The sequence below is a fragment of the Berghia stephanieae genome, chromosome 6 (assembly GCF_034508935.2).
Source record: "Berghia stephanieae isolate SIO BIC M18660-M18661 chromosome 6, UCSD_Bste_1.3, whole genome shotgun sequence".
Classification (NCBI taxonomy): Eukaryota; Metazoa; Mollusca; class Gastropoda; order Nudibranchia; family Aeolidiidae; genus Berghia; species Berghia stephanieae.
Window position 1 is genome coordinate 48534800 of NC_088365.1, and position 144179 is coordinate 48678978.

The 144179-nt window shown below is 35.5% G+C and overlaps 6 protein-coding genes across 9 annotated transcripts in view; 2 read left to right on the forward strand and 4 right to left on the reverse strand.

Moving 5' to 3' along the window:
- The window catches only part of LOC144975168 (uncharacterized), a 28898-nt gene extending 27646 nt beyond the window's left edge, over nt 1-1252 (forward strand). For both annotated transcript variants that reach the window (XM_078918964.1, XM_078918965.1), the window contains exon 21: nt 912-1252. In XM_078918964.1, coding sequence (XP_078775090.1) covers nt 912-1129 — 218 coding nt within the window. In that variant the 3' untranslated portion in view covers nt 1130-1252. The remainder of the gene's footprint in view (nt 1-911) is intronic.
- An 11633-nt stretch (nt 1253-12885) lies between these two features.
- Nucleotides 12886-37622, reverse strand: LOC144975170 (ADP-ribosyl-[dinitrogen reductase] glycohydrolase-like). The gene is made up of 9 exons (XM_078918967.1): nt 37393-37622; nt 23589-23672; nt 22974-23117; nt 21931-22074; nt 20979-21133; nt 20475-20637; nt 18441-18599; nt 16500-16630; nt 12886-15715 (listed from the first exon to the last, which is right to left on the reverse strand). Exons 1-9 carry the CDS (start codon nt 37450-37452, stop codon nt 15559-15561), a joined length of 1197 nt encoding a protein of 398 aa, XP_078775093.1. The 5' UTR covers nt 37453-37622; the 3' UTR covers nt 12886-15558.
- LOC144975551 (uncharacterized) lies at nt 23702-36353 on the reverse strand. Its single transcript, XM_078919712.1, has 6 exons — nt 35826-36353; nt 35317-35403; nt 34097-34158; nt 33063-33279; nt 31037-31158; nt 23702-23710 (listed from the first exon to the last, which is right to left on the reverse strand). The coding sequence occupies exons 1-6, from the start codon at nt 35887-35889 to the stop codon at nt 23702-23704; spliced, it is 561 nt and encodes a 186-aa protein (XP_078775838.1). The 5' UTR covers nt 35890-36353.
- A 67-nt stretch (nt 37623-37689) lies between the features above and the next one.
- Nucleotides 37690-62929, forward strand: LOC144975171 (uncharacterized). Of its 2 annotated transcripts, none has more exons than XM_078918968.1 (21): nt 37690-37841; nt 38580-38649; nt 39511-39670; nt 40429-40495; nt 41525-41600; nt 43244-43339; nt 44248-44323; nt 45400-45583; nt 47060-47126; nt 47895-47961; nt 48642-48743; nt 49921-50019; nt 51357-51459; nt 53247-53300; nt 54231-54298; nt 55086-55270; nt 56218-56274; nt 59007-59067; nt 59945-60169; nt 61352-61426; nt 62080-62929. In XM_078918968.1, the coding sequence occupies exons 2-21, from the start codon at nt 38590-38592 to the stop codon at nt 62169-62171; spliced, it is 1974 nt and encodes a 657-aa protein (XP_078775094.1). In that variant the 5' UTR covers nt 37690-37841; nt 38580-38589; the 3' UTR covers nt 62172-62929. The 2 variants fall into 2 exon arrangements, with proteins under 2 accessions (XP_078775094.1, XP_078775095.1); XM_078918969.1 differs by having other exon boundaries at nt 37704-37863.
- An 8321-nt stretch (nt 62930-71250) lies between these two features.
- On the reverse strand, nt 71251-96776 carry LOC144975172 (uncharacterized). Of its 2 annotated transcripts, none has more exons than XM_078918970.1 (6): nt 96394-96776; nt 83647-83744; nt 79655-79809; nt 78073-78237; nt 75178-77268; nt 71251-72536 (listed from the first exon to the last, which is right to left on the reverse strand). In XM_078918970.1, exons 1-4 carry the CDS (start codon nt 96405-96407, stop codon nt 78076-78078), a joined length of 429 nt encoding a protein of 142 aa, XP_078775096.1. In that variant the 5' UTR covers nt 96408-96776; the 3' UTR covers nt 71251-72536; nt 75178-77268; nt 78073-78075. The 2 variants fall into 2 exon arrangements, with proteins under 2 accessions (XP_078775096.1, XP_078775097.1); XM_078918971.1 differs by having other exon boundaries at nt 83647-83830.
- Nucleotides 96777-108774: 11998 nt separating this feature from the next.
- Nucleotides 108775-127454, reverse strand: LOC144975173 (N-fatty-acyl-amino acid synthase/hydrolase PM20D1.2-like). Its single transcript, XM_078918972.1, has 13 exons — nt 127053-127454; nt 125759-125997; nt 124233-124319; nt 122242-122378; nt 121617-121736; nt 119331-119406; nt 117980-118041; nt 117378-117456; nt 115509-115580; nt 112892-113005; nt 112070-112121; nt 110926-111071; nt 108775-109321 (listed from the first exon to the last, which is right to left on the reverse strand). Exons 1-13 carry the CDS (start codon nt 127318-127320, stop codon nt 109238-109240), a joined length of 1536 nt encoding a protein of 511 aa, XP_078775098.1. The 5' UTR covers nt 127321-127454; the 3' UTR covers nt 108775-109237.
- Between the last annotated feature and the right edge of the window lie 16725 nt (nt 127455-144179).

Below are 144179 nucleotides of genomic sequence, written 5' to 3' on the forward strand. Positions count from 1 at the left end.
ATTAGAAGAAATATTTTTGTTATCGTTATGAGAACTTAAAGTTGTGTTGTAGAGGTCTTTTTGATGAACAGAATTATGAATATTGTATAGCATGTACTTTTTACTTTTGAGCTAGAATCTTGTTTTTTTTTTAATAATTGTTTTTTTAAATGTTGGATGGGTGTGACGTTTCGGGAAAATCCGGAAAAGGGTCGGCAAGGGGGGAGTTAATTGTTCACATGCTTGTAATTATATCCATATTTGAATTGGAATAATGTTGGATTGATCTTGGATCCGACACGTATATCTTGATGCTTAAACTTGAGCTGGTGGTTAAAATATAATATATATATACATGTGTATGTGTGTGTGTGTGTGTGTGTGTGTGTTTTATTGAAGAAGAAGAAGAAAATAGTTTCTTAAACCAAAATTTTGAGAGAAAAAAACCCAAATTATTTCATATTTATTCTATTTAATCCAACTGCATAGTAAATCTATGCCATCTAATTTATCCCAACAAAGGCAGCCACCCAATAACTGCTTGGTGGACAAGTGTGAATCGGTGCTCTACCAACTGAGCTATCAGGATCAAATGTATCTGTATCTTAATGTATTTGAGTTCGGTGTAAAATACTCACAAAATATCGTGAGCTGAAAGAACTTGAGATGAAAAGAGGGGCGGCGTGGCTCAGCGGTACGGTCTTTGCTTCGTACCCAAAATGTACGGAGTTCGATATCACACCCACCGCTGCGCTTTGTGGCCTTGAGCAAGTCACCTCGCCTATTTGCGGCGCTGCACTGCGGCTGACGCCTGGGTTATTCCAGTCTTCCCTTGGAATAGACCCTAGAGACAAATTCCCCCTATGGAATAAATAAAGGGAATTTTTATTTTTTAAAAGGTCTATAAACCTCTGTAATTTTAACTATTACAGGCTGTTACGCAAGAGTAGACGTCATGGCCGAAGAACATTTGATCTTCCGCCTGAATGTCGGGGTTATCTACGACGAAAACCAGAACTCTGCCAGCTCTGTGGTCCTGTTGAAGAAGGGTGAAACTGTCAAGGCCGTTGTGAACTCGTCCTCAGTGGAGACTGCGTTCAGCCCAAATCGTCTATGCTTGTTTTCTGGATACCTCATTCGTGCATTGTAGGAAAGAAAGATAATAAACTTCATTCCAAGTTGAATCCTCGTAATATTATATAAAGCATATTATACTAGATGATGATCATCAAAAGAAAGTAAATCAGTGAGATGTATGTATTCAGTACTAAAACAATAGGATAAACAAAAATGATATATAATATCGCCTTCGTATACTTAAAGCCTAATACTGACTGAATAATAAAGTCACAAAATAAGACGACCATCGCCAAATGAAAATTTGTTTTTGTTTTTAATAGTTTTACGGCGCTACAACACATTTCGGTTAGGTTATATCAGCGACAGCAAAAAGGAAGAATATGGGAATAGAAAATTTTAGAATTACAATTAAAGCACCCAAGAAAAAGTAAGACAAAGGCGGCGCTGAATAGCGACGCACAGTTACACCTATGTGATGAATTCTTTTGATATTTATTTGTTTCATGACAACATTTCACTCATTTACGTATTAAACGTTGTATGATTGTTCGTATTAATGAATGGTATGTACTTCAAACTTTAACGTTTAGTGTTCTGCTTCAAATCCTCGGAAAAATCGTTCGTATCAATGTTTTTGTCTCAAGGAAATCGAAATGGCGGCGGCCTTGTTTACTTCCGACACAAAAGTGCACCACTAATTTCATCTTATTTCGCGATTTGTTGATTGAAGACCTATCCTTCGCTTAATATTATATAAAGCGTTGTATGATGATTTAGAATTACAAAGAGGCATCAAAAATAATAAACCATCCTGTTGATGAAGTAGAAAGAATTCATGGAAAAGCAATAGAAAGGAAAGCATTCTCAATTACCAACAATAATAAAACATATTTTATACTATGAATTTGATCTTTTGCCATCTGGGAGAAGTTTTTGTCAGATTAAATGTGGAACTAACAAGTATAAATCAACGTTCGTTCCATCAGCAATAAAAATGTTGAATATTTCATATGGTACAGCAAAACCAAGGATTGATGCGTTGACTGATTGACTGATTAATTTGTTTAATGTTAGGCTAGATGAAGTGAGCAATTGATAATGATGATAATATTTGGTGTTGAATTGCCAAGAATGTAACGAATTGAAAATGAAATGAAAATGTTAATGTTGTGTATGTCACATGCGTGAAAGAAAGAGAGGAAGAGAGAGAGAGGGAGAGAGAGAGAGAGAGAGAGAGAGAGAGAGAGAGAGAGAGAGAGAGAGAAATGGGTAGGAGTGAGGTGTCTGTTCAATGTTATAGTTATCATATAACGTTATGACAAGTGTAACTAAATGACAAATTGCCATATTTATGGACAATAAAGATCTATTATTATTATTATTATTATTATTATTATTATTATTATTAACTGGGAACAAATAGGGAACAGATGTAGATTCCAAGAGCATACTATCAACAATGTACTTAGTTTGAGATCACCTAAAAGTCCCATTCAGACACCAGAACAGGATACAACTAAGAGGAATACACTAAAATGTTTACATTACACATTCAAAATAACAAACATAACAATGTATCACAGAGAGATGATTTACAAAGAAAAAAAATATCATCTCCCAAAACAATAACTATACATTTTACTGTTTCCCTCCCAGTCAAGAACTCCGGTCATGATCAGGACAAAACCAAGTAATCTCATTCCAAGAAAAAGATAAAAATCAAATTGGTAAACATATATAAGGGGATAGAAGATACAGTAAGTGCCACCCTGCTCAATATGGGAGGCCAGGAACTCCACCCAGCCAAATGAAAATTAAAAGTGAGTCGTTGTTAGAATTGCTCAAGGAAACAAATGATTCTTTTGGTTGAGATATTGATTACAACTCACTGCTAATTTTCTTTTTAAAAAAATGAGATTTTCATCATATTTTATGACTATTTTTTTGTCAATACCAGGCTTTGGGTTTACGAATACTACAGTGAGAGGCCTTTTTGTATATCAGGATGGTTATGTCAACCCCATCAATTCTCTTAGAAAGAAAACACGAACTATCATTGATATGACCAATAATAATATATGAAACTATCTAAAGTTTTGTTCAGCTAACCGATGGAATTGCTATCATTCCCTTCAAATGTTCGTCTCAGAAATAAATATTTAAGGCACAGGGTAATATTATTGTTACTTTCTTTAATTTTGAATAAATGTGTTGTAGCAGTGCAATTCTGTACATTAATTTGTCACCACACAGTGATTTGTGCTCTTAAACTGGAAGGCTAAAAACCTGGGTTGTACGCTTGTACTAAAAGTCGCTGTGGTAAGAACCCATGAAATCGAATAAAATTATAAATATTAAATATTTTGCCATTAATATGTAGTACCCTAATGCTTCGTTTGCTGTGTGTGTGTGAGTGTGTGTGTGTGTGTGTGTGTGTGTGTGTTTGATTACCTTTTCAGTTTGAAAATGTAGACGTAGACGTATTGATTTAATGTTAATAAACAGAGTAAAAGATGATTTTTTTAAAATTGTAAAGTTGAAAAGATAACCAATCACACATTCGTTTTCCAATAAAATACACAAATAATACAAAAAGATGTTGATAATTAAACATGTAGTTACCAGACAGAGCTAAATGTATTTTATCTAATCATGCGAGTCGCATTCATTGTATTTTATCACATAACATCGTTCTGGAATACGATTTTGTAAGTTCACAACTTGTAAATGTTTATCCCTCGTCAATTGCTTATCACAAGTTAATAATTAATCAAATACATTTCGATTTTGGTTTGATCTTATTGAAAATATCTAGGTCGTAGTACTAATAGTTGTAGATAAAAATAACAATGGAACACGCTTAGATAAAGAACAGAAAATTTGGATAAACAAGAAGTGTTGACTTCAAGCCAAAGTTAGTGGCTTTATGTATTCCATTGTGGTTGGTTTTACTATTAGCAGTTTATTTTTCAAATACTGCTGACGATTAATTTTGGAATTCTGATCATCATTTTAAATAGGACTTTCATTTAATCACTTCGGCAAGATACCAGGTGTGAAGAGTCCGTTATAAATTATATAATAGAGGAACATAAGGCACGGCACTTAGCCCCCCCCCCCCCCCCCCCCCCCCCCCCCTCCCCCAAAGAAGGATTGTTTTGTTTTGTCGTTTGTTTTCCTGTTGTGTGTTTTTTTTTTTTTTTATAAAGGGTCTTACCTAAACGCCCCATCCAGACACAAGCACACGGTCCCACCGAGAGGAACACACTCAAATCCTAGCAAAACATGATATTCAAAACAAAAATATATTACAGTACATAACTGAGAGATGAAACATAATACAATAAACTGTTGGGCTTTGGTTTGTTTTTAAGGGTTTTACACATGTAACACATTTAGGCCATATCAGTGGCAGTAAAAAGGAAGAAAGTAGGATAGTCAAAAAGTTATAAAATTAAAATTGGGAATTGGTTCAAATGGGGAACATATGTAGATTCCAAGAGCATACCATCAATGTAGGCTACTTAATTTAAGATCACCTAAAAGTCTCATTCAGACACCAGCACAGGATCCCACTAAAAGAAATACAATAAATGCTTACAAAATCAACAACAAAAATATAACGATCAGTACACATCGGGGAGATGGTTTACTTAAAAAAAATATCACCTCCTTAACCAACACTATACATTTGACTGTTTCCCTCTCAGCCAAAGACTCCGACAAGGGCTATGACAAAACCAGGTAATCCCATCCGAAGACAAAGAGAGAAAGCGACCCATAAAATACATATAAAGGGATAGAAGACACAGAAAGTGACCTCCTAACCACAATGGGAGGTCAAAATACCCCATCCAAATAAACTCACAAAATGCCATGTACTCTATCCTTCATTTTACCTAAACACCCATCAACGGAACCCTCTCTCATGATAAAAATCAGCAAGGCAACTTTATTTATCAATCTTTTTAGGCATCATGATAACCCTTAAAGAATTAAAATAACTCAAAATCTAGTTAAGAATATTCTTGAATTCAAATGCTTCCATCAGTGTATCACAGATATATTTTATTGCACATGCTTTATTATTGCTTACAATAAATTTAATGTCTAAAAACACAGCTCTTAGTGTATGATGAATGCACGCATCTTTATTGAATATAGACAATAAATTCAAAATAGCATAAAAATAAAATATAACACGAATAAATAAATAAGCTAATAGATAGATATATAAATAAATAAATGAGTAAATACATAGATAAATAATTGATTATCAAAATTTTATTATTGTTAAAGTTAATATAAATAGGTAGATCAAAAATTAGATCAATAGTTTTTCACATGTGATGGCATCGCAGCTATCTATGATTTTGATGACGGAAGGCCAAATAATATATAATTTTGCAATAAATTAATTTTTTAAAGCATAATTTGAAATGGAAATGAGAATAGAATAAAAATTCAACATTTCAAAAGTTATCTTAAGACAAGATGAGGGGGAAATTTTCAAATGTTAGTCCTGAACACATACGGCTATGAGATGTAGAGAGATTAAGTGATAGGAAACACATATCTATCGTATCATACTGTTTAAGAGCTAATAGGTTCTAAAAACCTTTAAATGCTCTGTGTAAGTTTTATGTATAGATACAATTTATCAATTATATAATTAGTATACAATGTCAATTAATTGATAATATTGAGAATTAAATTTCTAATACATAAATAAGTGTCATATTCAATATAGGTATTATAATTAACTCTCTTTACATTCAGTTGGCATGTCCAACTTGTACATTGTTTTGTTTGTTTTTAAGGGTTTGACGGCGCTTGCAACATATTTAGGTTATATCAGCGCCAGTAAAAAGGAAGAAAGGGATAGTAAAAAGTTCTAGAATTACAATTAAAGCAGCCAAGAGAAAGTTAGACAAAGGGGAACTGAGAGCAAATAGGGAACAGATGTAGGTTCCAAGAGCATACCACCAATGTACTTAGTTTGAGATCACATATAAGTCTCATCCGGACACAAGCACAAAATCCAACAAAAAGGAACACACTCAAATGCTTACATTATACATTTAAAATAAAAAATATAATAATAAATAACAGAGAGATGATTTACAAGGAAAAAAATATCTTCTCCCAAAACAATTAACTATGCATTTGACTGTTTCCCTCCCAGCCAGGACTCAGGACAAAATCAAGTAATCTCATTCCAAGACAAAGACAGAAAGCATGTTGGAAAACAGTTATAAGGGGATAGAAGACACAGTATGTACCTGCCTGCCCGCTATGGAAGGTCAGGATCCCCACCCAGCAGGACACACTTATTACAACACATTCTGCTTGAGCCACGAGAGGGATGCTCTACAATTTACGCCATCCATTACTCGATATTATTATCATGAGTCCCTCTTGCGTGTTTTTGAGGTCACGAGTATGACACAAGCACTCCACAAGTTTGTTGAGCGAGCCAGTTCTGTTGTTTTGAGCTTTATTCTCAACACAAAATTATACACACAAAGACAATGGGGACGATCTATATTATCATTCCATGTGCGGGAGTCATTGGCCACATTGCAAAATGTGCTCAAAATGACCTATATAATAAAAAGCAATCACAGTTTTCAAAATACCCAACATCACAACAGTTTGTTTTTTTTTGTTTGCTTAATCTATAAGTATGTTTACAAATTTCATAAACAAAGCAGAATGTTTATGTATATTAAAAATATCCAATCGTTGGTCAGAAACAAATCATGTGATCGATGCCTCGGTTGGATCAAACGCTGAGCACAGATCAGTGCCATTGAGACAATGAGTATGCTGGAATATTAAGCAGATTTTAGTTGAGACTTATGCGACTAACGTAATGAGGGGTCATATTTTGATAATTATTCAACTTTTGATAATATCTATGTTCTATGCAGAACAGTGACTTCAATAGAAATTAACAGACATCAAGTAAATTATTTGGCTTTACTCCTATATGCCCAAATGAATCAATATCATGAACTTAAGTATGTATTGTAAAAGATTAAATATGTTTGTTTTTTGTTTTTAAGGGTTTTACGGCGCTTGCAACACATTTAGGTTATATCAGCGCCAGTAAAAAGGAAGAAAATGGGATAGTAAAAAGTTCTAGAATTACAATTAAAGCACCCAAGAAAAAGTAAGACAAAGGGGAACTGAGAACAAATAGGGATCAGATGTAGATTCCAAGAGCATGCCACCAATGTACTTAGTTTGAAATCACCTACAAGTCTCATCCAGGCACAAGCACAAAATCCAACAAAGAGGAATACACTCAAATGCTTACATTATACATTCAAAATAAAAATAATAATACATAACAGAGAGATGATTTACAAGGAAAAAATATCATCTCCCAAAACAATAACTATGCATTTGACTGTTTCCCTCCCAGCTAGGACTCCGGCCAGAGCCAGGACAAAACCAAGTAATCCCATTCCAAGACAAAGACAGAAAGCATGTTGGAAAACAGATATAAGGGGATAGAAGACGCAGTATGTACCTCCCTGCCCGCTATGAGAGGTCAGGATCCCCACCCAGAAAAGATTAAATAGAAAACAAAACGTGAATGATTTATCTGAATTCAAATTGTTTCTATTCATCATTAGGTAATGAAGATAGAAATAGCAATATGATTATGATGATAATAATGATGATGACAATGATGATGATGATGATGATGATGATGACAATGATGATGACGACAATGATTGATGATAATGATGATGCTGATGACAACGATGATGTTGATGATAATGATATATAATACCAAATCCCTTAAAAACAACCACATATCACAAATGTTAACAATGATACATCAAAAATGTTGTTAGGAAGTTAAAATACAAACATGAGCAATTGAATAAACTGGTCAATAAGTAAAGGAAAATTAAAAAATTTTAAAAATAAGATATGAAAATTAAAATAGAAGCACCAATACACTTTAAATAAAACTAAATGTATAAAGTATTCTAATAGCACAACCCAAGACACATATATTAACAGGTCTAATAACCAAACGCAAATATGGACTTGTTTTAACACTTGCCATAAGCAATATTTTGCGTTCAGAATTTGAGAGTATTTTCATTATAACAATTAGGGCATGAATAATCTGAGTCTTCAGCCTAGTAAAAGATTTAATAATTCAACAGGTTCAAAATAATATGGCACAAAGAAACAACGGATTTGAATGATTTTATCTTTCTTCTTATTATTATTGGTGCAGTTGCCTTTAGGGGCCACTGTGGCAAAGCAGTATGGCTTTTACTTCATAGCCAGAAGGTAACGAGTTCCAATTCCCTGCCGTGTTACATGACCTTAAAAAGTAATAAACAAAAATTAATACCATAACAACTTTAAAAAATAACAAAATAGCACACATGGAACATTGCGGGCTAAAAACCCTTCTTCAGCCATCAACAAAACAAAACAAAAACATAAATGCATAATTTTACTTTACATTAATTTAATAACCAAATACATGGCAGAGAAATATCTAGTACATCCTTTCTGTAAGAAATAAGATCTTGGAATGTAAACAAAAAGAAGCATTCACTTGGTTACCAAGCTGGTGCAGGTGGATAAAAATGGGACAGTCAAAACTGGCTTTACTGACGAAAGGAAAAAAGGAATTTTTCAATATTTCTAGAAAACTTTTAATCATTATATTAAGATGACCCCCAAAACTTGTTCAGTTCAGTTTGGTATTTATTCAGTAATTTTTTATTTTTTTTACAGCGCTTGAAACCCTTTTATTCCAGCACCAGTAAATAGGAAGAAAATGGGGTGGTAAAAGATTATAGAATCATTAGAAAAAGTTAAAGTGGACTGCTCAAATAGGAAAGAGAATTAAATTCAAAGAGGCATTGTCAATGTTCTTAGTTTGAGGTCACTCACTTAAAGGTCCCATCTATGTAAAAACACAAAATCCCATTTAGAAAAATTCACTAAAAAGTTTAAATAACATTATATATATGTTTTGTTTTTAAGGGTTTTACGGCGCTTGCAACACATTTAGGTTATATCAGCGCCAGTAAAAAGGAAGAAAATGGGATCGTAAAAAGTTCTAGAATTACAATTAAAGCACCCAAGAAAAAGTAAGACAAAGGGAAACTGGGAACAAATAGGGATCAGATGTAGATTCCAAGAGCATACCACCAATGTACTTAGTTTGATCCCCACCCAGAACATTATATAAATAAAAAAGAGTGCATGGCAGAGAGATGATTTACAAGTTAAAAAAATATCATCTCCCAAATCTCACAAAATACATTTGACTGTTTTCCTCTGAGCTAATTATGGGACTGAAACTTGAACCAGAGACCTACTGGTCAGAGGCTTAGTGTCATAATATCCTTTTAAAATTGACTTTTTATAAAGTGCAACAATATAGTTAATGTGTGATCTAAGTGCTTAACAAAGCCCCCCCCCCCCCCAATTCAACAGTAAAACGTAACATTGTAAAGCACTTTGGCTCGTTTAGTGGATATTGCGCTATATAAAAAGCAATATATTAAAATTACTGTTTTCGCTTGACTCTAGCACATTCTTGGGGAGAACCCAAAAAGCAGGCTAGAATCTGAGCATGCTAAAATCGAATGCTCAAACAATACAATACAAAACAATAGCTAATAAGGACTAAACTAGGCCAATAGTGTGCCCTATCACAGTAAATACTAACTGATATGGTCAGATTCAGCGTGGGTTACGCAACTGGATGCGTGGGTTGACGGAGGCAGGAAGCAATAACAAACCCACATGGTTGCCATTACCTCCACCATCATTCTCGCTCACGGTTTGTGGAAAGCACTTCATTACAGGCACGTAATAGTGAATCTAGTTTTTGTTTTGAACATTTCTATTATTATTCTTTGTAAATTGACCCATATTAAAAGAAACATACAAACAAAAAAGGCATGACCAGTCACTAACAATGCCGTGTAGTGTGTAGACAGTAACACAGTAGGGTGAACATGACTGACACTGACATTGGGGTCGGAATGTCGGAACCCATGAGTCGTTCGCAACTCTGCCTCACGTATTCATTTAATCAGTCAATTTAATTTTTATTAAGCTTGCGTAAAACATACAAACAAAAAAGACATGACCAGTCACTAACAATGCAGTGTAGTGTGTAGACAGTAACACGGTACGGTGAACATGAATGACACTGGGATCGGAATGTCGGAACCCAGTAGTCGTTCGCAACTCAGCCTCGCGTACTCATTTAATCAGTCAATTTAATTTTCATTTAGCTTGCCTATTCTTCAAGTTTATGTTATATTCACCTTTTCTATTTAAAAAGGGTAATCCAAACAGACCATAAACGATTTTATAATAAGCCGACTTCAACTTCCATCACACACGAACTTATTTTGGGTGTTTTTTTTTTAACCAAACCGTTTGACTCAAATTAAAGCTTCGGCATTGGATAAGGAGCGAGGTCCCTGTTGCCATCTTGCTTAGTTTATACAGAGACTGGGTTGCCACCTTGGATGTTCTTGATAAATAGTAAAATAGTACAACCTTGTGCAATAGAGAGAGAGAGAGAGAAATTTTGAACAAAAAACGAATCTCTCTCTCATCCTCTCTCTCTCTCTCTCTCTCTCTCTCTCTCTCTCTCTCTCTCTCTCTCTCTCTCTCTCTCTCTCTCTCTCTCTATCTTCCTATTTCATCTGTCACACTGTTTGACAATCTTCATCACCTGGCTCACTTGTACTTGTAATATCGGGTGTGAGGTAAAATTTTGAACAATTATTATTATTTATAAAATGCAGAATCTTTTCAAATAAACGGATAAAATAGAGATTAATTCTAATCGAACAGTGGAACACAAAGGCAGAATTTGCGAACAATCTAACACATAAGTGTCGTGGTCTTATTTATAAAATGCAGAAACTTTGCAAATAAACGGATAGACTAGATGTTATTTCGATTCGAAAAGTGGAACACAATAGGTAAATTTGCGAATACCCAGTCCAGACATAAACGTTATGGTCTTATTTATAAAGTGCAGAATCTTTGCAAATAAACGGATAAAATAGAGATTAATTCGATTCGAAAAGTGGAACACATAAGCAGAATTTGCGAATGCCCGGTCCAGACATAAGCGTTATGGTCTTATTTATAAAGTGCAGAAACTTTGCAAATAAACGGATAGACTAGATGTTATTTCGATTCGAAAAGTGGAACACAATAGGAAAATTGGCGAATACCCAGTCCAGACATAAGCGTTATGGTCTTATTTATAAAGTGCAGAATCTTTTCAAATAAACGGATAAAATAGAGATTAATTCTAATCGAACAGTGGAACACAAAGGCAGAATTTGCGAACAATCTAACACATAAGTGTTGTGGTCTTATTTATAAAATGCAGAAACTTTGCAAATAAACGGATAGACTAGATGTTATTTCGATTCGAAAAGTGGAACACAATAGGAAAATTTGCGAATACCCAGTCCAGACATAAGCGTTATGGTCTTATTTATAAAGTGTAGAATCTTTGCAAATAAACGGATAAAATAGAGATTAATTCTAATCGAACAGTGGAACACAAAGGCAGAATTTGCGAACAATCTAACACATAAGTGTCGTGGTCTTATTTATAAAATGCAGAAACTTTGCAAATAAACGGATAAAATAGAGATTAATTCGATTCGAAAAGTGGAACACATAAGCAGAATTTACGAATGCCCGGTCCAGACATAAGCGTTATGGTCTTATTTATAAAGTGCAGAAACTTTGCAAATAAACGGATAGACTAGATGTTATTTCGATTCGAAAAGTGGAACACAATAGGAAAATTTGCGAATACCCAGTCCAGACATAAGCGTTATGGTCTTATTTATAAAGTGCAGAAACTTTGCAAATAAACGGACAAGATAGAGATTAATTCGATTCAAAAGTGGAATGCAAATGCAGAAGTTGTGAATACCCGGTCCAGGCATAAGCGTCATGGTCTTGTTTAAATGAAACAATGCAGTTTAAAAAAATTTATGGTCATTGAGTAATTAAGCTAAATATGCGGAGTTCAAATAGATAACTTGATCTGTGAAATTTTTTATAATTAGCTGTTTTTATTCTCCATCATTTAGATTATGTGATTAAGTTTATAATTGAAATACAAACTTTTTCTCACTTATCAATGTTTTGCAATAAAGGAGAGTGTGAGTGAACCTGTGCAAAGAAAATTATTTGATAGAGTGATATTTATCATGCTTTTCAGTTTGTAGTTGAATTCTAGAATGGATTCTTTATAGTTCTCATTGATTGTATGTCAGTCTTTAGGACACCGATTACCCTAATGCGGTCACAATTTACAATGTGACGGCCACAAGCCCGTTAAACGCAGAGTGGGGTATTGTTGTTTGCAAGTAATGCTATAGTTTTAATAGGATATCTGTCTCCTATTAAAATACATTCCTGTGTTGGATTTTGGATTAAATTCATGTCTTCTTCGGATTATGGGATATTTAATTTTCATGGATTGTGATTGTGATTTTCAAGACTATTAATGTAAGTAAATGCCCAAATAGATATTTTTATTCATTTATTCTTTATTTTTATTTTTTTAGTTTTGTTTTGTTTTGTTTTGAAGCATTTATTATAAGAAATAATGTACATATGCACTTATACACCAAAGACTGCTTTCAACTGCTTATTATTATTATTATTATTATTATTATTATTATTATTATTAATATTATTATTATTATATAATAATAATAATAATAATAATAATAATAATAATAATAATAATAATAATAATAATAATAATAATAATAATAATAATAATAATAATAATAATAATAAGTGCATTGAGTGAAATCCCAATCACGGTTGCCCAAATAAAACTGGCGCTAGAATCCCGACTACCTGTCTAAACGAATGTTGTTTGTACGATACATACTAACTACACGTTCAATATCGGGGGCAGAAAATATGCGTTTGGTTTTGTGAAATTAAAACAGTAGTCCCACATTGTTCTTTGATGTTATTTGTGGTTGCATTTGCTTTGAAACTTACACATTATATTGTGTTACATTGTTTACAAAATATTTCTGGTACTCGAATGCATGTGTAGTCAACGGTCAATCGTGTTCTTTATTATTTTATTATTAATTTTGGCTTGGCATCTTACATATGTGAATTTGACAGGTTGTTATGGATGGTAATTACTCGTATAACATTAAGTGATTTTTAAACATTTTTACGGCGTTTTAAATGTCTTTTTTGCATTCATTGCCGAGCACCTCCACTTTTCTGTTACTATTTTAACGATCAGCTGATTTTCTCTTGCCTCCCCTTTAATTTCGCGGACTTTTTTCAGAACGAGGCGTGGGAGTGGCTAATACATTAGTATGATATAAAGTACATGATATCAATCAAAGAATAAACATACATTACTCATCAAATTCAAACTTAAGGTGATCTAATTCCTTGGAAATAACTACTTATCATAATATAGATCAAATTCAGTCACCCAACTCCAGCATGCTGTATTGCAGAGTGCGCTATAATTTGGAATCAGAGAGAATTGTACCACAATAAGCTTTCTCCAGTGCTTGCATAAATTCAAAATCTAACAAATTGCATGCATCATATGGATCAAATGAAGATAGAGATAAAGGGAGTAAATGTCACCCATAAATAAGTGTTGTTCCCTTATTTATCAGTCACATTTACTCCCTTTATCTCTATCTCCATTTTCTTGACTCATTTAGGCACCTCTAGTATATTATAATAATAATAATAATAATAATAATAATAATAATAATAATAATAATAATAATAATAATAATAATAATAATAATAATAATAATAATAATAATAATAATAATAACAATAATAATAATGATAATAATAATAATAATAATAATAATAATAATAATAATAATAATCAATCTTTATTGTCCTCAAAAAAGTGGCAATTTGTCATTAGGTTACTTTTTAAATTATTTTTTTTCTTAATAATAATAATAATATGGATCAAAGAGATGAGTATTTTTCTTTTTAAATGACATCTGCCTCACTACCACCCTCTTAGCATAATATCTAATTCCAGGACCTGGTGAAACCAGCTGTCTCATTCCAGAACAAGGACACAAAATTGCTGTAACCTGAGAAAAATACATTTATAAAAATTTTGGTCAGAAAGCTCGTCCTCCGAATATTGATCAATTAAAATGACCGTCATCTTGTCGAAAAAAATCTCAATCTGGTACTTTCTTTTGACAAGATGACAGTCGTTTAATTATTATTTGAAGGACAAGTTTCCTGGCCCAAAAAAATTTAATACGTTATTTTTTTCTGAGTATGGCAGAATTCATTATAGAAAGAATATTGTGGGCAAGGAGAGAGAGAGAGAGAGAGAGAGAGAGAGAGAGAGAGAGAGGGGAGAGAGAGAGAGAGAGAGAGAGAGAGAGAGAGAGAGAGAGAGAGAGAGAGAAGGGGGGGAGGGGGTGAAGAATAAGTCTCTTTCATTTATTTGGCCCAACGAACATCAACTCAGCTAGTTCGTTAGGCCCAGTGGCTCAGTTGCTAGAGGTTGCACACAAAAAGAAGTATTTTAGAAAGTCTTTTCCTTCACACCTGCACCAATCGAATGCTGAAAGAAGAGTCATATCCACTTTAAGTTAAAAGGACTAACATCCTGTTCAGAGGGTAGAAGGCAATTTCTAATTTTCTTGTCAGATTGCAGAAACAGGAATTAACTTAATTGCTCTTAAATATGAAGGCCTATTTTTTTTTCAACCATCCATTGGTTTACGTAGACATGGATCGTTTTCTTGTGATAAGGGCTGATTCTTAATTCTTTCAGCGCCATTGGCCACACTGTGTGGCCAGAGCAGAATCTTTTCTACTGGCCAATGGCTGCACAGTGCAGCCAGTCTTGAAAAGCAAAAACAATAATGTAATCCAATCCTACTTTCTTCAAAAGTGCTATAAATTGAACCAATGTTATCATTTCTTTCATCAGAACATTCAATACTCTTCAACAGTCGCAACATCACTTACTTCCTTTATGACGCATGGTAACTTAGTAACACTGGCTCTGAACTATCAGAACAATGGCGGACGCCCGTATGAAATATTTCTCCGGCGAGCATAAAAGCGCATCCAGAGGGAAAAAAACCATAAATTTGATCATGTTTTGACTTTTACACATTCTGATCACAAGGCATATGAAAAGTTCTTGCCAGCATGAAGAATAAAAAGTAATGATTGTCTTTGTTTAGAACCATGATGGCCGCCATTGCCGGGCGGCGTGACATCAGACTACTGAATCCAATTCGCCCTAGGGGGTTATTTTAAATGAGATTGTGCACCAAATTTGAATCTTGCTTTGTCTTAGCTTGTTATTCTCATGCTGCCTCAATCAGGTGTCAACCATTGTGTTACGGAAATGCGAATATAGCCTCAGCACTGAAAGAGTTAAACTATTTTTTAAGCTTCCAGAATTTAATTGAGTGTTTCATGATTTTCTTGCTTTCTTTCTTCATTATCTTGATTTCCCTCAAGTTCTTGTTTAGGTTTGTCCATATTGTCAATACACAGATCAGGATAAGTGGTTCTGGTTGATGAATCCTGTGCCAACTCTTGTTGAAGTTTGATGAATCTGAAAGAAAAACAAAAAAAGTTTACTTTGATTTAGGCTATTTTGGAAAGTAAACAAGGGTCGTGATTGTATTTAATTATACTAATTGTACTAATTCATGACTTTTTAAATAACTTTTGAGAAGGATTAAAATTCCATTGAGAAAATATTGATACTCCTGGTGCACAAACCACCACAAGGTCCATTGGGTATAACATTGTCATATTATTATGAGCTATTTAAACTCATCAACATGATCATCATTGTCATTATCATCACTATATTTCTTTCTAAACACTATTAGTTCAGTTTTGTCATCATAAAGTTGCTCCTTAATTTCTTAATTTCATCATGAAGTTGGAATTTATTTATTGTTATCCACACTTTTATAGCTTTTATTAAGAGCTCGATTGTCTCCAAATCAAATACGAGATCCTCAAGGGGTGCATGGATCAAATATAAAGTTTTTAGAATATAAAAAAAGAAATGGGAAAAGAGAAGAGGTGGCTGTAGTAGTAGTAGCAACGTATGGCTACACCTCCAAATTCATTTCGTCAACCCAGCTTCGAAAGTCTTCCTCCGCCCTAAGAACTGTTTCATAGCCACCTGCAAGTTTAGTAACTAACTGATCCAAACCGGCGCCCAGACAAGGTTCTTCCTTCTCCTGGACCCACACCTCCAACTCAATGAAGAGAAGAAGTTATTTCCAGTCACTTTCTTTTCTTCTTCTTTTTTTTTGTTTGTTTGTTTGTTTGTTTGTTTGTTTGTTTGTTTGTTTGTTTGTTTGTTTATAGAATACACATACTTGTGGTAGTAGTCATCTATGAAGTCCTTGTGCTTGAGGCCTTGAATCCACTCAGTTGGAATGCTATCCAATCCTAGTTTACACGCCAAAAGAGCTCCAGCAACGCATCCATTCGTATCAGCATCACCAGCCTTGTGGAAACATTTATATAAGTTATAAATTCATTTTTATATAACATGGTGGTAATGACAAAGATCAGTTTGATCTTAAAGTTTCAATTGAACAAAATGATGAATGTAAAAATCAATCAAATGATAAAGAAAAAAAAACATATTGAGGTTTTATATAGCGCAATATACACTAAACGTGCTCAAAGTGCTTTACAAGGGATCCCTGGCCAACAGCAACACTTAACATGTGGGACGTGACATGATACATGTTAGACAATATTACATTTTTTTTTCGGACAAAGACAACGCTGTTAACAGCCAGGTACTCCTTTTAAACAGAGTACAGTGAGAGAATGTGAGTCAAGAGCATTTACCAATAACTCAACTATGCGCCAAGTGAGGCTGAACCCAGGACCTTCCAATCCGAAAGCGAAAGTCATACCACATAGTCGCACTTTATTGATGACTAATGCAAAGACTTATATATATATGATACTTTCGATGACAACAGAAAGTGATGATATGGTCATCGTTATGATAACAATGGTAATGTAGACAAATAAATATAAATATATGATAACATCTAAGACGATGATGTTAGTGATAATAAGAATGATAATTACATAAGAAGACAACTAAAATTACTCTATGTAATAACAAGAGATGAAGTGAGTAGAAAAGTACCAGAAAACAAAAAAGAATAAAAACTTTGCAGCAATGGAGATTCGAACCCATGACCCGACTGTTACTGGCGTGGTGGATGGCATCAATTGTAGAGTATCCGTAACAATTGGGTGTGGGTTCGAATCACCATTGTCGCAAAGATTTTAATCTGTATTGGTTTCTGGCACTTTTCTACTCACTTCATTTCTTGTTATTATCAACATGTGTGTCTGCTCACTCACTCGCATTTCTAAAAAAATGATCTCTCACACAGTAGGTTTATCTCTTCTTTTCTTTTCTTTCTTTTTTTGTTTGTCTGTAAGACATTATTACAATTATTTTTTTTAGAAAGACAACGCTGTTACTAGCCAGGTACTCAATTATCAAAGAATAGCGAGAAAATGGGATAAAGACAGACCTGCATACTATTACCAAAAAATTCGTAGAATTACAAAAATTTTTGCTCCTATCTCAGGATATCATGAGCATCTCGAAGTCATTAAAACTCATTGAAAATTAAAGTTGATGCCAGACTACATAATTTTAAGGATATTGAAGTGTTATTTAATCTTTGGGCGAGTAAATTGTTGATTTTTAAAAGTTAACACTTCAGTGATCACAAATATTTTATCTCCTAAAAATTACGAATTTCTAAATGTTCAAGAGAGCAGGTCTGGTTGTCCTGGATACATTAATGAAACACTTAAATTCTACGTCCCATCCAGAAATCTGAGATCAAAGTCTGATAATAACATACTTGTGTAGCCAAAATTGACTTGCAAAATTGGCGAGCATGCGTTTGAATATTCGGCAACCCTTATCTGGAACTGCCTTCCAAGATATATCAGAGACACTTATGATGTAGAATTCTTTAAAAAACATCTGAAAACGTTTCTTTTTAATATATAATACTGTAGAATTATATTGCTTTGATTCATATTGCATGTTTGAGCGGTTGTATATTTGAGTGAAAGTTGCCACGTTACTGTTAAGCGCTTTGAGCTTATTGATATACCGGGTAAGGCGCTATTAAAACATTATTATTATTATTAAAGAGTATTTCCAAGGACTTAACTTCGAGTCGCCCAAGGCATGACTTGAACCATAAAACTGCAAGTCAGGAGTCCTGCGCCATACCAAAAGACCACAAAGCTGTTATAAAACTCACCTCCATGACCAACTCAATAATAGCCTTCTTGAAGTTGTCCTGCTTAAGGGCCCAAAACCCAGACCCCATACATTTGAGTGTGTATCCAATCTTCCCATACTCATCAAGTTTGAGCTCCTTCAGCTTTTTGGCATTCATGTGCATCCAAAGTTCTGATTTCTGTTTAGAAAAAATAATCGAGTATCAAATAAAATAGGTGTTAACATTTTTTGTAAAATGTAGTCCTTAAGAGCCATTAGGCCCATGGAGTTGAAGTGTATCCTATAGTGTTTCTATAGTGGGAAACGGACAATAGCAATTGCTTTCTACACTTTGGATAGGACGATAGTCTATTGCAAAATATGTTCTACCAGTTGTAACAGACCAGCTACCCAATCATTTCCAGTAGACGAAAAAACAAACAAACAAAAAAACTCGACTTCACTCGGGATTAATCTCTGTCCCTTTGTGAAATGAATGCTCTATCAACTGAGCTATCGGGAACCCCAACATAAAAAATTTGGTCTAAATGAACGGCGTGTTTTGTTATTATTTATTTTACTATTGTCCAGGAACTGATATGTTCCACGTCCAGAACGTCTTTGAACAATATGAGCAGAAATGGCCATCAACATTGCAAGATTTCATGGAGAGATATGAAGAAACTGGCATTGCAACTGTTTTCATCAAGGCGATTTAGTCATTTTTACCAAAATTTCAGTTCCATTAATTAGGAAAAATTCACTTTATGGGGATACTCACTACCTCTTTAGTTTTTGCTACCACGAGGTCTTGTGGTATGGCACTCGCTTTAGGATTGGAAGGTCCTGGTTTCGAGCCTCGCTCTGAGCATAGTGGAGTCCTTGGAAAAGGCTCATTACTCACATTTTCTCACCGTACTTATGTGTAAAATGAGTACCTGACCGTTAACAGCGTTGTCTGTGTCAGAAAAAAAAATTGTATTATCGCCTAACAGATGTCATATTTCGTTCTACATGTTACGGCTTGCTGTTGATAGGGACCCTTTGCATTGAGCACATTTAGTGGATATTGTGCTATATAAAATCTCATTTTAAATGGGGTTTTTTGTTTTGGAACAGTAAGAATAGAATAAGTTTTATGGCAATTATTTCCTTTGGTAAAAAGTCCAATCTTTTAACCAAGAAAAGAACTGCAACAAAGTTGAGCTCAAAAATGCTCAAAATTCAGGCAGAAAAAAGTTTCCCCTTGAGACAAAATTACCTCATTTGATGATAGAGTACAGATGTAAACAACCCCAGGCAGAAAAAAAATATGTATAGTTCTTTAGATAATTAGATAATGGTAGATATGAAAATAATGAAAAAAAAAAATATGAGGCATAGGCACACATTCATCATTTCCATCAATTTGTTTAAAAAAGTAGTCCTTCAGAACCAATAGCCAACATGGAGCCGGAGTTTATAGTTTATCCCAGCCATTTTGGTGTTTATTCTGGTGAGAATTACTACTGTCGTTGTCAAGACACACACACACACACACACACACACACACACACACATATATATATATATATATATATAATATAATATATATATATATATATAATTGACTTTCCTGCTTGATCCAGATTACTTTATAAACTCTATCACTCTTGTTTAATTCTACTTGGTCACAATGTACTTTGCACTTTCCTTTACATATGTGACTTATCGCCTTAAAACAGTATTCAGTGGGATGACTTGGCTAAATGCTAAAAATTTAGTTCATATGCATTAGAATGAAATTTAGATTTAGTTTAAATAATTTGTTAAGAACTATCAATATATATTCTTAAAGTGATAAAAACTTTTAAAATTTGCCATTTTCCCTCATTTTTACTACTAAAATCCCATTTTAACATCTGGTCTTTTCTACATAACTGGTTGGCTGCAATAGGTCACATATTTGTTTTTATCTCTTCAATCATTCAATCCACGTGTAATTTTTTCTATTTAAGCGATTATATTCTGCCCTTGTCCTCAAGAGAATAAAACGAAATAAGGAAAAAAAAACAAATCTCCTCTGAACACTGACCTGTTCCTCTGTCTCCAATTCTTTTGATGCTTCATCATAACATTCTTTGATCAAAGCCTTGACATCCAACTTTTTTATCTTTTTCTCACTTCCAAAAGAGTTCCTAGTGTGTTGTATCATCTGTGAGATAGCAACAACTACAGCCACCACTGACGCTTGACACCTAGATGTTAGAAACAAAAGACAATAATTCTATACCAAATCGATGTTATAAAAAAATATAATTAAAAAAAAATAAAATAAAATAAAGTTATGATTAAACCTTTTTTCAAAACATTTCAGTTTATTTATAAGATGGTATCTTTGTTTTAAAGTAAATTTGACTAAACCTGACAGACCTATTAAAACATAAAATAAGCTAACCTCAATAAGAGGATATGATGATTTGATCTGGAGATTGACTTGATACTGCTGGTCTGGTTCCGATTTTAGCCAGATAATGTGTTGATATAAATAGTACAAAGAATAGCACTGTGATTGGTGTATGTTCTGTATAAACCTTACCTTGGATCGTAATGAGTCACTTTACACATGCTAAGAGCTCCTTCTATGACTTCCCTCTTATTTGCATTGTTATGCAAACCCATTATGGAGGTGCGCATCACTCCACCATTGGGAGCAATCTGACGCATATTGGCTTCCCAGACGTATTGAGCACACTGGAGAGAGGAAATCATATATTGATCACTTCATAACGATGTGTATTAGTATAGATTTTGTAAACATTTGCGAGAACAACTGCTAGAGGGGGGGGGGGGGGAATGCAGGTTTTAAAATAAACTAAATCTATGTATATATGCATATTTATTATTAGCATAAATAAAAATAAATATTAGCACGCTCTCAGGAGAAGCCAAAAAGTGTGTTAGAATCCAGGTGTGCCGAAGTCTGATACTCATTGGAGGTAACGACTTATTATGTAGATAAAATACAGTCCCCCATTCCAGCATGCCACACTGAAGAGAGTGCTGGAATTTGGCATGCTAGAATCCATCGAAAACTGTATTCATGTATCCTCTTTATTCCCTTATCCATCACTGAGTACCTCACAAGACCGAAAGGCTAGAACTCAGTTGGTCTGTGGTTTCGAGAAGAGAGTAAGTTTTCCCAATTTTCCCCAAACCTATCATCTCAAGTTTTTACTCAAATCCGGTATGATCCTACATATAACGATTACACTTCTCAGATACACACAGTTCCATTCATAACATTATTAAGACAAAGAAGAATTCATCAGGTGTGTTTTAAGGCACTTTTTGAATGTCATTTCAGACGAAAATACTCTACTTCTAACATCTAATGGCAGTAAATAAGTAACTGTTTTTTCCAATTATCCCCGAGCTACCCACTCAGTCTTTGACTCAAACCTGAGGTGATTGAGGACATCACAAAACTGAATTGGATAAAGCTCTGCTGGTTATAAGTTTAAAATAAGAAAATAAGTCCCAAAACCTACCCACTCTGGCTTTGATTCATATTCCGGGTGACTGAGGACAGCTTTGGTTGTACGTCCCAATCCATGACTTGAATCATCACCCAGTTCTGGGAATCCTTTCTTCATCCATCTCTTGAGTCTCTGTGCCAAGTCTGTCTGAACAATCTACGGCAAAAAAAAAGGAAATATGAGGATGACAAAATATGATACACAATTCTTGTAACATACAACAGCAATTTACTTCCCTTCATATTCGAGTGAGTGACTGGCTAGTTGAATGTATCCACTTTCATCTTGCATGCTAGCTAAAAACTGAAGATGATGATAATGATGATGATGATGATGAGGAGGAGGAGGAGGAGGAGGGGGAGGTAGGAGGTGGAATAGGAGGAGAAAGGGAGGAGGAAAGTAGGAAGGGGAGGAAGAGGAACTGGAGTGAGGAGGAAGAAGAAAAGGATGAGAAGGGGAAAATAAAGATCGTAGTTAGAGACACAAACTTTTATCATTGTGGACTACCTGTCCCTTGTTGTATAATATAGACTGTAGAATACAATGATGATGATGATGATGATGATGATGATGACGATGATGATGATGATGATGAGAAGGAGGAGGAGAAGGAAGAGGAGATAGGAGATAAGAGGGGGAATAGGAGGATAAAAAAAGGAGAAAAGTAGGAAGGGGGGGGGGGGGGGGGGAGAGAGGAGCCGGAGTCAGGAGGAAGAAGAAAAGGATGAGAAAGGGGAGAATAAAGATCGTAGTTAGAGATATAAACTTTTATCAAAGCGGACTACCTGTCCCTTGTTGTATAATATAGACTGTAGAATACGATGATGATGATGATAATGATGATGATGATGATGATGAGGAGGAGGAGGAGGAGGAGGAGGAGAAGGAAAAGGAGATAGGAGATAAGAGGGGAAATAGGAGGATAAAAAAAGGAGGAAAGTAGGAAGGGGGGGGGGGGGAAAGAGGAGCCGGAGTGAGGAGGAAGAAGAAAAGGATGAGAAAGGGGAGAATAAAGATCGTAGTTAGAGATATAAACGTTTATCAAAGCGTACTACCTGTCCCTTGTTGTATAACAAAGACTGTAGAATAAGAATCATCTGGTCCGTGTCGTCAGTCCAATCTCCAGTTTCCCAGTTGTCTCGGAATCCGTCGGATACTTTCTGGTCATAATTCAAAGTCTTTGGATTTTTGCCATATTCCTGAAATACAAACCATAATTACATTATGGAATGAAACTCATAACCCGAAAAAAAGCAGCTGAAATCTAATATTCTGAGTATAAAAGAATGCATCTTATTGACATGGAAAAGGAAGTGCACTACAACAAGTTACAACTTTCTACATGTAGTCAAACTCACCAACTATGTACATATCTGTAAAGCGAACCATTTCTACTAAGCATACACCCCCCCCCCCTTCCCCCCCACCCCCCTCCCACTGCCTTTACCAGAACGCGGCCCTAAAAGTATCATTTCACACTACAACACACTGGGTTACACTTGTCAATAAAATCAGAAGCGGATGCTCCCTTCCTTTTGTTTTTAACTCATAGGCTAGTTAGAGTTCATAGTTCATTTTTTTTTTCACTGTGTATTTTACAAATAAGCTTACCCATTTGACTCATTTTTCCTAGCAGACGGTGCATTTATCATGAATATTAAGGTACTTACTTTTTGAGCCTCTTCCTTCATCATAAACTCTGTGAGGAGACCAAGAGCATCACCAATACACTGACCGTAGATCGTGGCCAAAATCTGGAAATTTAAGAGACACAGGTCAAATTTTAATGTATCTGTTTGTTATATGAAAATATCATATTTAATTATAAACTAATTACAGTTATAATTATATCATATCATAATATTACAACATCACCGTCATCGTCATAAAACTACAAACGCCACTACAGCCACTATTGCACCATCATCATCACTAACTACCATCACTGCAACTTGCCCTATATCACTACCACACTCATCATCACAACTACCATCACACCAACCTTCACCACTACTGATTCTACAATTACCATCATCACATCATACTTACTTATGGATACCTATGAATTGTTTCCAGCACAGGTCTTTGTATGTCCTCTTTGCCAGACTCTATTATTCTTCATCGTCTTTGTGATTTAAGTTTCTTCCGGTTTTACAATCTAAAGCGCATTTATAATTGTACAAAACATTGTGGTCATATCAAAATTTGTCAGTAAGCTCTTTATTTCGGGTTTTTGCATTCACAACAGAATCTGGTAAACTGTTCCATAATTTCATTGTTCTCACAGTAAAACTGTGTTTTCATACATTCAATCTTGGTCTTTGTGATAGCAGTTTCTTTTTGTTACCTATGGTATCTTTTCTGATTGTGAAATCTCTCCTCCATTTAATAAATTCTGTCATGTCTTGGTCATGTTTACCACTTGTCATCTTGTAAAGTTCTATTATGTCCCCCTTATATCTTCTGTATTTTTCAAGGTTGGTAAATTAAGTTTCCTCAGTCTTTCATCATAACCAACATTACTATTCATACAATTTTGACATTAGGAAATATTATGTACTACTTTTTCACTTTATATTATGAATATTTTTTTTTCATTTTAGAGTAGGTATAATTTGATAGGGGGGGGGGGGGGGAGAAGGAGCTGGAGTGGTTGGAAGTCTTTGCTTAAATATGATTTTTTTTTTTAATGATCTAATGTCGTCCTCATTGGCGTTGGCTGCCCGCACTCTGCGACGACAAATGTTTGCCTATTCCTCCCGTCTGTTGACGGTATCATACAGCTCTGTCATTAATATCTGTCAATTCCAGGATATGTTTTATATAACTGTACTTTTGTCTTCCTCTTACATGTAATACTGCCCCGTAAATAGATTACATTTCTTGCGAGACAAACGTTAAGTTGGCATCTCTGCTTCGTCATCTGTCTTTGTAAATTAAATCGAAGCTATATTCCATGACTATTTTTTTGTTATGTTTTTTTTCAGTTTGTTTTGTTGTTTCTTCTCTTTTTTTTTTTTTTTTTTACTGCAAATATCACAACAGGTACCTACTCTATATCTAAAAAATCAGTACTGCTGTTTATAACTATAGTATACAAATATAAATATATATATCTATATATATATATATAAGTATCAATCCACTATTAAGGTGACCACTGTGAAATGCACCAATTGGAGGACCAAGCATATGTCTTGTTCAAATTGATTAAACTGTTCAATCTTTGTTCAAATGAGTATAGTTTGATTCCCTACAATGATTTATGAACACAATTCTGATGCTTGATGATCACAATGGTATATAGAAAATTACTCGGTCCCCCTAATGTTTTACTAAGTGTTTCTGTAGCTTTAAGGAGACATTTGGTAAAAACATGTTTTTAGGGAGACCACATTAAAAAACCCTTTTAGGGAGCCCAGTATATGTTTATATATGTGTATACCTAAGAGTGCATTTTCAAGTGAGCTACCACCAAATTGTCTAAAATAAAGTAAGTCCTTAAGATTAAGAGCTTCATGGCCATAGTGTCGAAGCTTATCCCAGTGTGCGTAGAGTGAAGTGGCCGAGCAACGCATTTACTAACTCCTGGGAAGGTCCATCCCTCAGAAGGGGCGCTCAGGGAAATAACCTGGGACTCAAACACGGCAAAAATATTCCCAGTTGCTCCGTGCGCCATTGTTTTTGCAGTCCCCGACCCCTTTAGAAACCTGACGACCCAGGTTAAGATCAGAGATAGAAGGGACCAGGCAGAGGAGTTTATTTGTTGTTGTTGTATACCACTGAATGGACTTGGTTTGTTTTGTTTTGTTTGTAAGGGTTTTACGGCGCTTGCAACACATTAAGGTCATATCAGCGCCAGTAAAAAGGAAGAAAATGGGATAGTAAAAAGTTCTGGAACTACAATTAGAGCACCCAAGAAAAAGTAAGGCAAAGGGGATTTGTTTCAAATAGGAAACAGTAGATTCCAAGAGCCCACTATCAAAGTACTTAGTTTGAGATCACCTAAACGTCTCATTCAGACACAAGCACAGGTCCCAACAAAGAGGGATACACTCAAATGTTTACAAAGCATAAATAATATGTAAACAAAACAATAAAGAGCATAACAGACAGATGATTTACAAGGGAAAAATATAATCTCCCAAAACTCGAACTATACATTTGACTGTTTCCCTCCCAGACAGGTCCTGGACAAAACCAAGTAATCCCATCCCATCCCGAGACAAAGACAGAAAACAAGTTGGAAAACAGACATAGGGGGATAGAAGACGCAACGAGTACGTCCCTGCCCATTATGGGAAGTCGGGAACCCCACCCAGTGAGTGAATGGAGTTGGATGGATAGGACAGCAGATCTGATGGACACAATGAACGGCTTCAATCAACATCTCATTCACTTTAACTTGCACAATGCTTGCTTTGGTTTCGTGGTAGACAGTTCGTCTGACGCCCGAGTTGCCAGGGTTCGAATCCATATTTGTGGCGATGCAGAGTCATTGTAAAAGTCTCATTTACAGTCTCACTTGTGTTAATTGGAGTACGTTACTGAATTGTAACAACGTTGTTCGTGTCCATATAAATCTACTACCAGCTGCACGTTGAGCTCATTGTGGGTTTTATGATACATCAAGCTCGTGTAAAATTACATTTACATTTGACCGAAAAATGATACATAACGATAGAAGTCTACAAATCATATTGCAGGTTTATTTCAGTTCCAAAAGCCATCACAAACATTCATCCACTGTATCACATAAGTCTTTGGTCACCAAATAAAAGCATGAAGTTTGCTATGTGTACAGTGCAACATAAAAGGATAGAAACAGTTTTACTGATAAAACCCTCAAATGATAACAAACCAATATGTTGTTGCTGGTAAGTTGCTTAATTGCATTTGTTAAAAAGCATAAACTGTGAAGCAAAAGTGTTGAAAATCGTTTGAATAAAGTTTAATGCAAAAAAAATAATTCTTAAGCACTTTATGCCGTTCTAAGCTGTCGTTGCTGCATTTTTTTTCATTATTAATTATTATTATTCTGATTAAGGATGAGGGGATAAAGAAAGAATGAAATTAAATGCACAGAGGTGTCATTTCTTGACAGTCACCTCTAAAGATTGCAACTCTTAAAACTATCATAAAAAGAATAGTGAAATTTTACATTAGGTATCTAGAAAATGCTGAACATAAAGCTACATTGGCCAATTAAGTTAGGGTTAGTAGAAAGACTTTTTATTCTGCCATATCTGATTCTTTCAGATAGTTCTACATAGCTGCCAACTTTTCAAAAATAAAATAAGGAACGCTCATTTTGCCCGGGATGAGGGGCGATGTGTGCCGAAGCCCCCCCCCCCCTTCATCGAATCGCAACATATAAAAGTCAGCCTTTTTAATTACTATTACTAACACTAACAAGTTTGAGATGACAGAGGCTAGTCCAAATGTTGCTCAATTATCGGGTTTAGTACCAGCACATTTGAATCGTTAAAATGACACTTTCCACAATGATTGTTGTTTTGTTTTTAAGGGTTTTACGGCGCTTGCAACACATTTAGGTTATATCAGCGCCAGTAAAAAGGAAGAAAATTGGATAGTAAAAAGTTCTAGAATTACAGTTGAAGCATCCAAGAGAAAGTAAGACATAGGGGAACTGGGAACAAATAGGGATCAGATGTAGATTCCAAGAGCGTATCACCAATGTACTAAGTTTGAGATCACCTATAAGTCTTATCCGGACACAAGAACAAAATCCAACAAAGAGGAACACACTCAAATGCTTACATTATACATTAAAAAATAACAAATATAGTAATAATACATAACAGAGAGATGATTTACAAGGAAAAAAATATCATCTCCCAAAACAATAAATATGCATTTGACTGCTTCCCTCCCAGCTAGGACTCCGGCGAGGGCCAGGAAAAAAACAAGTAATCTCATTCCAAGACAAAGACTGAAAGCATGTTGGAAAACAGATATAAGGGGATAGAAGACACAGTGTGTACCTCCCTGCCCGCTATGGGAGCTTTCCACAATGAGATCAAAATTCAGAACGGACAATATAAAGAAAGAATTCAACTGCCTCAACTTTGATAAGGACCAATACACAAGAAGCACGATTGTAAAATAAATGAAATAACTTAAGATGGTTAGAAATGCATAACTACCAACCTGGTACATCACTTGAGAGGGCGTTTTGGGGTAAAAATTAGGTGAGTTCAGATAAAAAGTAGACGATTGCATATATGTTTTCTTTCATGCAACATAATGGTCTTTAAGTAGTATACTATAATAGTAGTTATAGTAAAATGCACCTCTAAATATTAGAGAATTCCTACTTCTTTACTTTGACAAGATAAACACACCTAAAAATGGAGTATACTTATTTTTCTTGAACCTAAACCGTTACAAAAGCTTGCTTGAAAAAAAAAAATTAAAATCAGATGAAGATGTTTTTAAAGGGATTAAATTTATATATTTCATAAATTAATAAAGGGAAATAATCATTGTCATCTTTAATCAATATAAGCAATTGATTTTCTTATTGAATACCTTCCAATCAAAAAGGTGGATTTAATTTTATTCTTAATTAAAATAATATTTGTAACAAATAGTGAAAGTATCAATACTGTCTTAGAATATTCAAAGTATATCGAGGCTAACATCCATATCCTATGCAAATCTCCAATACATTATGAAAGGTTTGAGTAAAATACAGGCGTCATATAAACGAATGGAACTTTTTTAATTGTTGAAAATCATTTATGTTAGAGGCATAATTCAAATTAAAGAGCTACACAAATGGAGATTATGCTCTCACTGGACACCAATAATAATGATAATAATAATAACAACAATAGTAGTAGTAGTAATAGTAATAATAATGGATCAATAATAATAATTCATTAGGCTCACATGGCTTTTTTACCACAAATTAGTCAAAAATTACAAAATACGGATTTTGAACTAAAAATAAGCACTTACGGACTCAGGAAGTCAAATACGGAACAAATCCGTTTTTAACAGAACGGTTGGCAGCTATGGTTCTACAAAGCATTTGTCTCTCAAGCTGAGCAAATGAATGTTCATATAATATAAAAAAGGATATTGCAATGATGAACAGATTGTACTATATAAAGATAAAACGTTTTTGTAAACCCCCAAAATATGTCAATAACACTATACAATACAATGAATGTAATACAAATCAAATTCATGATTGTCATTACACCGATTGAAACGCTCTTTCCCTTCTATATTTATTTCTTTCATTAAAAATCTTTGTCTTCACCAAACTAATTAGTGTACCTTCAGGGATTCCTTTTTGTGAAAATACCCTGTGGTGTTTTAAGAACAGAATAATTTCAGACTTTCTAGGTAATGATCCCCTTGAACCATGTGCTGAAACATCTTCGACAAAGTTTTTAAAATATGACTTGACTCTATCTGTATCCTCATCTGACCATGACATGTATCTCCGATTTTTGCTTGAATTCCTCTTGGGTTCAGTTTGTTTTGAAGAACACGTAAGCTGATTTGGCACTCCTGCTTCACCATCAATATTTTTTTCTTGATTTGCAGCTGTTACTATGGATGTTCCAAAATTTGCATTTGAGTCTCTATTCACTACAGAGTCATTTGTTTCAATGTTACAATTTCCTTCCCCAGTGACCGATGCTGAGTTATCAATTTGACCCAAAAAATGACCAACTTCTGTTATTTCTCGTATTGCAAGTGGACACTGATAAATGTTTTGATTGATTGATTCACTGTGTCCCATATGTCGATAGAAGACATCTCTCTCGTGTTGTGGGACATCAAGTAAGGCAAATAATGTCGAAGCTCGGTGCCTGAATTTATCAGCTATTAACAACTGGGGTTTCTCTAAATCCTTTACTAAGGAAGTGACATATTTGATGGCAATGTAACCACTTACATGATCTTTGGATATTCCTGTATTTGGAAAAAGAAATGGGTTGTCTGAAATATCAACAGCTTTACGCTCCTGTGCAAGTTTCCTTAAAGGCTGAATTGTGTCATTGGGTATCAACACAGGGACCAACATCTTGCTTCCCTTTCCAGACTGATAGGCCAGCTTATACTTCTCAAGTAACGCTTTTTCCAGAGGATCAGTGACATGTTGTACAAGCTGGGGATCAACCCATACACCTGAATCTGCATCATTCCAGTCTTTTAACAACATCCTTGCGGGTTCTCCGCCTCTCCTCGCATTAAACATTGTAAGCCTAGCTACGATGACATTGCGAAGCCTAACAAACATATGTGAATCAAATAATTGATAATCATCCTCACAAATACGGACCATCTCTTCAGTAATAAATTGCCGTAGCTTCTTTATATCATTCTCTAATGGCATCTCTTTGGGTTTTCTCAAATTTGTTCTCTTTGCTTCACATTGAACTCTGGCTGTAAAAAAAATACTATCCCAATTATAATCCAGGACAGCTTTGAACAAATCTATCTCTGCGGATTCTTCCATTTTGTTTTGCATTATATATTCCCCTTTTAAGAAATTAATTAACTTTTTCAATATAAATCCAATTGAAAGCTTCAAGCCTGCTTTCAATGTCCCATCCTCTTTCAAAGTCATTTCAGAAATGGTTTGCGATATTTCATTAAAGTTACAACGCTTCACCACGTCCTCTCCAGAGAAAGAAGGTTGATTCGTTCTCTTCCTAGTTTTTAAAATCAAATTTCCTAAGATGCGTAAATCACTCATTATAACTTTTCTCTCCTTCTTTGAACTTTTACTCCACAATTTTGTTCCTAACAATACTATAGCTTTGTCTGATCGACACAAATTTCCCACTTCATCATTCCGAAATTTGTCAAGAATATTCTCCTTTATTTCTTTACTTGCATTGGGAGCCACGGGATAAAATTTTACAACCCCAGTACACAGAGCATGCTCAGTACTACATTTCTTTTTGTGTTCATAAACCCTTCGTCCAGAGTAAAACCCCTTACAGCCAGCACACATAACAACTTCATGTGACCCTTGTGCTCTCTCACGCATAACTATTGAATTGTTTCTAGTGTTTGAATAAAAAATGCCCTTTTTCTTGAGATAATCCATTGTTCTATCCCTTTCCTTTACAGGCTGTTTCATGGCCTCTGTAACTTCTGTCTCATCTTTGTGTTTCCTCATCAAATGCCTTGAGAGTTTTGTTTGCAACTGTCCACAGTATGGACAGGGTCTCCTTGGCTTTTTGTATTTCTCTGGAAAAAAAAGAAGAAAATAAAGCACATCATGCTATGAACTATGAAAATAAATCAATAGACAGATCATATGCACATCAGCTACATGACAGCGATAGAGAGGAATAGCATTCCAAATATTTAAGGCCTGGACAAGTAACTGTCATAATTCCTTCTTGTTATATACTTTTCTACCATCTATTCCTTTGGAAGAGGTATGTTAGATTTGTGGAGACCTCTGCCACATAACAAATCCAGTGAAAAGACGCCGTATTTTTGTTTTGAAATAGAAATAAATAGATCAATCCACCCACTTCACTGGGTTCAGGGTTCCCTCTTCATTATAATCAAAATATGAACATAAATCGGAATAGTAACACATTGAAGTCTCATCTGAATACATAGATTGTCCTTTGTTGTTTCAGCGAAAAATCAGACAGAATGTCAAAAGAATTTTAGGTTTTTCCCCAACCACCCCTTGGAGGTATCAGTATCAGCGGAATGGTAAGCGTCATGTTTTTTACGTTGAGCAACAAAATTTACTCCAAATGCTTCACTCGACCCAGGCGGAAAAGCAATCAAGAATAGACCCAAGTCCTATCCAAAGACTAACATTTCATTTAAGTTTATTGTAGGCCCTTGGCCAATCGACAAAATTCAATTCACATAAATTATTTACAACAATCAGAAATTAATTATATCAATAATAGTAATAGAATGCAATGAAGGCAATATCATAATAATAATAATAATAATAATAATAATAATAATAATAATAATAATAATAATAATAATAATAATAATAACAGTAGCGGCTATAAGTAACAATTAATATAGTAACAAAAGTAATAATAGACTATAGTTCATAGTCATAACAATGACTTTCTTTGTCATTGAGGGAGTGAGAAAACATCACCGGCTGGCAGAACAAACAGCCGACATCAATCAAACGTCCTCCAGACCGGTTGAGCATCGGCTTCATTAATTCCTTAAAGACTTCCCCCCAACTGCCTGAACGATGCTGATGCCCAGACAACTTAATCCTGATTTATATTTTGTGGGAATGAAATATGACATGTATATGCCGGAAATATTTCAATAACAAACACACTGTTCAGATAGAAAATATTTGAGTCTTGCCTTTGTTAATTGATACAGGTAAGTTAGGAAAATAAATGCTAGTAAAAACGATCAGCAAGTTCGTGAACACTGCTTCTCAACTCGAACATATGTTTTCATCAAATCTACACACATCATGTTGTGAGCTGAATTTTAATGATCTCAGTTGTCATTGAAAGGAAACCCAAGAATTTTAGAATAAAGAAAAATATTGAACCTGGAAGTCAAAAGGGTTTGTAGCACAGCAGGCATTATCAAAGTATAATTTTAGTACCGACAAATTAAAAAGAAATGTGCTTTTCTTTAAATGCTCCCAATCATCATATACTGTTTAGGTTGCAAGATTAATAAAAATGTTATCTACTCTGATTCTCGTTAAGTTTCCAGCTGGTCTGTGAAAAAAAAGCCTTAAGCATCATAGAAATACAAAGAAACAGTTTTAATATATAGATGGGTTGTAACAAAAAAACCATTTTAACACTTACAATACAAGCAATTTAAGTCTATTACAGACAAAAAAAAAACCCAATAAAATAAACATGAACATTTTTATGGCTGGTTTCACTGATATCACTCACACATTGGGGTTTCAGATTCTAAGATGTCCACCCTATCAAATTTGGATTTGTGCTTGTTATGTAAATGGTAGCGTATTTTGCGACGCAGCACTGCCAAAACAGAAAAAAAATGCAATAACACAAATGCAGCACCATGGAGGGGGTGGAAGTTTTCTTTTAAAAGGAATGGGTAAATTAAAATTGATCCCACAAATATCAAAGGAGAAGAATGACAAAAAAATGACTCACCATTGCACGTAACACGTTGGTTTGCAAGTGTATAGCATTCGGGTTGAACCTGGGTCCCAGACTGGCAACGAGGTTCAGTCTGTGATAGTTGTGGATGAGGCTCTGACTGAGTTGGGGAATGAGCACTAGGTTCCAAAGACAATGATGTACTCAGCATTGGGTACCTCACAGAGTACGTAGAGGAATCAGACTCGGAGTCAGCAACAAAATCGGGACCCTGTATATTTTGTGGAAAAGATGACAGATCAATCAATTTATTCATGTTGACAATAAACATGAAGAGCCATTGTTTAATAATCCAACTAAACAATTAGCTGGTTAATAATGCAAGTATAATAAAAAACAGTTGAGAAAGGCAGACATATTGTCTAAGTATTTAATATGTTCAACTGTGCTTGGATAAATATAGATACACCAACCAGGGTTTCAGTAAACCGTTTTTAACCAACTCTTTAAATCCTACACCAGGACCAACAACTACAAAACAATTTTTTATATCACTACGATTCTGGACATATAAACGGTTGTCATTGCAACAATATGAACTTCCTAACCTTGCAACTGCAATATAGTTAACAAAAAAAGTTGATAAACATTACGATGCAAGAGAATTTGGACAAAATGCGAGATCAAAAGTATAATCCCAACAGAAGCTATTTTAATTTTTCCTGGAAACGCATCATTTTCACATTTTGTCAAATAAAAAAACAAACGACTTCAAATGTGAATGGCTCATCAATGAATATCACTTCAAAATATAACGAGGAAGGTTTAAAATAGTGTTATTGTTGGCGAAGTCCACTGCAAAGAAAAATTTTTAACAACAAAAAACTAGGAGATCTCACTGGTGTAAAACAGTGTTGTCCTTGTCCTGAAATATTGTATTGCGCCTAACAGACTGCAGGTCTCATCTTTTGTGGCAAATGTGTTTTGTCCACCACAAAATATGTTGATGTGAAGCATTTTGAGCATGGTGCCAACTGTGGATAAACGCTATACAAATGTTATGATTTTATTTTAATGTACATACTTACCACAAATGAATCATGTGATATGGAACTTTGTTCTGCATCACTTTCAGGCTCTGAGTTGGAGTCTATATAGAAAATAAAAACAACAAAAAAAAAGCTGAAGACTATCATGTGCAAGTTTTTCTCTAAACTCTTAAACAAAAAATCATGCCATCTTGTGCTGTAAAAGGATTTTTTAAAAATTATTTACCTTATGACTATTGTCCTTTGGAAAAAAAAAGAAAATTAAGTCCGAAACCTTCTGGCTATTTTCTTTTAAATTTCAAGAACGTCAGAGTTGGCAAGGGAGGACGGAAATATAATTCCAGAAACCAATCTGTCTATAATCATATCCATATGATAGTTTTTCGTTCAAGATTCAGGTACAGTCCACTTAGGATAATCGCAATACCTTGGGATCATCGAAAATGTTGGGATTAACCGAAATTCAGTTTCCTGTCCACTATTTCAACATTTTACACATTTATTGTCAACTCAAACCAGTAAATAATATTCTTAGTCCACCACATACAGAGCAATTTGATTGAAACAAAAACCATATGGCAGCCCCGTGTAGATTTGTCAACCAAAAGCAGCTATGAAGCAAGCCGATATCTTATTCAGATTGGAAGAAGTTTCAATCTTTTTTCTCAACAATTCAACATTTGTCAGAGTTAAAGAGATTAGCCTTAATGAGAGACAATAAGCTCTCACCAAACTCGTTGGTCACAATGCACAGTTGTTAATCCTAAAACAAAGGATATCGCTCAGTCTCTCTTTATAACTGTCATTTATAACCTGTTGTCAAGATTATGACCAGCCCCACCCCTCTTCTATTTAATGGCCACCGATGACGTCACAAACCCATACTGCAGAGCCCCGCCCTCTTTCGACTCTAACAGAGTGGTGACACACTACTGTAGCATTAAATCCTGCTCACTCTCGATTCTTCAACCTGTCACGATTTCATCCATGATGAAATTTAATCATGATATACTGTTTGATTTCTTGAATTTACCACTTTTTAAAAAACCGAAGTTTGTTGCAATTAACCAGTGACTTTTATATAGAATTATTTCCATTGCTTAGGAAATATTGTGATTAACCGAAAGTTGCGATTAAACGAGTTGCAATTATCCGGAGTGGACTGTAATAGTATTACACATCATGACTCAAAAAAAAAAAAAAAAGCAAACTATGTGTACCTAAATGTTATTCATTTCCTCATCAAATTACATTCTTACCATTAACATCATAGATCACATCAAAAGGGTTGTCTGGATTGACAGCAAGACATTTTTCAGGATTTTTAAAGCTCAAATCTCTCTGATCTGAAGTTACAAAAGAAATAGCATATTCTCAACATTAAACTATGATTTTGTGATGGCTGTGATATGGCATACTGTATGCATAAAGCAAGATGCAAAGACAGGTTTAAGTTTAAATTATTTTATATTCTTTTCAAAAATCCATTCTAGTTTTGCCAAAATAAAATAAACACGAGAAGTGTTGAGTTGGATAAAGCTAAAACTAAAAGTAGTAGTGGTAGTAGTAGTAGTAGTAGTAGTAAACGACAGATCTTACTCACTAGTGTGAATCTACAGTCTACAGAAGTTCCCGAATTATCTGACTCCACTTCCAAATGACTGACTGACAAGTGACAATCATCAATCGGTGTGTGTGTGATTGTGATGTCTACCCTATTGAAAATCTTAAATCAACAGTGATGTAATAAGAATGGCCAATAACTTACCATTTAAATTATCTCGGTGTCTCTTCAATGATGCCTCCAGCATCAATTTACCCCACGATGCCATAGACGTCTAGTTTGGAACTCAGCAAGTGACGAAAAAATACTTGCGGCTATAGAGAGGACGTCCGTCGGCCACTCTCTCCGCAAGTCAATTGTCAGTGGTTATCAGATAATCATTGGTTCTTGAAAAATATAGAAACACAGCGGTTCATTTAAAAAGACTCTTTTGTAGATCAAGATATAATGTTAGGTATTGCACTTTAAAATCTCTTCAGACATAGAACGGGTCAACTTGACGTCTAGACCAAATCATTTCGAAGATCGATATGGCAACAGCAACGCCTGGAATGGAGGATTTAAATGCGGCATCTGACGATTCTACTGCTATGACAGAAGATGCTCCATTTCACGACGTCGAGATGGCTTCAACTGGCATCAGGCATCAACATGCTACTCAATAATGGGTTTGATGAAGCGTTTGACTAAGAATTAAAGCTGATAACTGATAACCACCTACCTACTACTGACTTGCGGAGTGAGTGAGTGCCGAGTGCCTCTTTATGCGCGAAATTGACTAAACATACGTTTCACGAAAAAAAGAGTTACTATGTTTGCTTGTCTCTTGTCACCAAGATAAGAATCCGGACCAAGATTCGATAAATCTGTTTCTAAAAATAGATTATAATTCGTATATCTTGTTCATTCCTCAGTTCATCAACTTTCACACAATTTTATATTAGGTTTTCATTACTATAAAAATCCATATAATGCTCTAGAATTTTAGAGAAAATTTCGGAAAGATATATTGCCTCACTATTGAAATATATCGATGAAAACACTGGTACCCCTATTGTACTTTTTTCAGGCGGTCACCTTATTGACCAACGTGAAAATTTAGGCATAACTCTTCTTACTGTGGTGTTTAACAAATAACTTCAATACTATGATTTACAATTATATATCCTTGACGGTTGGGTTGACAACTTTAAACTAAAAATAGAAAAGTGAATGTGCTAGAGGTCAAATCAATAGGGGGACCGGATTTTGGTCTCCCTATTGGTAAAGTACTGTAAAATGAACTAATAGGGGTACCAAAAGTCTCCCTATCCGGTATTAATACATATATATATATATATTATATATATATATATATCTATATATATATATATATATATATATATCTATATATCTATATATATATATATATATATATATATATATATATATATATATATATATATATCGTTTCATGTTATTGTACTTAGTACTGTTGCAAACAATAAGGAATAAAAACTACTATCTATATCTATATTACTATTTGCAGTACAACTGCAAATAACAATAACAGATAGCACTTTCACTTAGCACTATTATTATTACTATTATTATTATTATTTATTATTATTATTATTATTATTATTATTATTATTATATATTATTATTATTATTATTATTATTATTATCATTATTATTATCATTATTATTATTATTATTATTATTATTATTATTATTATTATTAGTTTGTAGTGATGCTACACTTACACATTCACTTACTCACACTTCTTACCTGTTTGTTCACGGCATTCCGAACCGACTCATCGGTATCAGCTTCCATAGCAGCAGCCATCGCGGTTGCTGTTCAGAATTATCACTTTCTCTAAACTGAATCTTTGTACTATAATTACGTATCAGACAATGCTAAGATGAGGAAGTGCACTGTGTAATATTCCACGTCCTACACCATTGCATCACAAGAGTTATAATATGACATGTTCTATCTATTTAAAGATGTGAATCATTCTGAACCATGAAGTAAACAAATGAGAAGAAAAATAACTCTCTTTGTCGTGTTCGAGTGCCCTCCCTTGGATTGTTTACGGAGAGTTGAGTAGTAGAGACGACAAAAATTCCGAAAAGATGCAGTGTCTCTCTTCCTTGTTCACGATTTGTCGTTGTTGAAATACCATTCTAATATTCTCATTTATGCAGTCGGTGACTCATTGTCTGGACTTAATTGTATGTTGTTGATGATTACATGGTAAATAATGTATTTTCCTTGCCCTACGTTGTTTTAAAAATTTAAAGAAGTGGCAATTCGGACTCGTGTCTGAATAGTCCCCCCTGACTATTCGGACTCATATTCCAATGTGCGTGCGCAGTGCAACACAGTGGGCAGTGGGAGGAACTGATAAAGAAACAGAAGAAGGGTTCATAAGAAATTCTGTTTTGCTCAAATCAGACTGACTCAGCTCATCCTGCTTTGGACTGTACATGTCTAACGCTATCAGACAGAATACTGTTACGTTAAAAATAAAATTGTACTGAGTTTGTTTGGGCATCGCTATATACCTATAGAATATATATATACAATATATATATATATATATATATATATATATATATATATATATATATATATATATTGAATCGTGTTTGATACAAATATGGTACGAGAAGTGCTCGACATGTAGCAATGGAGCGAATTATTATTTTAATAAACAACATACAACAACAGTCAACTCATGTAACACACAGTCCTGACGATGGCTAATTGGGCTTGAAACATTAATGTAGACTGTCTCAAACATTGTGGTAAATATTAAAATAATTATATATATATATATTATATATATATATATATATATATATAATGTATATATATATATATATATATATATATATATATATATATATATATATATGGATGATCACTATATTTATTTCCGTTTTTTCTATTTGTTTCATTATCAACAGCTAAAGCATCATGGGAAAAGAAACAGATCTACTGAAAGCTGTCAAAGACGGAGATGTGGGTAAAGTGCAGGTAAGAATACGTGCATGCCAACACTAATGAAGATTCTAAGATCAGATATCAACGCCCTTTAATGAGAACCATATCAATCACGCCACAATGTGCTAATAATAGCAAACATATTGATATGATATATGATATAATATAAGTCCAGATTTATGTAGGCTTTTACAGCCTTTTATCTGCTCTTGTGCATTCGTGAACGTATTTAATTCAAGTCTCTCAAAACTGGGCATGCCACATAGTGGAAGGAGGTGTCTGAATTTAACTTTACAAACAGTATTTTTCTGTTTCACAATGAGCATCAAGACGGCACTTGAATGCCTGCAATGAATGGGCATCGACAACTGTTGCAGGCAGGCGGTTCCATTTGTCGACTACCCGAACTGAGAAAAAGTTCTGCCTAAGGTTTAGAAAACACCTTTCCTTGGAGAGTTTGAATCTGTGTCCTCTGGTGGTGCTGGTGGAATCAAGATTTAGAGGGCTCATTCTAACAGAGTATAAATTATGTGTGTATTTGAACACTTCAATTCAAAATTTTTGAAACAAACTCTCAACCATGACAGAACTTAATGTTCTTCTTTACATGTTTTTTTTTAATGCATTTTTTTTCCGAAACTGTTGTCAACTACCATGACGTTTGGTACTAATGAAAATCTGTGTTCTTTACTTTTTTAAAATTCAAATGCATATTTTTTTCAGAAACTGTTGTCAACTACCATGAAGAGTGGTACCAATGAAAGTGTGCTCTTTACCTTTTTATTCAAATGTATATTTTTACAGAAACTGTTGTCAACTACTGTGAAGTGTAGTACCAATGAAAGTCTGTATTCTTTACCTTTTTAAAATTTATTTAAATGTATATTTTTACAGAAACTGTTGTCTACTACTGTGAAGCGTGGTACCAATGAGAGTCTGTGTTGGCAAACTGGTCAATCCGAGGATAAGATTCGTGTAGAGCTACGTCATATCAATGTCAATGTTGTCGAACCAAAGACGGGAAATACGCCTCTGTTGCTTGCTGTCCTGAGTGGTATGATTTTGATACTGTATTTTGTTAAACTCTTTCCAGGTTGCACAGAAATTTACTTAGTCTGACATCTTATGAGCATCATCAGGAGAATGTTTACTTTGCTGTAGTCAGTGACGGATAGTTTAAGAGTGCCAAGAACCTCATGGTTTCAGGATACCATGCACTCTATAAGAGTTTATTATTAGTAGTAGTATTATTATTGCACAACAAGGTGCTTAACAGGTGACTTGTATTGAATAAGAAAAACATAAAATATTTATTCATTTGACCTTCAGGAGGAATAAGTGAAACATATTGAAATGAGTGCTTTGAGCACTGTGAAATCGTGGAAATGCTATAATCCACTTGATCATTTAACTCTTTATGAACTTTATGTATCACTTTGTCAAAATAAAGATGTTAAATAATGTGTATGGAACAGTGACAGAGAAAGCAAGAAAGAAAAATACAAGAGAAAATAACATCCCACAAAATCAGTCTTCCTCGATTCGGGATCGAACCTCAGATCTCCTGATCATTGGTAATCTTTTTTGGGATGTTTTTTTGTTTGTTTGTTTGGGGTTTTTTTTCATTTTTCTTACTTGCTCTATATGGCAGTGTTTCATACAGACTTTTTCATATCTTTATCTCCCAGTGCCTGCTCCCTAATTGTTCTTATATATCATTCTGTCAGTATCATTTTAGCTCTTTGCCAGATATCAAGGTTACAAGCAATTTTATATTTTTAACATAAGGATTTTCTTTTATCCTCTTTTTAGGACACAAGAGCATTGCAGAAAGATTGATTTTTAACTGTGCTGATATTACTGCCAGGGATTTGAAAGGGTAAGTAAAACTGCAGGGTTTTATAAACTACTAGTAGGAGTTTATAACTTTCTTTCACATTTTTTTGTTTTCATCATCATCATCATCATCCTCAGCAGCAGCAGCAGCAGTATTCTCATTGTCATCATCATTCCCATTGTCATCATCATTATAATAACCAATATTTTTCTGCTGTCTTTTGGGATTTTAAGTAATGTATTAATGTTTTTATTGTTTTTGCTATTGTCTAACTAAGGGTTTTGAGCCTGAAACGTTCCATGTTTGGTATTTTGTTCTTTTTTGAAGCATTTTCATTACTTTTTACAGTCCACAGCTTCTGACAGCTTAGTATCACTCTAATCACCATTGTGATTCCTCCAGTCAATTAGATTTTGTTCTAAACGTCAAACATTTATAAATAGCAGAGCTGCCAACTCTCCCAATTTTATTTGGAAATTCTCTGTATTCGTTTTCATTCCCGGTTTCCCGATTAGCAAGCTATTTTCCAGATTTGGATCATATTTTGTTATCCATCATTTTCATACTCATCATCGTCATCACCACCATTAATTTCTCCTCCACTACCACCTCATTCACAACAACCACCTTCATCATCATCATCGTCTTTGTCGTTACCATCACATCTTCATTCAAGTCACAAATTTCCCCGAGAATTTGTCTGTGAAAAGTTGTCAGGTCTTACATCAGTTGGAAAACTGTCTATCTCGAATTACTTGTTCAGTCCTCATCCCACAGTGGGTATGGACCACAAATGAAAATTTTCCATCCTCTTCTGTCATTGGCGAGTCTTTCCATCTCCTGCCAGTGCATCCCAGATTTCTCCAGCTCTACCAGAAGGTCTCTCCTCCAGGTTGACCTTGGTCTTCCTTTTGTCTCGAATTTATTTTTAAGTAAAAGACTCACAAATTACTACATTTTTATGAAGTAAAATTTTCATGATTGAAACGGTTTTGAGATTTAAACATGAGATACGTTACATCGATTAATTTATAAAGACAAACCTGTTTCTTTCTTTCCTTATTATTGCAGGAATACATGCTTACACTTTTCAGTATTTATTGATCGCTGTGACATCATGGAAATGCTCATACAGAATGGCGCACAGGTGAATTTATGATCATTCAATAGCGTTTTCCCCAAAAAATATTTTAAAAATTGAGTTTTTTACTGTTTGTATGTATTTCTATTGTTTGTATATGTGTGTGAGAGAGAGAGAGAGAGAGAGAGAGAGAGAGAGAGAGAGAGAGAGAGAGAGAGAGAGAGAGAGAGGGGGGGGGGAAGAGAAAAAAGAGATAGCGTGTGTGAGAGAGAGAGAGAAAGAAAAAGAGAGGGGCGGGAGAAAAGTGAGAGTGTGCATGTGTTTGTGAGAAGAAAAAAAAGAGAGAGAGAGAGAGGGAGAAATTAGAGTCTTGAAGGATCTAGTTAAACTGTGATTAGTAATATAAATATAAAAGAATGGATAACTGTGACCCATTGCCTCAGATTGGTATCACATTGAGATGATTTAGATTTGAAAATTTTATTCCTAACATAAAAAGAGCATTCGCTTTACATGCAAAGGGGCGATCTTTGGTGAAATGGAGATTTTTTCTGACCCTCCACATCCACCCAGCAGTGATTGAGTAGCTGGATCTGTTAGATCTGGGATAATGTACTTGGCGATAAAGTAACATTTTATCCAAGGGTTGACATGCAATTGCTATTGTCCATTTCACGCTATAGTAACATGGATAAACTCCAGCTCCATGGGCCAAATGGTTATGATGGACTCTGTTTGGTCAGTCAAAAATGTGAGACTTGGGTTAGGCTTATTCCATTTATTGAGGAGACAGGGTATAGTTTCTTAAAGCGCTAAAAATTCAGATTTCCTAAATCTGGTTCTAATGCAAATGTTGCTGTTTAAACTTTGAAGAAATAAATAACAATTAAAAGATGCGTCTCTTTTTGTAAATTGAATGGAAGCTTCTATTCAATTTTATTATCATTATTAATTTCTGGATATTTCGATTGAAGGGTGTTTTTTTTTCCAAAACTCCTTATCCCGGTTTTCCCCCTTTTTGAGTTATTGAAGATTATTTCCCCTGAAATTTTTAATCCAGTCTGTCATTCTATTCTGATTAAACTTCAAATTCATATTAATCTAAGGAAATATTTTGTGTCAATTGATGATCAATATAAAGTTTTAAGTATCAATTTAGCTCATGTATGAAAAATCTATGTGGTCTTGTGTCTTTTGGATCGGAAGGTGCTGGGTTCAAGCCTCGCTCGGCACATAGTTGAGTCTTTGGAAATGGCTCTTTACTCATATTCTCTCACCTTACTTAGGTGTAAAATGAGTACCTGGCCATTTACAGCGATGTCTGTGTCGAAAAACAATTGTAATATCGCCTAACAGACGATTTCTACATTCTACATGTTACGTGTTGCTGTTTGTCAGGAACCCCTTGTAAAGCATTTTGAGCATGTTTAGTGGATATTGCGCTATATAAAAGCTCAATTAAAAATCTCAAAAAGTAGAAAAAGCGACTCAACTAGTCTTGGAAAACCTGCCTTCCATTTTCAAGTCACTTTTTCGTTTTCTGGTTCATCCCTACATAATCGCATTATTTAGACTACCTGGTAACATCACAATTGTTTTTGGGTTTGTTTTTTATTTTTTTAAATTTTACATTCCGATTAAAAATTTTCTCATATTCTCGATTTCCAGCTGCTCTCATATAACTGTGTCCTGATTGATATTCGTTACAGGTGAATACAGAGAACATGGACGGAAATCTTGCTCTCCATATTGCCTGTCAGTCCAGAATTGAAAATAGTGAAAACATCATCAAGAAACTCATAGAGGTAACACCAAATTTGTTTTATACCTAAATTCAACGCTTTTCAGGACGAGACGGCTATCACAAATTTTTTTCATAACTCGTATGACAGACCTGCTTTCGACTCCAAAAAGTTTGTAGAAATAAGAAATTTTGTCTTCATTTTTAGAACTAAGTAAGCATTTTTAACTCATTATCATTAGAACAAATAAAAAATGACAATTTGGTGCGAGACTACAATTTTAATGTTTTTCGAAATGTTGTCTAATCCTTGTGAGATTATATTGTTGATTTTTACAGTTAACTATAGTGGTCACCATCTTTTATATTCTAAGAACTACAAATTTTTAGATTTTCAAAAAGGCAGGTCTGGATGTGATCACTTTCCTCACACTTTAGATAGAATTCAAGCCATTTTTAGTTATGTCAGTGTTAGATGATAAACCTTCATACATATTATCTCATTCATCCTTAGTGTTTCATTCATCATGTTTTGTTGATAAATTGGAAACCCGAAACATCCTCAGTATCTGTCTTCATCTAATAAATTGAAGCTTACAATTCAATACTTATCTTTATTTTTTCCATGATAAACCTTATAATCTTGCTTTGATATTATTTTTTTTAAGTAAAAGAGGTCTAATATATTAAAAAAAACAGTTTCCAATGGATGATTGTGATCTTGGCTACACAGTCTCAAGGACGCTTGCCCTGGATTGTGCGATTGTCAGCATGCCCTCTGCTTCTTGGATCTCTAATAATTTTTTTGCGTGTCTTATGACCATGTTCCATAGCTTTGTCACAAATACTAGGTATTTTTTGTTACTGAGAAAGACCAAATTTTTATTCACAAATTTCTGTTGTTCTAGGCTAATCATAGCATTCCTTTCAATAGACTTTTTTTTTTCTTTTTTTTGTTTTGTATTTTGTCAGGCAGGTACCAATGTCTGGATTAAAAACAAATTTAACCACACAGCTCTTGATTTAGCTGCGATGTATGGCCATAATGGTAAGTGGTTGTATCATTTTTATAGGACATTGCCTCTTATTGTTGCTAATATAAAGATAAAATGTTAATATTATTATATTCAAGAAATGAAGTGAGTTGGAAAGCGCCAGAAGACAATAGAGAATAAAAATTTTGCATGGGTGATGGGGGCTCGAAACTGCTACCTTACTGGTACGACAACTCCGCCTGGCCGGGGAGAGCATGACCTTACCATAGGAGCTATCCACCACTCCATATATTATAATACTCCACTTTTTCACTACTTTGTCTTTTAAAAGAGAATTTCGCATGTTAGGGATAATGTTTGACTCAGTCATTGTCTTGTTTTGTTTTGTTTTGGTTTTTTTTTCGTAGGGATGCCAGTTCTGTATATTGTTGTAGAAAAAAGGTTTATTTCAGTAGTTTTTTAAGTCTTATAGTTAATTTTCTCAGACTTTTTTTTATAATGAAACCCTTTTTAGAATTCTATAAATGTGTTCTTCTTTTTAATGCATTGATCTTGTATGTACATTTATGGCTATATATTGAATGCAAATTTTATGAATTCAGATAACAAGTATTGCTCACTGGAATAATTTCACAATTTGATGATTTCTTGAGGTTTGAAAAGAAAAACTGAATATGATCTATAAATGAAAATTTATAAAATCTTATTGATTCTCCAATTTCAATGAATTGACAGTAGAATATAAAATCTGTGGTTGATACACATGGAAACACTGGTTTGGTTTGTAACAACGTAACAAATTAAGGGGCAAACACTGGTGTAAGATAAAGATCTGAAAAATTATGTATGAAACAGTGTCAGACAAAGCAAGAAAGAAGAATACAAAAAAAAAAAAAAAACCAAAAAATCAGTCTTCTTCGACTAAGGATCGAACTCAGACCTTCCAATTACTGAACAGACTGGTAATCAGGAGGTCTGAGGTTCCATCCCCAGTCAAGGAAGTCTGATTTTTGGGGATGATTTTTTCTTTTTCTTGTATTTTCCTTTCTTGCTTTGTATGGCACTGTTTCATACTGGTTTGGTTTCATTCATTGATTCATTTATGTTTTTTTATATTTTCCATTTCCAGATGGTCTGAAAGCTTTGCTAGACTACGCACCTACTTTGAGGAACAACAACACAGCTATTGTGGAGGCGTCGATCAGAGGGTTTGTCAAAACAGTTGAGATTGTACTGGAATTAGGCATCAGTCCTAACAATATGGATGACAACCATGGAACGTTTGCACTACACGAGGCTGTCAGATATTGTCGGTGAGTTGGAAGAGATGAGGGCGTTTTGGTTCATTTAACCCAGTTTGCTTTCTGAATCGTTTAGGCTAGAACGGTTTCAAAAATTGTTTGGATGTGAAAGAATTAATTGCATCTTCCCTCATTATTTGATATCTCGCTGACCTTAACACCTTAGTTTGTGGAAGAAGTCAAGTATAAAATGAAAATTGGGAATGGCGCCCATAAAAAAAAAAAGAAATGAGGAGCAATTGGTCATCTGACCCCCCCCCCCCCCCCCTTCCTTTCCCCCTTCCTCCAATAATTTTTTTTTAATGATGGTGGTCATCATCAGCGGCTGACTGACAATTTTAGGTAATTAAGATCAGAAACTTTACTTAGTACAAAAGTAAGGTGGATATATAAACAGAAATTTGAAACAATATGAAAAAGAGATTTTGAAAAAGGATAATGAAGGACTAGTTAGGAGGAAACAGTAATAAAAATGACATTTGGTTTGATAGAGTAAGAATTTATTATAAATATGTTTTGCCTGCTTATTATACAACACTGAATTAAATATTTTTTTGTAATGTCTCAATTGTTTCTTTAGATAACTATTTATTTATTTCTATTTTATTGCAATGTTTAAGATAACAATGAATTAATTCTTTGGGGGGCAATATCTCATATGTTTATTTATATGATAATTATTTATTTATTTTTATTTTGTTGCAATGTGGCTGCTAGGATGCAGGTATGTTGAGTATTTTGTGTTGTATTTTGATCGTCAAAATTGTTGTGATTTATCATCACCTAACACCTTTTTCTTCCTCTGTCAATTTCTACTTTTTTTTTTTAATTAAAAAAAAAATGTTTTATAAGGTTTAAACAGTTATTATATTTTTATTTTTTCAATTTTAAACTTTAAGATACTTTAAGAAATACGACCTTTTTAGATGAACTAGGTTTGCAATGACGAAAATGATTTTTTTCCTCTTGTATATCACCTAACACCTTTTTCTTCCTCTGTCAATTTCTACTTTTTTTTTTTTTGTTAATTTAAAAAAAAATGTTTTTATGACTCAACTCTGTTATATCGTTATATGTTTGTTTTGAACATATCATAAAACATTTGAGTGTGTTCCTCTTAGTAGAATCCTGTCCAGGTATCTAGATGAGACTTATAGGTAATTTCAAACTAATTACATTGATGATATGCTCTTTGAATCTACATCTGTTTCCTATTTGAATCAATTCCTATTTGTCATACTTTTTTCTTGGGTAGTTTAAAATTGCAATTCTAGAATTTTTTGGACTATCCCATATTCTTACGTTTACCAATGCTCATATGTGTTGCAAGCACCGTAAAAACAAACACACAAACAAAGATATTTGACTTCTTTTAGCATTATTTATAAATATGTCGTAGAATGAAAACTCAATTATTTTTTTTAATTTCTGCAAGAAATAAATATGAACAGATTTGTAACGTTACTGTGTCATCTCTCGTCCATCCAGATATGAGGTGGTGAAAGTTTTGATTTCCTTCGGGGCCAAGATTGACTTGATCAATCTAAAAAAAGAGGTAAATTTTGGAAACAAATTTAAGAGTTTTTAGACGTTTTATTGTTATTTGTAACCCTTTTTCTCAAAACGGTATTATGTCGGGATGAACAAGGTGCTGGAAATTCTATTTTTAGCTTCAAACATGTAACTTGGGATAAGTTTTTCTTTGTTGTGGCAGCAAATAAATACTATTTCTTGTATTGCTAAACACTCTAAGTTTGTATTTCTCATTGAAACTTTTCATTTATTTATTCTTCTCAATAAAACGTGAAACAACCCAAATTTAATATTTTTTACTATAAACCCTTAGACCGAAGTGCTAGAGCTCAGTTGGTCACTGGTTCGGATAAGTAAGTTAGTAAGTAAGTAAGACTATAAATTCTATTTTTTGCATCAACATGACTCTGACATAGGACCATTTTAAGACGATTGGACACACTTATTTCTGTTGTGTATTTTTTTTTGTTTCTAGTTGGGTAACAATAACAATAATAAATGCAATCATGTAACTTCATCCATCTTTCAATCAGAACATACTTCTTAATGTTGTCATGCTGGAAGTGTTTTTAATTATTTTTTTTTGATATATATAAATTATATATATGAGAAGGGGGGGAGGGGGGGGGGGGCAGTCCGGCTATGAACATATAGAATTCCAATGCTAAACATTGAATGTATTTGTTAGTCATTGGTAAACTTTTAAAGCAAAAAGAAATTCAGCTAATCTATGTTGTTGTTTTTTTTTAGTTGTTTTACTTATGTACCATGCTTATTTTATTTATTTTAGACGCCTGAGTCCATTGTCGAGTCACTCCCGGATGAAGCTTCTGAAAAGATGAGGCATTTGTTAGCAGGTAATTTATATGTTTTTTGGGGGGTGTGACTATATGGATAATGTAAATGTTGCTGCTCGAACCTCGAAGAAATAAATAACAATGTAAAATTGAATTCAATTTAATATACAAAAACAGGTAAAATGGATGTTTCAGGTTTCCCCTTTATCAACAAAACAGGATGAATGAAACACTACAAACAAATGAGATAATGTGGTAGTGGTTTTGTTAAGATAAATAAAACAAAAACATTGTGAGATGAGGAAAAATAGGAAAAGCTATTTTTCTCCACGTCTTGATTTTGTTTTTCTTCTCTCAAAATTTAAATACATTGTTATTTTGAAATGCTTCATTTACGAAGGAGTAAGAATATTGGGTTGTTTTTACTTAGGTCGAAACAGCTTATTTGTGTTTGTTTTTGTTTTTGGGGGTTTTTTTGGTCTTATTTTTCTTGAAATTCAATTTTTTTTAGAAAGATGATATAGATTTGATTTTGTCTGCTGTGGTAAACGTATAAATAACAACATTGTATTACTGTATGCAATCAGATTAATGACCTGAACGATGTTAAAGGCTTGGATTTTATTGCAATTGGACTCTTTCTCAAGGGTAGAATATCTACCTTATACATGACATGGCTGCTATGTGGAGGTGAAAATAAACAAAACTATGACACTTTTCATTTTTCTTTTTTTTTCCAGGATCTGAGAACATCACTCCAAGGTTTCCAAAAACAGCTATTCAATCAACACAAAAACAAGCGGCCAATGCAGACTCGAAAAGACCTTTGTCTCACATTAAAAGTAGGAATCAATGCTCGTTTTGTTTTTTCACTTCTTTGAAAAGTTGATTGGATTTGCAGTGAGCATGGCAGACCAACTTTTAATCTTTTGATTAGGTTCACAGTGAAAAATATATTTGTCACTTCAGTGAGAAAATCTTTTACCAACAATTTTTGTCTATGGAATGATTTCATTCTCTTTTCATTTTATTTATTTAACCTCAGGTCATATTTGGTAAATAAAAAAAAAGTGAGCTTTAATATAGCGCAATATTCACTAAATTTGCTCAAAGCGCTTTACAAGGGGTCCCTGGTCAACAGCAACATTTAACATGTAGGACGGGACATGACGCCTGTTATGCGATATTACAATTTTTCGGACACAGACAGCGCTGTTAACGGCCAGGTACTCATTTTACACCTGAGTACGGTGAGAGAATGTGAGTAAAGAGCCTTCTTCAAGGACTCAACTATGTGCCGAGCACAAGGCTCGAACCCTGGACCTTCCGATGCGAAAGTGAGTGTCATACCACAAGACCACATAGCCGCACAATTGATTTTGATTAGGTTCACAGTGAAAAATATATTTGTCACTTCAGTGAGAAAATCTTTTACAAACAATTTTTGTCTATGGAATGATTCCATTCTATTTTCATTTTATTTATTTAACCTCAGGTCATATTTGGTATAAAAAAAAAATATGAGCTTTTATATAGCACAATATCCACTAAATTTGCTCAAAGCGCTTCACAGGGTGTCCCTTACCAACAGCAACGTGTAACAAGTAATTTTTCAACAGAGACAACGTTGTTAACAGCCAAGTACTCATTTTACACCGGAGTGCGGTGAGAGAATGTGAGTAAAGAGCCTGTTCCTAGGACTGAACTAATCGCTGAGAGAGGTTTGAACACAGGACATTCCGATCCGAAAGCGAGTGTCATATCACAAGCCGTAAAAGTTGTTTTACTCATATTTTTTTTACGATTTTAAATCATATGAGTTAAATGTCAAATCATATTTCCTCAGTTCATCTCTGCATATATTTAGGGCAAAAATTGAATGAGCAGATTTAAAAAAAACCCAAAAAACACAATTTTTAAGCCATTCTCTTTCATTCCTTAGGCCGTGTCAAGGCCAAGTTTCAAAAACACTGGTTTTGTAACATTTGAAAGAATACATTATAATTCTCCTTTCCACAGATTACCCACCCATCCCTACTGACATAACATGGACACAAAACAGACCGAAATATTGTAGTTCCTGCACAGAGAAGAATCCCAACACGCAACTGTTAGATGGTAAAAATCTCGTTGTATTTAACCCTTACCTATGTAACCATACAAATCTGTATAAGGTGTCAGGATCTGAACATAGTAAATTACATGAATATAAAAATTGAATAAGTGTTCACATTTAGTTTTAGGGTCTAAAGAACATGGATGCAAAATTTTAAGATGATACTTATGTATATAATGTCTGCACAGTATTGGGCAATATTATGAATAAATGAGCCCATATTATGCATGAAAACTGGCAAGTGTGAAGTAATATGAACGAGTGCAGAGTATTTTAGTATAAAAATTGTTTTATTTTACTTTTCAACAATAATAATATTATTATTATTATATTATTATTATTATTATTATTATTATTATTATTATTATTATTATTATTATTATTATTATTATTATGATATAATAATAAATAATGATAATAATAATAATGATAATAATAATAAAATAATAATAATAAAGAATAATAATAATAATAATAATAATAATAATAATAATATAATCTTTATTGTCCAAAATAATGGCAATTTGTCATTTGGTTTACAATATTTGAAATTAAGAATACAATACATAGATAGACAGACAAAAATACATTAATAAAAAAATACTTTATAAATATCAAAATGATAAATGAGATAAATATCTAAACGAAGGTGACGTTTCATAACAGTTCATATACTTAGGAATATGGTTGGTCCCTAAATTTGTTGGTTACATAAAATAAAAAGAGAATTTAAAAAGAAACTGATTGGAATGATGTCACGTAATCATAGAGAAATTAGTAAAATCAATGCACCAAAGAAATGATTATTATAACATTTTCATGACGCCATGTTGTTAACTTTTTCAAAAGCCACCAAGTAGTAGTAGTACAATGTAGATCAAGCGGAATCATTTATGTATTATTTTTTTTTTTAATCGGACTGTCTACTTAATAATATAATAATAGCAAAGGCAAAAAATACTTGGCTTCGATCTTTGTGTGGCTATGTGTCTAGTGGTATGACACTTGCTTTCGGATCGGAAGGTCCTGAGTTCGAGCCTCGCTTGGCACATAGTTGAGTCCTGGTAAAAGGCTCTTTACTCACATTCTCTCACCTTACTCAGGTGTATAATAAGTATCTGGCCGTTAACAGCGTTGTTTCTGTCGGAAAAAAAATGTATTATTGCCTAACAGTCCTCACGTCTCGTTCTACGTGTTAAATGTTGCTGTTGGTCAGGGACCCCTTGTAAAGCATTTTGAACACATTAAGTGGATATTGCGCTATATAAAACCTCAAACTCAAGTCTTCTTTAACAGGTTTTCATTTTATGTTTTAAATTGATCATTGTGTTTCCAACAGGCAACCCTTGTACGTTTTGGGTGATTCCAGTCTTACACAACGCTTGGGTCATTATGGATCTACAAGTCAATCATATCATCACAGGCATTACCATTCTGGGATGGTAAGATTATACTTTTTTAAAAATTACACCCTTCTGCTATAGCATCATAAGTTACTGTTGCCTAGACACTCCACGAAGGAATATAGATTATCCATGAAACAGGATGTTTGATGTCAACAGGAATCACCCATGTTGTCCAAGTGAGCAAATTGGAGGGGTTAATAATCTTGCCCAAGGTAAAAGCAAAAAAGAAAGTGCCTGAAGCGGTGCTCGAACCTGGGACCTTTCAGATCACAGTGCAAGGCCTTAACCACTCTGCCACTTATAGATAATATAATAAGAGTGACCACTTATGGTCAATGAATGTGCTTTACACTCTTTACAGATCTGTCATGCATTTCAATTTAACCAGTAAATAAGTATTATTCTATTTCTATAGGGATCCTGATAGCTCAATTGGTAGAGCACTCGCTGCCCATGCAAAGGAATTGAGATCGATTCCAGGTATAGTCGAGATTTTTTCTGACCTCCCCTGTCCACCCACAGCAGTGATTGCATAGTTGGGTCTGTTAGATCTGGCAGAAAGTACTTTGAAATCGGCTAGCATCCTATCCAAATGATAACCAGCAATTTCTATTGTCCATTTCACACTATAGAAACCAACCAGGATAAACTCTGGATCTATGGGCCTAATGGCTCTGAAGGACTTCTACTATTTCTATTTGCAGCTGACTCTTGTACTTAAGAGTCAAAAGGCAAACAATGACAGTGTCATGCATAGCGATAATAGAGACAACAGCTCTTTGTATATTTCTAATGGCAAAAAAAAATTGAGAATTGAGCGTCAGAAAAAGAGTTCACTCCTTCCCACCCCATCCACCCTTCCTCCCCTTGAAGGTGCTCATAACAGAATTGGTAAAACTCAAGATTCATATGAACTTGGACTGTTTCGGAATCTGAGTAAAAACAGATTTTATTATCTGTTCCCTCTCTCCATCAAGTGTTCTGAATGGGGTCTTTGACTTCCCATGGTGGGCAGGAGGTCACGCTGTCTTCTAAACCATTATATCTGTTTTCCTAGTTGCTTTCTGTCTTTGTCTTGGAATTGGATTACTTACTTTGGCCTAGCCCTGGCTGGAGTCCTTGACTGGGAGGGAAACAGTCAAGTGTATAGGTATTGTTTTGGGAGAGGATATTTTTTTCACAGGTAAATCATCTCTCCCTTACGTACTGTTATAGTTTGTGTTTTAAACATATAATGGTTTGAAACATTTTAGTGTATTCTTCTTAGTGGGGACATGTGTTTGTAGCTGGATGAGACTTTAGATGATCTCAAACTAAGTACACCGGTGGTGTGCTCTTGGAATTTTTATCTGATTCCTATTTGAAACGTTCCCCTTCATCTTACTTTTTCTTGTGCGCTTTCTATTGTAAATCTATATATTTTTTTACTATCCCATTTTCATCCGTTTTACTGGAGCTGAAATGACCTAAATGTGCCCTCAGAGCCATAAAACCCTTAAAAACAAAAACAAAACAACCATCAAACAGTGATTGATTTATCGGTTTTGGCCGATAGATTTTGCAAGAAGATTAGCATTTATCTAGCACTTGATAAAGATAAATGTAAACATTTATACTGCACACATCTGCATGGTTGCACCATTTTCAATTCACTGCACAATGTTTCATTTATTACTCCCACAGGACATATGAAATTGATATAATATTACTTTTTACAGTCCAAAGCTTCTAGCAACATAGTTTCACTTTTTAAAAAATTCTATTGTGTCGAAAAATACACTGCTAAACTTTTTATTTTAAAGTCGTTTCATCTCACTTTCCAGGAACAGTCCCCAGATGTTGAAAACATTTCAGCTCCAGATATCAGACTACATGGAGTAAGTATCTTCTGTCTCACAAAAATCCTGAAATATGTGAACTAACATCTCAGTCTGGTATTATGCTGGGTTCAAATAGATTTTTTAAAAACGAATGTAAATTTGATATGATCAGAGATATGGCATTTTAGATTTTTGTTGTTGTTGTTGTTGTTGTTGTTATTTTTGAAATTATATCATTTTTCATTTGTGAAACAAATAATAATGATTAGTATTCACCTAAATGACTCCATCCTCTCATCTCTCATTCGTCTTTAGTCTTTCATTGATCATACTTTATTCATATTGTTGTTTGTACTTAATACATATTATTGTTTGTACTTAATACATATTATTGTTTGTACTTAATACATATTATTGTTTGTAATTAATACATAGTATTGTATGTACTTAATACTTATTATTGTCTGTACTTAAATCATATTATTCTCTGTACTTAAATTATATTATTGTTTGTACTTAATTCATATGATTGTCTGTACTTAATTCATATTACTTTCTGTACTCAATTCATATTATTGTTTGTACTCAATACAAAACATTGACGCGGGTGGTTGGATGGGAGCATCACCCTTGAATCATATACCTATGATGTTCGCATGGGTGTACGATCCGATAGTGATGTCGTTTCTTCTTCTCTTTACTAGCCTATCCTGCTTATTTGGTTTGTGATTGTATTTTTGACAGGGGATATTTTTTTTTCTGTAAATCTTCTGCCTGTTTGTTCTTGGTTATTTATAATTTAGCTTAAGATATCTTTAGGTTATGATTTTGATTTACATTTGTACTATTTTTGTTAGATTGCTTGTTTTTTTGTTTCAGCGGTCTCTCATATAACCTCAATTGTGTTGGAAGAGACCTAAAGCAACAAACAAACAAAAAAAAAAAAACATTGACAGCTGAATGATCCACTTTCCTTGTATTCCTCAGAGGTCCTTGGTCCACTGTTTCCTCCCATACGTGTGAAACTTTAGGTAGCAGCGACCCTAAAGAAAAAGGTGAGGACTTGTCCTATGTGACCAACTGTTTCCAAAGGGTATGTGGTCTTGTGATATGACACTCGCTTTCAGATCGGAAGGTCTTGGGTTTGAGTCTCGCTCGGCGCATAGCTGAGTCCTTGGAAAAGGCTCTTTACACACATTCTCTCACCATACTCAGGTGTAAAATGAGTACCTGGCCTTTAACAGCGTTGTCTCTGTCAAAAAAAAAAGTAAATTTCCTAACAGGTGTCGTGTCTTTTTCTTCGTGTTACTTGTTGCTGTTGGTCAGGACCCCTTGTAAAGCGCTTAGAGCACATTTAGTGGATATTGCGCTATATAAAAATAAGCTTACATGTCATGTGGAGGATGCTCTTTGTCTAGAAATTTTCCAACTTCAAAAGAATTATTGCATTGTTCATCGGAAGAAATGTTTAAAAAGCATCTTAAGACTTTGTTCTTTTCTGAATTAATGTGTTGACCTTTCTGTATAGCACTCTGAGCACGCCCTTTTGATGTGGTTGAACACTCAATAAATACAATGTATTATTGTTGTTTGTTGTTGTTGTTATTATTATTATTATTATTATTATTATTATTATTATTATTATTATTATTATTATTATTATTAATAGGATGTTTACCGACTTGCCTGACATAGATTCACATAATCTGCTATTTAAATCTGATCACCACTCTAGAAGTTTCACATCTCTAACATCTGTTTTAAACATGAAATTCAGTTTACCATAACTTTTACACTTGATTTTATTAATCTATTTATCGGTTTTACTCACATCCCCTACAGCTTTCCCACAGAAATTTGGTGACTTCACTTTTCAGACACGTTACCTGAGGGTGTACCTGGTAGACAATCATGGCGGCTCCTACATTTGTTTCCAGGGGATTGAATTGCATGGGGTGGACTGCCGAATCACTGATACATTACAGGAGGCTGGTCTCTACAAACTAGCTGATGACTTTATTCATTTGGTAGGTTTTCAGCACAGAACTTGACTTATTTACACTAATTTATAAAATTTATATGATTTTATTTTTTAGATAATTTAACTGGGTGGGGTTCCTGACCTCCCATAGTGGGCAGGGAGGTACATACTGTGTCTTCTATCCCCTTATATATGTTTTCCAACATGCCTTCTGTCTTTGTCTTGGAATGAGATTACTTTGTTTTGTCCTGGCCCTGGCCGGAGTCCTGGCTGGGAGGGAAACAGTCAAATGCATAGTTATTGTTTTGGGAGATGATATTTTTTTCCTTGTAAATCATCTCTCTGTTATGTATTATTATATTTGTTACTCGTATTTTGAATTTATAATGTAAGCATTTGAGTGTATTCCTCTTTGTTGGATTTTGTGCTTGTGTCCGGATGAGACTTATAGGTGGTCTCAAACTTAAGTACTTTGATAGTGTACTCTTGGAATCTACATCTGATCCCTGTTTGTTCCCAGTTCCCCTATGTCTTACTTTTTCTTGGGTGCTTTATGTGTAATTTTATAACCTTTTACCATCCCATTTTCTTCCTTTTTACTGGCGCTGATATAACCTAAATGTGTTGCAAGCGCCATAAAACCCTTTAAAAAATTTTTTTTTTTTTAAATAAGATAATTTAACATTGAACAGGTTTTTAAAGTAGAAATAGTTGTAAAGAATAGACCTCACTTCAGCTCATATAATTTTGATCTTATAGAAAAACCATCCGATTTTATTCAATTTTTAAAGAAATACATATATATTTTTCTATTCCCCATTTTTTTCTCGCTGATCTTAACTTATTTACACGAATTTATAAACTCAATATACAAATCAATTTACACATTTTATTACTTTCACATTATACATACGTTATACCAGCTAGTTACTTGCTTACTTATTATCATGTCTGTTCAACACGTCTGTACAAAAATTTCCCATCACTCCTCAGAACTTCAATACTTGGAAAAGTTTCTTAGATGTACCTCTAGAACTTCTTGATGAAAAGGCAAGTTTGATTGTCTCATGTGTTATAGATGATATACATATTATGTTATATGACTCAATCAATTCAGTCATAAAGTGTATTAGTCCAAAAGGTTATCAATTAAGATTCTGGACTCCATAATAGTCCTACAGAGCCATTAGGCCCGTGGAGCTGGAGTTAATCCCATCCCGGTTTCTATTGCACGAAATGGACAGTAGCAAGTACTTGCTATCCTCTGGATAGGACCCCGATCTATTGCAAAGTACTTTCCACTAAATCTAACAGACCCAGCTACACAATCGCTGCTGGGTGAACAAGGGGGTTAGGAAAAAAAATCTTGACTGCACCAGGGATCAATCTCAGTCCCTTTGTGTGTGAAGCCAGTGCTCTACCAACTGAACTATTGGGATCCCCTTTGGACTCCATACTTGATATCGTAACTAATTCCATCTCTTTTTTTTTTAATTTTAGCTGAAGCCTTTGAATTATTCAATTTATTGTTCGGCTATGTGATCTTGTGATATGGTTAATACAGGTTAGTGAGAATTACTCATAAACGTGGCAAAAAAAAAAAAAAACAACAACAAAAAAAAACATAAAACAAAAACCAATAACAAAGACCCGAGTGACGTCAACTTCATTCTATCTATACATGTATACGTACAGAAACTAATGTGTTTTTGTTAACTGATCATAAGCATTTGCATACTTGACATAAATGTGGAATGATCGCTTAGTTAGAAGCGTTTCTGGTGTGCTTAATTAAATTTCTCTTCCTGTCACAAAATTATATGATATTTGGCGTGATCAGTGATCGAAGGATGACATTATTTTTGTTGTTGCAAAATTCTTTACCTCGCGTTGTGTCCTAGGGTAAGGCACATATAATGTGTTCTCCGTTGATTCCGATGTGAATGATGATTAGATGATTTTTGGCTTGATCAGTGATCAGAGGATGACACATTTTTTTTCGCAAAACTTTTTACCTCGCGTTGTGTCCTAGGGTAAGGTACATATTATCTCATTTGACTCCGATATGAATGAATGCTGGTTGTAGGTAACGACGGATATTGTAATGGTTTCAACACAAAAAAGAAGGACGCCAACAGGGGAGCTTTACTGTATGGAATATATTTTTGTTCCCTATGGCTTGCTGGAGTAATAAGTGAACTACTGGGAAGCGCATTGAACGACGTGCAGAATATATCTAAATGCGCTATATAAATGTTTGTATCATTTACTTACATAGTAAAGTGCGACAATGTGGTCTAGTAGTATGACACTAGCTTTCGGATCGGAAGGTCCTTGGTTCGAGCCTTGCTCGGCGCATAGTTGAGTCCTTGGAAAAGACTCTTTACTCATATTCTCTCACTGTACTCAGGGTGTAAAATGAGTACCTGGCCGTTAGCAGCGTCGTCTATGTCGGAAATAAATTGTAATATCACCTTAGAGAGGTCATTTCTTGTCCCACAAGTTAAGGTGTTGCTGTTGGTCAGGGACCCCTTGTAAAGTGCTTTGAGCATGTTTAGTGGATGTTGCGCTATATAAAAGCTCAACCTTTTTTTTTTTTACTTTAAAATCAGGATTAGTTTTTCCTCTCTTTTTTTTTAAAGAGTAAATATGAACACTCATGTAGTGGAGTTCTGCATTCTACTGAATGATCCTTACCTTAATTGTTATTCTTGAATTTTTTCACTTTCCCAATTTCTTCCTTTTTAACTTGTGCTCCTGACCGGAATGTGTTACAAACCTGGTTTTTTGGGTTTTTTTTAAAAACAAAAACAAGCAAACAAAATCTCTTTCATTGTTCCCAAATCAGTATATATGTTACACAGAAAGTATTTTTTTGAATAATTTACACTTTATTACACATTGGAGAATAGTGGGTTCAGTGTTCTAAGTCATTTTACACCGTGCCGACTGCAATGTTTGTATACTATTATTTGAGCTATCTTATCTTATATTATCTTACTGAGGGCTGAATATAGGAATTATCCTTTGAATACCTTCTACAATAGTTTATAATTACAGAATCTCATATAGATAGCTTGCATTGTATCTTTCACAGACAGTTTTACAAAACTTTGAAAGTCAATAAAAATGTATCAATACGGCAATGTAAAATCGACAAATACTATCATAGAATACTGGTAATTGAAAATTGGTCATGATCGAATAAATCATTAATGTACAAAGTTCATAGTACAATGCAATCTTAATGACAAAAATAATCATGAAAGCAACAACGATAATAATCATACATAAGTCTCTGATAAATTATGATTTTACATTATTTCAATTGTCATGCATTTTACTTATTTACAAACCAGTCTTACAAAATCATAAAATTAGTGGAAACAATTATATCCACATGACAATTTAAAGTTTAAAAGATAAATAAATAAATGGATAAATAACTAAATAAACAAACAAACAAATAAATGAATAAATAAAAATTAACAAGCCATGTGTATTTTGTTTCAATATTTCATTTTGACTGCCTGTGTTTGTAACGTAATTGATTATCTGTAAAACGCTTTGAGATGTTTGGTTCATGGAAAACGCTCAACAAGTGTCATTTATTATTATTATTATTATTATTATTGTTTACAATTTCTACATTTATAGAGCAAGATTATAAATGAATTTATTTCTTTTGATTGTGATTCATTGGTTACTCTTCATGGAAATATCTCTTGTGCTGTTACTTTTTTTTTATTTTTAATTTCTACTTTATTTACTTTTAAAATCAGGTTGACAATAATGAGAAGAAGGCAAGTTTACTCGAGATGATTTACAGAGGAAGAAGAGAAAGTGAGTGATTTGCCTTTAGAGATGGATTTCTTTTCATCCCCCCCCCCCCCCCCCCCCACCACACACACACACAGACAAAAAAAAGTAGTCGAGCCATTCAACCCATGGAGGCGGAGTTTATCCCGGTTTCTATAGCGTGAAACGGACAATAGCAGTTTCTTGCTGCCCTTTGTATTGGATGATAGTCTGTCTCAAAGTACTTTCAACCAGATCTAACAGAACCAGCTACCCAATCACTGCTGGGTGGACAGGAGGGTCAGAATAAATCTCGACTGTACCCGGGATCGATCTCGGTCCCTTTATTGTGAAGCGAGTGCTCTACCAACTGAGTTACTGGGTACCCCCCCCCCCCCCCCCCAAAATAAATAAATAAAATATTCACTTAACATTTCTGACTCTTCTTATGAATTTGGTGTTGTGTTGGTGTCAACGTGCACTTATTTGCAGGTCTGATAACCCAATTCCTTATGGCCTCATTGTTGTAATGGAAATCTCAAAAACTGACACAATATATTGTCCATTACAACAATGTTAAACTAGGCCCATAAGTAGGTTCGGATGTCCGACCTGCATATATGTACACATCAGTTGGTGTGGATCAGAACAAGAGGATTGAATCAAAATTATCAGAAGAAAACAATGTGAAAAAAAAGATAACATTTCAGTTTAGTGTGTTGTTATTGGTTAACATCATCATCATCAATATCGTCACCTCCACCACCATCATCATCATCATTATCATCATCAGGATAACGATGATCATTATCATCACCACCACCACCATAATCATCATTATCAACATCATCACCATCATCATCATTTACATTTTATCACTATATTTACTACAGTCGTCATATTCTTTATGTACATTCCCCAGTGTACCCGTTGAAAACTCTCAAGTGGATTACTCCCCCTGTCACAAGCACATTCGTAGAGGAGACAATACCTGCATTTACTGTTCAGTCAGACCCAGGAGTCACAGAAGTGCTGCAGGTCATAGTTCAAGGTGGCCAGGTCAAAGGTAATGCATGCTGCCGCATGGAGTCGCATGGAGATAGAAAAGCCTCTATTGGAACATTCAAGGACATTAGTCTAACACCAGGTACGACCTTTTTATTCTTCTTCTTTCAGCTTATCCTGCATTTTGCAGGGTTGCCATAATGAATGCCACATCTCCATGTATCTCAGTTCAGAGAATCATCTTCCTCCAGGCCCAGTTCTTTCATATTGTCCTTTATCTTATCCAACCATCTAGTCTTTGGGCGTCCCTTTTTCCTCTTTCTCGCTAATTGTAAGTCCAGTACTTTCTTTCCCACTAACTCCCTCTCTCGTCTCTTTACATGTCCAAAACATTTCATTCTATCTTCCTTCATCTTTATTGATACATTCTTCACTTCAATCAACCTTCAAATTCGTTCATTTCTCACTTTATCTTTTCTTGTCCAGCCAAGTGACCATCTCAACATCCTCATTTCTGCCTCCTCAACTTCTTTATATTGTTTCTTTGTTGTAGTTACTGTCTCGAGTCCATATAACATTGCTGGTCTTACAATTGTTGTATATATTTTCCCCTTCAGGTTTGCGGATATTCGTTTGTCACACATAACTTCAGTTTCCTTCCTCCAATTATTCCAGCCTGCCTGTATCCTCTTCTTAACCTCACAAATTGTATAAATTCACCCCTCCCATTGGAAAACCCTATCATTTCTTAGTAATTACGTAAACGTAATAGTTGAATAGTGCTTTGAATACGTTGAATAAAAATTTTATTCAACGATTTCAGAATATTTTCACACATTTTTTTGGTGTGAAATATGGTGTAAAAGGCAGCTGATTTGAAATTTAAAATAACCTTTTGGTACGTATGAATAGAAATCCAAATTTTTCTTTTTTGGGTCAAATTGTCATTCAAGCAGATGGAGTTAATACAAATTATGGCAAATAGAAGTACTGCTAGCATACAATTGGTCACGAAATATCTGAGAATCTTACACAGAGGGATGGAATAAACGTACTCTTTCATTTCTTTGTATTTATTAAACTATTTTTTTTTCATCGTGCAATAACACATACTCGCAAGATTGTAGTGTTATTCGGCATGATAAAAATAACTTGTGTAATGAATACAAAGAAATGAAAGAATCGTATATTATGCGATATTGAGGTGAAGGTCACTTGTTTATTTACCACAATTTTTTTATCTTATGACCATCATTATCGGTTGTTGTTTTTTTAAAATCTCAATTAAGCAATGTTTTTTTTTTCTTCGAAATTTCATTTTCAGAGGGTCTTTACACTATCATTGTAAAAGGAGTAACCTCAAATGTAATGTTGATGGCACCAAAAGCAACAGAAGTTCGTAAGTGGTGAAATTTTTTCATTATCTTAGGCATATAATAATAATTGAGCTTTTATATAGAGCAATATCTACTTAACATGCTCAAAGCGCTTTACATTGGGTCCATGGCCAACAGCAACATTTAACATGTAGGACGGAACATGACGCCTGTTAGGCAATATTTCAATCTTTTTCGGACAGAGACAATGCTGTTATCGGCCAGGTACTCATTTTACACCTTCTCCAATGACTCAACTATGCGCAGAGCTAGGCTCAAACCCAGGACCTTCCGATCCGAAAGCGAATGTCATACCACTAGACCACATATATAATCCAGCACCTCAAAATGGTGTTTTGCCAGGGTGATCAAATGCTGAAAATTTAGAATTTATGGTTAATCTTAGTTGAAAGTGATACTAAGCTGTTAGAAGCTGTGGACTGTAAAAAGTAATGAACAAAAATTAATATAACAACTTTGGAAAACAACAAAATACCAAACAGAGAATTTTTCAAACTCAAAACCCTTCTTCTGAATTTGATGACTTTTTGTGTTTTGGGTTTTTTTTTCATGTAGCATGCGTAATCATTTTTTTTTCTAAGTGTTGTTTTTTGTTTGATTTTTTTTTTTTTTTTCTCTTATGTATTTAAATTATATTTTAAACTCTTCCGTCCAGGCCCCAAGGTGAAATCTAGTGATGATATTAGTTCTGCCTTTGAGGAAATCAACTCTATGCTAAGCGATGTCAAGGCATCTCTTAATGAATAGAACCTGTTTCAGATCTGCCCTGACTTGCCATCTGATGCCACCCGATTTTTTTATTTTTTATCATTAATACTCGTTTTCGTGTTTTTACAATGCTGGTTTACGAACCAATGGCCTGTATTTTCGTGAGAGAGTTTTTAGTTTTCTGTACGTTATATTCAAGTCATATATTTAAAAAGCTAGAAAGCTGACTTTAGTGTCGCAATACAAACCGCATAAGTGTGATCTTTATTTGAAGAAGAAAATTTTGTAGCCTTTTTTTATTGCCTCTATAATTTACCCTCTATTTTAATAAATTTATACAGGGATTTTGATAATTCATAAACACATACAGAAAAAAATAATCCTTTTTTTTAAACAATCTGGTGTTGATAAAGGTAATTGTTTCAATGGGAGTGATTTATATTCATGTTTTCGTCCAACCAGGTCATCAATCACATGATTTGTTGATATTCCTTAACAAATGTAGACACGCTGCTATGTTTACAAAAGTTATAAACATACCCATGTGTCAAGCTGAATAAAATGGCCAATCGTGATGTTAGCTGTGAACACGTTTCATTATGTGGGTCACTTTGAGCACATTAATCAATGTGACCAATGACCTCGAGCACATGGAAAGGTAATATAGATCATCCCCATTGTGTAAAGGCCACTTACATCACGTAACCAATCACCTTTTATTTTTTAAATTTATTTGCTATCTTCTTACCAAAGTAGCAGTGGAACAAATTAGGAAACACAAAGCAAAAGAAAAAAAATATGGCTATGATGCTTACATGATTTTTAAAAAAAACATTATAGATGATCTCATTTTTGAAGAAGCGTATATGTGAAGCTCAGTGAAGCTCAAAAATGGTCTTATAGTGGTGAAATTTATGGTGAAACATTATTAGCTTTATAAATTTAAATATTGAAATGACGAGAAATCGCTATCAACTTAAATCTTGTATGTTATCAGCCTGACAGACATGTCATTTAGTGTTTGATTCTCCTTTTGTCCAATGCTGATATCACTTGCTATTCTTTGTTTACAAAAAAGCTCTGGTTATTGAGCAACTTACCTGATGATTTTAAACACATGAACAACAATGAATGTTAAGAGAATGAGCAACAGACAATTACTGTCAAGAGACAATCCTAAAACTTTTTCGGTTTTTTGGTTTTTTTTTTTTTTGGGGGGGGGGGGGGGGGGTAAGTTGTTATCATTTTAACTAAGTCATTCAGTTCATATGAACATTGAGTAAAAGAAGTTCTATCATCTGAATATGAATAAATGTTAATAACTAAATATTTTAGATTAAAACGAATACCGTACGCTAAATTTATCTCACTCATTTTTATAGTTTCTTCATCTTCATGTAAATTCAATTCGCAATGCTTTGCATTTTCCCGTCATCAAGCCATGTGGAAAGAACTTTCCATTATATACAGTCGATGATACTGTCATTGCCTTTTGCCAGGTATCCATTTACACCTGAGTCCAGTTTGGCAATATATGTTGTATTCCTTATCCAAGGGATAACTATAATACTGGAATCACTTACCAAATACTCTCACCTTGGCACCACTTCTTCTTCTTCAAGTACCAAGTCTGTGCCAGACATCGGTGATCATGGTACGCCATTCATCTGTCTGATCAGATAACCTCAAAAAAACTAACATTCCTCTTCTCTTTCTTTGTCACCCAGCTGTGCAAACTATTCAAATATGTTTTTCTTGGTCTACCTTTACTCTCTTTACCTTCTATCTTTCCTGTGAGAGCAAGATGTTCAATACATTTATGTCCATTTAGGTGCCCTAAAAATTGCATTTGTCTTTTTCTTATTGTACAAATTAGTAACATTTTAGTTTCAGCTTGCTCTAATACTTCTTCATTAGTTTTCTTCTCTGTCCTTAACATCCTTCGAAGAAACCACTAATAAATCGTTTAAATCTCTTCATTCTGCTCTTAGGCAGTGGAATTGAAGCTTTGTTTTTTTGGAGAATACTGGACACCTTCAGCATTATGCTTATCATTGTGATTGGCTGACGTAATGTATACAGAAAATACTGTAATGATAAACTCAAGCTACCAAGAGATCTTGTATTCTTACATAGAATATGTGTAATATTTTTCAACAGAGCAAGTTGTAATAAGACTAGATAGCTAAAGGATAAAAGCAAAAAAAGTAATCAGATTTAAATATACCCCAAAGTGATACTAAGCTGCTAGAAGCTGTGGACTGTAAAAAGTAATAAACAAAAAGGAATATTACTGCTTCAAAGAAGAACAAATTACCAAACACAGATTGTTTTGGACTCAAAACCCTTCTTCAGCCAAAATTTTTAATTCAATGAAAACAAATACATTATGTATTTATGTTTTCATAGGGTTTTTTTTTTTTGTCGTTGAATGAGGAAGGGTTTTGAGTCCAAAACGTACCGTGTTTGATATTTTGTTCTACTTTGAAGTTGTTATTTTCTTATTTTTTTAAATTACAGATTTAAATATGTTGAATTATATTAATAGTTAAGTATTAATGTGATAAACGGGTTGAAAAGAGAATATTCATTAGCACAATTCTACTTATGTCAGATTTATTTTTTGTTGTTTTATTGATTTTTTGGGGGATTAAGTTTTCCCGTGAATAAATCATTTTTCCCCCTTATCTTATCAAGTTTATATATTAGACACGGTTTATGAATTTGATACAATGATAATTTTGAAAGAATTGCTGCCGGTTCATTTTAAGATTCTGATTTGTATTTTTTATTAGATTATGAGTTTTCTTAGTTGTAAGCATTTGACCATGTAAACTATGTAGGTTGTTTCATCTGTTGATGGAATCTTTAGGGAGGTATTCTGTATCTTAGAGATTCCCTCCCCGAAGATTCCATCAACGGATGAAACGACGTTTTAGCGTTGTAGAAGGTAACAACCACATGAGGTGAGGATAATAAATAAATAATTCACTCCAAGAAACTGGCGAGCACTCTACTTGATTCCAGCCAATTCCCCTCAACCAACTATATATATATATATATGTGTGTGTGTGTGTGTGTGTGCGTGTGTGTGTTTATTGTAACAGATGAACTTTGCAAAAAGTTTTATACAGCTTATTGCCTTTCTTTTAGTCATGCATTAGGAGGCATGTTTTCGGTGATTGTCGAATTTGATTATTTATCTTTCATTCTTTAATTTTTGAAATAAATGTAATTTTCAACATCAAACCACATTTATACTCCTATATGAAGAGCATAATTTAGATATTCAGCAAAGAATTATTTATAACTGCTACTTGAAATCTATAACAAAGTTTGTTCATAGACCGTTATCCTTTTAAGATCCTTGATTATTTTTTCTACAATTAAACCAGCATTGATACCCTTTTGGGTTCCGTTTTGTATTTCATGCATTTTATTGATCAGAACATGTGTATTTGTACTTAATTCTGTGACAAAAAATTATTTTTAAAGACTGGTATTTACAAGCTTGTGTTATTTACACTATATATTTATTTTTAAAACCTTTACATGTTGAATTGCAAATTGTTTAGGCTGTATTTAAAATTCACCTATACTAAATGCAATGCTTAAGTGATGTACTCCCTATACAGAATATCTTTTGTGTTTTTTTTCTTCGAGGTTGTGAATTTATAAAAACCTTACAAGTTTCAATTTATTTAACACATGATTTTAATTTATCTTATTTTATTTACATTATTTAATATGCTTATCAGATGCGTCGTGTCGTTCACCATGTGTAATGGGAGTATGATGGTTCTTTTCTCTCAATAGTGTACCTCCTTGCTTTTCCTTGCCCTTTTTGAAATTTCCTGAAAGTTTCACAAATGCTAAACTTTTTCCAGGCCTTTTATATATTGTATAAACGTGACATATTATTTGTTTAAGACTGATAAATCTGGGTGGGGTTCCCGACCTCCCAGAGTGGGCAGGGAGGTACTTGCTGTATCTTCTATCCCCCTGTATCTGTTTTCCAATTGCTTTCTGTCTTTATCTTGGAATGAGGTTACTTAGATTTGTCCTGACGTTGGCCGGAGTCATTGGCTGGGAAGGAAACAGTCTAGTGTATAGTTATAGTTTTGGGAGATGATATTTTTTCCTTGTAAATCATCCCTCTGTTATGTACTGTTATTTTCTCATTTTTAACTTAATATTTGTAAACGTTTGAGTGTTTTCCTCTTAGTGGGATCTTGTGCTGGTGTCTGGGTGAGACTTTTAGGATATCTCAAACTAAGTATACTGATGGTATGCTCTTGGAATCTACATCTTTTCCCTATTTGAACCAATTCCCCTTTGTCTTACTTTTTCCTCAAGTCCTTTTTAATTGTACACCTAAAATGTTATTACTATCCAATTTTCTTCCTTTTTACTGGTGTTGATATGACCTAAATGTGTGTCAAGCGCCGTAAAACCATTAAAAACAAACAAACAAAACATAACTTTTTGAATTTACCTGAAAGTTTCACAAGTGTCAACTCTTTCCAGACTTTTTATATATTGTATAACCGTGAAATATTATTGGTTTAAGACTGATTGAACCCCAAAATACTCTTTGTTTCGTTTTTTTTTTTTTTAAGCTTTTATATTCATTTTTTAAAAATGTGTTTCACAGATTAAGGCTGTCTGGAATTTCCTGAGACAAAAGGAAGAATAAAATAGAAGTTTAGGGTTATGTAATTCTGTTTTAAAAAGAGTTCTGGTTTGTGGAAAATGGCATTTTCTGACATGACGTTTTTTTACATTATCATTATTATTGTTATTATTATTATTATTATATTATTATTATTATTATTATTATTATTATTATTATTATTATTATTATTATATTATTATTATTATATTATACTATCATCACCATCATCATCATCATTCTTATTTTATTATTTTATTATTATTAATAATAATATATTATTATATTATTATTATTATTATTATTATTATTATTATTATTATTATTATTATTGTTGTTGTTGTTGTTGGTTTGTTGTTGTCGTTGTTGTTGTTATTATTATTATTATTATCGTTGTCGTCGTCATCATCATCATCATTATTATTTTTATTATTATTATTATTATTATTATTATTATTATTATTATTATTATTATTATTATTATTATTATTATTATTATTATTACTATTATTATTATTATATTTGTTTTCTATATACCTACGCATATCACCTTTATCTTGGTTTACACATTCCCAGTTGCTTACGAGTTGTTTTTCAACAAATGTGTTTATATTATATATAATTATTATTATAATTGAACATGGCATTACATTTCATGTTATTGTTCTGTTTCTAAAATATTAATCAGGCTCCAGAAGAAGTTACACAAATGTGATTCTAAATTGTTGTGATTATTTCATGTCTTTGTTTCAAAACGGTGCCTCTTACATACAAATTTATTGATACTCGTTAATTATTCATTGGTGCAAAGCTGTCATTCCTTGGTGCAACTATATCATTCCATTCTTTTGGGTGCTTTATTATTATTCTTTGGTACAACTACACAAATGGGCTGAAAATATAAGATAAAGCTGTGTTTTTATTATGATAATTTATGGATATTTTCTATTATTTCTAGTTTTAAGTACTGACGTAAGAGATACATAGATATATTTTAATTTATATTACCTGTTAATTGATCATATAATATCAAAAACAGTTTTGTGAAAGAGACATGGTTTGTGAGAGATTATATTTACATACATTTATATATATTTATATATATATATTATATAAACACAGTCCACTCCCGATAATCACAACACCTTGGGATCAGCGAAAATGTTGCGATTAACCGAAGTTGAGTTTCCTGACCACTGCTGCTAAATTTTCACTCTGAGTTACACTCTTTTATTCTAAGCCTGTCATGATTTCAGTTACGATGAAATTTAATCATGAGATTTTGTTTGATTGATTTCTTGAAATTTGCACTTTTGAGGTTTAAAATTTGTTGCGATTAACCAGTTTGTTCCAATTAACCAGTGATTTTTATATAGAAATACTTTTGTTTCTTGGGAAATGTTGCGATTGATCGAAATTTGACATAAACCGAGTTGCAATTATCCGGAGTGGACTGTATATATATATATATATATATATATATATATATATATATATATATATATATATATATATAATGGTATAAAACAATAACCATGAAATAAAAGTGCTCAACTTTGATATGCATTGTAAATCATCTGTCATTTTGTTTCTTATGGTCATGTATTGAGATACTGTTGAGTGCATCAACTTCGACCATGATCATCTTCTTGTGTGTGAATCGGACCGACTTAAGCAGACCAGACCAACACTGCGTGAGACTAATCAACTTCTCTTGTGGTTGGTAGAGATATACTTCAAAAATGGAATATAAACTTAAGCATTGATATAGTGCAATATCCACTTAATGTTCTCAGAGCACTTTACAAAGGGTCCCTAGCAAACAGCCTGGGTTGAGTTCCTGAATTCCCATAGTGGGCGGGGAGGTACTTGCTATGTCTTCCTTCCCCCGGTATCTGTTTTCCAATTGCTTTCTGTCTTTATCTTGGAATGAGATTACTTGGTTTTGTCCTGGCCCTGGCCGGAGTCCTTGGCTGGGAGGGAAACAGTCAAATGCATAGTTATTGTTTTGGGAGATGATATTTTTTCCTTGTAAATCATCTCTCTGTTATGTACTGTTATATTTGTTATTCTGAATGTATAATGTAAGCATTTGAGTGTATTCCTCTTAGTGGGATCTTTGGTTGGGTGAGACATTTAGGTGATCTCAAAATAAGAACGTTGATAGTGTGCTCTTGGAATCTGCATCTTTTCTCTATTTGAACCATTTCCCCTTTGTCTTCCTTTTTCCTCAAGTCCTTTTAACTGTACATCTAGAATCTTTTTACTATCCAATTTTCTTCCCTTTTTACTGGCACTGATATGACTTAAATGTGTTGCAAGCAGCGTAAAACCCTTAAAAACAAACTTTCTCTCTCCCATTCGTTTATCTATATTGCTTTTTTCATATTCCAAAAAATGCTCCTGGAATCTACATCTGTTCCTTATTTAAACCAAATCCCCCTTGTCTTACTTTTTCTTGGGTGCTTTGATTGTAAATCTTGAAAATTTAGACTTTTCCATTTTCTTCTTTTTACTGGTGCTGATATGACCTAAATGTGTCGCAAGCGCCGTAAAACCCTTAAAAACAATATAAGCAAAAATTGTTAAATGTTATTTATTCGTAATTACTCATCAATTCTTATTTAATTGAGCGTTGTTGTAATAGATTATAAAGACAATCCAGAAATGATATTTTTATGTACGTTAAAAGTTATGCGTATTGTGCTTCACTGAAGGCTGAATTCATTCATTACTACAGCTCTCTTGATGAAAACTGTATGTAATATCATCAAAAGTCAGTTTATAATCCGATTTTTAAGTTAGATTGAAATCGAATCATACTTGTGAAGGTTTTATTTTTTTTAATGCAGTTACATTTATAGAAATAAGCAAAAGAGGAAAATAACCTTTATTGGGGATTTATGCTTACACATTTTCTGCAATGGCCTTCAATCTTAATCATCATAAATTAATGTCATCTATATCATATTAATTGTAGCTTTTATGGTGGTACTTTTTGTCAACTCCCACTTATCAAGCTAGCAGGGACTTACTTTACTTTTTTACATGTTTTTATTTATCCATTGTATATTATAATTATTATTATTATTATTTATTATTATTATTATTATTTATTATTTATTATTATTATTATTATTATTATTTATTATTATTGATTTTACAATTGTTTCATGATTTCTTTTTACAAAATAAATATTATCTTCGAGTAGTTAAATTTTCATCCACTTTTTCTCTTTCATACATTTTTTTATCATTATTATTTAAATATTTCAAAGTGTTCTACTTCATGTGAATGAATTTTTGAGTGATTGAGTTCTATTCCTGAGTGGGGTTCCTGACGTCCATAGTGGGCAGGGAGCACTTACTGTATCTTCTATCCCTCTATAGCTGTTTTCCAGCTTGCTTTCTGTCTTTGCCTTGTAATGATATTACTTGGTTTTGTCCTGGCCTTGGCCGGAGTCCTTGGAATGGAGGGAAACAGTCGAATGTCAAGTTATTGTGTTTGGAGATGAAATTTTTTTTTTCCTTGTGTATCATCTCTCCATTAGGTATTATTGTATTTGCTGTTTTGAATTTATAATGTAAGCATTTGAGTGTATTCCTCTTGATGGGGACCTGTGCTTGTGTTAGGATGAGACTTTTAGGTGATCTCAAACTAAGCAAGTACCTTAATGGTGCGCTCTTTGAATCTACATCTGTTCCCTATTTGTACCATTTCTCCTTTGTCTTACTTTTTCAAGGTTTCTTTTAATTGTAATTTTGGAACTTTTATACTGTCTCATTTCTTTCTTTTTACTGGTGAGGATGTGACCTAAAAGTGTCGCAAGCGTCATAAAACCCTTAAAAACAAAAACAAACAATTTTCAAAATCAATATCAGTCCGACATAACACCATGTTAAGACCGGGTTACAAATTAGGGTTTGCTGTATTGGATATAGGCGCTATATAAATCATGTAATTAAATTCACCTGAACAAGTTTGTTTGAAAGTGCTAGACAAAGCAAGAAAGAAAAATTCAAGAATGAAACCATCCCAAAAAAAATCAGGGGATCGAACCTCAGACCTTCTGATTATCAGTCAGACTTGCTACCACTACCATTACACATCAGAGGCTCCGGATAGTGCAATGGTAGCCCGTCTGACCGGTAATTAGACGGTCTGATGTTCAATCCCCAGTCGAGGTGGACTGATTTTTTGAGATGGTTTTTCCCCTTCTATTTTTCTTTTTTGCTTTGATAAAGAGGGATAGAAGACACAGCAAGTGACCACCCTGCCCACTATGGGAGGTCAGGTACCCTACCCACTATGGGAGGTCAAGAACCCCACCCACTGCCCACTATGGGAGGTCAGGAACCCCTCTCTGTCAATCACATTTTTAGGACGTTGAGTAACTTTAAACACACACACACACAAAAAAAAAAAAAATACGACTCAACTAAATAATATGACAAAATCAGGTCAATTATTTTATTTCAGAAAGTATATAAAGAAAATTAACCTACTTTGGTCAACCTGTTGTGTTTGGTTTGTATCATTGTAAGCCTATCTATTTTTTTTAAAGAGTGACCCTTTTCTCACAAACACACACACACGACAATATCTCTCTCTCTCTCTCTCTCTCTCTCTCTCTCTCTCTCTCTCTCTCTCTCTCTCTCTTTCTCTCTCTCTCTCTCTCTCTCTCTCTTTATCTATCTATATATCTCTCTTCTCTTTCTCTCTCTCTCTCTCTCTCTCTCTCTCTCTCTCTCTCTATATATATATATATATATATATATATATATATATATATATATATATATATATATTTCTCTGTCACTCTCTCATTCACACACAGACTCTCTCTCTCTCTCTCTCTCTCTCTCTCTCTCTCTCTCTCTCTCTCTCTCTCTCTCTCTCTCTCACTCATACACAACACATACACTCTCTTTCTCACATACAAGCACATAAGCGAACACACATACACATACACAAACGATCACACAGAGAGACACATACATCTGTCATGCTCTAAATGTGATCCAACGACTCAGAACGGTATTATTATGTCGGAATGAACAAGGTGATGGAAATTCTATTTATAGCCACAAGTATCAATCAATCTTGGAGTTACTTTCCCTTGTTGTCATGCAATGTTGCTGCTTGAAGCTCAAACAAATTAATAACAATGTAAAATTGAATGTAACCGTCAATTCAATAAATGAAAACAGATTATGTGGACGTTTCGGGTTTCCCCTTTATCAATAAAACACAACGAATTATTGGCACAAGTTCTGACTGACTGCAGAGGTAGTGTTATCACTCATTTGAATGCCAAGGGACTGAAACAATAGTCAAAAACATCCCTTTCTTAAAAGGTACATCATCATTTTAATAAAGAAGAAGGAATGACAATGATAATGATAATAATGATAATAATAATAATAATAATAATAATAATAATAGTGATGATAATAACAACAACAATAATGGTAATGACAATGTTATTGAGATCATAGGAAATGCATGTCTCAGTCTGTGTCTTCAGATTTCAGCTTTGGTATTGCCATCGACTAGGGTCCCTTAAATCGCCAATGCATCTCGAGGCAAAAGTCATCACAGAACAGCGGGTTGGCTTTAAAGGTTAAAGCTTGAACTTGATTTGGTGTATAAAAGGCATCTGTCGTTGAGTTAATTGTTGGTTTTGCTTGCTTTGTAGCAACAAGCTGAATCCAATTTGGAAACCCTAGAACTGAAAAAGAGAGAATGGAAGAGTTAGACACCCTTTAATTTAATTTTTTTTTAATTAAAAAAAAAACAACTTGAGCTTTTATATAGTACAATAGCCACTAAACGTGTTCAAAGCGCTTTACAAAGTGTCCCTGGTCAACAGAACACGTAACATGTAGGACGAGACATTACGCCTGTAAGGTGATATTGTAGTTTATCCTATAGAGGCAACGTTGTCAACGACTAGGTACACATTTTACACTTGAGTACGATGAGAGAATGTGATTCAATAGTATTTTCCAAGGACTTCCAACATAGCCGCTCTGAGTAAGGCTTGAACCCAGGACCTTCCGATCCAATGTCGAGCGTCATACGACAGGACCGCATAGCCGCACAAGAAATGCTTTTATATCGTATTATTGATTATGCCATTAGCTAGTTAACGATTCCATTGGCAAACCTACAACGATTGACGAACTATCGTGAAGAAAACGAAGAGCTGACCATCGTTGTTGGTTGAGAACGTAATCGATAACTTGCTATCATCAGACCAGCCAATTTCTTTAAGTCACGTCTTCTTTAGAACAGAAAAGTGAGTGGAGCAGGCACTTATGTTGGTAACAACAAGATATGAAGTGAGTAGAAAAGTGCCAGAAGACAATAGAGAATAAAAAATTTTTTCGCGGCGGTGGTGGGGTTTGAACCTGCGACCTTATTGGTACGACAACTCCGCCTGGCAGGTGAGAGCGTGGCTCTACCGTGTGAGCTATCCACGAACACAAAAATATTCGTTTCAAACCCAAAGTCATTTCTAGATCCCTCTCTCACCCACTTCTTGAGATCGCCGATTCGTTCACCACCATCGCGAAGTAATTTTGACCAGCAGTTAAGCCTAATAGCCAATATTCTCATCACAAACATATAACATAGAAACGATTGAGACATTGAGTATGCTCCGGTGTATGGGGTGAATTTTTAATTCAGAAAAGTGAGTGGAGCAGGCACTTATGTTGGTAACAACAAGATATGAAGTGAGTAGAAAAGTGCCAGAAGACAATAGAGAATAAAAAATTTTTTATTCTCTATTGTCTTCTGGCACTTTTCTACTCACTTCATATCTTGTTGTTACCAACATAAGTGCCTGCTCCACTCACTTTTCTGAATTAAAAATTCACCCCATACACCGGAGCATACTCAATGTCTCAATCGTTTCTATGTTATATGTTTGTGATGAGAATATTGGCTATTAGGCTTAACTGCTGGTCAAAATTACTTCGCGATGGTGGTGAACGAATCGGCGATCTCAAGAAGTGGGTGAGAGAGGGATCTAGAAATGACTTTGGGTTTGAAACGAATATTTTTGTGTTCGTGGATAGCTCACACGGTAGAGCCACGCTCTCACCTGCCAGGCGAGTTGTCGTACCAATAAGGTCGCAGGTTCAAACCCCACCACCGCCGCGAAAAAATTTTTTATTCTCTATTGTCTTCTGGCACTTTCTACTCACTTCATATCTTCTTTAGAACATTGTTTTAACCAGATATGCCTATTACTACGAATATTTCGTAGAAATACGAATTTTCGCGTCCTAAATTGACAATTATATATCTAAAGATATTTAAATCAATAAACTTCTTGAAAACAAAGTTTGGTTGCCAGAGCTAATATATAAAGAAGTTTAAAGCATAATTTACTGTATTAAGACACAAATTGGGTAATTTTTTAAAAAGTGTTTATAGTGTCTTTTGTGTTATTACCCCTGAAAACTACAACAGTATCCTTCTGGTTTTCCAAAAGCCAGTGTTGTACCACGAGACTGCACTACAAGATTTGGCTTTTATATAGAGCAATATCCACAAACGTGTTCAAAGCGCTTTCAAAAAAAGTTCAAAGGGTCCCTGACCAATAGCAATAAGTAACATGTAGAACAAGGCATGACACCAGTTAAGCTATATTACAATTTTTCCGACAGAGACAAAGATAGTAACAGCCTGGTAATCATCTTCCACCTGAGTACAGTAAGAGTAAGAGAATATGAGTCCTTTTCAATGACAACTATGCGATGCGCGAGACTCGAACCCAGGACCTAAATCGAGTCTCATACCACAAGACTGTACTGCGGAGCCTTACAATTTATTTTGTGAAGACCTGCGACACCGCATTTTCATCATCCAAACAGACCCGTCTACTTGAAAATTTTAAAATTCGCAATTTTTAGGAGGTAAAAATTGTATTCGCTATGGTTGATTTTAAAAATCAAGAATTTACCATCACACGGGATAAATAGAAAACGGTAGGGGCTGCCTGAAGCCGTTGATCGTAAAATACTAATGAAAGAGTGAAAATTGGCCCCGCTTCATGCACTTTCGTTTTGTTTTTTTCCTTGAGCAAGATTATTAACACCCAATTTGCTCACTTGGACAACATGGGCGATTCCTGTTGATATCAGACATCTTGTTTGGTGAATTATCTATATTTCTTCGTGGAATGCCTAGGCGACGATATCTTATGATGTCGTGGCGGAAAAGGCATAATTTTTTTTTTAATAATTGGAGGTATTGGATTATTGAATTGTGGCGAAAGTCACAAAAACTATCTTTTAGCACAGCTTCAAATACAACAGTTAGAGAGATTAAGGTTTTATGTGTCGAACAAATTTACCTACCTTAAAGAATTCTTTTGAAGAGATCTCGTTGATGTTCTTTTCAAGACTGCCATTTTTTTGGTGAGTATTGATTCAGCGTAACTGTTGTGGTCATATTATTAATGGTGTGCTTGAGACTTTGTCATCGCAATGGCATTGAAAGTGCGACCACCACATTAGGAGGGCAATTTTCGTGGCATTTTTTCTTGATTTGTTTTTTTTTTAACTAATATTTTTGGAACTATTTGATTTGGGTATCCTTTGAATATAAATTGTGGTCGTTTGGTAGAAATTTGTTTTCTGTGATTGGTAGGAAGTAAACATAATCATAACATCGATTTTGGTTGAATTCATTCTGTCGAAGTAGCTTGATATTTTGAAGTACGATGAAGTAGTGTAGAAACACCTCTGTCACGTATCTACATGAATTGTAATGATGCCATTGCGCTTCTTTGAGATAATGACGTAAAAAAAATATTATATATAGATTATATCAATGCGGCGTCTACTGTAGATGTAAATGAAATAAGAATAAATTGAAGCTGTATGAATGTGTAGAAGTAGAATGCCAATGGCTTGGTGGACACAACTTGATGATGACGACAGCATGAGCATCGTGTCGATATTGTGTTTTAAAATTACTTGTTTTTTTTTTTTTCAACGGATAGCTTGTTGTATACGATGCCGTCAACAGACGAAAGGAATGGGCGGACATTTGTCATCGCAGAGTGCGGGCTGGTAACGTCAATGTGGACGACGCTGGATAGTAAGTAAGTTAGCTTATTGTAGATGTGAAGATCGTATGTTGTTCAATAAAGGTCAAGGTATTTGGAAGTAAAGATAATATTGATCTGGATAGTATAGTGTGATTCTTGTAGTCCATGAAAGGTTTGATTTTAGTTGTTATTGTCGTCAATGACTTCGTCAACAAATTGCCAAGTTAAGAACAAGGTTCTATTTTAAAAAGAAAAATCACCGAAAGTTTGTTTGGAAAAAAAAGCATCAGTCTCTATAAGTATTGGTGTTCCACAACCAACATTGGGTAACATAGAAGTCAGTGCTATAAACGTCTTTGTTTTTTAATTTTTGTTTAGTTTAGTTGTAACAGGCTGGTTAAACATACGCCTATTTTTTATGTCATCGGTCAGTCACTGAACCGATTGTCACAAAAGTCGAGGGTTTTTGTGCTCCTTTAAGTATCATAGCGATGTATTATGAGTAATGACTTGACTTTGACTTAAAGCTGTTCGCTGGCACAGTCGACCGGCTTTGCAGTCTCAGCGCCTTCATGATTTCTGTGCAGAGGAATCTCCATTCCTGTCTGTTTGATGCCATGTCTCAGATGTTGTTGAGGTCTATCACTTATTATGCGGAAGTTGGTGTTTGGTAATCTTTTCAGGTAGTTGTTGAGTGCTGTTGGTAATGAGGTGGCTGGGCGTCCTTTGTGTTTGGGTCCCAAATTAGTGAGGTAGAATGGGTACACCAAAGCATAAGAGGGAAAGTTGGTGAGCTTCATTGCCCTTTCGTAACATTCCATTTTTGATTTTTTTTTTTTTTTTTGCATGTTCTTTGATAAGAGATAATGTTTTTATAGGATAAAGCTGGACGGAGAGTTAATCCAAACTGGTTACATTCATAACTGTTGAGATAGAGAGTTAATCAACTTTCAGATGATGTTGAATAGCATTTAGTGGATATACTCTTAAAATGTCGTCAAAATTATAAAGTAAGTCTGTTCGCCTCGTCATTTCTAACAATTTTCGTTTCCTTTATAATAGAATAGCAAAAACAATCCATTAAAATCACAGTGTTAAGTTGGGTAAAGTAAAGCTTTACTAGCTAAGCACATTGTTATAAATCACACTCCGTGGAAACGCGTTTCCTTATTGGAAGCGTCTTTTGTTGTTGTTGGTAAAAGTTGTTGTTGATTAAAAACAAAGACAACTTGTATGCTTGGTTCAAGCAAACACTTCTTTTCCTTCCGAATGAAATTCATATCATGCGCAATTTCTCCTTCCCCGTGTAAGCTGCCTCATATCACTGGTCATATGCCAAAAGAATTTCGTCCAGTATCCTCTTGACGGGCTGGAAATATTTTTGTATGGGGAATAACTGAGGATATAAAGATATTTTTAAAAGAATGGATGGATTATTTCCCTTGTAATAAAGGGTTGCTCTTGGTTAATAAAATAAGTAGATAAAAAAAAATAGATATAAATAAAAACATTTTGAAATAAACAAATATATAAACATATGACTAGTAAGAATAAATGAGGAAATTTATATTATCTACACACAAAAAAAAATTTGATTACAAAATTATTTCACCCTTTTCCTGCTCGAGAATTTCTTCTTTTTTATTATTATTAGTCTATTTTATTTTTTACAAACCACACTAAGATGCACAAGTTGCAATTTTGAGTGAAAAATAATTCTGTATATCTACGTATTTAGTTGCCATAACATCCCCCATGAAAAGGAAATGTTGGACAGATAACATCAAAGAAATGACGAGAATGAAGCAGCCATACACTGCAAAGCATTGAAAGCTATGGCCATCCAATCTCTAGACTAAGAAAGGAAACACAGAAAAAGAACTTGAGCTTTTCTACAGCACAATTATTTATCCACGTAATATGCTCAATGTGATTTACAAGTGGTACCAAGTCATCAGCAACACTTAATATGTAGGACGAAAATGAGCCTATAAGGTGCTTGTAATAATGAGACGCGGTTACCGGTCGGGTACTCATTATACACCTTAGTGCAGAGAAAGAATGTGATTAAATAGCTTTATCTAAGGACCTTTCGCCCCCCCCCCCTCCTCCTTCTCTTCCCCCACAGTGGGATTCACGTCAGGGAGCTAAGGGCAGGTATCATACCATATAATCACGAAGTCGAAATTGTATCACTTACCGCTCATGTATATCTGATGCTAAACTCATCTTCATCGCTCAGTTTGGACATTGTGCTCAGCAGGTGATCGTCCTCTCCGTCCTCCATCTCATACTCAGTATCGTGATTATCAACAGCCTGGGCTTCTTCTCCCGCCCGTCTGTCCATGATGGATTGAACCAACTCCTAATTAGGTGGAACGAAAAAAAATTGAGCTTTTAAATAGCGCAATATCCACTAAACGTGCTCAAAGCGCGTTACAATGGGTCCCTGACAAACAGCAACACGTAATATGTAGAGCGAAACATGACGCCTGTTAGGCGATATTACAATTTATTTCCGACGTGAACAACGCTGCTAACGGCCAGGTACTCATTTTACACAGAGAATATGAGTAAAGTGTCTTCTCCAAGGACTCAACTATACGCCGAGCGGGGCTCGAACCAAGGACCTTCCGATCCGAAATCGAGTGTCATACCACTAGACCACATTGTCGCACTGTACTATGTAAGTAAATGATATAAACATTTATATGGCGCATTTAGATATATTCTGCACGTCGTTCAATGGGCTTCCCAGTAGTTCACTTATTACTCCAGCAAGCCATAGGGAACAAAAATATATTCCATACAGTAAAGCTCCCCTGTTGGCGTCCTTCTTTTTTTTGTGTTCAAACTGTTGTAATATTCGTCGTTACCTACAACCAGCATTCATTCATATCGGAGTCAAATGAGAGAATATGTGCCTTACCCTAGGACACAACGCGAGGTAAAAAGTTTTGCGGAAAAAAAATGTGTCATCCTCCGATCACTGATCAAGCCAAAAATCATTTAATCATCATTCACATCGGAATCAACGGAGATAACATTATATGTGCCTTACCCTAGGACACAACGCGAGGTAAAGAATTTTGCAATAACAAAAATAATGTCATCCTTCGATCACTGATCACGCCAAATATCATATAATTTTGTGACAGGAAGAGAAATTTAATTAAGCACACCAGAAACGCTTCTATGTGATCATTCCACATTTGTGTCAAGTATGCAAATGCTTGTGATCAGTTAACAAAGACACATTAGTTTCTGTACGTATGCATGTATAGATAGAATGAAGTTGACGTCACTCGGGTCTTTGTTATTGGTTTTTGTTTTATGTTTGTTTTTTTTTTTTTGTTTTTTTTGTTTGTTTTTGCCACGTTTATGAGTAATTCTCACTAAACTGTATTAACCAGGCTATAAACATTTAAGGTTACACATAATTTTCTGTGTTGGTCCGTTATACTTCCGGATGGAAATGTTGTGGGCTTCTTGGCCAAGCGCATACTATATATATAATATAGTGGAATCCCGATAGAACCAACACTGCCGGATCACAAAGATTAGTTGACTTTAAAAGCAAAGTTGACTTTATCCATTATCAATGGAACATAATATACAAATTGATTAAAGAACATACATTTTGAGACCAACAAGGGGTGTTGACTGTAAGCAGAAGTTGAATTTAAGAGTGTTCGCTTTATGCAGATTTCACTGTTATTTATTTAAAGGGCAGCGTTGGGAGAAATTGTATTGTAATGATATTTAAATTGTTCTAAATTTACCATTTTCTCTGCGCATGCGTCCTGGAGCATTGGTCTGTATATCCGTAACAAGGATTCAGTTTTGTCTATATTCTTGGTTATGACGTCACAGAGATCTTGGTGTCCAACCTTTTGCAACCAATCAAGTTTGAGTAAATTTAGACTGTATTGACGTTCTGAAAACGAAACATAAATAAAGAGAACAGATTGTTACGGACAGGTAAGAGCTGAGTAGATTGTTACTGACAGTTAAGAGCTGAGTAGATTGTTACTGACAGTTAAGAGCTGAGTAGATTGTTACTGACAGGTAAGAGCTCAGTAGATTGTTACTGACAGTTAAGAGCTGAGAAGATTGTTACTGACAGGTGAGAACTGAGTAGATTGTTACTGACAGTTAAGAGCTGAGTAGATTGTTACTGACAGGTAAGAGCTCAGTAGATTGTTACTGACAGTTAAGAGCTGAGAAGATTGTTACTGACAGGTGAGAACTGAGTAGATTGTTACTGACATTTAAGAGCTGAGTAGATTGTTACTGACAGGTAAGAGCTGAGAAGATTGTTACTGACAGGTGAGAGCTGAGTAGATTGTTACTGACAGTTAAGAGCTCAGTAGATTGTTACTGACAGTTAAGAGCTGAGTAGATTGTTACTGACAGTTAAGAGCTGAGAAGATTGTTACTGACGGTTAAGAGCTGAGAAGATTGTTACTGACAGTTAAGAGCTGAATAGATCAATGCAATGATCATATCTGCCAGAGGGAAATTGAAAAAATAAATGGAAGAAAATTTCCCGAAAATCGAGAAAAAGAAGGAAATTTACAGATGATTAAATGGCGTGACATATGCGACCAAAGGCTTCAAAACGGTATTATGTCGGCATGTACAAGGCTTAGGAAACTAAATTTTAAGTCTAAATACGCAGTGCGATATGAGTGAGATAAATTCGCTTTGTCAAATATATTTTTAAAATGCCATTTCATGAATTGAAAAGAGCTAAAATGTTGTGAGTTATACGTAGTTGAGAGAGGCTCGAACCAAGGACCTTAGAGATTGTGACAAACAATTCCATTTTCAGCACAAATTCTATCCCGACACACACAATACCGTTTTGAGACGGTGGGTCACATATCTGCCTTTATTCAAAACGGAACATATATATTTCACATAGAAAGTCTCTTTGGTCAGCAGATCAGAAAAGGTCAGTAAAGATGTCAGATAAAGCTATCAACTATGACACGGTGCGTTAAAAAAAAAACAACCCCCCCCCCCCCAAAGAAACAAAAAAAACCTAAAACAACAACAGAATCTTGAGCTTTTATACAGTGCAATATCCACTAAAAACGTGCTCAAAGCGCTTTACATGGGGTTCCCAGCCAACAGCAGCAACGTTTAACATGTAGGGCGAGACATGACACCTGTTTGGACATATTATTACAATTGTTTTTGTTTTGTTTTGTTTTGTTTCTTTTTTGTTTTTGTTTGTTTTGTTTTTCGTTTTTTTGTTTCTCGACAGGTACAACGCTGTTAAAGGCCACTTGAGTACGGTTAGAGAATGTTAGAGTCTCCGTCTATATGGATTTTAAATTAAGAAATTAAGGAGCAGCGCAGGCACCTGTGTAAGATAATTATCTATAAAGATCTGAATAAGTGTGTATGAAAGGTGCCAGACAAAAGAAGAAAGAAAAATACAAGAAAAAGGACGAGACATGACGCCTGTAGGCGAAATTACAATTTTTTCCGACAGAGACAAAGCTGTAAACGGCTAGGTACTCATTTTACACCTGAGTATGGTGAGAGAGTAAAAAGCCTTTTCCAAGGACTCAACTATGCGCCGAGCGAGGCTCGAACCCAGAACCTTCCGATCCGAAAGCGAGTATCATACCACTAGACCACATGGCCCCACATAGCTTTAGAAATGAATGCATGATCCAAAAAATGCTCCAAAGGTCTGAATATAGGTTCTAAGGAACTAAACTTTTCTTTTCAATAAGATTTATTGAGTCAAAGAAGCGAATGCTGTTCTGTAGCTGGAGCCAAAAATTCGTATTTCTGCGAATTTTTCGTAGTATTAGGCAGGTCTGGTTTCATACGTCTGTGCATAATAATATGCTTTCTAAGCGGTGCAAATAGTCTTCAATAGTCGTAACGTCACTTCCTTCCTTATGACGCATGGTAACTTAGTAACACTGGCTCTAAACTATTGGAAAAGTGGCGGACGCCGTATGAAATATTTCCCCGGCGAGCATAAAAGCGTATCCAGGGGGAAAAAACCCCATAAATTTGATCATGTTTTGACTTTCAGACATTCTGATCAAAAGGCATATGAAAAGTCCTAGCCAGCATGAAGAATAAAAGGTAATGATTTTCTTTGTTTATAACCAAGATGGCCGCCGTTGTCGGGCGGCGTGACATCAGACTATTGAATCCAATTAAAGTGCACGTATTTCTTTATTGCAAATCTACATAAATAGATCAGACACCGGGCCGAAATGTGTCCATTAATTGATCTATTTGTTTTGTATATGTGTTGGAGGATAAGTGTGTATGTGTGTGTGTGTGTGTGTGTGTGTGTGCTTGGGAAAAAGAGTGCACTCGTACGAATGTGAGAGTGTACGCGTGACTATAAGTGTGCAATTGCTACTATACATGCTTATGTGTCACTCCAAAATAGTGATATAGACGTCTAGTGATAATTTGTATGATTACGAGTTAGGATATCATGGGTCAAAGTTCCAATAGTTCAATTGGTAGAGCAGTCGCCTCAGAAAACAAAGGGACCAATCGGGTTGCGATACAGGGTGCAGGTGAGTTTTGTTTTTGTTTTTGTTTTTGTTTTTTTTTTTTCTTTCTGACCCCACTGACCACCGTGCAGTGATTGTGTAGCTGGGTCTGATAGATATGGCGGAAAGTAGTACTTTTGTGATAAACAAACGTCCTATCCAAAGGGTAGTAAGCAATTGCTACTGTCTGTTTAACGCTATAGGCCTTATGACTCTGAAGGACTACTGTAAGAGCTGTAGTACAATAACAAAAACATATTGCAATTTTTGCAAGTCAGACCTTTTAAATAAATATATTAATTAATTAAATAATGCAATTATTTATTTATTCATTGATTTATATTATATTTATGTATTTATTTATTGGTTTTTTTTTTATTTATTTATTCATCTGTTTATTTATTTATGTATCTGTTTATTTATTTATCTATTATCTATCTCTCTATTTATTTATTAGGAAATGTAAAACTTCGGATCTATACTGGGACTTGTTCTTATGAAGAATACGAATCAATGTGTGGAGATAGTAACCGTAATCGGGATCAAAGAACGATTCGTGTGTCTATCTTATTGTCTAGATGAGAACATTGTCTGGCACTGTAAACAAAGAAAAGTTTTGTTGTTGTTTTGCTTGTTGTTTCGTTTTGTTTCGTTTTTTTTTTCTTCTTTCTTTTCTTTTATCTATTTACTTTTTTTTTATTTTTTTTTTTTTTTTTTTTTTTTTTTTTTGGGGGGGGGGGGGCTTTTTTATTTGATAATCAGAATGAGATGATAAATTAAAATCTCAACTATCAAAACAGTTGAGAAAAGGAGACAGGATTATTAAAACTCTAATGACTTTCATGTGATATGTAGACTGTAGTCATGCGTATAGAGATGAAGATGATAACAATCAAGACAACAGCGACGACAGCGACGAGGGCGATTATGATGATGATGATGATGATGATGATGAAGATGATGATGATGATGATGATGATGATGATGGTAGACGAGTAGTAGTAAAAGTAGTAGTAGTAGTAGTAGTAGTAGTAGTAGGAGGAGGAGGAGGAGGAGGAAGAAGAGGAGGAGGAGGAGGAGAAGGAGGAGGAGGAGGAAGAGGAGGAGGGGGAGAAGGAGGAGGAAGAGGAGGGGAGAAGGAGGAGGAGGCGAAGAAGAAGAAGAAGAAGAAGAAGAAGAAGAAGAAGAAGAAGAAGAAGAAGAAGAAGAAGAAGAAGAAGAAGAAGAAAACATACCGAGCTCATCCAACTCATCGTCAAGCATAGTCTCCAAGGCAATCAAAGACTGGAGTCGTTGGACACTCGCCATGGCATCGGGCTCACAGGAACACAGCCTGGAACATTAGAATTGGACTAGATATTATTCAAAGACTGAAGTCGTTGGACACTCGCCATGGCATCGGGCTCACAGGAACACAGCCTGGAACATTAGAATTGGACTAGATATTATTCAAAGGCTGGAGTCGTTGGACACTCGCCGTGGTATTGGGCTAAAGAAGGCTATGATTGGGCTCACATTAAAATGGAATTAGTTTAGATATTACTCAAAGGCTGGAGTCAATGGACACTCGCCATGACATTGGGCTCACAGGAAACAGACTGGAACATAGAATTGGACTAGATATTATTCAAAGACTGGAGTCAATGGACACTCGCCATGACATTGGGCTCACAGGAAACAGACTGGAACATAGAATTGGACTAGATATTATTCAAAGACTGGAGTCGATGGACACCCGCCATGACATCGGGCTCACAGGAACACAGCCTGGAACATAGAATTAGTCTAGATATTATTCAAAGGCTGAAGTCGTTGAACAGGCCATGACATTGAGCTCACAGAAAACAGACTGGAATATAGAATTGGACTAGATAATATTCAAACGCTGGAGTAATTGGACACTCGCCATCGCATTGGGCTCACATGAACACAGCCTGGAAAATTGAATTGGACAAAATATCATTCAAAGGTTGGAGTCGTTGGACACTCGCCCTGATATTGGGCTCACAGGAACACAGCCTGTAACATAGAATAGACTAGATAATTATTCAAAGGCTGGAGTCGTTGAACAGGCCATGACATTGAGCTCACAGAAACACAGACTGGAACATAGAATTGGACTAGATATTATTCAAAATCTGGAGTTGCTGGACACTCGCCGTGGCATTGGGCTCACAGGAACACAGCCTGGAACATTAGAATTGAACTAGGTATAATTCAAAGGCTGGAGTCGTTAAACACGCCTTAACATTGAGCTCATAAGAAACAGACTGAGACATAGAACACTGGACTAGATATTATTCAAACGCTGGAGTAGTTGGACACTCGCCCTGACATCGGGCCCCCAGGAACACAGCCTGTAACATAGAACTGGACTAGATATTATTCAAAAGCTGGAGTCGCTGGACATTCGCCGTGGCATTGGACTAAAGGAGTCGCTGGACATTCGCCGTGGCATTGGGCCAAAGAAGGTTATGATCGGGGTCACAGGAACAAAGCCTGGAACATAGAATTAGTCTAGATATTATTCAAAAGCTGGAGTCATTGAACACTCGCCATGACATTGGGCTCACAGGAACCCAGCCTGTAACATAGAATTGGACTATATATTATTCAAAGTTTACTGCCATACTATTGAAAAACACTTACCTATCTAACTAGTCATATGAGAGTAAGTAGATTGGGTGTGAGTACATCATCTGTCTCGCTCGCGTGAGTTTGTGTATTATTGAATAATAATATGTTTATACATGCCTGTAATATTTCTCTTTGCCCATAATCAGTAAACTGCTGTACTCTGGAAAGACACGTATTTAAAAATTTGGCCAGAAGACTCGCCCTTCAAATATTGATCAATTTGAATGACCCTCATCTTGGCAAAAACTCTCAAACCTGGGACTTCGCGAAGTCTTTCACCAAGTGTCAGGTTTGAGAGTTTTTGCTTTGCCAAGATGAGGGTCGTTAAAATCGATCAATATTGGAAGGGCGAGTTTTCTGGCCAAATGTTTAAATACGTGTCTTTCCAGAGTACGGCAGTTAACCGATTAAGGACAAAGAGAAAGATTACAGAGCAGTAAATCTGTTCTTGCAAGTGTAAACATATTATTATTCAATAATACACAAACTCACGTGAGCGAGACAGATGTTGTACTCACACCCGTCTACTCACTCTCATGTGACTAGTTAGATACGTAAAAGTAGGTCACACTAGTTGACACACTGCTGACCCCTGCAGCCCCCCCCCCCCAACTTTCTTTCTACCATCTCTCTCTCTCTCTCTCTCTCTCTCTCTATATATATATATATATATATATATATATATATATATATATATATCTGTCTCTCATTCTCTCGCACATGCACACACACTTCTCTCTCTCTCTCTCTCTCTCTCTCTCTCTCTCTCTCTCTCTCTCCACTCTCTTCCCGTCCATCCCTGAGACTGTCTCTGAGACTTTCACCCGTATCTAATTAATCCATAATTCATTTACAACAACAATTATACATTTATTCAAGTGACAATAATACCATACCGCCGTTAACTTATTTACACACAATTACAGATTTCAGTTCAGAAAAGTGAGTGGCGCAGGCACTTATGTTGATAATAACAGAAAATGAAGTGAGTAGAAAAGTGCCAGAAGACAATAGAGAACAAAAAATTTCGCGGCGATGGAGGCTCGAACACACGACCTTACTGATACGACAACGTTTTCTATAGAGTGAAACGGACAATAGCAATTGCTTAATATCCTTTTGATAGTAAAGGACGCTAGTCCATCGCAAAGTACTTTCCGCTAAATCTAACAGACTCAGCTACCTATTTACTGCTAGGTGGTCGGGGGGGGGGTCAGAAAAAATCTTGGGATCGATCTCGGTCCCTTTGCGTGTGAAGCAAGTGCTCTACCAACTGAGCTACCAGGACCCCCTATTTTACAAAGGATAATACAAAATTATACCGTGTTACTATGTTACCACCAACTTCTCCCTTAACAACCCCCGCCATTTTTTTCATTATTACACCCCCGCATATCGGTTTAATAATATAACAATGTCTTTTTGTTCTTATTTCTTAATTACAAAACTACATTCCACAAGTGCACTTTACTCACGCTTGAAAGCAGTGAGTAAGTATTCACACAACGAATGGTAACTACTTGACACGTCATCGCACAAGCCACTTAGGGCCACAGATTAATAATATAATAATGAGTAACCCTTCTGATCTTATGAGAGAGAGACTTTCACTATAATTATTATTAACCGAAGCAAACATTTGGCCGCAATAATTTGGTTAAGGGCAGAGCTGCCTAGACACTTATTGAAATGTCAAAAATTCGTAGTTTCCAAGGGAAAAATGACAAGTTTGAAAAGGTCAAAATAAAATAGCATTACAAATCAATTATTTGTCCTCAGCATAATCAAAATATTCTCGGAAGTCTTAATACAGTTTCCGAGCAAATAAAAATAAACTCTCCTTTTCAACAAGATTTATGGAATCAAAACGTCGATGCGGTTCTATGGCTGGAGCCAACAATGCGTAATTCTACGAATTTTTCGTAGCACTAGGCAGGTCTGGTTAAGGGCTAGTATGGAAAGGGCAGATAAAGGAAGAGCGAGATAGGGATACAGGATTCTTGAACTCCGGCGATTGGAATTTTGAAGAGGGGGGGGGGGGGAGAGAGAGAGAGAGAGGAGGAGGGAGGGTGTAATTTTTATATTATTTATTATTATTATTATATATATATATATATATATATATATATATATATTGTTTTTTTTTTGTCGGGGAGAGGAGGGGGGGGGGGGGTTCTTTCTTTGCTATGTGCTATAGTAAAATCGGATTTTCACTCAACCCCCTACCCCTCCAACCCACCCCCCATAGATGATAATCTATACTAATGTTATAAGACCCACTAGTCTGTAAAATCGGTATTAAGTCGGAGCGATTCGAATGCTTAAACTTGAATTTATAGAACGAACAAAATTGACGTCACTCAGCTCTTTGTTATTGTTTTTTTTTTTTTTTTTTTGCCAGCTATTTTTTATGATTATTTCTTACTAAATTCTATCAGTCAGACTAATAACGTAGTTTTGTGTGTTGATACGTTTTATCCGGCTGGCGGATGTTATGAGTATTTTACCTAAGCATCCATATTTTTTTTAAAGGGGGGGGGGGGGAGAAACTTGGATTATGATAATACGTTTAAGTGAACTCTGAAAAGGTCTTGTGAAATAGTGCCAGAAAATAAAGCAGACAGAAAAATACAAAAAAAAAAAAAATCATTCCAAAAAATCTACCTGCCTAGACCGAGGAGATGATTGGTAGGAATAGAATGCGGTAGATATATATAAAGAGAGAGAGAGAGAGAGAGAGAGAGAGAGAGAGAGAGAGAGAGAGAGAGAGAGAGAGAGAGATATTGTGTCGACGAGTGAATACATTTAATTCTCAATATTATCAATTAATTGACATTGAATATTATATAGACTCGTATAATGATAAAGTGTATCTATGCATAAAGCTTGCACAGAGCATTTAAAGGTTTTTAGAACCTATTAGCTCTTAAACGATACGATACGATACGATTAAGTGTCCTAGAGCTATTAAAAATCTTGTATCGTGCACGATATCAGTTAAAAAATAAATCAATAAATCTATTAATAAATACAAAAATAAATAAATAAATATGCGGGTCTGACATCCGGACAATATTCTGCGTCATTTTTTGAGATTTTCATGACAACAAGGAGCCCATTAGGAATTGGGTTGTCAAACCTGCAAACAGGTGCAAGTCGGTCATATTTATTACTATGATCTAGCATGCTTGAAAATGGTACTCCCTCTCATTAAAACTCTTACACCTTAAGTACGGATGACGATGATGGTGGTGGTGGCGGTTTAATGATTGTGATTAAGGATCTCAAAGATTGATCATAGGCAATATTATATCGTGCCAAAGGGAAGGATGGGAGATTAGATAGTACCTCAAAAACAACGTGGAGCATTTATATAGCACAATAGTCACTAAATGTGCACAACAGTAAGTAGCCAACAGTAAACTTAACATTTAGGACGAGACATGACGTCTGTTTGGCGATATAACTTTTTTTTAATAGACAAAGACAACACTGTTCACGGCCAGGTACTCAATTTACTCATGAGTACGATGAGAGAATGGAAGTAAAGAGCATTTTCCAAGGACTCAATAATGCGCCGCTCAGAGCGGTCCTCAAACGTTGGACCTCCCGGTCGGAAGGCGAGTGTCCTACTAAAGTGTGGCTATGTCGTCTTGTAGTATGACACTGGCTTTCAGATCGGAAGGTCCTGGGTTCGAGCCTTGCTCGGCGCATAGTTGAGTTCTTAGAAAAGGCTCTTTACTCACATTCTCTCACCGTTTTTGGGTGTAAAATGAGTACCTGGCCGTTAACGCCTTTGATTATGGATTAATTAGATACGGGTGAAGTCTCAGAGACGTTCAGGGATGACGGGAAGAGTGTGACGAGAGAGAGAGAGAGAGAGAGAGAGAGAGAGAGAAGAGAGAGGAGTGAGAGGAATTAGTTAACGGCGGTATGGTATTATTGTCACTTGAATAATGTATACTGTTGTTTAAAGAATTATGGATTTATTAGTACGGACTGATAAGTCTCAGAGGACGTTCAGGGATGACGGAAGAGAGAGAGGGAGGAGGTGAGAGAGATGCTGTGTTGAAGCCTGAGAGAGGAGGGAATAGAGGATGGAGAGAGGCAAGTGTCGAAAAAAAATTGTAATATCGCCTAACAGGCGTCAAGTCTCGTCCTAGATGTTAAGTTTTGCTATTGGTCAGGAACTCCAAGCCCTTTGCGCGATAAGTGGATACTGCTCTATATAAAAACTGTTTTTTATTTTTTACTACCAGACTACATAGCCTCATAGTAGGATTTGGGGTTGAGAAGAGAGAGCGGGAGGGGTTGAGTGTCTACCGATGGCTGTTGTTGATAATCCTTTGAAGTTCATGAGGCTACACGGGAATTATAAGAGGATTATCTAGTGGCAAGGTGTTAATGAAATCAAACAAAATAATCAAAGACAACGGGGGTCAGTCGGTCGCGGATGAACAATCAGACAATCAGAGGCCTCGAGCGCTGGAGAGTAATGTGACCCTTCGCGTCAACACGGTATTCAGACTCGAGTCCGAATTGCCACTTCGATTATCTTGGATATGAAAAGAACGAGACTGAAGAACATTGAATTATCCCGATTTGGAGAAAAAAAAACCCACAAAAAACAAACAAACAAACAAAAAATTGAGCTTTTATATAGCGCGATATTTACTAAACGTGTTCAAAGTGCTTTGTAAATTATCTCTGATAACACGTAACATGTAGAGCGAGACATGACGCCTGTTAGGCGATATTATGTTTTTTTTTATGACAGAGGCAAGGCTGTTAACGGTCGGGTACTCATTTTGCATATGAATACGGTGAGAGAATATTATGAATAAAGAGCATTTTCAAAGAATTCAACAATGCGCCGAGCGAAGGCTAGAACCCAGGACTTTCCAATCCGAAAGCGAGTGTCTAACCACAAGACCACCTTTCCATAGCGCGAGACGAACGATAGTAGTTGCTTGGTAACCCTTCGATAGGATGCCCGTCTCCCGCAAAGTACTTTCCGCCAGATCGACATAATTGACCCAGGTACCAAATCACTGCTGGGTGGACAGAGGATGGGGAGGGGGGGGGGGCGGTCAGAAAAATCTTGTCCGTATCCAGGATCGCGAAGTACCAGGTTTGAGAGTTTTTTGCCAAGATGAGGGTCAATTAAATCGATCGATATTTGAAGGACGAGTTTTCTGGCCAAATTTTTAATATGGTTGTTTTTTTTTTCTCCAGAGGACGGCAGTATTATTATTATTACTATTCTCTGCTGGGTGGACGAACGGAGTCATCTCCGTGACGTTTAAATTAATTTTGCCTTGTGTAACTGGTCAGATAATATTATAATGTTATTGACCCCACTTTATTTGCATAGGGAAACAAAAGACACTGTGAAGAGTACACGAGGGAATCTTATTTCAATGCAATGTATCAATCAATTAATTAATTTGGAAATGGATCTAAAACATCTGTTGGAGGTGGTTTGGATCTGTTTTGTTTTGGGTTTGTTTTGTTTTTGTTTGTTTGTTTTTTGCTTGAATATTATTTATAATTTATCTATTTATCTATCTGTTCATGTATTGGACAAAATTTTATTATAACCTATAAGCGAAACATATAATAGTCACCATAGTATATCCGCTTGTTGTTCCAATGTACTTTTTAAGACTTATAATATTCTTTGCCAATTTTTATATAATCTATTTACATTTGATATTTCTTTTATATTATGTTATCGATCCTTTTAGTAGATGGTATGAGAAGCAAGATAGGTTTGGTTTGTGTTGTGTGTTGTGTTGTGTGTGTGTATGTGTGTGTGTGTGTGCTTGTGTGTGTGAATGAGTATGTTTCAGCCAAAGTAATTTGTAATTTAAGCGCTTAGAGTCTGGTGTCTCGGAGTTATAGCGCTATATAAGTTTTCAGCATTATTATTATTATTATTAATTGTGTTGTGATACAGAATTATAATTTCAATACAAGGATCATAAAGCATATCTTATCTTATCTTAGTAATTCATTCATTTATTATCTATTTATTCGTTTAGTTAAACTTGCGCACCGAGCGTCGCGTGGCGAATGTTTGGGGGGCAGATCTTGGTTATCTTCCTCGTCGTTGGTCTAGTGGGTATGACACTCGCGTTCGGATCAGAAGGGCCCGAGTTCGGCGCATTGTTGAATCCTTGGAAAAGACTCTTTACTCACATTCTCTCATCGTACTCAGGTGTAAAAAGAGTATCTGGCCGATAGCAATGGTATAAAATGAGTATCTGGCCGATACAATGTCGGGAAAAAAAAATGTAATATCGCCTTACATGGCGTCATTTCTCGGTATATTTATTACGTGTTGCTGTTGGTCAGGGACCCTTTGAATAGCGCGTTGAGCACTTTTAGTGGATATTGCTCTATATAAAAGCTCAAGGTTGGTCGATCGTTTAAGTTCAGAGTAACGTAATCGTTAACTTCCCACTGAGTTATGTCATTAAAAGGCGGCTGTGCTGATTAGATATGCATGTCATAAAACATTATCAGATAACCTCACGCGCTATCAATGATCATCAAGCTCTTTGTTAAAATCTACACAACGTGCTACAGGACTGACCAAGCAAAGGTTGATAACGTGTTGTGTCCGACCGTGGCCTTCGTTATACAGGCCACGGTCCGACAGGGGATTTAAAGATTTTTAGAGGGGAATCTTGTCCCTTCCCCTGGGGAGAAAGTAGGTGGTGGCTGAGAAAGGTGTAGGTGTGAGTCGGATGGGGGCAGGGGGGCAGACTAGAGAGTGGTCTAGTCTGTGTGATGTGTGAAAGGGCGGGGGGGGGGGGGGGGGGGGGAGGAAGAGAAGAGAGGATAAACATACAAGCGAAAATTACCATTATCTTGAAAGATATGAGAGATTAAAGTAAAGTGGTGTAAAGTAACTATGGTGAAAGTAAGAAGAGAATAATATGATGGATAATTCTCTTCTTCTCCCATGCACGTACACACACACACACACACACACACACACACACACACATATATATATATACACACACACACACATATATATACATACAGATGTGATCGAGAATTTTCCATATGATGAATGAGTCTTTGAATAGTTATTTGGATTTACACATTCTTAAACATATGTCTGCGAATGAACACAATGTCTCAATTTTCTCTCTCTCTCTCTCTCTCTCTCTCTCTCTCTCTCTCTCTCTCTCTCTCTCTCTCACACACACACACACACACACATTCATACACACACACACACACAGAGAGAGAGAGAGAGAGAGAGAGAGAGAGAGAGAGAGAGTACACGAAAACTCAGAGTGAGAAACCAATCAAACATTCTGGCAAATATTTAATAAAATTGAATCTCAAAATGTTAACGACAAAAACAAAGAAATGTCGCGTACTTAAATATAGGGCTGGTTCATTATTTGTTATCAGGCTCTACAAACTTGACATTATTTAATTATCACCCTGGTGGATCTCGCATTTTCTTTCTCTCCTCAACAATCTTTCTAAATTAAATTGCCTTTATTCACCCAAATTAATGGTACCTCTGATTTTAGAGTATATCTTTAAAGCCGACCTTGATAACCCAAGCGTCAACCGCAAAGCAGCGACGCAAAGTGAGCAAAAGGGGCTTATTTTATTGCTCAATGAAAAGAGCAGATGTCAACAGGGAAACTCGAAATGGTATCACCCGGTTGTAAATACAATGCATTGTTCACTCGGCCACTTCGCACCTTATCCTATGCGCTGTGTCTGAAGCAATGCTATCTATACACGAAGCCTCAGTCTCAGCACATTCCATCTCTGCCACGAGGTACTTTCATATATCAATAGCTTGTTACTAGTGCCGCGCTGAAGACCGGTCTGGACCGCGGTCCGACGGTCTTTTAGCTGTGAACCGAAGACCGGTCCCAGAGGGGAAGATCGGCGGCAGCAGCTTCTTATGGTTCACACTATTATGTTATGACGATCGACCCAATCAGCAAAGTCCGGTCCGCATTCGTGCACCGTCGCGAACCCGCCTGGTAGCATCGTCACAACACACCTTTCGACTAGATGCTCTGCCGTTTCGGGTTCTTGTCCACAGCGTGGACATAAAGGACAGGAAGTTAGACCCCACTGATGTAACGCACCGGCCGTTAGGCAGCTCCTCGACCGAAGCCGATTCGCAGCTACCCAGTGTCTCCTCTTACTGGTATCAAAGCCTGGCAACTTCTCACCAAGCTTAGAGGAGTGTAGGTCCCCGCCCCACGAGGGATTGAATTCGTCCAAACCGACTTCCATCTCGTATGTGCAGCTCTGTCCGTAGTCAGGGATTCTGCGTACAAGGGTTGCCGGGACTTATTTCGGCTCGAAACGGGGGCACCGTTCATTATGCGCATGAGAGGGGTATCCCCATTCCCTCTCTCTTTGATCTTACTCAGCCAGTTTCCCGTAATGGTCTCCCTCCGGACATCGGGGGGCTGGATCGCTGCCATTACCGGGCCCCATTCTCTAGGGGTTGTTGCTAGCGTTCCCGACACTATGTGCATCGACTTGCGAAGTTTTACATCCACCTTCTCAACGTTTCTGCTTCTACCCCACACTGGAGCGCAATACTCCGCGGTGGAATAGCATAGTGCCAGGGCGGATGTTCTCAGGAGCGCTTGGCTAGCGCCCCAAGTCGATCCCGCCAGCTTCCTCAGAAGACTATTCCGCTTCTCTATCTTCCGGGCAACCCTTCGAGATGAACCCGATAGGTAAGGCTGCGATCCAACGTCACCCTAGATATTTTGGACGCGGCTCATATGGGAGTGGCTGGTCCCCGACTAGGACATTCAGTTTACGGGTGTGCCAACCACTGCATAAGTGAAATGCAGTGGCCACGGTTTTTGAAGTGTTCATCTTCAGGTACCACTTGTCAAAGTAGGATTTGAGTCTGGTGACGTCCTCGCTGAGTACGCTCTCGAGACGGGTCCACACTTTACTCTGAGTAACGAGTGCCCAGTCGTCTGCGTATCCCAGCCTCAGGGAGGAAGTGTTCGGCATATCGCTAATGTAAACGTTAAACAGCATTGGCGCAAGTACCGACCCCTGAGGGACCCCATTCTTCAATTTCCTTACTTTGCTCGTGACGTCTCCCAGCGCGACGTGGAATTGCCTTTCCTCTAAGATCGAAGATCGGCGGCGGTCCTCACTTCTTATCACCTTTCAACTAGTGCGGGGCGATCCTTGCAAGGACCACGGTCCTACGGTCTCGCGCCATAGCCTACTACTTCCCCAGCGATTCGTTGCTTCGGTTGCCTATCTTCCACCAATCACCACCCATCCCACTTAATTAATCGCACCCACCCCCTTTGCCATACACTAAACGACACAGACGACCATACAGGCAGACGACCACCAACCTCCACTCCGCAAACCGCCCTTTCGTGTGTGAGATGGGGGGAACAGGAGGCGCACGCCTTGGACGATTCCATTATACGGGGTAAATTTCAAAATTTACTACACCATAATGATCGCAATGACAATGATCTATGGTGAAGGCATGACCCCTCTTCTCTAATGGGTTATTGTTTGAAATGTATGTGACTACAAAAGATGTGTGTGTTTGTGTGTGTGTGTGTGTGTCGAACCTAGCAAGTAGCAAATCCGATTTTTTGTTTTCTTTTGTCCATCTCTTGTCACCACTCCTTTCTATCGCAGTGTTGTCATTTAAAATAATACAATAATATTAAAATTTCGTTTGGTGTTTTTACTAATCAAATAATATGAGTTTCATTAGTTTCTTCCTTCCAAAAAACCCAGTTATAACGTCTGAATTTTAAAAAAGTCCAATAGAATATTTGGGGACCCCGATAGCTCAGTTGATAGAGCACTCTCTTTATACGCAAAGGGCCAGAGATCGATCCCGGGTGCAGTCGATTTTTTTCTGAATCCCTGTCTACTCAGCAATGAATGGGTAGCTGAGTTTGTTAGATCTGGCGAAAAGTCACCATCGACCCTTTTATCACCTCATCCACCCCTCTTATTATAACTTCACGTCTCTCTCTTACTCTTCAATGCTCGCTGCCCTCTAATGTGTGTGTGTGTGGGGGGGGGGGAGGGGGGGGGGTAGGAGTTGCGTGTGTGTATCAACGCCACGAACAACTCGATCAACGCCTTGGGCGATGCCATTATCTCCGTTAATGGGGGTAAATTTCAAATTTTATTAAATTATCGAAGTAACAATGAAGTACGGTGAGCAAATAAAGAAGGCATCACCCCTCTTCTCTAATTAGGTTACAATTTGAAATGAGTGTGACTACTCCGTGTGTTTTACTCCTGTAGGCCACGGTTTTCATCGTGTAGCGGTCTTTAACGGTTCAAGAATGAACGATCCCACGCTCTCAAAGGTCAAACCGGTTCGAATTTCCAACAGTCTCTCAGGAATGTTCAATGTCGAAAAGGACCGGTCCTAGGACGGGTCCTTGCGGTCTTCATTTCCCAAGGACCGTAGGACCGTGGTCCTTAAGCTTGCCAAGGACCGCCCCGCACTACTTGTTACCACCTGGATAAAACTGGTGGTCTATAAATAGGAACACTTTGTCTGTAGGGTCAAAACCTGACCTAAGAACCCAACCACTCTTGGGTTGATGGGGTCGCGGGACATTTTAAAGTATCTATCACATTACGTCCAATAATTAGAATAAAATTATGGACGTTGTTTTTTTCTCTCTGTTTTCTTCTTCTTTGGTTAAAAGCATGGCGTACTAAATAGTAGGGCTATGGTTAAAAGTAGATACGTTTGAACAGTTCTAAACTCTCTCTCTCTCTCTCTCTCTCTCTCTCTCTCTCTCTCTCTTTCTCTCTCTCTCTCTCTTTCTCTCTCCCTCCTCGTTTAAGACAACAGACACACACGCACGCGCGCGCTCATGCATTAACATATTCATACATTGTATACACAGGAGAAACATAAATGGGGAAGGGAAAATTCGTCGAGCAAACTACAACATTTTAAAATTAATTCACACAGTACCTTCCATCCATGTTCCTCTTTTTCAGTTTTAATTTTTTTTTTCAAATAATATGACCGGTAATCAGAAGGTCTGAGGTTCGATCCCCAGTCGAGGTAGACTGATTTTTTGAAATGCTTTTATTTTCTTGTATTTTTCTTTTTTGCTTTGTCTGACACCTTCTACACACTTTTTCAGATTTTTATCATAACACAAAGAGAATAACTTTGATAACTATGTTATAATATTATAGTTAGTCTATATAGTATTATCAACACGCAGAAAAAAAAATATGCACGATTTAAATGTGTACATTTCTTTAGAATAAAAGGGATAATAAAATATTAGAAATGCAATGCGAATACTCACATGTTATCCATCATCGAGCTTCTGTGTAACGAACTGATAATTGTTAATTCTTGTACATCATGTGTGTAGTATAGACAGCGATACGCCCCCTGACCGACAAGCTCGTACCGTGTTACTTATCAAGATTAAAATGTAAACAAACAGGGCCACAAACTCATACCATTACAATATTATCATCACTTCTTTTCCTCTATCGCAATAATAGGTCCGGTTGCATTTATAACAAATCTAAAATTTATCACAGCGTTTCAAGTGCTACTTAAATAAAAATGAAACACATTGGAATGGTTGTGTTGACAATTAAAATTAAATGTTGCATTCAAGAGCTTCGACGATTAGTTTTGACAATGCGTGTTTTGAAAATACTCGGAAAACACCCCCAATCAGCTGTTAAACATCTCCATGCGCATGCGTGTAGGTCTAAATCTGGGTCAGTGAAACAGCTGATTAGAAAATTGACAGTTCTTCCAAAACTGTTTTAAAACAACGATACAGATTTTTCTTAACAGATAGCAAGGATCTTATGAGCAAACTATATAAAAGTATACATATTATGTTATTTTGAAAACCAATAATCACTGATTATTCTCGATCTGAATAACGGAGAATGGTACTCGCATGCCAATTGTATTGTTTATCATTTCTTCCCATCTTGAAATCGGAATTGTCAATTGAATATATAATATTACATATAACAAAGAAGGTGGAGGTGATTGGTATGTCTAAGGGTTGTGGTCGATAACCTCAATTGGACTCTTGCTTGTCACGGATGGTTGAACTTTTTCAAACACCTGTTGTTATATCTTTAATATTCTTGTGGGGATTTTGTGTTTGTTCATGATGTCGACACTACTGAAGTTTATTGTTGATGATGATGATGACGTTTTGTTGTTGTTGACGATGATGGTGATTATGGTGATAATACTGTTATAATTCTTATCATCATCATCATCGTCGTCGTCGTTTTGTTTTTTTTTTTGGGGGGGGGGGGGGGGTTTTTTTGGTTTTGTTTTTCGGGGTTTTACGGCGTTTGTGACACATTTAGGTTATATCAGCGTCAATAAAAAGGAAGAAAATGGGATAGTAAAAAGTTCTAGAATTACAATTAAAGCACACAAGAAAAAGTAAGACAAAGGGGAACTGGGAACAAATAGGGAACAGATGTAGATTCCAAGAGCATACCACCAATGTACTTAGTTTGAGATCACATATAAGTCTCATCCGGACACATGCACAAAATCCAACAAAGAGGGATACACTCAAATGCTTACATTATACATTCAAAATAACAAATATAATAATACATAACAGAGAGATGATTTACAATGAAAAAATATCATCTCCCAAAATAATAACTATGCATTTGACTATTTCCCTCCCGGCTAGGACTCATGCCAGGGCCAGGACAAAACCAAATAATTTCATTCCAAGACAAAGACAGAAAGCATGTTGGAAAACAGATATAAGGGGATAGAAGACACAGTACGTACACCCCTGCCCACTTTGGGAGTTTTCGTTATCATCATAATCATTATCAACACCGCCAACATTGTCATCATGAACATTATCATCATCATCGTCGTGGTTGTCGTTATCATCATCATGATGATGATCATCATCATTATTATTGTTCTCTAGCTTCATAATCGTATTACTATCTTCCCCTTCATTATCTCATGCATATTATTGGTTTTAATCACGTTCAGATAACATCATTATAACCGTGGCAAGAGCCCGTCATTGTCCCATCCAATGTGTGACTCATTCATGCAGTGATTAAAAATTTAAATTGATAATTCGCATTTCAACCAATTAAAAGTCAATCTGGAGATTATACCAATGCTGCTTTCTCTGAAAAAAAAAAACATATTTAAAAATTTGGCCAGAAACTCGGGCTTCAAATATCGATCGATTTAAATGACCCTCCTCTTGGCAAAAACTCTCAAATCTGGGACTTAGTGAAGTCCCAGGTTTGAGAGTGTTTGCCAAGAGGAGGGACAGCGAAGTTCCAGGTTTGAGAGTTTTTGCCAAGAGGAGGGTCATCTAAATCGATCGATATTCGAAGGACGAGTTTTCTGGCCAAATTTTTTAATATGGGTTTTTCCAGAATACCAGATCACCTCCCATCACTGTCAAAGTGGACTTGATTAAAGATGGCCACTGTAGAATTTGGTGTGATTTCGAACATTATCTCCATAATATTATCTAGAACTCCATCGAAATCCTGCATGCGCAGAATAGTGCTTTAAGGCAACAACGAAGGTTTGTCAATGTTCACAGTCTATCATTATCACTGCATGGGTTGGGGTCATTGACTTTTTAAAAGTAAAATACAATGGTTGCGGTTCATAGGTTGTGAAAATACTAAAGAAAGACTGAAAATGGAGAGGTTTGGATGGGAACAATATAGAGAATCTGTATTGTTCCCATCCGAAGCCTCTCCATTTTCACTCTTTCGTTAGTATTTTCGCGATCCCATACTTCAGGAAGCCCCCATCGTTCTATAGATTGTATGCCCTTGGTTAAGGAGTTCACAACATTGCCATCCGGAAGTATAACGGACCAACACACAAAACTATATGTAACCATTATCGTTTATAGTCAGGTTAATACAGTTTAGTGAGAATTACTCATGAATGCGGATGGTAAAAACAATAACAAAGACCTGAGTGACGTCAACTTCGAACTATCTATAGATAGTATGCAGATGACGTCACTCATGCCTTTGTTATTGTTTTTGCCATCCGCGTTTGTGAGTTGTTCTCACTAAACTGCATTAACCAGACTATAATAGTTCATGGTTACACAGAGTTTGTGTGTTGGTCCGTTATACTTCCGGATGGCAATGTTGTGAACTCCTTGGCCAAGCGCATTCTATCTATAAAATCCATAGGTTGAGGTTTCTGGATCTCGGTTCTCTCTCGACTGTTCGTCTTCAAGTTTCCCTGCGGCTGCTGTTCACGGGATGTATCACTCCCAGCTAAGGCATACTTCAGATATGCTCAATCCACCTCGAACGTCTAGCTTTGACCAGTTAATTAAGGGGCAGCGTGGCTCATCGGTACGGTCTTTGCTTCGTACCCGGAAGGTAGGTATACCGAGTTCGATAACCCGCCGCTGTGCTGTGAGTGAGGCCTTGAGCAAGTCACCTCGCCCTAGCTCGATTTGTGGCGCTGCACTGCGGCTGACGCCTGGGCTATTCCAATCTTCCATTGGAATAAACCCTTGAAACAAATTTCCTTTACGGGATGAATAAGGGGAATTTCATTTTAATTTTTATGTATTAACTACCGTAGGTACTCTGGAAAAACACATATTATTTTTAAAAATTGGCCAGATAACTCTTCTTTAAGATAGCGATCGTTTAAATCGAGGGATGAGTTTTCTGGCCAACTGTTTATATTGTTTGTTTTGTTTTTAAGGGTTTTACGGCGCTTGCAACACATTAAGGTCATATCAGCGCCAGTAAAAAGGAAGAAAATGGGACAGTAAAAAGGTCTAGAATTACAATTAAAGCACACAAGAAAAGGTAAGACAAAGGAGAATTGGTTCAAATAGGAAACATGTAGATTCCAAGAGCACACAAGTCTCTTTTTTCCTTTTTTTTTAAATTCAAAGATTGGCTGACTTACAAATATTTCCTAGCATCTCAAAGGCTTTACTTTTGTATCCAATCAAAAACACATCTTGTCGCAGTTTCAAGTTTGAAGATAAACGGAAACATGTACTTGTATTGATAAATTTAGCAGTAGACGCCAATCTAATAGTTCTCTCTCTCTCTCTCTCTCTCTCTCTCTCTCTCTCTCTCTCTCTCTCTCTCTCTCTTTCTCTCTCTCTCTCTCTCGCTCTCTGTTTGTGTGTGTGTGTATGTGTGTGTGTATGTGTGTGTGTGTGCGTGTGTGTCCCCTTCTCCAGTTGTGTGTGTGTGTGTGTGTGTGTGAATGTGTGTGTTAATGTGTATTTTTCATTGTTGTAATGTCTCATTGCGTCTTTCTTTAGATGCATTGATCTTTAACACACACACACACACACACACACACTCGCACACAAACATGCATTAACGCACGCGCGCACACACACACACACACACACACACACACGCACACACACACTTTCTCCAATCTAAAGTAACAATTAATATTATATAAAACTGTTCAACTAAGATCAGTGACTAATTCTATTGACTGCGATCAACAGAGTGATAAAGTGTGAAGTGGCCTACGTTTATTATATTGCACGTGACAGAGTGACTCAGACTGTATTATGAACCAAGTAAATTCCAAGCACGCCGTAAGGTTAATACTGTGTCATGTTGTTACAATATCATAAGACTCATGTGACTGCCCCAACGTGCACTTATTTACAGGTCTGATAACCCAATTCACTGTGGGTTATTGTTGTAATGAAAATCTCAACAACAACAAAAAATGACACAAAATATTGTCCATACAACAATGTTAAACTAGGCCCATACTTGCATTCAGATGTCAGAACTGCATATTATACGTACACGTCGGACTGTTTGTATGCCATAAACAACAACACAATAATCACCGACGCCCATACTAAAAATAATTTAAAAAAAAAAAAACAGAAAAAACCCCAAAACCCCCCCCCCCCCCCCCCAAAAAAAAACAACTGAAGTCTTTAGATAGCGAAATATCCAATGAACGTGCGCAACGCACTTGCCAAGGTGGTCACTAGACAACAACACTTAACAAGTGGGACGAGACATGACGCCTGTTAGATGATAAATAAAACAATTTTCTCCACAGAACTAACATGTTAATGGCCAGATATTCATTTTACACTGAGGACGGTGGAAGAATGTGAGTAAAGAGCCTTTTCCAATGACTCAACTAGGTATTCGCAGCTTAGAACGGGACATTGGAACTTTCGGACCGAAAGCGAGTGTCATACCACACTAGACCACATAGCCGCATATTATTACGATATAACGAGACGTGTTTACAGTAGTCCTTAAGAGCCATTATGCCCAGTGAGCCGGCGTTTATCCCGGTTTCTATAGCGTGAAATGGACAATAGCAATTGTTTTCTATCCTTTGGATAGGACGCTAGTCTATCGCAAAGTACTTTCCTCCAGATATAACAGACCCAGCTACCCATTAACTGTTGGGTAGACAGGGGGATTAGAAAAAAAAATCTCGACTGCACCCGGGATCGATCTCGGTCCCTTTGCACGTGAAGATAGTGCTCAGCGGCTGAGCCACCGGGACACCCATATCATAGCACCCGGTCTAGATATAATTTCAATTATGTTCATTAATTGGACGATTGTAACCAGTCAAACTGCCATACTTTAGAAAGACACGTATTAAAAAATTTGGCCATAAAACTCGTCCTTCAAATATTGATCGATTTAAATGACCCTCATCTTGGCAAAAACATCATACCTCGCAGATGAGGGTCATTTAATCCGATCGATATTTGGAGGACAAGTGTTCAGGCCAAAGTATGTTTAAATAAGCGTCTTTCTGGAATAGGTCAGTTCACTGATTAAGGACAGGCGTGTCATCCCGCATTATAGTAGACATGTTTTGACTAAATTAGATGATGAATGCCGTTTGGATATAGAGGTATTATTAAAATTCTCTTATCTAAAGACTATGTGGATTTTGTTTTGTTTGTTTTTATTTTATTTTATTTTATTAAAAGATTAAAAGGGTTGACGTGAAATGCGGAAATTGTGTTGTTGTTGTTGTTCTTCTTCTTCTTCTTCTTGTAGTTGTTGTAGTTGTTGTTGTTGTTGTCGTTGTTGTCGTTGTTGTTGTTGTTGTTGTTGTTGTTGTTATTATTATTATTATTGTTATTGTTATCATCATCATCATCATCATCATCAATCATCATCATCATCATCTTCCTCCGCCTCCTCCTCATCATTATTATTATTATTACTATCATCATAGATTGTTGTCCATCGGGCGGGACATTGACTTTAACGATTTTGCCTTTATCTCTACGTATTTCACCAACCGTCTGTGATGAAAGGTCAAACATAATTAATTTATTGATAACAAATCACGATAGCCTCTGCCTCGGTCACGATCTTGATAACCGAAATATTGCACAAGATTAACTAATACTAATAGCTAAAGTTATCTAACATCAAACTTGGGACAGGTTACAAAAAGCAAGATTATACATCCAATCTATTACAATGGAATCCAGTTATCTAACATCAAACTTGGGACAGGTTACTAAAAGCATGATCATACATCCAATCTATTACAATGGAATCCACATAAACCTAACACTCTTTGAATCAACCTCTACTTAAAATCAACACTTCTTGTTGGTCCCAAATGCTGTTTTTTTCTAAGCGTGTTCCATTGTTTTTGTGTTTGTGTTTATGGGTTTGACGGCGCTTGCAAATCATTTAGGTCACTTCAGCGCCAGTAAATAGGAAGGAAATGGGATACTCAAAAACTTTATAGATTTACAATTTAAAGAAAACAAGATAAAGTAAAACAAAGGGGAATAGTACAAATAGGGATCAGATTTAGATTCAAGAGCATAATATCATTGTGCATAGTTTGAGATCACCTAAAAGTCTCATCAAGACACAAGCACAGGATCCCACGAAGAGGAATACACTCAAATGCTTAAATTAAACAATTAAGCAACAAACATGACAATACATATCAGAGATAATTTACTTGGGAAAAAATATCATCTCCCAAAATTGTAACTATACATTTGACTGTTTCCCTCTCAGCCAAGGGAATGGACTAAACCAAGTAATCTCATTCCAAGACAAAGACAAAAAGCAAGTTGGAAAACAGTTATAAATTATAGGGGTATAGAAGACACAGTATGGGACATCAGGAATCCCACCCAGGAAATGCCTTTCCCAAGGACAAATCGTCGAGCTGTCAAATCGCTAGCTTTAACTACAAAACATAAAATATAGTCGTTTGAGGGTACAAGTACAAGACCGTACCTCTACACGCATCACAGTTGTTTTTGTTTTGTTTTTAAGGGTTTTACGGCGCTTGCAACACATTTAGGTTATATCAGCGCCAGTAAAAAAGAAGAAAATGGGACAGTAAAAAGTTCTAGAATTACAATTAAAGCACCCAAGAAAAAGTAAGACATAGGGGAACTGGGAACAAATAGGGAACAGATGTAGATTCCAAGAGCATACCGCCAATGCACCTAGTTTGAGATCACCTATAAGTCTCATCCAGACACAAGCACAAAATCCAACAAAGAGGAATACACTCAAATGCCTACATTATACATTAAAATAACAATAATACATTACAGAGAGATGATTTACAAGGAAAAAAATATCATCTCCCAAAACAATAACTATGCATTTGTCTGTTTCCCTCCCATCTAGGACTCCGGCCAGGGCCAGGACAAAACCAAGTAATCTCATGCCAAGACAAAGACAGAAAGCAAGTTGGAAAACAGATATAAGGGGATAGAAGACACAGTATGTACCCCCCTGTCCACTATGGGAGGTCAGGATCCTCACCCAGCACGCATCACCCAGTGACACATTTAACCAGTTAAGTGCCGTACTCTGGAAAGGCACATATTTTTAACAATTTGGTCATTAAATTCTCGGCCTTCGAATATCGATCGATATTGAATGACCTGTATTTGGGCAAAAAATCTCAAATCTGGGAGCTCGCGAAGGACGAGTTTTCTGACCAAAATTTAGAATACATGCCTTTCGAGAGTACGGTGGTTAACAGATGTTTTATTTCATTTTATCTCTTTTTTTTTGTTATTATGGGTTTACGACGCTTGCAACACATTAAAGTCATATCAGCGCCAGTAAAAAAGAAGGAAATGGGATAGTAAAAAGTTCTAGAATTACAATTAAAGCACCCAAGAAAAGGTAAGACAAAGAGGAATTGGACCAAATAGGAAACATGTAGATTCCAAGAGCACACTACCATTGTACTAAATTTGAGATCACCTAAATGTCTCATCCTGACACAAGCACATATCCCCACTAATAGGAATACACTCAAATGTTTACAAATCATATATGTAGAATAAAAAACAATACCCTGCATAACAGAGAGATGATTTAGAAGACAAAAAATATGATCTCCCAAAACTAACTTTACATTTGACTGTTTCCCTCCTGTGTCCGGCCAGGGCTAGGACAAAACTAAGTAATCCCATTCCAAGGAAAAGACAGAAGGCAACTCGGAAAACAGACATAAGGGGATAGAAGACACAAGATGACCTCCTACCCACCATAGGAGGTCAAAGACCCCACCCAGGGTTAACGGGTTAATCAAAAACAAAAACAACAGCTCCAATTCAAGACAAAGAACAACAATTTTTTTTTTTAAAAACAAGACAAAAAAAAAAACGTTAATCAATGTTGCATGTATTCCTACTTCTTTGTAATTCTTTCATATTTTTCAGGATAAAGCAGTAGTACTTTAAGAAAGAATTACAGTATCATTGTAATTAATCACAACACCGGGAAACGAAGTTTTGTTGTTTTTATGTTTTTAAGGTTTTTAAGGTGCTTCAGACACATTAAGGTCATATCAGCGCGAGTAAAAGTAAAAGGGAGAAAAATGGGAATTAGTTCAAATAGGGAACAGGTGTAGATTCCAAGAACACACTGTTAGTGTACTTATTTTGAAATCACCTAATTGTCTCATCCTGACAAAGGCACAGGTCACCTACGAAGAGGAACACACCCAAATGTTTACAAATCATACATACAATGTAAAACAAAAACAATTCAGTGCATAACAGACAGATGATTTACAAGACAAAAAATATCATCTCTCAAAACTATAGCTATACATTCGAATGGTTCCCTCCCAGCCAAGGACTCTGGCCAGGGTCAGGATGAAACCCTCATTCCCAGACAATGAGAGAAACCAATTGGAAAACAGATGTCATGGAATAGAAGACGCATTAAGTCCATGCCCACTATGGGAGGTTTAAAAAAACAAAAACATCCAGAGGGTTTAAAAGTACGCTAAGAAATACAGAATCATTGTATTAAATTATAACACCAGAAACCCAAGTCACAATATGAAAGTGACGAAGTTGGGAGCAGGCATTGGTGTTTTTTTTTTTTGTTTGTTGCTTTAGGTCTCTTCCAACACAATTGAGGTTATATGAGAGACCGCTGAAACAAAAAAGCAAGCAATCTAACAAAAATAGTACAAATGTAAATCAAAATCATAACCTAAAGATTTTTTTGTTTGTTTGTTGCTTTAGGTCTCTTCCAACACAATTGAGGTTATATGAGAGACCGCTGAAACAAAAAAACAAGCAATCTAACAAAAATAGTACAAATGTAAATCAAAATCATAACCTAAAGATATCATAAGCTAAATTATAAATAACCAAGAACAAACAGGCAGAAGATTTACAGAAAAAAAAAATATCCCCTGTCAAAAATACAATCACAAACCAAAGAAGCAGGATAGGCTAGTAAAGAGAAGAAGAAACGACATCACTATCGGATCGTACACCCATGCGAACATCATAGGTATATGATTCAAGGGTGATGTTCCCATCCAACCACCCGCAGGCATTGGCGTAAAATAAAAACGTGAATAGATGTTTAAAATGGTGCCTGGCACTGACAAAGTAGGGATGAAAATATAAGAAATTATTTTTTTTAAATCAGCCTACCTCCCCTCAAGAGGAAGGCTATATATAGTAATTTGTTGGATTACCTTTTCTTGTATTAATCTTAATTATCCATAGCCCGAAATACATTATCACAATGAGCAACTGTTCATCAACCACTATACAGAAAAACATAATCACGATGTACATTAGGAACCACCTGCTCCATTCTGCCCTGTTAAACATGATCCACAAATAAAATTATGGTATACCTTTCACATGGACATTGTCATGATTTTGAATTCTTTTGAAAAGATGATCAAACTTTACTTATGTATATATGACGAAGATATGTTGTGTTTGTTTTTACGGGTTTTATGGCGCTTGCAACACATTTGGTTTATATCAGCGCCAGTAAAAAGGAATAAAATTGGATAGTAAAAACATTCTAGATGTACAATTAAAAGGACTTGAGGAAAAAGTAAGGCAAGGGGAAATGGTCCAAAAAGCGAACAGATGTAGATTCCAAGAGCACACTATCGAAGTACTTAGTTTGAGATCACCTAAAAGTCTCATCCAGTCACAAGCACAGGTCCCCACTAAGAGGGACACACTCAAATGTTTACAATTCATATATAAAATATGTAAACATAACATAATACAGTGCATACCAGAGAGATGATTTACAATGAAAAAAATATCATCTCCCAAAACTAACGATACATTTGACTGTTTCTTCTCTCTCAGCAACGGTATCCGGTCAGGGCCCATGGCAAAATCAAGTAATCTAATTCCAAGACAAAGACAGAAAGCATATTGGAAAACAGATGTAGGAGGATAGAAGCCACAGTAAGTACCAACCTGCCCTCTATGGGAGGTCAGGAACCATGATGTATGTTAGGAACCACCTGCTCCGCTCCACCCTTTATACTGTTAAACATGATCCACAAATAAAATTATGGTATATCTTTTGCACGGATATTGTCTGGATTTAGAATTCTTTTGAATGGACTATCAAACTTTACTCATGTATATTTGAAGAAGATATTGTTGACAACAACCACTCTTGTGATTTATACATTTGATTCATTATTTGAAATGTTATAAAATTGTTATAAAATTGGCGAATCTATTTATATATATTATATATATATATATATATATATTATATATTATATTATATATATATTATATATATATATATATATATATATATATATATATATATATATATAATTAAAAAATTACAAATGCAATGAAAGACACAGTATCATATACAAATTAAAAAGAATCCATAGAAAATAAATCTGTAAGCATTAATCAAATATACATTGAATATTGACAACACTGACATATACAAAATATTGGTGGAATGCAGCTTAAACTATCACAAATTGATTCAATTTTTTTTTCAAATTTCAAATGAATATCTTCTCATGTAATTGTGGAACAATACCAGAAAAAAACTATTGAAAAAATAGAATTTTTTTAAAAAGCATAAAAAAATGAACAAGATACTAACCGGAAGTGTTTTGGGCTCAAAAACCCTCTTACTCCAGCAAACAACATAAGAATTATAAGAAAAATAATTTGTGTAAAATCTGAACAGACGGAGGAATAGATCTGTGTAAATCCAGTCAAGATAAACGATGGTGGAAAAGAATGGCAGTATGGTGGAAGCAACATAAACGAGTGGAATACTGCATAGAAATCCTTTAAAAAATAAAGTGGTAAAAAGAATGAAAAACAGCATGTGATAAAATACTGGCATTTTGTAAGCCTTGAGCATTTGAAAAAATTATAATATTTGTAACATTTATAGATAGGAAAATACATGGATGATTGTGAGAATCTTGAGGTGGTAAGTCCTTCAGAGCCCATGGAATCAGAGTTCCAACCCGGTTTCTATAGCGTGAAATGGACAATAGCAATTGCTTACTTCCCTTTGGATAGGACACTAGTCTATTGCAAAGTGATAACAGACCCAGCTACCAAATCCCTAATTAAGAAATTAAGGAGCAGGCACCAGTGTAAGATAAAGGCCTGAACAAGTGTGTATGAAAGGTGACAGACAAAGCAAGAAAGAGAAATACAAGAAAAAAGACTGGTCGTGGTAGACTGAATTTTTGGGACAGATTTTTTCTTGTATTTTTCTTTCTTGCTTTGTCTGACACTTTTCATACACACTTGTTCAGATCTTTATCTTACCAAATACCTGCTTGGTAGACAGAAAGAAAAAAATCTCAACTTCACCCGAGATCGATCTCGGTCCCTTTGTGTGTGAAGGGAGTGTTCTAGCAACTGAGCTATCGGGGCCCCCTGATCTTGATGTGAATCAGGGTTATGATGACTGATTGTCAAATGGGTAACCCCATTATCAAATATAAATAAATATATCAATTATAATAAAGGTAAAAAAAAAATCAATAGGATACAAAAAAAAAAAAACACTGACTAACTTATATTATTGAAAAATCATTATAAAAAATGGTGTAATAGTAATAGTTCAAGCAGTGGAATGTATAAGAGAAAAACCGTAAGTCAATGATGATAACCTTTGTTCAATATTATCATCGTCCAGTTCAGTCTGTCTTTGATTGTTTGTTTTTAAGGGTTTTACAGTGCTTGCGACACATTTAGGTCATTAAAGTACCAGTAAAAAGGAAGAAAATGGGACAGTCAAAAAATTTAGGATTTACAATTGAACGCACACGAGAAAAAGTAAGAGACAAAGGGGAATGTAAGAGACAAAGGGGAATGGTTCAAATAGGGAACAGATGTAGATTCCAAGAGCACACTATCAGTGAACTTGGTTTGAGATCACCTAAAAGTATCATCCAGACATAAGCACAGGTCCCCACTCAGAGGAATACACTCAGATGTTTTTGAATCATTGTACATTAAAAAAAAAATAGTAATAAATAAATAACAGCACATGTCAAAGAGATGATTTATAAGGGAAAGAAACTATAATTATACTGCTTCCCCCCAGTCTTTTTGTATTGATTTAAAAAAAATAATTTTTTTGCTTCTCTTTTAAAAAATTATTTTATTTATTTTTTCGTTTGTTTGACTGATTTTTTTTTTGTGTGTTTCTAATTCTCTTCTTTTCGATATATCCTTGTCTTTAATTCATAAATAATTTTATTTCTCAGGAACTCTTACTAAAATAAAGAATGTCATGCTTTTCCCGATAGTAGTGGACCTGTCCGACAGTTTCCAATTTCTCTTTATTCTTGTTACACACCACAACAACCTTTTAAAATTCCTCATGCGGCTTGTGAATGGGAGAGACTCCTGCTTGGTCTGAATTCCTCATCAAATGGTAGTAAAAATTTATCACCTAGAATTAAGAAATAAAAAAAAAATGTAAAAAGAAAGGAAACGTTGCGTCCACCTCATCATGTCAGGGTGCCCAAAAACTGAATTTCAAATTAAAAATGATCAGAAATATGAATAATTTTGAGTTGATACGTTTTGTGAAATTACTCGTATATGGATGGAACAAAATTGATGCCACCCAACTCAAAGGGCAGCGTGTGTAAGCGATACGGTCTTTGCTTCGTATCAGAAAGGGACAGAATTCGATTACCCGCGGTGTTGTGTGGCCTTGAGCAAGTCACCTCGCCCTAGCTCAATTTGCAGCGTTGAACTGCGGCTGACGCATGGATTATTCAAGTCTTCACTTGGAATAGATCCTAGAGACAACTTTCCCCTATGGAATGAATAAAGGGAATTTTATTTTATTTATTTTATTTGCTATTGTTTTTTAGCCATCCCTTTTTATGAGTTCTCACTATATAATATCAATCAAACACCTATAAACGTTTAAGGTTACATATAGTTTTGTGTGTTGGTAAGTTATCTCCAGCTGGTGGATGATATGAGTATTTTAACAAGCCCATAGCATCAATATAATCTACTCAATAAAACACAGGTCTCAATAACTCAGTTGGTAGAGCACTCATTTCACAATCAAAGGGTCCAAGATCGATCCTGAGTGCAGTTGAGATTTTTATCAGACCCCCTATCCACCCAGCAGTGGTTGGGTAGCTGGGTCTGTTAGATCTGGTGGAAAGTACTTTACATTAAACTAGCATCTTATCCAAAGGGTAGCAAGCAATTGCTATTGTCGTTTCACACTATAGAAACCAGGTTAAACTCCGAAATTGAAAGAGGCAAAGACTTTATGGTCCAATGATCCATAAGTCAATGAGCAATGACCATAAAGTTTGTGGACTATGATATCAAAACTAAAAATTATGTTCTTGATGCCATCAAATCAATATTTTCAATGACTAAAATCATTCTTGTTAATAAAATATGCGTAAATAAACTTAACCCATGTCGTAAATGTATGACCCAACACCACATAATAGTGTTTTCAAATCAGGATTGTAAAAATATGATAGTAACAGACTTGACAACCATCATTTGAAAAGATCTATCATATTTATTTTTCGTAACATGCATGCTAGTTTTCTTTCTTTCTTTCTTCTCTTCATTTGCAAACCACCTCTGGTGTATTGTCGCCAATGTAGGTAGGCGTCTTGATGTTATACACTTCAGGATGTATTTGAGTGCTCATATTTTTTCCACAAAAACCATATTTAATTTTCAACATGTGCACCTTCCAAAATTTCAAATTTAATATTTATGGAGACTTATCAAGTTAATAGAAGGAAGGAAAATCCAAAAAAAGTCTATGACAATCCTCTGTCTGGCTACTCAGATTCTCATCTAGGTGTAGACGATATTTACTGACCTTCAACTATTCCACCTTTATCATTTTCCTCCTTTTTTGTTAGAAATCCGGACTATTTTGCATTTAGTTCATTTTAGTAAACATTCCCATATTATCATATATTGGATACAAAAGCGTATTAATATATGAGAAATCACACTGGTTGGCAAGGCTGTAGTAAGTCCATCCTTTAAGCTACTCACTTGCTCATAGTTCTTGACTGATATCCTCTCGTTGTTCCCATGAAATCGTTCTGGATCACCGGGTACCATGTAGGTAGGGCTAAATCTGTACACGTCCTTGGTGAAATTCAGGTAGTGTCTGGTGTCTGTGTTCCCCACCATTATTCCTAGTGACAAACAAATTTATCATCATTATCATCACCACAATCATCATCATCAACATCACCTTCCTCAACATCAAATACAATAGAAATCAATACAAAGCTCAAGTATTACATTCAAACATAAAAATATTTCTATTCTACAATCTCATTTATATAAAATCGTCTTTTACTTCTTCCAACTTTAAAAACAAAAATAAAAACAAACAAAACAAAAAACAACAAAAAACAAATAACAAACAAAACAAAAAAAATGATTCCAAAGCACAGAGGCCCAAAAAACTACGATGCATTGAAAATTCAAAGAGTGGGCAGCTTAGTGATGTAATCAAAACCTCATGGTCTTAACCAAAATAGCCTGAGTCAAAGGGACTGTGACAGAATTTTTGTCAATTAATGTCTCACTAAACCAATCATAGCCCACAAGTTGGAGGTTAGTGTTAAAAAACAAGTGCGTAGGAAAGACATCTTAAAACAAATATCTGAAGCATGTCACAGTGTAAGATGATAAAAAAGAAAAAAAAGCGACTGAACCCAAAACCATACTGGTTGACAAGTCTGCTTATATGACATAATCAGTCGGAAGGTGAAAATTTTGGATGTGCAATTTTTTGTGTGCATTTTCTGAAAGAATATGCTCACCAGAGCATTTTAATCTTTATTTGAAGTAAATCGGGCAATTTTTCATGAAATTATGATCAGGTAGATGGGAAAGGTATACAGCAACTTTTCTCAAATTTCATACTTTTTCAACTTGACTAGCTGTAAAAAAAATATTTAGAATTGAAATTAAGCTTTGATTTTTCCCCGAAGATGTACAAAAAGGGTTGATTTCATCATTTATGACAAGAACTCGTATTTGATAAAAAGTGACCTTCTAACTATACTTGGCAATATTTCAGTACAAACCTTTTCACCATCTGACTGATTATGTCCTTCACTGTAACATATTGCAATGTTAGTCAAAACGAAAGAACAATGTATAATATAGCTAATTATTTTACCTGGTCCAACGACAACATTTGGCCACAATTGGTTGATGCTGGTCTTTAACACCTTTAGGAAAAAAAAATTTGAGTACTAGATAATTTCTCAGAACACTTAGTAGTCTGTATAATATCTTTTATTATAAATTTTACAACCTAAACTACCTCAAAAAGGTAATAAAAATAAATGCTAAATTATATGAAGTTGGAAACATTAATAAAATTAATAAATTAAGGAGCAGGCACTGGTGTAAGATAAAGAACTGAAAAGTGTGTATGGAAAGTACCAGACAAAGCAAGAAAGAAAAATACTAGAAAAAAAAAAAAACAACCCAAAAAATCAGTCGACCTCGACTGGGGGTCAAACCTCAGACCATTTGATTACTGGTCAGATGTGCTACCACTACACCGGTAATCAGAAGGTCTGAGGTTCGATCCCCAGTCGACATTGACTGATTGTTTTGGGATGTTTATTATTTTTGTATTTCTCTTTCTTGCTTTGTCTGGCAGCTTCCATACACACTTGTTCAGTTCTTTATCAAACATTCATAAAAATTGTTGTTGTTGTTTTTTTTTTATTGCTTCTGTTGTTATGTCAAGTTGGAAACATTCATAAAATGTGTTTTGTCGTCTTCGTCGTTATTGTTATTGTTGATGAGAGGGAGGAGGAGGAGGAAGAGGTGGAGGAAAAGGAGAGGGAGAAAAAGGCGGAGGAAGTTGTCGAATAAAATTTTAGCGATATTGAATTTTAATCCAAAAGTTATGTTCTAAAATATCAGGTAAACATAAATGAAGCATTTTAAGCAATCATGACCCAGTGGTCACAGTTGAGAACCCAACCTGGAATCCAAAGTCATTTTCTCCGTATCCAGCAGTGGGATGTGGATCAGTGACAGACGAAATCTCAATTTCTACACGGTCATCCCCTATTATCTTTCTGTCATACTCTATCACCTGAGGAATGGCAAAAAAAAAAAAAAAAACCACAAAAACAAAATACAATTTACCAAAGTATGTATAGCATGTATTATTTCCTCTCTTGTCATTGTGAATCTAGAGCTGCTGCAAAGCAGAAAATGGCCCAATGTAAATATATTATATTATTATTAATATTATTATTATTATTATTATTATTATTATTATTATTATTATTATTATTATTATTATTATTATTATTATTATTATTATTATTATCATAATTATCATTATTATATTATTATTATTATTATTATCATCATTATCATTATTATCATTATTATTACTATTATTATTATTATTATTATTATTATTATTATCATTATTATTGTTATTATTACTTTGATTATTATTATCATTGTTATAATTATTATTATTAAGACAAATATAAATACATATCAATATTAAATTCGTGTTGTCAAAATCAAAAGCTAGTAGAGTATTCTCATTGATAATAATAATAATAATAATAATAATAATAATAATAATATAATAATAATAATATAATAATAATAATAATTAATAATAATAATAATAATAATACTTTATTGCATCCCAAAAAGGAAATTTTTTGTACAGACGTGTTATAATTTACACATAAGATAAAAATACAATGAAAATAGGATGTATATATATAAAAAAGGAGCAGCTCTATAACCAGAGCTGCGTTTTATAATATGAATAATTTCAACACTGTAAAATAGTTAAAACTGTCACTATAAATTGAAAATTGAAAAGATTGCAAAACAAATAAATTAATAAATTAATATTTATATTTTTAAAAAGTAAAAATGAGAAATAATTATATAAAATGATTATTGCTTGTTGTTATAAAGCTTAATACTGGACGGCACAAAAGATTTTCGGTGTCTCTCTGTTTTCGTTGAAATAGAGAAAGGGCGACCACTTCTTTCTGACATAATAATTGATGGTCTTAGTGGATGATACTGGTCATTTAATATTTTAGTTATTTTATTTATACAAAATTTCTCGTATAAAAGATCTACATCGTCAACATCATTTATATAGCGTTTAATGGATTTTTTAATATTTGAATTTATTTTGTTCCTTTCCACTGCTAAGCAATTGCCTCCCCAAGCTGTTATACAAAATGACAAAACACTTTCGATTACTGCTCTATAAAATAATGTGCAGAGGGTTTTATCTATTCTAAACTGAGAGAGTTTCGATAAAAAATATGTACGTCTGCACATCTTATGCCTAATTATTTTCAAGTGTTCATCCCACTTGAGCCTGTCATCAATCGTTACACCAAGGTATTTGTAGTGAGGAACTCGCTGGACGAATTGGTCCTTTAATTTTAACGGTTCTATCGGTTCCTTCACTCTCCTAAAGTCAATCACTAGCTCCTTTGTCTTGCTTATGTTAAGCTCTAGGTGGTGGGCATCACACCAAGACACAAATCTATCAATTTCTTGCCTATAAGCCACTTCGTTGCCATTCGTTATGAGGCCTTGAAGAGCGGTGTCATCTGCAAACTTTATTAAAGGTACACTCAGGTTTTGACTTCTACAGTCATTCGTGTATATTGTGAATAATACAGGAGACAATACACAACCTTGAGGAGCGCCAGTATTTGTAGTTATACAGGAAGATTTGTTTTGCCCTAATTGAACATATTGTGCTCTCTCCGTAAGAAATTCGAGCACCCAAGCAATTATATACTTGTTTAAATTCAGACTAGTCAATTTTTGAACAACCAACTGAGGTTGCATTGTATTGAACGCTGAAGAAAAATCTGCAAAAAGCAATCTGCAATAGCTCCTAGCGTGATCTAGATGCCTGTAGATGTTGTTTGTAAACAGCAAAATGGCATCCTCTACGCCACGTCCTGGTTTGTAAGCAAATTGATGACTATCACTCAATGGCATAAACTGATTCCTAATTTTAACAAGAACAAGTTTTTCTAAAGATTTCATGACTATTGAAGTCAGTGCAACAGGTCTGAGATCGTTCATAGTTTCAAGTTTTTCTTTTTTTGGAACAGGAATAATTTTCGAAGTTTTCCAAATTTCAGGGATTGAAACGCATTGGAGGGACCAGTTAAAAATATGTGTATAAATGGGGGAAAGCTGGTGGGCACATTCTTTTAATAGTTTTCCTTTCAATCCATCCGGCCCAGCAGCCTTCCTCTCGTTTAGTTTCGAAAATACGAATCTCGTTTCCTCTTCACTGACCTCAACAGCCATTTCATCTTCCAAAGCCCTGTCTAATTTATGTTTTTCATTTTCAATATCAAATTTGTTTGCTGTGTCGAAACGTGAATAAAATTTATTTAAAGTTTCAATTTCGATATCTTCTGATATAATCGTGGGCTTTGGATTATAGTTCACAGCAGTTTTAAGCCCCAAGATTCAATTTCTTAGGAATTTTCAGGTAGATACGGAAGAGAAAATCAAAGGATAAAGATGCCACCAAATGGGCTATCTTTGTTTTTTCTAATTGCACTCTACTACTCTACCTCTTTGATGGTTTGTGCTGGATGAACTCTATGATTGACGTAGGCTTCAGCATATGAAGGCAGGACATTCACCTGTGATGGAATTCCGTAATCGTTAGTAGAGAAATTAGAACAATATTCAATCTTTTAAAAATTGTGACAGGAAACAAACATAGCATGTAAAGAAAACAATGATTTTTTAAACAAATTCATCCCAAAAAAATTTAAAAACCCAACCTTTATTAATATTCCAGCACCACTTGGATAATCCGCAGGATTTAGAAAATTTGAGTGGAACCCCCAAGAAAAAAAAAAAAAATTGAGCTTTTATATAGCGCAATATCCACTAAATGTGCTCAAAGCGCTTTACAAGGGGTCCCTAGCCAACAACAACACTGAACATGTAGGACGGGACATTACGCCTGTTAGGTGATATTACAATTTTTTTTCCGACAAGGACAACGCCGTTAACGGCCAGGTACTCATTTTACACCTGAGTACAGTGAGAGAATGTGAGTAAAGAGCCTTTTTCAAGGACTCAACTATGCGCCGAGTGAGGCTCGAACCCAGGACATTCCGATCTGAAAGCGAGTGTCATACCACAAGACCACATAGCTGCACAAATCTTTTAAAAATTGTGACAGGTAAAATTGTATGTAAAGAAAATAATGATTTTAAAAAAAATTCATCCAAACTTTATTAATATTCCAGCACCACTTGGATAATCCGAAAGGATTTTGAAAATTTGAGTGGAACCTTCGAGGGACACGAAAGGTCATCATCATCATCATCATTGCCTTTTTCACCCTGGGTCAGGGTATAGGCCACAGACAAACAGTTTCCATACTTCTCTATCCTGAGCTATCTTTTTAATCTCATTCCAGGTCTTACCACTTCTCTGTATATCAGCTTCTTTAATTCTTCTCCATGTTCCTCGTGGCCTTCCCCTTGATCTTCTGCCCTGAGGGTTCCAGTCCAATACTTTCTTTGTTATAGTGGAGTCGTTCTTTCTAAGCGTGTGTCCAATCCACCTCCATCGTCTTCTTCCTATTTCCTCTCCCACTGGTTTCTGCTGTGTTCTTTTCCATATTTCTTCATTTTTTATTCTATCCATCCATTTTATTCTGAGTAGCTTACGCATGCACCTGTTTACGAAAATTTGTACCCTCCTTATACATGCCTGTGATGCGTTCCAAGTTTCACATCCATACAGTAGGACAGACTTCAGGTAGGTTGTCCAAAACAGACATAGAAGCGCTCACTGTCACTGCAGTCACATACTCCCTATTTCGTCTCTTAACATGTCCGAACCATTTCAATCTATCTTCTCTCATCTTTATTGATACATTCTTCACTTCAGTCAACATTCAAATTTGTTCATTTCTCACTTTCTCTTTTCTTGTCCAGCCAACATGCTCATCTCTGCCACCTCAACTTCTTTATCTTGTTTCTTTGTCGTAGCTGCTGTCTCTAATCCATGCAACATTGCTGGTCTTATAACAGATGTATATACTTTTCCTTTCAGCTTTGCAGAAATTCATGTTTCACCCATAACTCCAGTTACCTTCCTCTAATTATTCCAGCCTGAGATATTGAAGATTATTTCCCCTATAATTTCTCATTCAGTCTATTATTTTATCATATTTAAATTTGAAATTCACACAAATCTAAAGAAATGAATGTGTCAATTGATGCTTAAAATAAAGTTTATATATTTTAATTTATCTCATGGATGGAAAATCTCAAAAAGTAGAAAAATTAACTTAACAAGTTTTGGAAAACCAGCCTTCATATTTGATGAAGGATAGGAACTGAGGTATCACAGTCCGTTGATTGAGAAGTGAGAGGCTAATAGGTCAATAACTGAATTCATCCAAGAATGCAACATACCTTGACACCAGCATTGAACATAGTTACCGATGTGACTGTTCTGATAAGGGCATTGGTTGTTGGTTTCAGAGAGAGGAACCTGGTAAAATAAAATGATGATAAAAAAAAAAAGGTGGTGCAGGGGACAGTGGGGATCATGATAATGATTATGATGTGAGGCTGTGTGGTCTTGTGGTATAACACTCGCTTACGGATCAGAAGGTCCTGGGTTCGAGCCTTGCTCGACACATAGTTGAGTCCTTGGAAAAAGGCTCTTTACTCACATTCTCTAACTGTACTCTGGTTTAAAATGAGTCTGTCTCTCTCTGTCAAAAGACATTTGTAATATCGTCTAACAGGTGTCATGTCTTGATCTACATGTTACGTGTTGCTGTTGGTCAGGGACAATTTGCAAAGCACTTTGAGCATGTTTAGCGGATATTGCGCAATATGAAAGCTCAAGTTTTTCAATTTTTTTTTTATGATGATGATGTCATATCAACAAGAATATTAACAATGGTGATATCTGATTGAAACCAAATGTAAGGATTAATGAAACCCACCAATGCTTATGTACTACATAGCACAAAGTGGATCAGCAACAAGTAATGAAAAATACTTACCAGGAGATTGCTGGTTTAAACAGCCAAATGTTTGCCAACAGGATTCTTTGAAATATATTCGCCTGAAAAAAAAAAAAAACATTTAAAAAAGGGCTGGTAAAGATGCTAAAAGCGTTTTACAAAAGGTCACAAGACAAATGCAAAAGTCAAGATGCAGGACAAGAAGATGACACCTGTGAGAAAAGTTTATAATATTTCTAATTACATATTTATTTATTTATTTGAGAGTAAGGGGTGGGGGGGGGGAGGCGGGATATGACTATTGTCAAGAATAACATTAAAAAAAAAAAAATTAAATGCTTTATATACCACTGTTATCTGTGAGTAAAATGTTACATGGTAAAAATATTCGGAGAATTTTCTATTTCAAATATTATTTTAAATTTTAACAGTAGAACAGAATATGATGAAATAAATCTTTCAACATTAATCCCGATATTTTTGTCTGGCGAATATTCAATTCTGTTATCTGTAAGTGAAATGTTACATGGTAAAATATTCACAGCATTTTCTTTTTCAAATTATATTTTAAATTTTAACATATGAACAGAATGTGTTGAAATAAATTTTTCAATATTTTCCCCGAAATTTTTATGTGGTCAATAATCAATTCTAAATCTCTTTCATTTGCCTGTCCAAAACTGTGTCACAGTGGTGTAGAGGTAATGAATGCTTTGACTAGCATAAACAATAAGGTCTAATGAACACTCACTCTAGCAGTAATCCTTAAGGAAAGGCTTTTCACCCATTGAAGCCATATTATATTCCATCTCAGGTGGCCATTAAATTCTAAGAGCACCCTGAGTAACAGATTATGATTTTGTCCAAAATAAAATATGTACAAATGCTTCTTGTTATTTTTTTTTTTTAATTGAGCTTTTATATAGCGCAATATCCATTAAACATGCTCAAAGCGCTTTACAAAGGGTCTCTGACCAACAGCAACACATAACATAAAGAATGAGACAAGATGTCTGTTATAAACTGCGGATAAACCTCATATATTCTGTGTGGCTATGTGGTCTTGTATGACACTCACCTTCGGATCTGAAGGTCCTGGGTTCAAGCCTTGCTTTCGAGCCTCTCTCAGGTGCATAGTTGAGTCCTTGGAAAAGATTCACACCATAATCAGGTGTAAAATGAGTACCTGGCTGTTAAGAGCATTGTCTCTATCAAAAAAAAAAAATTGTATTATCACCTAACATGCGTCATGTCTCGTTCTTTATGTTACGTGTTGTTGTTGGTCAGGGACTCTTTGTAAAGCGCTTTGAGCATGTTTAGTGGATATTGCACAACATAAAAGCTAACTTTTTTGTTTTTTAATTTTGTAGATAGTATTTGAATTTCTTACCTCCCTTGCTATGATCTCAAACATGTCCTTCTCTGCCCCCTGACCCAGCATGCTTGGTAAAGGATTGGACTCAAGCCTGTGCAACAATCAAGACAATAGCATTATTTTAGTAAAACACAATTGTGCTAGAATTTATATTTTTTTTATTGGCCCGACTTGCCAAAATGTCAGAAACAAAATTAGGGAAAATTTTGGGCATATCGTAACGATTTAATAATGATGATGGTGGAGGTTGTGATGTTGCTGTTGTTGTTGATGATGATGATGATGATATTTGTTTTTTTTTGTTTGTTTTTTTTGTTTTACAGCGCTTGCAACACATTGCAGTCATATTAGCGCCAGTAAAAAGGAAGAAAAGTGGATAGTAAAAAGTTCTAGAATTACAATTAAAGCACCCAAGAAAAGGTAAGACAAAGATGAATTGATTGAAATCGAAAAACAGATGAAGAGCCCAAGAGCACACTATCAGTGTACTTAGTTTGAGATCACCTAAAAGTCTCATCCTGACACAAGCACAGGTCCCCACTAAGAGAAACACATTCAAATGTTTACACATCATATATAACATGTAAACAAAACATAATATAGTGCATAACAGAGAGATGATTTACAAGGAAAAAAATATCATCTCCCAAAACTAACTATATATTGGACTGTTTCCCTCTCAGCCAAGTAATCCCATTCCAAGATAAAGACAGAAAGCAAGTTGGAAAACATATATAGGAGGATACAAGACACAGTTAGTGCCTCCCTGCCCACTATGGGAAGTCAGGAACCCCACCCAGATGATAATGATGGTGATGGTTTTTTTCAAAAATATCTAAATACTATAACAAAATCAGGAAAATATCTGTAAATTAGGGAAATCAGGGATGGGAACGACATAATATGAGGAATTCCCTGATCAAACCGGTGGAGACAGCAGGTTTACAATGCGGCTATGTAGTCTAGTGGTATTACACCCGCTTTCGGATCGGAAGGTCCTGGGTTTGAGCCTCGTTCAGCGCATAGTTGATCTTTGGAAAAGGCTCTTCACTCACATTCTCTCATTATACTCAGGTGCAAAATGAGTCCCAGGCTGTTAACAGCATTGTTCTGTCCGAGAAAGAAAATGTAATACCGCCTAACAGGAGTCATGTCTCGTCCTACATTTTATGTGTTGCTGTTGGCTTGGGACCCCTTGTAAAGAGCTTTGAGACTGAGTGGAAATCGCACTATAAAAAACTCTCATTATTTACGTGGCACTTGTACTTTCTCTTCTTGCACCATTCAACACAATATGTTTCATAAACCATTTTGTATCACCAGAATAACGTTAGTAGTGTAGTATCATCCTGACTTCACAACCCCCATGTGATTTGATTCATGACACTTTGTGGCAGACTCATCTCCCTGTTAAGTCTATGTCTTAGTTGGCAGCAGCAGCTTCTAATGGCATTACACTACTATGTCATGATGCGGCTATGTGATCTTGTGGTATGACACTCGCATTCGGATCAGAAGGCTCTTTACTCACATTCTCACACCGTACTCAGGTGTAAAATGAGTACCTAGCCATTAACAGCGTTGTCTCTGTCGGAAAAAAAATTGTATTATCACCTGACAGGCGTCATGTCCCGTCCTACATGTCAAATGTTGGTGTTGGCCAGGGACCCCTGTGTAAAGCGCTTTGAGCATGTTTAAGTGGATATTGCGCTATATAAAAGCCCAATTTTTTTTAATGATCAATCTAGGCTGCAAGTTCAATGCCACACCTGCGTGCAATTGTGAACCCGCCCGCAAGCTTCGTCACAAGACAACATGTGACTAGATGCTCTACAGTCTCTGGCTCTTCCCCATAACCTGCACATGTGGGTAAGGTGGAATTACCCCAATGATGAAACGACACTGCAGGTTCTTGACTGAAGTAGATTCGCCACCACCCAATGCCTCCTCTTGCTGATACAGAAGCCTGGCAACTTCCCTCCCAGTTTCCCAGAGTCTACGTGACCAGCCCATCGAGGGAACGAATTTGTCCGAGTCGACTTCCAAAAAGCCAAGTACAAGGGTTGCCGGGGCCTATTTCAGCTCAAAACAGCTGTCACCCGTTTTATTTTTGAGTAATGCCTTTGTTTTTATTGATTTTTTTGTTGTTGGTGAAGAAGGGTTTTGAGCCTGAAACGTTCCGACTTTGGTTATTTGGTTCATTTTTTTTTAAGCTGTGATATATTCAGTTTTGTTTATTAACTTTTACAATCCACATCTTCTAGCAGATTAGTATCACTTTGACATAAATACATTACTTACCTTTCTACAGCTCTTGCTAAGATCCCAATGGTCGACTCCTTCGTTGGTATAGAAGAATGGCCTGGTTTTCCCTTCACTGACAACTTCAACACAACTTGACCCTTTTCCACCACACCAACGCTGATATCAAAACGTTTGAAGAATATAAGAAAAAAATATAAATCATAAAATGGAAAAAAATAAAAAGCGCTTTAAAATTAAACCTAAGTGGTTAAATGCATTACTGTTACTGCTTTCTTGGTGAAGACAGTAATATGTTTTGCTTTTGTTTTGTTTTTAAGGGTTTTACGGCGCTTGCAACACATTTAGTCATATCAGCACCAGTAAAAAGAAAGAAAATAGGATAGTCAAAAGTCCTGGATTTACAATTAAAGCATCTAAGAAAAAGACAGACATAGGGGAACTGGTTAAAATAGGGAACAGATGTAGATTCTAAGAGCACTAGCCAATGGATAGTTGGATCAACAATAAATGTTACCAGCCAATGGATAGTTGGATCAACAATAAATGTTACCTAGCCAATGGGTTGTTGGTTCAACAATAAATGTTACCTAGCCAATGGGTTGTTGGATAAACAACAAATGTTACCTAGCCAATGGGTCGTTGGATCAACAACAAATGTTACCTGGCTAATGGATTGTTCACTCCAGCCACAATTCCATGAGTTATAGGCATCCCCTCGTCAGAGATGTACTCTAGTTCTGTAATGCCTTTCTCAGTGATACGCTTTGCCAAAAAGTGTGCTCCATCATGGCCGTGAACCTAGAAGAAGGAATCAATTTTTAAACATGTCTTTTTACGTTGGTGATATAACATTTGACTTGTGATCTCCAGGTTGAAGGTTCAAATACTGCTGTGAGGTGTACAAATTGAGAGTTAGGAAAAAAGCTCTTTATTCATTTATTTTCTCACTATACTCAGGTGTTAAATAAGCATCTCACATATTCAGTAAATACAGTTGGCTTGCATCTCCTTGTAAAGTGCTTTGAGAACATTTGGTTGGTTTTTCAAAAAATGTTCTTATAAATATACATCATATATGAGTTCAATGACTACACAACTGTACAAGACTGATAGCTCAGTTGAGAGAGCATATGCCTTATAACCAAAGGGACCAGCATCAATCCTGGGTTAAGTCAAAAAAAATTTAACACATCGGTCAACAGGAAACACTAAGGTTCATTAAAAGGAACATCAGAAATTGCCATGCATAACTGAAAGAGAGCGCCTACATTACACTCGTAAGACCAATTTTAGACTGTTCCTGTATAGTTTGGGACTCACACCTACCATCTGATTAAAAGCTTTTAAAAGCTGTCCAGTGCCCCACTGCAAGATTTGTCTTCAATGACCACAGCCCCATAGCAGCATAACAGACAGCTGATCACTCAGCTTGGATAGACTCCTTTACAAGACAGGTGCAAAAAGCAAGGATTAACTTTTTATGTTCAAAATTACAAACAAAATGACGGCCATCTCACCAGAATAACTAGACATACACAACAAAATTCATTCATTCAAAGAAAATCCCACTCAAAAACACTAAAAAAACAATCTGGAACCTCAAACATCTTAAAATATTCATTTGCACCCTGCACTATCAAAGACTGGAATGCTCTTCCTGAATCTGTGTGAACAGAACAGATTTAGACACCTTACTTTAAGCAAAGATTATCAATCTACTTAAGCCTTAAACACCAACAATGGCTGCCAAATTTTACAACAATTTTTCTTTCTCTGCCCTTGAATACAAATGCTCAGAATTTAGTCATCAAGTAACATTCAGATTCAGAACACACGAGACAGCAAAACAGACAATGGAATGTGAGTAAGAGATTTTATGTCACTTTGCAGGTAACATTTTTCTGGCTGAAATTCCTTTTTTGAATGCGACTTTACAAGCCAATATGCTCATTTAATGGGTTTATATTTATCTTTAAAATATAGAACCAAGAAATTGGGATTTCTGAATCCCTTGTTGAATCCAACTTCTTGTTGAATGTGACCTCATTGAGTCCAGCATCCAATGTAATCATCGTCCATCGTGGCTTGTGCTCTTGAGCACGTTGCCGGTCAGCTGTCTCCACGAATCACGATCCTCTGCGGTGCACATGAAATCCGTGTTGCTGTTAAAATCACATTTGGCCATTCTTAGGTTATTTAAATGAGTCATTCTTTGTCTTCCTCTAGCTCTCTTTCCTTCAATCATCCCAGATGTTACCAACTTTTCTGAAACCGTAACTGCCTCTTTCTGATGGTATCGATCAATATTCTTCCCTTTCTTACCTTCTCCAACACTTCCTCATTTGTATACCTGTCTGTCCATGATAGCCTCAACATTCTTCTATACACCCACATCTCAAATGCCTCTAACCTCCTTATACATTCTTTGTCAAGCGTCCACAGTTCACAACCGTATAAAAAGGTATTTATAACATATGTTTCTAATACTTTCATTCTGGTCTTCAACTTTAGGTTGTTGTTTGACACAACTGGTAGCATTTTAAGGAACACGTTTTTTGCTATTGCTATTCTTTCATCACAATTAAATGTTTCATCACAGGACCAGAAAGTGCTATTTGGATGTAACAATAAACTGAAAAAAAACAACCCTACCTCCTCATCATGTCCAAAGGCAACAAAGAAAGAACGCTCTGGTCTCTGGTTGTGGATCAGCAAATACTCCAGGGCTTCCATAATTCCCTGTTAGGCAACAAGATCAGACAAATCAATAACATAAATATTCATATATTGATTTTTCACAAAGATCAAAATCTGACCAATCATCACTTGATGATAAAATCAAAGTTATACATTTGCTTTGATTTCTATCAGAAAATTATAATTATACTGCTAATACATTTTGTATATATAGAATCATGTTTTGAAACAAATATGGTATGAATAATGCTTGACATGTAACAATGGAGTGAATTATTATTTACCATAATTTTTACCACGATAATGGAATCAGTCTACATCGATGTTTCAGGCACTTACGGCCATCGTCAGGACTGTGCGTTACATGTAATAAACAGTCCTGATGATGGCCATAAGTTCCTGAAACAAAGATATAGACTGACTCCATTATCGTGGTAAATATATAATGCGTGGTAAATTATTGTGCAGCTATGTGGTCTAGTGGTATGACACTCGCTTTCGGATTGGAAGGTCCTGAGTTCGAGCCTCGCTCAGCACATAGTTGAGTCCTTGGAAATTCACTTTCTCTCACCATACTCAGGTGTAAAATGAGTACCTGGCCGTTAACAGCATTGTCTCTGTCTGAAAAACTCGTAATATCACCTAACAGGCATCATGTCTCGTTCTAGATGTATGTGTTGCTGTTGGTCAGGGACGCCCTGTAAAGTGCTTTAAGCGCGTTTAGTGGATATTGCGCTATATAAAAGCTCATTTTGAAAATATAGATATATTCTAATAAAGAATATAAATTACACATATTCTTTTACACGATATCAAAGTCTTATTTAGAATCAAAAGCATTTTTTACAAAAAAAAATATATTATTTCTAATTCAGGGGTTCCAATAGCTCAGTTGATAGAGCACTCACTTTACACGGGAAGGGGACAATATCGATTCTGAGTGCAGACGATATTTTTATCTGACCCCCCTTGCCCCCATCCACCCAGCAGTGATTGGGTAGCTGGGTCTTTTGAATTTTTTATTCTGTTTTTATTTCTAATTATTTCTTAAAAATATTAATCTCCCATTTCACAGAAATAAAATCATCTTTAAAAAAATAAATTTTCTATGAGATATGAGATTGATTTTGAAGTCAAGACTTGGCAATAACGACGTAATTGATATCATGATACTGTTACCTTAATAGAATTGTCTTTATTATGATAAATCTCAAATCTAACAGAACTCAAGGAGTTTTAGTTATAGTTTTTTTTAAATTCTCCTTCAATATTAAGAAAGCGCCTTTTATGATCATTGAAAAAAGAAATTAATTAAATTTAAAGGAAATTGCTTTTCTTTTAAATTTCTTTATCATTATAATTATTATTATCATATGTTGTTAACATAGTTATTACTATATCAGTATTATTTCAATATTATTACTCATTTACTAAACAGCAATTTGAATTACATTATCAGGCACGCACTCCTCAATACTCACCATTGCAGTTTGTTTGACATCAATGCTACCACGACCATATATGAATCCATCCTGGATTTTTCCAGAAAATGCTGGAGCATCCCATACATCTGGGTCGGAGATGGGAACAACATCAAGATGACTCATCAACAAATATGGTCTGAGCTGAGCATTGCTTCCTTTGACATGGTACAGCAAGCTGTAATTATTGACACGTTCCCATTCAACATATGGGGATTCCTTGTGGATGGTTGGATAAGCTTGAAAAAAGTAACAAAAAATAATCAAAAATTAAGTTTTTATAATATAGCACATCTAACACATGTGCTCAAAGTGAGTCATAAGAGTTATAATCAAACAACAGCACTGCTTCTTGACAGAAAAATAGACTGAAAATGACTAACGACGAGATATGTCCAAGTTTAGCAATACAGAAAACAAAATAAATTACAAATGCTGTGAACTGACTATTCTCAAAGAGATGAAACTTCGGTGGTAGTAGTCATCTATATGGCCTCTCTCTCTCTCTCTCTCTCTCTCTCTCTCTCTCTCTCTCTCTCTCCTGGTAAATATCTATATCTTTTAATATGAAATAGAGTCAATACACAAGTATTGCATTCAATCATTCAAAGTGGTTAAAAGTTCAAAAGTTAAACAGGGGGCATAATGGTTTGTACTTTTAAAAGGTATAATAATTTATATTCAAGCAATTTATTTACCCGAATGCTCGGGAAAATAAACTTGATCTCTATTTCTCTGAACGGTTTCCGTTATCAAGATTTTTTTTTTAATGTTTTTATTTTGGTTATTTGCGAGAGTGCCTTTAGGAATGGTGAATGTGTATGCATTTTTGGGGGGTTTTCTTTTGCCAGTGCGTGGGCGCTCTGTCTTTTATTCCCAACTTTCTGTTAGACTTCTATCTTGAGTTTGCCCTATCCTGTCTTTCAACCTCTGTTCCCGTCTTGAGACTTTGTACTCTCTCTCTCTCTCTCTCTCTCTCTCTCTCTCTCTCTCTTTGATAGTGCAGCGCGAAGTGAAAAAGTGAACGTGCCATGGAGTATTCGCGATAGCACTACTTTTTGATAAAATTCGTCTTTGTCAACAATATGCATTTTAAAATAACGCTAGCTTGATGATTCATGGGAATTGCCTGTCCACTCTGTTTGAGCACTTACTTGTGCATCGCTCTCGCTTCCGTAACCCATAAGCTACGGGAGTCTAGCCGACAATTCGGAGAAATAGAGTTCAAGTTTATTTTCCTGAACTGAGTGTTCGGAGAAATAGTAGAGCCGGTCAACAAATGTGTACACTGTACCGTTGATGATATAGTCCCCAAGGCGGCGCAGTTCTTCAGTTTCATATTTCCCAGGACCCCAACTGATGGTCTGGAATCGAAGGGCCTCTTGGAAATGCGACAATCTTCTCTCATCAAGCGATATGAAGTCTGCATCGATTGCTTTACATTCTTGCACATGAACCTTAGGTCTTGAAAAGTGAATGGTGCGTACAATGACTGCTACAAGGATGACAGAAACCCCAAGAATTGACACTCCTTTCACAACAGAAATGATGGGAACTGCCATAATATTAGAATTTAAAAATAAGTTACCGCAGTTGCCCAGTTGGGGAACATAAACCTTTAGTGCAATGCAGAATTAAAGACGTTTAGGTACAATAATTGTTGGCTGTCATTATTCCCAGACGCCTGTCTGGGGATAATAAAAATTCGTTATCCCCAGACAGGTGTCTGGGGATAACCAATTTTTGTTATCCCCAGACACCTGTCTGAGGATACTATCCCCAGACGCATGTAGCAAGTGGGCAGAAAGATTTTATGCAAAATGCCAAACTAGGCGTGAAAAATACCAAATATTCTGGAAAAAATACTATTGGTTGTGTCCCAAAACAGTTAATATATCAAGTGATATTTAACACAAGATGAAAGTAAATAGTGATCAAATGTCAAATCCAGCTCTTTTAAAAAAAAATATTTTAAAGCAAATGGATCAATGACATTTCTTTTGTTGCTTTGATCTGAAAACGTCAAACTGGCAATTCGACTTTTTATTTTCAACCAGGAAGAAAGTTGTTAATCATCAAATCTGTTCATAGTCCACCAACCATTTAAATTTTCATTACCAACCTACCTGTTAACTTTATTGATCATCTCTTGTTTCTATAATTTGCTCATTCTGGCCACAATTTTGGGACGACCGGGAATAATTTTTATGTCGCGGACGAATTCCTAGGCCATGGTGTTGTTCGCCCCAAAGCCCAAAACCCACACCTGTTATTTTCCTGTCTGCTTCCCACAAGACAATACAATTTAGTATCACACGTCCACAAAACTAGATCCAACAACATACTTTTATTCGAATCAGAGATGAAAATAACTACCGTACCAAAACAAGGAAGCAAAAATGGTGGAAATATGTTTAGCTCATATATGAATTTAAAATATTCCGATAGCGGTGTGGATAGGCAGCTCAGTGGGTAAGGCCACATTTCATTTTACTCCTTTTAGCTGCACAGATTCGACCCAGTCGCGACCGCCCCCCCCCCCCCCCCCCACTCATTTTTTTTTTTTTTACTTTTCTTTCTTTCTTCCCAATTGATTTTCATTGTTTTCACTTTTGTTCCGAGTTCCGAGCAAGAGTTTTTTTTTAATCAGTTGAATTTTTTTTTCTCCGATAATATTATTTCATTATTTAATTTGCTCTAGATCTATGATTGTTTTTGTTTTGTTTTGGTCAATGATAATAATAATAATAATAATAATAATAATAATAATAATAATAATAATAATAATAATAATAATAATAATAATAATAATAATAATAATTGTAATATGTGTTATTATTATTACTATTACCATCATAATCATTATTATATTATTATCAATAATAGTATTATTTTTATTATTAATACTCTTATTATCATACTATTACTATTATTATTATTATTATTATTATTATTATTATTATTATTATTATTATTATTATTATTATTATTATATATTATTATTATAATTGTTATTATTATTATTATTATTATTATTATTATTATTATTATTATTATTATTATTATTATTATTATTATTATTATTATTATTATTATTATTATTATATTATTATTATTATTATTATTATTATTATTATTATTATTATTATTATTATTATTATTATTGTTAACACTATTCCCTGCTCCGAGGGAAATCTCTCTTTTTCTTTCTTTTTTTTTATATTTTGACCTAAACCTTAGAGTTTTTTGTTTGCTAAACCTTTATGTAAATGTTCCGTTTCTGAGCATGAATTTCTTAAATTGTTTTTATTTTTAAAACAATTATTGTTTTTATTTTTAAAACAATTATTTATCTTTTTCTCCTCTATCTGACCATTTGGTCGCTCGTTGAATATTTCTGTTTGTTTGCTTTTTAATTATTTATTCTTTTTAGACACTATTTGAGATCGGAGTGGGGACGAATATATTTGCTAGAAACTAGAAAAAAAACAAGAGAGAGAGAGAGAGAGAGAGAGAGAGAGAGAGAGAGAGAGAGAGAGAGAGAGAGAGAGAGAGAGAGAGAGAGAGAGAGAGAGTTTAATAATAAAAAAAAGAGGGGGGGGGAGGATGGATGGGACATTTATCCCTTTCAACGTTCTGTAAAAAGAAGACGGAATTTAAAAAAAAAAAAAAGTGACGTTACCAGGATTCGAACCCACAACGTCGATTATGGTCAAACTTCAAGGGCAGACGACTAAACCATTCGGCCATGACACCCACTTCGAAGTCGACCCATATTGTGTATGTAGTAACAACTGATTTTAATGTTGGTTAATTTTATGTTTTTATAGATATTTTATTAACTTTCCTTATTTCTATGTGCATCTGGAAACATTCCATATTCTGGAATGTGGATAATTGTTTAAAAGTGCGGAGTTTCAAATATGCGTCTGGGGATAATGAAAATTCGTTATCCCCAGACAGGTGTCTGGGGATAACAAATTTTTATTATCCCCAGACAGGTGTCTGGGGATAATCACAGTGATAATTGTTGAGAAGGGTGGTAGAAAGAGTATAAATTTTCATAAATTAAATAATTATACAAAATTCCACCGGCTTGTAACTTTGACCTTTAGCCTTTCAACCATTACAATGACCTTTCAACCATCATATTATTTTCACCTTACGTAGTACTGTGAATATTAATTCAGAAAAGTGAGTGGAGCAGGCACTTATGTTGGTAACAACAAGATATGAAGTGAATAGAAAAGTGCCAGAAGACAATAGAGAATAAAATTTTTTTCGCGGCGGTGGTGGGGTTTGAACCTGCGACCTTATTGGTACAACTCCGCCTGGCAGGTGAGAGCGTGGCTCTACCGTGTGAGCTATCCACGAACACAAAAATATTCGTTTCAAACTCAAAGTCATTACTAGATCCCTCTCTCACCCACTTCTTGAGATCGCCGATTCGTTCGTACACCACCATCGCGAATAATTTTGACCAGCAGTTAAGCTTAATAGCCAATATTCTCAACACAAACATATAACATAGAAACGATTGAGACATTGAGTATGCTCCGGTGTATGGGGTGAATTTTAATTCAGAAAAGTGAGTGGAGCAGGCACTTATGTTGGTAACAACAAGATATGAAGTGAATAGAAAAGTGCCAGAAGACAATAGAGAATAAAATTTTTTTCGCGGCGGTGGTGGGGTTTGAACCTGCGACCTTATTGGTACGACAACTCCGCCTGGCAGGTGAGAGCGTGGCTCTACCGTGTGAGCTATCCACGAACACAAAAATATTCGTTTCAAACTCAAAGTCATTACTAGATCCCTCTCTCACCCACTTCTTGAGATCGCCGATTCGTTCGTACACCACCATCGCGAATAATTTTGACCAGCAGTTAAGCTTAATAGCCAATATTCTCAACACAAACATATAACATAGAAACGATTGAGACATTGAGTATGCTCCGGTGTATGGGGTGAATTTTAATTCAGAAAAGTGAGTGGAGCAGGCACTTATGTTGGTAACAACAAGATATGAAGTGAATAGAAAAGTGCCAGAAGACAATAGAGAATAAAAATTTTTTCGCGGCGGTGGTGGGGTTTGAACCTGCGACCTTATTGGTACGACAACTCCGCCTGGCAGGTGAGAGCGTGGCTCTACCGTGTGAGCTATCCACGAACACAAAAATATTCGTTTCAAACTCAAAGTCATTACTAGATCCCTCTCTCACCCACTTCTTGAGATCGCCGATTCGTTCGTACACCACCATCGCGAATAATTTTGACCAGCAGTTAAGCTTAATAGCCAATATTCTCAACACAAACATATAACATAGAAACGATTGAGACATTGAGTATGCTCCGGTGTATGGGGTGAATTTTAATTCAGAAAAGTGAGTGGAGCAGGCACTTATGTTGGTAACAACAAGATATGAAGTGAATAGAAAAGTGCCAGAAGACAATAGAGAATAAAATTTTTTTCGCGGCGGTGGTGGGGTTTGAACCTGCGACCTTATTGGTACGACAACTCCGCCTGGCAGGTGAGAGCGTGGCTCTACCGTGTGAGCTATCCACGAACACAAAAATATTCGTTTCAAACTCAAAGTCATTACTAGATCCCTCTCTCACCCACTTCTTGAGATCGCCGATTCGTTCGTACACCACCATCGCGAATAATTTTGACCAGCAGTTAAGCTTAATAGCCAATATTCTCAACACAAACATATAACATAGAAACGATTGAGACATTGAGTATGCTCCGGTGTATGGGGTGAATTTTAATTCAGAAAAGTGAGTGGAGCAGGCACTTATGTTGGTAACAACAAGATATGAAGGAATAGAAAAGTGCCAGAAGACAATAGAGAATAAAATTTTTTCGCGGCGGTGGTGGGTTTGAACCTGCGACCTTATTGGTACGACAACTCCGCCTGGCAGGTGAGAGCGTGCTCTACCGTGTGAGCTATCCACGAACACAAAAATATTCGTTTCAAACTCAAAGACATTACTAATCCCTCTCTCACCCACTTCTTGAGATCGCCGATTCGTTCGTACACCACCATCGCGAATAATTTTGACCAGCAGTTTAAGCTTAATAGCCAATATTCTCAACACAAAATACATAGAACGATTGAGACATTGAGTATGCTCCGGTAGTATGGGGTGAATTTTAAGTTCGTGATAGCTCACACGGTGAGCCACGCTCTCACCTGCCAGGCGGAGTTGTCGACAATAAGGTCGCAGTTCAAACCCACCACCGCCGAAAAAAATTTTATTCTCTATTGTCTTCTGGCACTTTTCTATTCACTTCATATCTTGTTGTTACCAACATAAGTGCCACGCTCCACTCACTTTCTGAATTAAAATTCACCCATACACCGGAGCATACTCAATGTCTCAATCGTTTCTATGTATATGTTTGTGTTGAGAATATTGGCTATTAAGCTTAACTGCGGTCAAAATTATTCGCGATGGTGGTGTACGAACGAATCGCGATCTCAAGAAGTGGGTGAGAAGGATCTAGTAATGACTTTGAGTTTGAAACGATATTTTTGTGTTCGTGGATAGCTCACACGGTAGAGCCACGCTCTCACCTGCCAGGCGGAGTTGTCGTACCAATAAGGTCGCAGGGTTTAAACCCCACCACCGCCGCGAAAAAAATTTTATTCTCATTGTCTTCTGGCACTTTTCTATTCACTTCATATCTTGTTGTTACCAACATAAGTGCCTGCTCCACTCACTTTCTTGAATTAAAATTCACCCCATACACCGGAGCATACTCAATGTCTCAATCGTTTCTAATTCATATGTTTGTGTTGAGAATTTGGCTATTAAGCTTAATGCTGGTCAAAATTATTCGCATGGTGTTACGAACGAATCGGCGATCTCAAGAAGTGGTGAGAGAGGATCTAGTATGACTTTGAGTTTGAAACGAATATTTTTGTGTTCGTGGATAGCTCACACGGTAGAGCCACGCTCTCACCTGCCAGGCGGAGTTGTCGTACCAATAAGGTCGCAGGTTCAAACCCCACCACCGCCGCGAAAAAAATTTTATTCTCTATTGTCTTCTGGCACTTTTCTATTCACTTCATATCTTGTTGTTACCAACATAAGTGCCTGCTCCACTCACTTTTCTGAATTAAAATTCACCCCATACACCGGAGCATACTCAATGTCTCAATCGTTTCTATGTTATATGTTTGTGTTGAGAATATTGGCTATTAAGCTTAACTGCTGGTCAAAATTATTCGCGATGGTGGTGTACGAACGAATCGGCGATCTCAAGAAGTGGGTGAGAGAGGGATCTAGTAATGACTTTGAGTTTGAAACGAATATTTTTGTGTTCGTGGATAGCTCACACGGTAGAGCCACGCTCTCACCTGCCAGGCGGAGTTGTCGTACCAATAAGGTCGCAGGTTCAAACCCCACCACCGCCGCGAAAAAAAATTTTATTCTCTATTGTCTTCTGGCACTTTTCTATTCACTTCATATCTTGTTGTTACCAACATAAGTGCCTGCTCCACTCACTTTTCTGAATTAAAATTCACCCCATACACCGGAGCATACTCAATGTCTCAATCGTTTCTATGTTATATGTTTGTGTTGAAATATTGGCTATTAAGCTTAACTGCTGGTCAAAATTATTCGCGATGGTGTGTACGAACGAATCGGCGATCTCAAGAAGTGGGTGAGAGAGGGATCTAGTAATGACTTTGAGTTTGAAACGAATATTTTTGTGTTCGTGGATAGCTCACACGGTAGAGCCACGCTCTCACCTGCCAGGCGGAGTTGTCGTACCAATAAGGTCGCAGGTTCAAACCCCACCACCGCCGCGAAAAAATTTTATTCTCTATTGTCTTCTGGCACTTTTCTATTCACTTCATATCTTGTTAGTACTGTGAATAATGATTTCCTCGCCACCCAGCGGTCGCTCCGCTTCTTTCGCTTATTTCAGTCTCAAGCAAGGAATTTACCCAAATGGTCTCAAGAAACAAACAATCAGTGATAAGTTTTTAATAGACTTGTTTCAGTGTTTCTATTCGTAATATTATGTTATTTTCGCATTTAAAAGTTATTATGCTCGCCGGGGAAATTCGACATAGTTCGTGGAAATCCGCCGCTCGATTTTAACACATTTTATCGCGAATTTTATGTACTTTTTGGATATTATTTTGTTTTCTCGTCTTTAGATCTAGAATATTTGTTTTGTAGTAATTTCTATATTATTTTTATTTTATAATGGCAACAAACAAAAAATATTTTAAGACCAATGGCACGTTTTATATAGGTATGACCTATATGACGAAATGATAGTATGATGGCAGCCGAAAACATGATAAAATATCTTTTCTTGTGGTTTACTGAACCATCTTATCCTATTTTTCCCTTAATTTTTTTGCTTCCTTTTTGGGTTTTCTTTGAGGTTCTCACCATCTTATTTCATCAATATAAATAATTTTTTTTTAAACACTGATTGAAGATAATATGAGTTCATTAAGTCCAGTAAAATTACTAATAATCATTACTATCCTAATTATGTAAATTTTATTCACTATGAACATTACCCAGACACTGCATCACAAATCTGTTAAATAACTGTGTGTCAAAATAGCATCATTACCGGCTTTAAACGTTTAATTAATGATTTCGACAAAACAGAACGGCGAATTTCCCCGATACTAGTGGCGAATTCCCCCGAAAGCAGTGATATCATTGGGGCCCCCAAATAAAAAATAAAAGAATAGTTTATTGCGAATGATGGGAAATTCAAAAGTAATGTTTAAATGAGACAATATCAAAGTAACAGGTTGTAGAGTAAGGATCAGAGCTGAAAAAAATAAAACGCTTATAATGACAACGAGGAAAAGTAGGAATTTGGAATGGCGGGTGTTGGAATTGGATTTACTAGTCAGATGTCACGTCGCCCAGCAACAGCGAGCAGCCTGGTTCTAAACAAAGAAAATGGGTACTTTTTATTCTTCTTGCTGGCTAGAACTTTTCATATGTCATGTGATCAGAATGTATAAAAGTCAAAACATTATCATATTTATAATGTTTTTCTCCTCTGGATACACTTTTATGCTCGTCGGAGAAATATTTCATAAGGGTGTCCGCCATTGTTCCGATAGTTTAGAGCCAGTTACTAAGTCACCATGAGTCATTACGAGGGAAGTGACGTCATGACTGTTGAAACGTATTCAGATGAATCAGGCGCACGGAACGACAGACGCACTATGACGTTGAATGACACGACTGTGTCATGATATTAATGTACTAAATGCTGATTGGTGGATTAAAAACAATAGATGAAAAGAGCATCAAAGTGATGCTGTGACACTTGGACTCATCCAATTATAGGTAAGATTGGTTTTGTGCATTTAAAGAGAGGAGTGTGACAAGTGGCGAATTTCCCCGACTCTAGCCTACAATGACCTTTCAACCATCAAAATATGAAGATGTTATTTTCGCTGTACGGTGCCAATAGTGTGGTAGGCTATTTTTTTTAGTATGTATGCGATATATATATATATATATATATATATATATATATATATATATATATATATATATATATATATATATAGTATGCGCTTGGCTAAGAAGCTCAAAACATTGCCATCCGGAAGTATAACGGACCAACACACAAAACTGTGTGTATCCATGAACGTTTATAGTCAGGTTAATACAGTTCAGTGAGCATTACTCATAAATGCGGATGGCAAAAAACAATAACAAAGACATGAGTGACGTCAACTGCATACTATCTACATATATATATATATATATATATATATATATATAAAGTGCGATAAAGAGAGAGAGAGAGAGAGAGAGAGAGAGAGAGAGAGAGAGAGAGAGAGAGAGAGAGAGAGAGAGAGAGAGAGAGAGTAGGTGAGTTTTATGTGTGGGAGTTAATGAGTGCCCCGTGGGCGTGGCGGAAGTGAGAGCGTGGGAGTGATTGTCTGGTATTAGCCAAAGAGCCAATAAGGGTCCTCGTTGAGTTTGGACACCGCCGAGAGGGGAGACAATAACATAACACTCGCGGACACACTGACAAAATACATAACTCATCATCTCTAAACGGTGTTATTGTGTCGGGATGAAGCAGACGCTAAAAAAAAAAAAAAAAAGTGATTTTAACCGGTACTCTGGAAAGACACTTTAAAAAAAAAATTGCCAGAGAACTCGTCCTATTATCGATCTATTTAAATTACCCTCATCTTGGGATGAACTCTCACTCAAGTTGAGAGCTTTTGCCAAGAAGAGGGTCATTCAAATCGATCGATATTTGAAGGACGAGTTTTCCAGCCAAATTGAAATATCAAAATACCTGTTTTTCTGGAGTGCGGCAGGTAACCGTTTAATCATCTCCTTACCAACTACAGGAAAATCGTCACATTCGTTACGATGCCACCAACAACTTTGCTCATCTGATTATTCTTGTTTCTCCACAAACTTTGAAGAAAATTTGTCTATTATAGTCATACAAATTTGACACTGAATTGTATAGCTCATTTTGCTGAACAATATTATGCATAGAATGTACTTGTTAATGTTCTGTTTGAGTAAGAAAAGTCTAGTTTTGTGTTGGGTGGATGTGATGTTTTGGGTAAAATTCTGAATCTGGCCGGTAAGGAGAGAGTTAAAGACAAAATTTGACTCAGTCTCAGGGCATTATTTTGCCTTGATGACCTCGGGGTTGAAAACTTGGTTTATGTATAGTATGCGCTTGGCTAAGAAGCTCACAACATTGCCATCCGGAAGTATAACGGACCGACACACAAAACTATGTGTAACCTTAAACGTTTATAGTTTAGTGAGGATTACTCATGAACGTGGAGGGCAAAATACAATAACAAAGACCCGAGTGTCGTCAACTTCATTCTATCTATAGCAACAACAAAAAAAAAAAAATAAAAAAACAACAAATCAAGGGGGTAATTTCTATGCGTTATAATGGAGAATAAAACCAATGCTTTTAGTGCAGCTATGTGGTTTAGTGGTTCGACACTCGCTTTCGGATCGGAAGGTCCTGGGTTCGAGCTTCACTCACCGCATAATTGAGTCATTGGAAAAGGCTCTTTACTCACATTCTCTCGCCAGGCTCAGGTGTAAAATGAGTTAACAGTGTTGTTCTGTTGGAAATAAAAATTGCTATCGCCTAATAGGCGTTACTTCTCTTTCTACATGCTACGTATTGCTGTTGGTCAGGGACTCTTCGTAAAGCGTTTTGAGCACGTTTAGCAGATATTGTGCTTTATAAAAGCTCAAGTTAAGTTAATACGAAAACTCAAATGTCGTATTAATATATAATTTTCAATCTAATTTCACTTTTCTGGGTCCGATTCACTCCGATATAAATATAAAACCGCGTTGAGACTATGGGATACAAGTAAATGAACAGAATAAATACGAAGGCTTAAATCAATGAAGTCAATCAAATTCTTCTTCTTCTCATCATTTGCAAACCACCTCTGGTGTATTGTCTCAAATGTAGGCGTCTTGATGTTTTACTTTTCAGGATGTATTTGAATGCTATAGCAGAGAATAGGATTCAATAGTCTGATGTCACGTCCGCCCAGCAAGCAGTAGCTTGGTTCTAAACAAAGAAACTCGGTACTCTTCATGCTAGCTAGAACTTTTTCACATCTCATGTGATCAGAATATATAAAAGTCAAAACATGATCAGATTTATAATGGTTTTCTCCTTTGGATACACTTATATGCTCGTCGGAGAATTATTTCATAAGGGCGGTGATGGAGATAATGGCGTCCGCCATTGTTCCGATAATTAAGAAACAGTTACTACGCGTCATTATGAGGGAAATGACGTCACGACTATTGAACCTATTAGCCTATATCTAAACTGCATTTTACAGCGAATAGAAGAGGGGAAGAACGACTGTTCATGGCTTTGTATTCGGGAGTGCGGCACTGTGAATCTTGTCCCCTTGTTCTTGATCTCGTTGTTGCTGGACTAAGGTTGTTCGGTGTTATAGCTACAAGGTTGTGGAATACGCGATAGATATTTCAAAACGCTGGTCCTATTGTGATTGGAAGAGTACAACCAGTTTTCTGAGGTCAGCATACATACAGTGTTCAACATGAACAGATCTTTTGGTTTCAAAGTGGTGGCATTTTATTTTCTAGCCTAAATAAATGCTAGCCGTCAATAAAGACCTTCCATCCTGACTCTTTTATGCTCCTTAACCATAAGAATTGCCTATGCACCCTGCTATTAAGGGTGGGGGGGGGGGGTCCCGATAGCTCAGTTGGTAGAGCATTCGCTTCACACGCAAAGGGACCGTGATCGATCCCGCGTGCAGTCGATGATTTTTTCGGACCCCTCTGTCCACTCAGCAGTGATTGGGTAGCTGAGTCTGTTAGATTTTGTGGAAAGAACTTTGTGATAGACCAGCGTCTTATTTTCAAAAGCAATTGCTATTGTCCGTTTCACGCTATAGAAACCAGGATAAACTCCGGCTCTATGGGCCTAATGGCCTTGAAGGACTTTTACTACTACCCTGCTACCAACATAGTTGTACCACCTTATGATTCACTGGGTAACCTTTTCATCGTTAATACATTGTCCGGAGGACTGGCTACACACTTCCAAGGAGTTTTGAACTGGAAAAGAGGGAGGTGTGACGTCACAAATATCCTGCCCTATTGAACTCGTTTCATACCTTTTTCTCCCCTTTTCATTCAGCAAATAAATGACCGATTAATCTCGGAAACAGTACAATAGAATTTTCAAATAATTAAAAAAAAAAAATAAAATAACCTTGGCGTCATCATTGATAAATATATTTCCATGACAAGCCACGTGAATAACACCATACAATTTATTTACATAGAAATGAAAAAAAAAAGAGGAAAATTCGTCTTTTAATACCAAAGCGTATAGCAGAACTTTTAATTAATTCCCTTGTTATATCTAAATTGGACTATTGTAACTCCTCCCTCTGGGCGAATTTAGCTAAAGACAAAATGAGTAAACTTCAAGTTGCTCAAAATAACGCAACCAGACGCAATAACAAAAAAATATTCGTCAGCAACTCTCCTTCTCCGTGAGTTAAATTGGCTTCCTGAGGAAAAAAAAAAGTTGCCTTTTGTACTGATGTAAACAAATCCTTGAGCACCAACAGTCCCTCCTATAGATAGTATGCACTTGGCTAAGAAGCTAATAACATTGCCATCCGGACGTATAACGGACCAACACACAAAACTGTGTGTATCCATGAACGTTTATAGTCAGGTTAATACAGTTCAGTGAGCATTACTCATAAACGCGGATGGCAAAAAACAATAACAAAGACCTGAGTGACGTCCTCTTCGAATTATCTATATTAAAGACCTTCTAAACATCTATTTTTCCAATAGAAACTTTAGGCCAAGCAATAACCAATCGTTTATAATATACGATCGAGAAGATCGTGTGATAACTAGTCACCCATTTGGCGGTATAAAAACAATAATAATGATAAGAGAAAGGTCGATATCATTCACGTTATTGCTTATAAACAACCAACTATATTTGTCCGACAACGTGTGAAGTGTGTCTTGAATTCCATGTTTTGATTGGTCAAAAGTCTACTGGTTTATTCTTTCTCTTCTCCTCAGAAGGTAGAAAAATAAAGCATGGTGTGCAGTCTTCATCTGTATTAAAGTTAGCAAGTAACAATAACGAGAATGAACTAGCTAGGTATAGATAGTATGCAGATGACGCCACTCAGGCCTTTGTTATTGTTTTTGCCATCCGCGTTTGTGAGTTGTTCTCACTACACTGTATTAACCAGACTATAAAAGTTCATGGTTACACAGAGTCTGTGTGTTGGTCCGTTATACTTCCGGATGGCAATGTTGTGAACTCCTCGGCCAAGCGCATTCTATCTATAGTAAAATGTTTGCCTACAAATTTCCAGGTATAGCCCTAAAAGTCCACCTGACAACATTGTCCTTCTTCCGCATAGAGAACGCAAGATAGAGGAATAAAATTTTCGTGACCGGAGTAAATTTTGATTAACAGTCGGAATAAAAATCGCCATTTATATGCCGTACTCTGGAGAAGAAAAAAACATATTTAAAATTTGGCCAGAAAACTTGTCCTTCAAATATCGATCGATTTAAATGGCCTTCGTCTTGGCAAAGACTCTCAAACCTGGGACTTCGCGAAGTGAAATGTCAAAATGGTTCCACTGAATATTTTTTTGTTGTGTTCCGGATGTTTAATTTGGTGTGTATGTGCGTGTGATAGACAGACATACATATAGATAGATAGATAGATAGATAGATAGATAGATAGATAGATAGATAGATAGATAGATAGATATATAGATAGATGGATGGATGGATGGATGGATGGATGGATGGATGGATGGATAGATAGATAGATAGACAGATATATTATATATATATATATATATATTATTATTATTATTATTATTATTATTATTATTATTATTATTATTATTATATTATATTATTATTATTATTATTATTATTATTATTATTATTATTATTATTATTATTATTATTTAAAAATATTTACCACAATGTTTGAGACAGTCTACATTAATGTTTCAGGCTTAATTTGCCATCGTCAGTCCTGACGATGGCAAATTAAGCCTGAAACATTAATGTAGACTGTCTCAAACATTGTGGTAAATATTTTAAATAATAATAATTCGCTCCATTACTGCATGTCGAGCACTTTTCGTACCATATTTGTATCAAACACGATTCAATATATATATATATATATATATATATATATATATATATATATATATATATATAGACAGATAGATAGATAGATAGATAGATAGATAGATAGATAGATAGATAGATAGATAGATAGATAGATAGATAGATAGATAGATAGATAGATAGATAGATAGATAGATAGATAGATAGATAGATATATAGATAGATAGATAGATAGATAGGTACAATATTTCAAGTATAATATTATTCAACATCTACATTGTTGTTTCGAGCGTTCGCTCTCGTCAGGACCAGGAAGTGAAAGTAAAAGTAGATTGTTGTGTTTATTTTTTTGACTTTCAGTTGGCATTGAATGTTTTCGACTTCACGGTTATGATGGTTCCTAATTGCATAAAAGATCCAGGTTAAATGACAACTAAATGGCAATAGCCTGACTCACTCACTCACTCAATCCCATGACCGGATGGTCGTCGGGGGGACTTGCATGAAGCAGAAGTTATAGTCTTCCTCCATGCCTGCCTGTTGTTAGCCCTATGTAGCAGCTCCGAAACCGACATCTCTGTCCATTCTTTTATATTGTCCATCCACATCTATTTTGGCGCCCTCTTCTGAGCTGGCCTTCGACTGTGCCCTGTAGGACTGTCCTGCTCAGACTATCGTGTCGAGTATGGTGTCCAAATCAGGACAGTTGTCTGCGCTTCACAATAGCCTGACACAAATCGTTTTTTATCAAGTCACTGTTACACGCTCAGACACATCAAAACAAGAAACATACATTAGCCTCACAGAGTGTTCATTCAAAACCAGATACAGCCTGCACAAATCTTCACCTTCACAAACATACGCAAACGACATTCTACAACACTAAGCGAACACATTTGGAACCACAAAGAAACATAACACAGCATTACACGGAAAACCATCTCCAGAACACAGTTGTACACCCCCCCCCCTCCCCTTTCCCCCTCTTCATCTACAATTTGCAATCTCTGCTTGGAAGAAAAATTCTATACAATCACAAAACCGAACATGGCAACACTCTACAAAAGAAACGAACTAACATCTTCATGCAGACATAGGAACAAACATCTTTGATGCAATTATGAACCACCAAAACCGCGAAGCCGAAAACGTACGATCCAACCGGAAGTTAAAAAAATAAAACAACTATCTACTTTTACTTTCACTTTATTACGAGCTCGAATGCTCGAAACATTTCAGAAGTTGAACAAAATTTTCTTGAAATGCTTTATAAATATCTCCCTTTATCCCTTGAGCACTATCATTCATGGTTATGTTTTTATAATTTTATGGATAAATAAAAAAATAGATAGATGGGTTGGTAGAGAGAGTAAGATAAGATATATACTTTATTGATCCTGAATGGAAATTATCAAAATGTTACACATCATTCATCGTTATATTAGCACAGATTTTACACTGTCATGAACTAATTGATGAAAATACGTAGCTAATTAAAAGCAAAATAAACATGAAATATAATAAAATAAAATATCCATAAAATATACAGCAGTTACAAGCAAGCACAAGCAATACTGTAAAAATGGGACATGAAAGTAGAGTTGTAATAATGGATTTGTAATGAAACTAGAATTTTGAAAATCGATTGTAAAGGATTGAACATAGCCAACCCTGGTTGATAAAAAGTAAATTTGAATGTATAAATATATAAATAATGTAGATATAGCGCCATGTAAACATGCATATATAAATAGATTTTGGAGAGCACTAATGTTGAAAATACGAAGCTTATTATAAAAACAAATTTATAGATAGATAGATAGATAGATAGATAGAGAGAGAGAGAGAGAGAGAGAGAGATAGAGAGAGAGAGAGAGAGAGAAGGAGATAGATAGATAGATAGAGAGAGAGAGAGAGAGAGAGAGAGAGAGAGAGAGAGAGAGAGAGAGATTGGCCATGATGTCTGCCACACTGGTACATCTTAGACTCATTAATCCAAGTTAAAAGTTTTTTCTTGTTGTGGTATCTTTTTTTATCAAACTTTTCCCCCTCTTATTTTAAGTTCTTCCTTTAAAGATTATGTGGTTTATCTTAGGCTCACGCCCTTAGATTAAGCCCTTTTTCTGTTGGTCTTATGGTTATCGTTGTTGTTGTTGTTGTTGTTGTTGTTGCTGTTACTCTCGATAATGTTGTTGTTATGTAGTTGTCGATGTCAATAAATGAATAAATGTTCTAGACATCATAATCAAGAATCGTAGTACGCTTATTGCTATCAACATTCGTTTGACGTGTCGGGTTTGTACTTTTAGAAGTTCCAATAAATAGGTAAGAAAAGAAAGAACAGTAAGCTTTTATATAGCGCAATATCCACTAAATGTGCTCAAAGCATCCCTGGCTAACAGCAACACTTAACATGTAGGGCGGGACATGACGCCTGTTAGGCGATGATACATTTTTTTTCGGACAGAGACAACGCTGTTAAAGTACGGTCAGGTACTCATTTTACATCTGAGTACGGTAAGATAATTTGGGTAAAGAGTCTTTTCCAAGGACTCAACTATGCGCCTAGCGAGGCTCGAAACCAGGGCCTTCCGATCCGAAAGCCCACATAGCCGCACATCACAGAGTGCGCGCAGCCAAGGTCAATGAGGACGACGCTGGATAGTCAGTAAGTAAGTACGTGTTATCTACTCTGTCTAATAACGTGAAACAGCGATGTGAACAGAAAATTGTCAAATTTACAATGCAGGTTGATTTTATATCTTTGAAAAGTATTATGAATGTATGAAACTTCCAAGAAGTTAAAGATTTTGTGAAGCATATTATTTCACCCCTCTCCCTAAATACTAACGCGTAATGATATGTTTACAATAATGACGTCAGATTATAAATCGTTGAATTTCAATAAAAATCAAGAGTCTATAAAAAGAAGTATCATTTAACTGTTTTTGAAGATGTCTTTTATTCAAAGATGACGAAATAGGAATCGATAGATGGTAGAATAAATTATTTCTTACACTCTTGCGTTTTGGAGTTCGAACTTTATTCCCAACGCGCATACGCAAGCTCATGCAGTGGTTGGGTACACGTCCGGAATTAAAAAAAGCAAGACTGTAAGAATCGTATATTATTCGACTCCTCCCGACGTGTACTTATTTGCAAGTCTGATAACCCAAATTGTTATGGTCTCATTGCTGTAATGGAAATAGTCTAAAACGGACTCAAAATATCTTCCATTACATCAATGTTAAATCAGGCCCATAATTGCATTCGATTATCAGACCTGCTGATGTGCGCATCTAGACCCCTTCCCGTAAATAGTCACGTGTAATGATATCAAGTTTACAATAATGATTTGTGACGTCATATTATCAAACATTATATTTAACAAAACATAGATTCTTTAAAGAGAAGCAAAAATAAAGTATTTTTAAAAAATGTCTTTTGTTTGCAGAAAACGAAATAAAAATCGATTGAGGGGTAGAATAAAATATCTATCTCTTGCGTTTTTTTAATTCAAACTTTGTTTCCAACACGCAGGTATTTATTAAGAACACGACAGGATTCCATACAACAACAACAAAGCACGAGTGTAAGAATCGAGTATTAACTTTTATACGATACGATATAGATAATACCATACGAAGAAAGCAACAACAAAAATCAACTTCTTCGAACTAAATGAGAAATTCTCGATTTTCATTGTTTTATTATCTGACATTTGAT

Coding starts and splice junctions, on each gene's coding strand:
- LOC144975551 (XM_078919712.1), bottom strand. CDS start 35,889: ATGGCATCGTGGGGTAAATTGATGCTGGAGGCATCATTGAAGAGACAC. Junction 34,159..35,316: donor TGTGATCTATGATGTTAATG/GTAAGAATGTAA, acceptor TTTTCTATATAG/ACTCCAACTCAGAGCCTGAA. Junction 33,280..34,096: donor TATCACATGATTCATTTGTG/GTAAGTATGTAC, acceptor CAAAATATACAG/GGTCCCGATTTTGTTGCTGA.
- LOC144975170 (XM_078918967.1), bottom strand. CDS start 37,452: ATGGCTGCTGCTATGGAAGCTGATACCGATGAGTCGGTTCGGAATGCC. Junction 22,075..22,973: donor TGTTATACAACAAGGGACAG/GTAGTACGCTTT, acceptor TTTTTGCCGTAG/ATTGTTCAGACAGACTTGGC. Junction 15,716..16,499: donor ATAGATGACTACTACCACAA/GTATGTGTATTC, acceptor TTTTTCTTTCAG/ATTCATCAAACTTCAACAAG.
- LOC144975171 (XM_078918968.1), top strand. CDS start 38,590: ATGGGAAAAGAAACAGATCTACTGAAAGCTGTCAAAGACGGAGATGTG. Junction 43,340..44,247: donor TCATCAAGAAACTCATAGAG/GTAACACCAAAT, acceptor GTATTTTGTCAG/GCAGGTACCAATGTCTGGAT. Junction 61,427..62,079: donor ACCAAAAGCAACAGAAGTTC/GTAAGTGGTGAA, acceptor TCTTCCGTCCAG/GCCCCAAGGTGAAATCTAGT.
- LOC144975172 (XM_078918970.1), bottom strand. Junction 79,810..83,646: donor CGATGAGTTGGATGAGCTCG/GTATGTTTTCTT, acceptor TTTCGTTTTCAG/AACGTCAATACAGTCTAAAT. Junction 78,238..79,654: donor ACGCATGCGCAGAGAAAATG/GTAAATTTAGAA, acceptor CCACCTAATTAG/GAGTTGGTTCAATCCATCAT.
- LOC144975173 (XM_078918972.1), bottom strand. CDS start 127,320: ATGGCAGTTCCCATCATTTCTGTTGTGAAAGGAGTGTCAATTCTTGGG. Junction 122,379..124,232: donor CCTTTGGACATGATGAGGAG/GTAGGGTTGTTT, acceptor TCCTTCTTCTAG/GTTCACGGCCATGATGGAGC. Junction 113,006..115,508: donor CAGCACAAACCATCAAAGAG/GTAGAGTAGTAG, acceptor GCCATTCCTCAG/GTGATAGAGTATGACAGAAA.